The sequence below is a fragment of the Aegilops tauschii genome, chromosome 6, assembly GCF_002575655.3.
Source record: "Aegilops tauschii subsp. strangulata cultivar AL8/78 chromosome 6, Aet v6.0, whole genome shotgun sequence".
NCBI lineage: Eukaryota > Viridiplantae > Streptophyta > Magnoliopsida > Poales > Poaceae > Aegilops > Aegilops tauschii.
In genome coordinates this window covers 488579104-488721775 of record NC_053040.3, presented here as the reverse complement: position 1 = coordinate 488721775, position 142672 = coordinate 488579104, and the positions used below count along the sequence as shown (strand labels likewise).

Here is a 142672-nt window from a genome sequence, read left to right as displayed (position 1 = left end):
ACGCAAGCATAATCATGTACTCTCTCCATCAATAAAAGGAAGGCTTTTAATATTTTCTGAAGTCAAATGTCGCATAGTTTGACCATATTTGTGGGCAAAACTATCAACAACTGCATACTAAATGGTTATAATACGAACATACATCTAGTTGGGTATGAAATGATATTGGTTAGGCATCGTAGTTCATGATAGCTTTTGCTACGAACCTAGTCAAACCTTGCACCGTTTGACTTCAAACAATTTTTTTTTTTGAGAATGCGCCTAGGCGTATCATATATTTATAGAATAATGTTAACTACAAGAAAGCTAACACTTGTTGCGAACAACACGTGTAAGACCATAGACCGCCACCACCTCAAATCAAGCTACAAACAAAAGCGCATATCCTAAGTTGAAACACAACACCACGTCACGACCGACACCAGACACCTCCGAAGACCAAACTACCGCAGAGCTTCTCTTGTCGACGCACCACATCCGAAGACCAAACTTCAAACAATATTTGAAGCCTTGTTTTCAGAGGAAGAGGGAGCGCGTATTATATCGAAGCGCTTTGAGATCCGTGCAGAGCATATGAGCATCAGATCTAAAGAAAAACAGAATAAGAACAAGCAACACAATAAAGGTGTGAGGTATTACTTGTAGGTGCTACTAACTCCTCTGATCGATCGGATCGGATGCGGCATCACTGCTCATCATCGCTGCTCACATGCTATACTCAACACGCTTGCATGGTTCACGGGCGCTGTCACGGAAAACGCGACTTTACTCCTTTATACGCCATTGACCTCTCCACATCTACGTACATGCATACTGTACGTACTTTAGACTCCGATTGACTTGGCACGTGCTCCCTTCTCTTTAATCAATTGAATTAGCCACCAAATCATCTGCATCGACCAACTTTTTGTTTCCATCGAGTACTCATGTACAGTATGCATGTACTGCATGTCTGTACCCAAGGCTTGCTATGTGTCCGGCAGTAATGGTGGTGTCCGGGTATGATGTACTTCCTCCGTGCTTGAAAACAGGGCTTATAAATTTTATCTCAAATCTAATGTTATAAAATTTAATCAAATCTATAGGGAAAACCATCACTGTACACCCATTGAGTTCAGATAAAATTTATATGCCTTCTTTTCAAGTCGGATGTACTACCATGTTGAAATACATAGATACAAGTTTTCAACTTGTCCTACTCACAACTACTCCCTCCGTCCCATAATATAAAAACGTTTTTCAAGCTAACATAGCTTGAAAAACGTTCATATATCATGGGACGGAGGGAGTAATTGATACCCCCTTCGATCCAAAAGAAGTGGCGTAGTTTTAGTTCAAAGTTAATTACCAAGTCAATGCAAGCCAGCATGTTCAGGCATTTCAAGCAAAATGAAATAAATAAGACAAACTAATACAGACAGTGAGATTAGGAGGATATAGCAGTCTTGTCATGACCCTGCCACTTGCCAATCAAGCACGGTGCATCATATCTAATCTAGCTGTGCTTTTCATAGATAGACGGTCATCTACCACAATAAAGTCCAGGGCATCATTCCACTTTGTTGCAGAAAGAGAAGCTGGCGGGCATTGTGGTCCAAGAACATTGTGCACAGACCCCCTTAATTTGTTTAGTGTGTTCTCTTACATGACTAATCACTATCAGGCCACTTTCCACTACTATTATTTTGCCAGTAGGCCACTCCCCATTGTTTGTAGTGATTGTTTGGGGAGGGAGCAACGAGAGTTGATCAAGCGTCTCTTTTTGGGGCACTGCTTAGTGCTTACATACATCGTCCATGGGAAGAGGATGAGCCTTTTGTGGACATGTTTTTGTAGCTCCATATTCTTTTTGATATGGAGCAATGCATGATTCCTCCGGGTTCCTTTTTTTGCGGATATTCCTGCTGCTATTTAGTTTACTAAAGGAGAAAATTCAGCTGAATTAAGATATTGATTGATGCGGAAAAACTAGAGCATTGATGTGTATGTGGACAAATCCGAGGTCGAAAATACAAAATGATGTGAACGTACAAAAGATACTATGTGGTAAGAAAATAGTAATCCAGTGGAATATTAGGATTAAGATTACATAATATAGAGCTAGGGTTGTATCTTCAATGTGAGGATTTGAACGACACTAACGTGAATATTGTTAGACCGAGAAATAGTTTTCGGCTTGAGATTATATGCCATGAAGAGTTGAATTGGATGTGTAAGTTACAAAAACCTACTACAATTGGGCTAGGTTGAAAGAAAGACCATCAATTAATTTACAACACTTTCGCAAAAATGAATAAAAATAAATTACAAACACCGTTTTAATCTGAACATAAGTAAATAACACGTTCATTTTTCCTCCTTTTAGTCGCGATTGAGGTGAACAAGGCGGCAGATGATCTACCCACCTCTTCGCCATTGACTGCGGGCCCCTCCACTCTGTTTGTCCCTCCAACGATACAAGGGGGAGGGGACCATAGGTTTCAGACTGGTAGTAAGAGCAAGTACAATAGAGTGACGTAGGCGGGATATAAGGGATGCCGCATCATATTTGTGTCTAATTGGAGAAGAGAGAAGAGAAGCGGGCTACCAACTTACAGCCGACTGTAGCACGTGCCCCAACACTCTTTGTGAGAGAAAGAGGTGGGCCATATATTAACATTGTAGCCTACTACCACCACTAACTATTATATGAGTGGGCTATTAGGTTGGCTACAATTGAGGTGGAAACTCCATATAGCTGGCTGCTGGCTATATTATTAACCATGCTCTAATATATGTGGCGGTATGGATAGTGTAGGCTTCGTCTCTCATTCGGGGCAACGAGATGGGGGCGGCATTGTCGGCGCGGCATAAAATTTACCCTCCTCGCCCTCATTCCGGTGGTGCTTCGTGCCATTGGAATAAAATATACCCTCCTTGCGCTCATTCCGGTGGATGGCGTTGTCCTCGACAGATAAGAACGCTTCGTTGTCGAGCCAAAAAATTCTAGGTTCTGATCCTCCTCGAAATCCTTTGGCTGGAAGAAATTGATGGAGCTCAATATGGCGTAGATTCCTGCCGTCCCTCTGGGCGGCAAGGTAAGGGTTTCTCTTCATGCGTGCGCATCGACAAAATCTAGTATCAGTTGCTTCATATCAGTTCGGGGGTTCCATAACTACGAGTGAGGCTCCAGGGGTTGCACATGCACAAAAAGTTTCCAGCTGTCATCGACATGGTTGTGTCAGCTTCGATTGGGAAGCAACGTGTCATCGATTCTGGTGACATATGTGATCGATCAATGGTCCAGAGGCTTCGATGTAGTTTTTATTATGTTTTACGTGCTTGGTACTACCAATGAGCTTTTATAATAAATAAGGGTCCTTTTGTAAAAAAAAGGTACATCAGTCAATAAGTTTTTGATATATTTTACTCGTTACTAGTTTACAATAATCAAGTTCGTGTAAGGTCTAGAGAGTTCCTCGCCAAAAAAGAAAGTTGTATCGCGAAGGTGCTATTATGATCCCGAGCTCACATGCACCGGGTGAACAATAAAAATCTGGAATGTATTAAAAATAAACTAAAATATTTTGGCAACAAACATAGTCTTTTTTGGAGGAGCAGGGCGTTTTGGTGCCCAGGCTCATCTGCACCCGGTTAGAAAAAAATTCGTAAAAAATTCAAAACAAATTCAAAAAATTCCAAATAAAATTTGTGTGGTAGACAATTTGATGCATGAGGCCCGCTCCAAATTTCTATTCATTTGGACATATGAGCAGCTCTCAGCAAAAAAGACAAATCGGGCCAAAACAGTACATGAACAGTAAACATTTTTACAGACCCCCAATTTGTCTTTTTTGCTGAGAGCTGCTCATATGTCCAAATGACTTGAATTTTGGAGCGGGCCTCACGCATCAAATTGTCTGCAACACAAATTTTATTTGGAATTTTTTGAATTTTGCTAGTATTTGTTTTGATTTTTTTCGTCGGCACGGGTGCAGATGAGCTCGGGTGCAGAATTGAATTTTCGTTTTTGGAGCATCTACTTTATCTTATCTGCCGAGACCTTCACGATTTCCTTTTTTTACTATTTTTAAAATTTTACTATTCACCTGGGTGCATGCGAGCTCGGGGTCAGAAAAATCCGCGTAGACACTAACAAGAAGGATATAGCACTCTTGTCATGATACCGCCACTTGCCAACAATTAAGCAGTCCACGGCGCATTATCGATCTAGCTGTGCTTTTCCCATAGATCGACATCACAATAAAGTCCAGGGGGCATCATTCGACTTTGCTGAAAAATGATGGAGGTCCAAGAAAAACACACACACACACGCATTCCCTTTATTTTATTATGTATTTTATTATCCCACGACAAAGAAGATACTGCTACGTACTAGTACAAGCCTAATTAGCCAAGCCACTTTTCATCAATTTTGCTAGTAGCTCATCATTCGCTTGGCAGGCATCGAACAAGTGCCTGACTTTTGTGGAAGTTTCTTCAATTCCTTTGACACATTTTGTAGGCCTAAAAGCGTCGACGTCGGATCAAAATGATCTAGCATTGCAAAACTAATCAAGCAGCTGAATCAAGATATACTTACTAAAAATTACAGCCGCAAAGGCATCGTGTCTGTCGGTGAGTTTCACTTGGTTCGTCAAAAGAAGCTGCTAATCATAATTTTATTAAGGTTAAGATGACAAAAGCATGCCTGTATGTGCAGTGCGAGGATCCGAGCGACGCCGACGTCTGCCCGTGTATGAGTATATTTATCATATAAGTTGTTCGAATTTTAAAAGGGTTATTAAAGTTGGGGACTGTGTTTATGATAAGGAGAAGACTTGGGAGCAGCGGGTACGGCCTGTTGGATCACAACGGGACAACGCACCACGCAACCGCAAATATAATCCTCATTCATTTCTGCTGCTGCGAGCCGACCGACGACAAATCTCGCATGCATCAATGCGTGATTTTCGAACATGAATAAAAAGATTGTTCATGTAACAACAAAGGATCTTGATTTCATTAAGAAATAAAAGAATTGCTCGATTAATTAACAAAAATAAGGGGGAAATGGTTACGATGCACCCGCAAGACGGGGGCACTCGGTCGATCTGACTACCCACATGACTGACACGCGTCACCGCAAAGAGGAACACCGTCGAGAAGGTCTGCAAAGTGTCATCCTCCCCACTGCTCTGAGAAGTGACTCCGACTTTACCGTGGATGACCAATTAAGAACCCTCAAACCGAACGAGGCATGAGAGTCCTGCCGGCCTATCCCAACAATTGGCCATAATGCATCGAGGACCAGACAACCCGACTTCAACGACGAGCCTTGCAGAAGAAAAGGAGCATGCCTAACACCAACAAGAGTCTGAGCTACCCATGATGTGTCATCGTTGCCGATGCGTCGCACGGTGTCGCAACAGCTCCGATTTCACACTGAGGAGCAATCCAGACGGTCAACGATGTAGTTATTTATCATCAATATAGAGAAATCTACACCGTATGGATAACAATCATTCGCATTAAAATATGATCGCACACCCTCTGCATTCGAGATTATGCAAGATTATACAACAACAAAGATCGTTTTTTGTCTCTCTCTCTCTCTCTCTCTCTCTCTCTCTCATCCCTAGGAGGCCTTCTTTACTTACCTAGGGATGTAGCCAAGAGTGGGCAAGATGAGGCCATGGCTCCCTCCATGGTAATTTCTTATAAAACATCCTTCCATCACCAGCTCAAAATGCTCTAAATTTTTATGTTTGACACTCTTCTATTGCAGAAACAATGTTTCTCTGAAATGAGCTCAGGTGACCAATAAAAATTCCAAAAAATGAGCTCAAAATGCTCAGATTTCACTTGGGGGTACATCAAGTTCTAATTTTAGTTTCTGATATTTGGTGATTTTGCCATTTGTCCGTATTAAATTTCAGCGGTCGAAAGTGAAGTCGTTGAAATGCATTAAAAATGGTTTTATTTCAAAGTCTTTGTCACGAGGAACATGAATACGCAGACGAAAAACTTAATTTGGACTTTGGGTTCAAATAATATGAAAAGATTAAAAGTTGAAAGCCAAAAGAAAAATAGGGTCGGTGCCCCCACACCTGCATGCCACAAATCCCCTCATGTGGTTGTGTCCCAGCTGAAAATTGTGGTCTGTCCTCGTAAGGAAGTGGGTCGTTGTACGTTCGTCTTCATCTTTGTTCCTCACCCGTTTGGTTTTGTCCCTCCTGCACGCCACATCATGCATTATCTTAATTAAATTAAATCTTATCAAAACCTCAATGAAATCAAAATTTTGCTTGTGTTTGCCTACGCGTACCCAAATCAAATCTTATCGTAATCTCAACTATATCAAAACATTCTTGTCTTCTCCTATCCATACTCAAATCAAATCAAATCTTACCAAAATCTAGAATATAGTGGATGTGAGAAATATGATACGATCAAGTTGCTAGTTTCAATTAAGTCCATCTTCTACTCCTAATTCATGTCTTCCTTTTCAGCAAAGATGCCCCGGACACACACTATCAACAACAAAATATGCATCAATGAATATCTAAAAATACATACAACTACTACTATTGAAAAAAATAGATACTAGTACTACTACAAGATGTATGGATAGGTCAACATGTTTTTTTCTTTTCTTCTCGTGTCTACAACTGCTAGGCCACTCATCTCCTTCAAGTTTTGTCGGTGATCCTGCACTACTGGAATCGTCTTCTTTATCGAGTGCCGCCCAAAAAACTCGGCAACGCCTTTGCCAAGAATTATTCTCGGCAAAAGGCATACGATGTACACCTCTCAGGCAAACAGAACTTTGCCGAGGGTTATTTGTCGGCCACTCGGCATACAGTTTTCCGAGAACCAAAGGCAGGCTGTCGACAAAATAAAGTGACTTGGCTGCCACTGGATAGACACGGTGGTTGCCACGTGGCCTTTTTCAAGGATCCTATGTCTAGATCTAGGCAAACTCTAATGAGCATTTGACCTTGTTTTTTGCGGCCCGTTAATTTTGTTCGTTCCATTGGGTACACCGACGTTTCTTTTTTCTGGGCCAGATGAGGTCGCACTAGAACCCAAATGGAGCAAACATACTACCTCTGTCTCTGTGAATAAGTCATTCGCGTAGTTCTAGGTCAACGACTTAACTATCTAAATATGTATTATATGTGACAAAAAATATATTTAGAAACTATATCGGTGTAGAAATCTAGTGATATACTTTTCATGACATATAACACATATTTAATTCCTCGAATCGATGACCTAGAACTACGCGAATGACTTATTCACCTAGACGGAGGTAGTACTAGGAACACTTTTTCTTTCGCTCATTGCACATGTCGAGAGTGAACGAAACGTTGGCACGAGGCCATTTGGGAGCCGACGGTCGCCGGATATTAGGGTCTTCATTTTTAGGTATGCAACTGAAAATGAAACCATACAAAGAGGATAATAATATTATACCGACGTTGGTTTTGGGCCTCCTTTGCACAAAGCTCACCACCATGGCTACTGTTGGTCAAGCCGAAGTATAAGGCCCAACTTATCTCACATAAAGTTTTTTTTTCATTCCTTTGACGGATTATGAAAAGAAAGAGTTAAGTTAGGGCTAGCTAACCTCCTTTGCACAACAGTGCCATTACCAGCATGAGCCAAAGACAGAGGCAAGAGAGTCGGGAGTGAAGCTGTAGGTGCTTGTGCTCCTGTAGGATCGAACGTGAGAAGGGGGGGAGAATATGGTTGTATGACAGGTGGGACCGATAGTACTGATTTTTCAACCCAGATGCCACATCACGCCAAACCACCTTCAAAATCCATCGAGGGGGGATGATTTAACCGGCATCGAAAGTTTGAGAGTGCAGTTTAACCGGTTCTATAGCCCCCCCCCCCCCCCCCCCCCCCCCTCTTTAGAGTTCAGGTTTGAAATATGCACTTCTCTTTAAAAAAGTTGACATTATTCTCAAGTTTATTCGCAAGAAAAAATAAAACAATTTCCTCAGTTTGTACCTGGCTGGAGGTGACTATCCAACTGAATCTATCAGTCTTGGGGTCCAACACGAGAGACTGATTCCACATGGATTGTGCAGGAACCGGCCGGAAATAGAAGAGGACTACACTTTCTCCCCAGCCAGGCAAACTAATCTGGGTGTCTTGTAGTGTCCATCCTTTAGCACGCAGATCGTCTCCTGTACGTGATTGCACGGCCACATGCTTTGTCCACTCCAACCCTCCCATCATTTTAATTTCGAAGCATCATCACCGCATGCAGTGCCTCCCATCATTTTGTGTTTTGTCCCTTAACTAATCTCCTCGGTCGAATCAAACCATTGTGCCTCTCATGCCATTCCTGCCTCTAACAAGAAAAACAAAAGGAAATTCTCACCCTATTATACATATATATATATACTTTGTTTCCTTTTTACTTCGCGCATAAGATTTGTCTCAGTCAAACTTCATGGATTTTGGTCAAATTCATATTAAAAAATTATCAGCATTTGCACTAATTAAGATTTATAACATGAAAATTAATTCCATGATGCATCTAATCATATTGATTGGATAACATAAATGTTGATTTTTTGTACAATCTTAGCCAAACTTTGTGATATTTTGACTGAGAACAAATCTTAAATCTTATACACGAAGTAAAAAGAAACGGAAAAGGCACTAAATACAACACAAGCACATCAGTACACGGTTACCTCGAAGCACACGAGCATCATTTCTAACAAAACAGAAAATTAATAATATGAAACACACTGAAGGTGTGATCTTTTACCTGTATCCGCTACTAATTCCTCTGATCCATCGGATGTGGCATCACTGTTCATCGCTGCTCACAACTCGTAGACGCATATATGGTTCACGGCCGCCGTCACTTGACTGTTACGGAAAACGCGATCGACTTTACTCCTTTATACGCCATTGACTTCTCTCCATCTACGTACACGCATACTGTACGTACTTTAGACTCCAATTTGGTCGACTTTGCATCCACGTACTCTCTTCTCTTCAATAATCAATTAAATCAGCTACCAGACTTCCTTCCGGCCACCAAATAATCTCCATCGATCAACTTTTTGTCTCGATCGAGTACTCGTGTACAGTGTGTATGTACTGCATGTCTGTACCCCCAAAGGCCGGACTATGATGTTATTGATGTACTACGTTGCACTATCATAGATACAAACAAGTTCTCGGCATATATATTACTCGCAGCTAACTGATACTATCTTTGTAAATTAATATAATACACCCTCCGTCTCATAATATAAGATCGTTTTTGACACTAATGTAGTGTTAAAATATTCTTACATTATGGGACAAAGGGAGTACATTTTAGATCACTAGGAGTAATAATCAAGTCAATGCTAGCATAGGCGCATTTTTCACAGCAAAAAACAAAACAAAACAAAATGGACCAGTACAGTACGGGCAGTGAGATTAGAAGGATATAGAAGGATAATAACCGAGTCAATGCAAGCTAGCACGTAAATGCATTTCAAGCAAAATGAAATAAATAAGATGAACTAGTACAGTACGGACAGTGAGATTAGGAGGATATAGCAGTCTTGTCACGACCCTGCCACTTGCCAATCAAGCGTGGTGCATCATATCTAATATAGCCGTGCTTTTCATATGTAGACGGTCATCTACCATAATAAAGTCCCCGCCATCATTCCACTCTGTTGCAAGAAAAGCTGGAGGGTATTGTTGTCCAAGAACATGTACACAAGCCCTCTTCCGGTTTTGTTTACTTTTCCCCAAGACAGAGTCTAATGAAATACATGACTAACCACAATCAGGCCACTTATTATTATTATTATTATTATTATTATTATTATTATTATTATTATTATTATTATTTGCCAGTATGCAACTTCTGATTATTTGGTTCTAACAACAGAGCCCTTTCGCCCGCCAGGGCTGGGATCCATCACACCGCCATAGCCCTAAAGTCACCGATGACGAGGCGGACCGGCAGCAGCGCTGGCGGAAGGCAGAGGAACCCTATACTTTAAGAGACATTTGTTTACAGCTGTTCAATATAACACTGAAATACGTCTAGATACAGGGCAAAACTTTTTTATGGGACAGCGGTAGTAGCACTCTTGTCATGATCCAGCCACTTGCCAACAACTAAGCACGGCGCATCGATCTGGCAGTGCTTCTCATAGATCGACATCACAATAAAGTCCAACCCAGGGCATCATTCCGCTTTGTTGAAAAATGATGGAGGTCCAAGAAACACACACACACATTCCCTTGATCGTATTTATTTTTGTTTTCTCCCAGGGGTACAAAGGAGACACTAGTACTAGTACGTACTTCGCATCAGTGCTGGCCCATCATTCGTTTGGCGGTGAGATTAGCAAGATGCAGGTGTCGAACAAGCAAGTGTTTTTCGGGGAAGTTCCTTCAATTCTCTCGTCACATTTTTTCGGCCTAAAAGCGACATCGAATTGTCTGATCTAGCGTCAAATAAAATCAAGCAGCCGAATCAACCAAGGAATTAAAATTTACAGCCGCCAAGTGGCATACAATACGGCGTGAGTACACGCTTCTGGGAGGATACTTGGCTCGGCGAGACACCCTTGGCCATTCAATATCCGTCTTTATATCGTATTGTTCAACGACGTGAGGTTTTCGTTGCTACGGTGTTTCAATCCATCCCCCTTAATATTCAGTTCAGACGGTCGTTAGTGGGCAATCGCTGGGAAGATTGGCTCCGTTTAGTTCGGAGACTAATGGATGTCCATCTTTCTCAACAACCCGATGAATTACGCTGGAAACTGACTAGGTAGGTCTGGAGTATTCACGGTTAAATCATGTATATTGATATAATTAACTCGAGCTCCATTCCTACCTCCAAACATGTTTGGGCTGTCAAAGTTCCCTTGAAGATAAAAGTGTTTATGTGGTTTGTCCATAAACAGGTTATTTTAACCAAGGATAACTTGATTAAGCGTAATTGGACAGGACCTACGAGGTGTAGCTTCTGTGATCGGGACGAGACGATCAAGCATCTCTTTTTTGATTGCCCGTTTGCCCGAGTACTTTGGCGGACGGTTCACATTGCTTTTAATATTACTCCACCGAATTCTGTCACTACGTTATTTGAGACATGGCTCACTGGGATTGAGCCTGACTTAGCGAGACATATTCGTGTTGGAGTTTGCGCTTTGTTGTGGACTATCTGGACTTGCAGAAATGATTTGGTTTTTAACAGAACATCACGTATTCACTTTTTGCAGGTTATTTTCCGAGCCACGGCTGTGATCCGTTCATGGTCGCTACTCACTCCGATGGAGGCCAGGGAGCATTTGGTTACTGGATCTATCCGCTGGGAGATGGTAGCTCGGGATATCTTCAACCGGTTTGGATGGCGGTCATGTAATAGGATAGGCAATTAGTTTACCTATCTTTTTTAGCCAGCCGGTTGTGGCGTCTTACCTTGGCTAGTCTGTGTGTTCAGCCTCTGTAGCTCTGTGTGAGCTGGTTTTTTATTTTTTCAGTCGGAGACTTTGGAACCTTGTTGGAACCTTTTATTTTTTAATAAGATGGCCGTATGCATCACTCTGATGCAGAGGCCGGGAAAATCCCCCTTTTCGAAAAAAAAAAGTGGCATACAATATCGTGCGTGTCGGCGCGTTTCAGTTGGTTCGTTCGTCAAAAGAAGCTGCCAATTAAAGAGGTCTTCTACTAGTGATTAGTAATAAAATTTAGACGACAAAAGCATGCCTGTATGTGCAGTGCGAGGATCTGGGCGACGCCGACGTCCGCCCGTGTATGAGTATATTTATATATAAGTTGGGTTCGAAATTTAAAAGGGGTTAGTACTATTAAAGTTGGGGGCTGTGTTTTATGATAGGGAGAAGACTTGGGAGCAGCGGGTACGGCCTGTTGGATCACAACGGGACAACGCACCACGCAACCGCAAATATAATCCTCATTCATTCCTGCTGCTGCGAGCCGACCGACGACAAATCTCGCATGCATCAATGCGTGATTTTCGAACAGGAATAAATTTTCTATATCTAAATAGCTAGTCTCACTAACATATTTTTCTAAACATGCAAGCATGTCACCTCATCATTCAACATGCATAGAAAAATGCCCACCTCAACATGCAACTGTGCATGCATGTAAAATTCCATTCTATTATGGTGTTTACCTTATATACTTTGAAAAACTATTATTTCAGATATCCATGTTTCATATAACCAAAATCTCATTGAAATACTGTACAATATTCCCGCAACAACGTGCCGGGCATCATCTTTAAAGCCGGCCTCAAAGGATGTTTGATCTTATTAAGAAATGAGGGAGTTGGTTGGCTAAATAATGGAAAATCACACGAAAACTGTTACGACTCGCGGGACGGGGCACTCGCTCAACCCGGCTACCCACGTGGCCCGCACGCGCCAGCGCCAAGAGGAACATTGCCGAGGATGTCTGCAAAGCGTCATCGTCATCACTACTTGAAGAGAAGTGACTCCGATTTCATCGTGGACGGACGACCAATCAAAAATCCTTAGACAGAAGGAAGCATGGGAATCCTGAGAGCCTATACATGCCAAACAAACGACAACAACACGTCGAGGACCAGGCACCTAGGTCCCGTCCGTGGACCTAGGTTTAGTTAGTTTTGTGCTCGTTTGCCGTGGCTCACAGGGCTCGTGTGGCTCAAGCCATGAATGCCGGCACCTAGGTCCCGTCCGTGCCTACGTGGTAGCCAGGGGACAGGCAACCTTATATACAGGTACACAAAAGAGCAATGGAAAGTTTCTTCTGCGGCTAACATTGTAGATGCAAAAATGATTGCGCCGAGGTTCGCATGAGCACGCAGACTGTAACTGTATAAATATCGAAATAAAACTCTCTTCTATCCCGTCAAAAAAGTAGTTTTAGTTTTTGAAATTTGATGATTCTGCCATACGTTTGTATCACGTTTTCACAGTTAAACTTGATGAAGTTGTTAGTGGTCTTATTTCAAAGCCCTCTTCATGAGGAACACAAATATGCAGACGGAACTTAATTTGGACGTTTGGTTCAAAAGATATAAAAGATTCAAAACTAAAAGAGAAAAGAAAAATGGGGCCGATGTCCCCACACCCGCGTGTCACAAAATCCTATCCCGTGGTTACGTCCTAGCTGAAAATGGCCATCTGATCTCGCTCCATAAAAAATAACAGATATTGATTAATTATAAAAATGCTGGTTGATGTACGCCCTTCATTAAATCAATCAAACCAAACTAGATGTTACCAAAACCTCGAATAAATCAAAATTTCCTTGCGTCTTCCTATCTATACCCAAATCGAATTTACCAAACCTAGAATGTGTGGATGTGAGGAATATGTCACTATTGGTGTTGAACCACCAAAATATGTATGCTCCCTGCAATGCACGATCAATTAACTAGTTTTGATTAAGTCCATCTTATACTCCCTAACTCTTGTCTTCCTTTTCAACAAAGATAGGGGAGCGGGCTCCGATAAGGTCAAGCATGCTCTGGTAGGGCAGCGCGACAGCGATGCGTCAACGGCTCGTTCGGCGACGGTGGTGGTTGGTCGATATATATGCATGATCCTTGGTGTATTTTTTATTAGAGAAAAGTATGTTTTTGGTCCCTCAAGTTCCCACAAAGTATAGACTTGGTCCCTCAAATTTTGTTGGTATACATCTGGTCCCTCAAGTCTCAAAACCGGATAAGTTTGGTCCTAAACCAGATTTTGAGCACGTTGACCGGTTTTGACCGCAACAAAACCGCCCGATGAACAGTAAATTCGACAAAAAAAATAATTCAAGAAAATCTGAAATTTTTTGGGGTCGAATATGCTTGCGTACGCAAGATGTGAACAAAATTTCGTTCTCTTTCGGCACTCAAGGAGCTCGTGGTAAAAAAAATTATCTGCCTGATGAATAGTAAATTCAAAAAAATCAAAACAAAACAAAAAAAATCTGAAATTGTTTGGGGTCCAATATGCTTACATGCGCAAGGTCCGACCAAAATTTTGTCATGAAATGACATCGGACGGGCTCTAGCAAAAAGAAACAATTTTGGCTATTTTTTTGTGAGCAAAATTTTGTTTTATTTTTCACCGGCTCCTAGAGTGTCGAAAGAGCATGAAAAGTTGGTCGCACCTTGCGCATGTAAGCATATTGGATCCCAAAAAAATCTAAAATCAGATTTTTTTTGAAGTTTTTTTTTTCAAATTTACTGTTCATTGGGCGGTTTTGTGGCGGTCAAAACCGGTCAACGTGCTCGAAATCTGGTTTAGGACCAAACTTATCCGGTTTTGAGACTTGAGGGACCAAATGTATACGAAAAAATCTTGAGGGACCAATTCTATACTTTATGGGAACTTGAAGGACCAAAAACATACTTTTCTCTTTTTATTATGTTTTGGGTGCTATTTACTTTTTATTATGAACTTTTTATTTACCAACGTGTTCCTCTTTTTTTGTGTACATCTCGTGCGCAGTCGCCGCCTCCTCTCCAACAAAAGACGACTAAGGGTTTCTCCGCCTCTCGTCGGCGCCGCCGTCGGTTCGCCTCGTCTCCAGTGGCCCGAGGGCCATCGAGGCGCAGTGGACCCCGTGCCTTGCCGGCGAGAGGGATCTTGCTCTCGTTTTACGTGTTTTTATGAGTTCGTCTAGGGTTTGTGCCCTACTTAGAAAGACGATACGGTTGTGGCTTCATGAAGATAAAAATAAGCTTCTCTCTGCCTAGCCACCGTTTTGCTGATGTGTCTAGTGTTGTCGGAGGGCGTGTGGAGGTACGGTGTGTCTTCAAAGGATCTTGCATGATTAGGTGGTTGCTGGTCTTTGGTGGATATGTTTGGATCCAGTGTTCGTCCGTGTGTCCACACGTTGGATTCATTCGATCTTTATATTTTCCCTCATCGGCGACGGTCGCTGTTTCGGTGTGCTGGCCTTAGCACGGTGACTTTTCCGGCTGTGTACCACAACGAGTTTGGCCCGGCTCCGGTGAGGAAGACCCACGACGGCGATGGGCCTTCGTCTCGCCACAGTGCCCGTAGTCGGTACGCGGTCGGTAAACATGGTTGTGTTTCTTTGTCATTTATTGCGAGTTCTTTGTAGTGCAATGACATGATGAATGAATAGATTAAGAGTTTTCTCGCAAGAATGGTAACAGCATATACGAGTCCTTTAGAAGAAAAAAAAGAAACAGCAGAGGCCAGATGCATGAATAGACAGATGAACACTCTTCTCGCACTCTGTCTATGGAGTTTTTTTTTCGCTCAAGAAAATATGTGGAGTTGTTTTCCCGTGGACGCGAGTTGACCGCGGCGGTGGATTCGGCGGATGGGCAGGCAGGCAGAGGGAGCGGCGAGCAAGAGACAAATCCCACGTGTCAGCGGCGGTCCCGCGCACCCCCCGCCGCGTGATGCGACGTCACGGAAAGCAGGCTCGGCTCGGCGTCCCCCACCACACCACACCACACCACACCGCGGCACGGCACCCACCCTCACCCCGTTGCCGTTCCGTTCGTCTGACTGTGTCTGGCCGCTCCGCACCGCGCGCGCGCTCTCTTTTTCTCTATCCGGTTGCCGGTTGCGGTTCTCTCATCCTGACTGAGCAGGGCGGAGGTGGGCCCCCACGGGATCAGCCTACGGCCACGCTGCGAGGTGGCCCCGGCCCGGGATATATTATACACAACGTCGATTCCAGGTTACTACTCCGAGCTGACGGTCCAGATCGCAAGGGTTTCGATAGTCACAGCTTGGTTTGGAGCTCTGACAAATCATCTGCGTGCTTGGTCCGCCCGTCAGCATGAACCACAGGCATGACGAAAAAAGCATTTTCAGAAAATCTCACGTGAGACCTTACAAGATGCAAACAGAGCCCCAAGCATCTCGCTCTGAGTACCACCAGGTACCACGAGCATTTTCTTTTTTGGGTGTGAGATGGAGCATAATTTCTTTTTTTATGAAACATGAACCGAGCAATTAATGCCCGACGGCTCACAACACCGAGATCATCCGCGTGGAAATTATATGCACGGTCGCAAAAAATCGAAATAAAACATACATAGTTGCTGTCAACCGAGAGTGACGGGGGCGCACAGGGTTGATTAAGACGTGCGGGAGCTGGGTTGATAGGGAGGCCGAAAACTGTACCCCACGGCCCAGTTCCACCCTAACACCACAGTGTTTTGCTCCTGGGTTGGGCGGCCCATGGCAAGGTTCCGCTCGTACGATCCGCATTCTGCCTATACCACGTGGAGCCGATGCTAGAAATAGAAAACCATGCAAAAAGAAAAGAAAGACTAGAAATAGAAACCCGCGTGAAATATACGGGCAAGATTACGACGACACATACATAGCCGTCCTGATCCGTGCCCCAGCAAGTACTATGCAAATTCAAGATTATGGAGTTTAAAAAAATTTAAAGAGGGAAAAATCACACGTGAAATATACGCCAACATTACACCGATATAAACATGATTATCATAGTCTGTATGTATACAGATACCACCTATAGTCCAGAATCAATAATTTATGACATTTAAAAGGTAAAATGTCACACATGCATGGAGTCTATGACAAAAGCGAGATTACAACGATCATGGTTGTATGACAGACCATACCATCCTAGAGTGCAAAAAACCACTAAAATGCATTTCAAGGGTAGATCATCTCATGTGAAAATCTACCCTAAATATGAACCCATCTATCATGGTATGTATTGCAACCGATACCACCTAGAGTGTAGAAACAATAATTTATGCCATTTAAACGACATAACATCCCGCACGAAATCTATGACAAGATCACAAAGATACGAACCAGGCTGTCATGGTCGGTATGACAGCCGGTACTACACCCAGTATAGATCCTAGAATTTACGGCATTTAAAGGGCAGAAAATCCCCCGTGAAATCTACGCCATAATTACGACGATACGGGCCGAGCTGTCATGCTCTGTATGGCGACGGATACCGCCCAGAATCGATATTCTACAATTTATGGCATTAAAAGGGTACACCATCCCTCGTCAAATCTACGACAGGATTATAGCGACACGAACCGGTTGCCGTACTCTACACGGGAACCGATACATCCTACGGCCGAGATTCGACGATCCCCCATTTCTCCGCGAGCACAGAATCCCAGCCATCCGCTGGCAGAACGATGCACGCGGATCGCGGCCTCGACGGACCCGATATATAGCCCCGGGTACCCTAGAACCGCAAAAAGGCCAGGTCTCCTCCCACACAAAACCTCCCCCTCCCCTAGGCTAAAATTGTGAAAGAAGGCAAGGCAACAGTGGTGGGTGGTGAGAGAGAGCGGCGTGTGTGGTGTGGCCCTATCAAAAATAGGCAACACCTTTGGATTAAAAAGGCCAAAAATAAATCGCCGCTTCTTCTTCCTCCGGTAATCCTCTCCCCTTCCTTCCTTGCTCCCTCGTCTCTCCTCTCCTCCGTCTCCTCCTCCGCGCCATCCGTCCAATCCGCCCGAAATTACCCCTCCAATCGCCCCGCAAATGCTCCGCGATCGCCCGCGCGTCGCCCAATCCGCCGCGCCATTAGCGCCCGCCATTCTTGCTGTTGGGGGAGGATTGATTGGTTGATTGATTTCGAAAGGAGGTAGCTTTTGCTTTTTGTAGGGTAATTAGGGATAGCGGTAGGAGGAGGCGGAGGAGGAGGCCATGGTGGACGAGTACCACCACCGGATGGGCGCCGCGGCGGCCGACTTCCGGCGCGACCTGGAGGACCTCGTCTGCGACCACCTCGGCGGCTGCTACTCGCCGCCGCCCTCCTCGTCCTCCTCGCTCTGCTCCGCGGCGGGCGGCGGCGGCGGGGGAGGGGCCGAGGGCGGGGGCGGGGTCGGCGGCGGCAGGGAGGAGGAGGCCGAGTCGTCGCGGCGGCGGCGGCGCGAGTCGCGGCTGCTCAGCCGCTGGGTCGCGCGGCAGGCGGAGGAGGTGCTCTCCTCCATGGAGCGCGAGGTGGAGCGGCGGAACCGCGAGTCGGAGCTCCTTGCGCTCACCCGGCTCCACCCGGTCTCCACCCTCGACCCCTCGGCGTTCCTCCTCTCCTCGCCCCCGCCGCCGCGGCCGCAGGCGCCCTCGCCCGCCGCGCCCTCCTCCCTCCTCCAGATGTGGCGGGAGCTCGAGCACCGCCGCGCCGACGCCGGCCAGCCCTTCGACCGCGAGCCGTCCCCGGACACGCCCGACCGCCACCGCGAGCGCGTGCGCCAGATCGCCCGCCGCCTCACCACGTCCACGGACAGCCCCACGGCCGCCGCCGCCACTGCCACGGGGGAGTGGCTCGGCGAGACGGAGAGGCAGAGGGTCAGGCTCGTCAGGGAGTGGGTGCAGATGGCCAGCCAGCCGCGCGACGCCCGCGCGGCCTCGCGCAGGGAGGAGCCGACCGCCGCGGAGAGGGACAGGCGAGGGGAGCCTCCCCGGCTCCGCGGCCGGCAGGCGCGCACCGATGTCATCACTCGGATGTCCCGGGAGCGTCAGCGCGAGCTGCAGGGGCTATCAGGGTACCACATTGTGTCACAGTTCCCCCAGCGCAGCCGCAGCCGCATTCAGGTGAGATGAGAAGCTGACTGCGTTGCATTACAGGAACGAGTTATCAGCAATGTCGAGGCTGCCGGTCTCAAAATTGTCTGGTTTTGCAGGGATTGCTTAGGGTAAGGTTCTTGAGGAACGCGGTGGCTCCAGCTGAAGAGGAGCGACAACCATCTGTGGCGGCGAGGGAGCTCGGGCAGTTGAGGCAGAGCCATCGCGTGTCCACCTTAAGGTTAGCAGACATTGCAATTGCAACTCACATCGGTAATAGTAGTAGCTTTATTTTGATTCGTATCTCATCCATGAATGCAAGTACGTCTGGCATAGTCATTTTAAGATTGTAGTGCTACGGAATTCTTCTCCACCATGAAAACGCTGGTTATTGGAAGAGATATTTGTTGCTACTTGCTAGTTGCCACTCTCTTCTATTATGTAGCATATGCCCCACATGCACAACCAAATGTCTGTCTGTGGTCCTTTACTTTTCTTGGTTTTCTCGGTATTATATAGTATACGTTCTTCAGGCTACCGGCACATTGCTTATTTGGTACTCCCTCCGTCCGAAAATACTTGTCGAACAAATGGATGTATCTAGATGTATTTTAGTTTTAGATACATCCATTTTTATCCATTTCCGTGACAAGTAATTCCAGACGGGGGGAGTATTATATAGCATCACTACTAGTTGTCTTGAGTTGCAGTGATACAGAAATGTCAGTTATTGGCATCCAAACGAACATATATGGGCTTAAAGCCCCCATTATTGAATGCCTCAGTGATTAGTATATATTATTCAGCTTATTAATTTAGAGTTTTCTACTGCAGTTATTGAAGAAATATTGCGTGCATGTGTTCTGGTTTGGAAGATGGCGTGATGTTCATCCTATTACACACTGTAGCATATTTTTGAAAACCCACACATCTACAACCTGTGATAGGAATAGTACCCGTGCATTTAACATACTTTATTGGAGAACAAATGTGAAATAACCTACTCAAGCATTTTTCGCTCGTAGTTTTCCTTGGCAAACAAAACAATCTGGATTTATTAAGTAGCTGTGGAAGTATTGAAATTTAGCACAGACTGCACATGATCTTTTTCTTTTGAGGTTAAGGGCTTGTTCCATAATTCCATTGTGTGCACGGGGTATTGGGCTAGAGCTTTACCTCACATTTAATGGGCCGATCTGTAGAGGCCTTTAAGCAACTGTTCAATTCTTTCCTTGGAGGCTTTAGAGTGTAGTGCATCTTGTATGTTTTTGAGTATTAGCTGTTAGGAATCCCCATCACGTGGGAGGAAGAACCATGCCACCATCATATATGTTGTCATAAAAATTGTAGTGGATATCCTGCTCTAGGCTGTTACTTGCAGAATTTGTATAAAGTGACACAGAATTACTAGCTTTTATCTGATTTACTGAACATCGCCCATGTAAAATGATCAAACCATTTCGCTACCGTTAAAGGGAGACTCTCTAGGTTGCTACCAACTCTACAAGGCCAGTGTTGTCAAGTCCTGTGTTATCTGGAGCATTCAAAATTACTGTAATCTGATGGACCAGCTAGGTGAACCAATGAGTTCCCTCGTCGGAAAATTACAGGCATTGGCAAGGTTCCAGGTGCCAGTACTACTAATTGCTAATTATGCTGGTCCCTGCCACAACGAGTCATTCTTGCTCCACACGCTAGAGACTGTCCACCAACCAAATTGGTCCTTGATGGTACTGTGAAATGTTTTGATCATATTGACTATATCATACAATGGATGATAGGATCCTGAACTGAATCCATGTGCTGCATGTTTCCTTCTAGTTGTGACACCAACTATCTGCTGGTACCGTTCCTGCTCATTAAGTTTTGTCTTTAGTGCTGTTCTAGTGACCTTGTGTTGCTGAAATGCTCCTGTTATTCAGAAAACCGACAACATTAGATGTCCTTGTTTTTTTCTGACAGTGTTAGATTTCCTTTTTTTACAGTCTTGGATTTCCTTGTTGATTGTGCTCTCAACCTTTTTTGTGTGATACCATCACAACAGCTCATGCAATTGACATCCCCTATCACTTGCCTTTGTTCTTATCGTCTTCTGTTCTTATATAATAACTATGTGACTGAACATGCTTCTTTCAGATCAGAGAGTGCTGTAAATAGTCAAGATGTTAGCCCGTCTGATGCTCCTGTCGCCGAAAATGTTCCATTACCTGGTAATGATGAAACTGAACAGGGGGCTGACGTTGTGCACCTTACTGGTAGTGAGGATGTGGCCCAAACTACGCCCGAGAATGTGGGTTTACAGGAGGATAACGTAGATGTTGCTGAGGCGGAGTCACCGGCTACAACATCTGGTGACATAGTAGATATGCAAGTTTCCCAAGTTGATAATGGGCTGCAAGATGAGACAGAACGTGAGACAATATTTTGGCAGCCATCTTTGGATGTCAGGCTTGATAGATGGCCCAATGAAACTGCAGAGAATTCTGACAGAAATTGGGAAGATAACGCAGAGGAGTTACACAGCGAAATCGTGGAGGATGATGACAGGGAGAATGAAAATCTCCAAGATGAGCATGATGTGTGGCACGATGACGAATCTCATGGCACCGAGGAGAACTGGCAAGATGACTTCCATGATGCTGCACTTGACACAGGGCCCATTCCTAGAATTGAAAACAGCTTCAACCTACGTGATGAAGCCAATTTGCACAACATGGAACTGAGGGAATTACTCAGCAGGTACTTTTACTTCATACTCAAAATTTCTTTGTTGATTCTTCATCTCGTTTTAGTTCTTAACCTGTTCCAAATTTTTAATTGCCAGGCGAAGTGTATCCAATCTTCTTAGTAATGGTTTTGGTGACAGTTTGGAGCAATTAATAAGGTCATATGTTCAACGACGTGGTCATGCCCCACTCAACTGGAATCTCGATACCGCCATGCCCACTGCGAATGCACCAAACGGAAACGGCGAACTAGTAAGAAATGCTGAAAATCGGCAATTCCAAGGTCCTGTCAACAGACCTGCCCTTGTTATCCCTCCACCACCTTTGCCACCGCGTCAGCCACTGTGGCACAGAGATTTGCGCCATAACACCTGGAGCAGTAGACACAGGGTACATCAGGTATGCTACCTTCTCACCTCACGTTCTCTTGTATAAATAGGAATATTGTTTTGGTTCGGCGATCTGTTATGAATATGTTTCTCCCATATGATGTAGTATTTCCACTAGTGTTCTGCTCCAAGAGTAAATTTGTGACATGCCATGTCTCGTTGGTATAAGCCTATAAGAGCTTTAAAAGTGTGTGTTTTGTTTCTCTTGTTCCTTTTGCTTGAACTATATTTGCTTTTAACTCCATGACTTGTGAGATGTAAAGTAAAAAAAATTTAAAAGCGGGAAGGGTGGTAATATTTTGTCGTTTTGCTTGACTAAGCTCCGTTCCGTATGTTGATTATAGAAGTTTTATCACTGGGAAGTCATTTGGCTCTGTACTCTTGCAGGAATTGGACGCCATTAATGATTTGAAAGCCGACATGAATAAACTTCAACAAGGGATGAGCAGCATGCAAAGGATGCTGGAGGCGTGCATGGACATGCAACTGGAGTTGCAACGTTCAGTGAGACAAGAAGTGTCTGCAGCCTTGAGTAGATTCCCGGGACCTGAAGGTTGTTCACCCTGCTCCTTATCAAATATTCAGACATCCATGTCTTCATAACTGTGCTGTTTTCTGTTATACTATAATGTTAATTTCACGCCAAACAAGGCCTGATAGGGACACACCTTAGAAAGTTCTTTTATGTGTTTGTTAATGTAGTTTCAAGTAGTGATGATATTGAAGACACTTGCATGCTTCCAGTTTGTGTTTCAGTATATTGCCACATGATTCGATTGCTGAAGCAATTCAATGAAGGCATGCTCTGAAAAACTGCAATAACCGTTTCCTTTTGTCTCTCAGGCATGTTTCTGGATCTACACGATGATGGAACGAGATGGGATCAGGTGAGGAAAGGAACCTGCTGCGTATGCTGCGACACACAAATCGATTCTCTACTCTACAGGTCAGCACCCAGCACACACACACACCTGTTCTCTCATCCGTCTTCATACAAGTAGCTAAACATACCACCTGATATGCAAACCGCCATCATCTGACTCCAAGCTCTTTTGGTGGTGCTTGCAGATGCGGGCACATGTGCACGTGCTCGAAATGCGCGAACGAGCTGGTGCGCAGCGGCGGCAAGTGCCCGCTGTGCCGGGCGCCGATCGTGGAGGTGGTCCGGGCATACGCGGTGCTGTAAATTATACAACAACAGTCGGAAGTTTTGGCGCGGGAGGCTCCGTCGCGAAACCGGGGAGGAAAAGAGAGAAGCAAGACCCCTGCTTCTTCTTCATCTTACTGTTTGTTTTCCTAGCTTTTCTGTGTCTCCCCATGTAGCCTTCCTGTGTACCATCTTACAGGATTTACATTACATACATATATATCAGCCGCCGCTGTGCTGGGCGCAGGCGATCGGCGGCGCGTGCGTGCGTGCGTCGTGTTATTGATTGGTGAAAGTGTTTACCATGGGTTAGTAATAGTTGTTAGTAGTAGCAGCAGCAGGGAAAGGGACCCAACCCAGTGTAAAAGTTCTTTCGCTGTATTTATGCCCCTCTCACCACAGCACAAGATGAGATACTCCCAACCCAAATGATATAATAGATTCTTCTTGTTAACCTCTTCATCCACATCCTTGTGTTGTGTTCTGTTGTATGACAACAGTGAGTGAGGCGTTTTGGAGCTCGGCCTCCATGGAGGCCGAAATTTTTGAAAAAATCAATATTCAAACTTCCCAGTTTCAAAAAAATTCAGAGAAAAATTGTACAAGTAAACTAGGATGTGATGTGTATGTGTAGAATTTCAGGATGAAATACCTTTAAATGTGATCTGTGCAAAAAAGACAAATGCACGGTGTTTGAGGATGAATAGTGCATCTATTAAAAAGCCTCAGTTTTTAATGTGTAGCACTCATTTTAATGCATTTCTAACCGAAAATTTACACGTGTGGATTATGTCTCTAATTATATGTACTCCCTCTGTCTAGGTGAGTAAGTCATCTTAGGTTGTGCACCGTGACCAAGGAGGAGGGGAAAATGAGAGACCTTAATGTTTATTTGTTAATTAATAGCATTGCATGCAATGAACTAACCAATGCATGTCATGTTTGGTAGTCTCAAGTCATTAAAAACATGCACACCCCTCATCTCTTATTGATTGATAAGTCAAGAAACAAGAAACGAGATAGAAGTTAATGCACCGCGTCTAAGTGTTTTGGGATTATTTGGTTTTCGTAAGATGACTTACACACCTAGACGGTGGGAGTATATTTTTTTCAAAAAAATTGAAATGTGGAAATTTGAATTTTGACCATTTGAAATTCGGCCATCATGGAGGCCGAGCTCCATTGGACATTTTCGGACCATAGTCCTCTTCTTGCTAATGTTTGATGTAAATATTTATCCTTGTGCTTAGCCATAGTGGTCCTGTTTGGATACTCTAACTTAGCTAGAGGTTAGAGTTAGTTTCTAGCTCATGACTAATCCTGTGCTGTTTTGCCAGTCTGTCTGTCCCCAATAATTAACTCCCGCTGACCGCGCCCTATAGGGATCATTGAATTGATAGCAATAATCCCTGTTTGAAGAGGTTCGTATACGGAACGCCTGGAAATTATACTTGGAGCAGGAGATTCGGAAGCTATAATTTCCCCTTTCGACTAACTCTAGCCAAAGAGGTGTTTGAATGACAGGATTAGATTGACAATAAATGCACTAAGAGAACTAGCTTCAATTAGCACCTGTTGGGTGGGATAGCTTTTTGGATGGGTTAGATGCAACTAGCTCAAACTAGCCCTCATGTTTGGATATTTTAGGGTTATTTGAGCCCAAATTAACTCTAACCCATGAATCAAAACAGAGCCAATTTGTACGCATCGACGCATTCCTCTGACGCCAAGAACAAGGCCTATACACTTTGTCGCATGTCAGATAATCTAAAGTCCGACCGAACTTGTAGAGAAAAATTACTATCAACATTTTCATTTCAAATTAGTATTTTTAAATACAAACATTTTTTTTTCATATTATATCTGTTTGGTATCGTAGTTATCGGTAAACTTTTTTTCTACAAACTGACTCAAATTTTACGCCGTTTGACTTTAGACAAAATTTATACGCCTGCCTTCTTTTTGACTCAACAGGGAACATCTTTACAGTGATAGTTAATTAGCTGATTGGTTGCACTGTAAAGATGTCACACGCAGCAAGGAGTAGTACGAGCAACCGATGGAAGGAAAATGTACACTGGTAGTATAGTAGTATGACGGAGTACATTATTGGACTGTAGTTTGGCACTGGCGGACCGGACGCACACGTGCGGCCGCCATGAGCGAGCTGAGCGGTGGACTGGTGGCGGGTGCTGCGTCACGCGGCGGCCGCGGGCGCGGGCGCCTCCTCGTCGTGCTGCTGCTGCTGCTGGGGTGGCTTGAGCGGGCCGTCATCGTCGACGGGGTCGGCGGCGCAGCGGCGGCAGAGCGGGCAGGAGGCGTGGCCGGCGCCGGAAGCAGCGAGGGACTGGAGCCAGCGGTCGATGCAGGGCGGGTGGAACACGTGCCCGCACGCCGGTATCGCCTTAACGCTCTCCTGCAGCTGCAGCTCCGTGAGGCACACCGCGCACACGTCGTCGTCGCCGCCCGCGCCGCCGTCGTGGGCGCGCACCGGCAGGGACACCGCCACCTCGGCCGCGTCCACGCGCCGGCACGGCGGCCGCGCGGGGGGAGGAGGAGGCTGCCGCGGCGGCGAGGCGGACGGGACGCAGCACGCGTAGAGCCGGCGCGCGGCGGCGTGGAGGATGTAGACGGCGAGGAGCCCCGCCAGGAGGTAGAGGAGCGCCAGGAACGACGGCGGGGCGAAGGCGCCGCCGCCGCCGCTCTCGCGGCGGGCGGCGCCCGCGTCGGCGGCCGGGCCCTGGGCGTGGGCGTGGGAGTGGGACCACGGGTTGGTCCTTGAGATCGGGACCAGCATTGCCGCTGATCGATCGGTGCTCTCTGTCTATCTGTGTGTGTGCCTATCTGTACGTGATATCAAAGTTATCAAGCATGCGATATTGCTCGGTCGACATTGATAGCCGTCCGATCATGATCAAGGTCGACGCGTGTGCGGCACGTGTCATGTTGGTCCGGTGGCGCGATGACTTGAGGACACTTGGCAAACATGGAAACTCGGCGATGCGTGAAGACCCCGACACGCGGCGTGTGTGTCCTGGCATTGATGCCATATGCCGTCCCCCTTGTCAATGCCGTGTGTATCGTCGTCTTCTGGACCGCTATCTTGCTCAACTCAAGACATACACGCCAAACAACGCTCCCCGACAGATTCATTAAACACCCCCCCCCCCCCCCCCCCCCCCCCCGCGCGCATTCAATCACTTATCATGTTCTTTTTGAATAAGATAGGAGCATTTGAACAGTAAGCATTACCAGCGAAGGTCCATAAATGTCTGCTCGGTGATAAAGAAGATGGGGGTGTGCCCCGCTCAGTGCTGGGCCACACGGCCTTGCAAACGGGAGCTACATTGCCGCTGATCGACCGATGCTATCTGTGTGTGCTTATAAGTATGTCATATCAACCATGCGATATATCAGAAGCCACCGTTGCATGTAAGAAATAGTTATTGCTCGGTCGACATTGATAGCCGTCCGATCAATATCAAGGTCGACGCGTGTGCGGCGTGCGTCATTCTGGTTCGGTGGCATGATGACTCGAGGACTCTTGGCAAACATGGAAACTCGGTGATGCCTGAAGACAACGACACACGGCGTGTGTGTCCTGGCATTGATACCATATGTCGTGCCCTCATCTATGCCGTGTGTATCGTCGTGTTCCGGACCGCTATCTCACTCAACTCAAGACATACACGCCAAACAACGCTCGCCGACAGATTCATTACTCCCCCGCATTCAATCACTTATCATGTTCTCTTTGAATAAGATAGGAGCATTTGTGTGACGCCCCCGATTTGACCGTACACTAATCATGCACGCAAATGTGTACGACCAAGATCAGGGACTCACGGGAAGATATCACAACACAACTCTAAAACATAAATAAGTCATACAAGCATCATAATACAAGCCAGGGGCCTCGAGGGCTCGAATACAAGTGCTCGATCATAGACGAGTCAGCGGAAGCAACAATATCTGAGTACAGACATAAGTTAAACAAGTTTTGCCTTAAGAAGGCTAGCACAAAAGTAGCAACGATCGAAGAGGCAAGGCCTCCTGCCTGGGACCTCCTAACTACTCCTGGTCGTCGTCAGCGGCCTGCACGTAGTAGTAGGCACCTCCAGTGCCGTGGGAGTCGTCGTCGACGGTGGCGTCTGGCTCCTGGACTCCAACATCTGGTTGCGACAACCAGATAGAAAGGAAAGGGGGAAAAAGAGGGAGAGAAGCAACCGTGAGTACTCATCCAAAGTACTCGCAAGCAAGGAGCTACACTACATATGCATGGGTATATGTGTAAAGGGGCATATCAGTGGACTGAACTGCAGAATGCCAGAATTAAAAGGGGGATAGCTAGTCCTGTCGAAGACTACGCTTCTGGTCATCTCCATCTTGCAGCATATAGAAGAGAATAGAGTGAAGTCCTCCAAGTAGCATCGCATAGCATAATCCTACCCGGCAATCCCCTCCTCGTCGCCCTGTTAGAGAGCGATCACCGGGTTGTATCTGGCACTTGGAAGGGTGTATTTTATTCAGTATCCAGTTCTAGTTGTCATAAGCTCAAGGTACAACTCCGGGTCGTCCTTTTACCGAGGGACACGGCTATTCGAATAGATAAACTTCCCTGCAGGGGTGCACCACATAACCCAACACGCTCGATCCCAATTGGCCGGACACACTTTTCTGGGTCATGCCCGGCCTCGTAAGATCAACGCGTCGCAGCCCCACCTAAGCACAACAGAGCGGTCAGCACGCCGGTCTAATCCTAAGCGCGCAGGGGTCTGGGCCCATCGCCCTATGCACACCTGCACGTTGCGAACGCGGCCGCGAGCAGACCTAGCAACCCACACGATCACGGCGGTTACGTCAAAGCGGTCCAACACGGCGCGCGCCACTCAGTCGCTGACGTCACGAAGGCTTCGGCTGATACCACGACGCCGGGATACCCATAACTACTCCCGCGTAGATGGCTAGTGCGTATAGACCAAATGGCCAGACTCAGATCAAATACCAAGATCTCGTTAAGCGTGTTAAGTATCCGCGAACGCCGACCAGGGCCAGGCCCACCTCTCACCTAGGCGGTCTCAACCTGCCCTGTCGCTTCGCCACAAAGATCCACTTGCGGGTACTCCTACGAGCCGACCCGACTTTAGTCATCTCAGGTGTCATGTATATAGTATATAAGTATATACCCGCGATCACCGCCCAGGTGATCACGGCCCGATAGTGTAGCACAGCAGACGGACAAGAATGTAGGGCCACTGATGGAAATCTAGCATCCTATACTAAGAATGTAGGATTGCAAGTAAAGGTATCAACAGTAGTAGCAAGGATAGGCTATGCATCAGAATAGGATATCGAAAAGCAGTAACATGCTACACTACTCTAATGCAAGCAGTATAGAGAAGAGTAGGCGATATCTGGTGATCAAGGGGGGGGGGGGGCTTGCCTGGTTGCTCTGGCAAGTAGGAGGGGTCGTCGACTCCGTAGTCGAACTGGGCAGCAGCAGTGTCGGTCTCGTAGTCTACCGGAGAGAAGAGGGGGAAGAAACAGTAAATACAATGCAAACATAAGCATGACGATGCGTGACATGACAGTGAGCGGTGCTAGGGGTGTCCTAACGCGACAGTAGGTGGTACCGGTGAAGGGGGGGAACATCCGGGAGGTATTCCCGATGTTTCACGTTTTCGGACAGACGGACCGGAGGGGGAAAGTTGCTAGTTCGATAGGTTAGGGAGGTGTGGTGGACGAACGGACTGCGTATTCGGATTCGTCTCGTCGTGCTGAGCAACTTTCATATAGAAAACATTTTCATCCGAGTTACGGTTTAAAAGATATGAACTTTCAAAGTTTATTTGAATTTCTGGAATTATTTAATTAACAGAAAAAGGATATGACGTCAGCATGACGTATGAGTGACGTCAGCGGTCAACAGTCCGGGTTGACTGGTCAAACTGACAAGGGGGACCCACCTGTCATAGACAGTGGGTTAACAGAGGATTAAACTAATTAGTTTTTAGTTAATTAACTACTGGGCCCACCTGTCAGTGAGAGATTAATTAAACTAATTATTTTTATTTATAAAACATTTTCTTTTTTAATTTTTGCGGCGGGGCCCGCATGTCAGTGACTGGGCCTGCCCAGTCAGCAGTTGACTGGGTCAACCCAGTCAACTGGGGCCCGTGGGGGCCACTGGCAGTGACCCAGGGGGTGGCCCCAGGTGTGCCACGTCGGCGGCCGGCGCCGGAGCAACGCCGGCGACCAGACGCACGGCGGCGCGGCTCGGGAGGGGTACGGGTTTCACGTACAGGGGGTCTCCGGGGGCGTGGCTGGGCGCGTTCGACGCGGCTCGACGTCGCGCGTCCAACGGCGGTGGTCGGAGGGGCTGGAACGGCCGGAGACGAGCGCAACGAACTCGCCGGCGGCGAGGAGCTACGGGTGCCCGACGGAAACATATCTACGGCGAGCTAACGAGAAAGCGGAGGGGCTGGGGGGCATCTACAAACGGCGGGGAGTGCAACGGGCTTGAGCCCGTGACCATTTGGTCACCGGAGACCCGCCGGCGGCGAGCTCCGCGGCGCGGCGTTCGGGCGCGCGTGGGGGAAAAGCTAGGGAGCGTGGGCGAGCTAGCGGAGTGGGGGAGGAGGTAGAGGAGCTCACCGCGTGGCGCAAGAAAGGCCCGTGGGTGCTTAGGAGCAGCAGGTCGGCGCCGGGGAAGAAGGGGGTCGCCGGCGTCCGAGGTTGAAGGCGAGCTCGGGGAGGCCGTTGCGGTGGCTCCGAGCTTCGACGGAGAGGCGGAGGGGGTGTAGTCGAGGGCGGCGACGTCGTACGACACGGCGGGGTGGCGAGTGGGGCACGGTGGCCGCGAGAACGACGGGAACGGCGGCGAGCGCGTCGGGCGTGGGGAAGAGGGGAGCGGCGCGGATCCGGGGGAGAGGCGCAGAGGCCGAGGGAGTGAGCGGGGTGAGTGGGAGAGAGGCCCGAGGGAGCGGGGGCCGCTGGCGCCCTTATCCTCTCGCGGGGTTCACCGCCGGCGAGGTGGTGCGGCGGCAGCGCGCCCCTGTTCCGACCGGGTCGGGGGAACAGGGAAGGGGCGAGGGAGGAGGTGGGCTGGGCCGGGGGCGCGGGGGTGCGGCCCAGTTTGGGCCGGGGGGGGGGGGGGGTTCGGTGCAGATGGGCCACGGGTCCAGTGGGGGGGGAAGGCCTGCTCCCCTTTTTTTTTCTTTTCTCTGACTGTTTCTGTTTTCTGTTTTCTTTTTATTTGTTTATTTCCTTTTCTGTTTTATTTCATTTAAAGTATTTAGGCATTTTATAAAAAGGAGTTTTCTCCACCATAATTACCAGTGTATTATTTAGCACCCACTGAACATTTTTGTTTGAATTTTTGAAAACTTTTATTTTTCACTTTAATTATATTTGAAGTTTGAGCTAGGAGTTTGAAAGGAAGGTGATTCAAATGTGATCAAGCCCTGTTTAGCAACATGATTAGCTTAATCACAGGGGGTTACTGTAGCATGATTCTCAGGGTGTTACAAATCTCCTCCACTACAAGAAATCTCGTCCCGAGATTTAGGAGGTAGAAGGAAACAGTGCGGGGTATTCTTCGCGCAGACGATCCTCTCGTTCCCAAGTGGCCTCATCTTCAGAATGGTGCGACCACTGGACTTTGAGAAACTTGATCGCCTTCTGACGTGTGCGGCGTTCAGCTTGGTCGAGAATGCGGACCGGATGCTCCTTATAGGAGAGGTCTTGCTGTAATTTGAGCACTTCATGATCCACAGCTCGGATTGGATCCTTGAAGCAACGGCGGAGCTGTGACACATGGAACACATCGTGAACCTGAGAAAGGTTCGGCGGTAGCTCCAGTTGGTATGCCACTTTTCCACGCCTTTCGAGATAGTGAATGGGCCAATATAGCGAGGAGCTAGTTTGCCCTTGATCCTGAAGCGGTGAGCACCCTTCATAGGTGTGACTCGAAGATAAGCCTTTTCGCCAGGTTGATAGACCATGTCTTTATGATGACGGTCATACTGACTCTTCTGACGTGACTGAGCAGTCTTGAGATTCTCGCGAATAATGCGGACTTGTTCTTCGGCATCTTGGATAATATCCGGTCCGATGAGTGGACGTTCCCCAGTTTCTGACCAGTTCAGGGGGGTTCGGCACTTTCGTCCATATAACACTTCGAAGGGGGCCATCTTCAGACTAGCTTGATAGCTATTATTATAAGAGAACTCAGCATACGGGAGAGATTCCTCCCATTTCTTGCCGAAGGAAATAACGCAAGCTCGAAGCATGTCTTCGAGAACTTGATTGACGCGTTCAACTTGTCGTTGCGATTGAGGATGAAACGCAGTACTGAATGACAGATGAGTTCCCATTGCTTCTTGGAAACTTGCCCAGAATCTTGAAGTGAATAAGCTACCACGGTCTGAACTGATAACCAATGGAATACCGTGGAGTGAAACAATCCTGGACATATAGAGCGTTGCCAACTGGCTAGCAGTGATCGTTTCTTTGACCGCCAGAAAATGTGCAACTTTGGAAAGCCGGTCAATGACGACAAGAATAGCATCATTACCTTTCTGCGATTTGGGAAATCCAGTGACGAAGTCCATCTCAACATGGTCCCATTTCCATTCAGGAATAGAGATAGGTTGCAGAGTTCCAGCAGGCCTTTGATGTTCTGCTTTGATACGACGGCAAACGTCACACTCAGCAACATAACGAGCAATGTCTTGCTTCATATTAGACCACCAGAATCTTTGACGGATATCTTGGTACATCTTTGTACTACCCGGATGGATACTTAGAGGCGTATCATGAGCTTCTTTCATAACTTCCTGTGTCATATCCAGGTTTTTCTCTGTACAAGGCACCACTAGGCGGCCCTTGAAGTATAAGGTGCCATCTTCAGCAATGGTGAAGAATGAGGGCTTTCCTTCTGCGAGGTAGCGCTTAATCTTGTCGGCTTCAGAGTCATACTTCTGTAGCCTTTTGATGCTGTCCTCGAGATCTGGTTTAGCAACTAGGGTATTGAGGGAACCTTGGGTAACAACGTGGAGGTTCACCTTGCCAAACTCCTTGGGAGGGGGAATGAGTGCACCCGGAGGAACAATATGGAGGTTCAGCTTCCTGAATTCCTCAACAAGCGAGGGCTGAACTTTGTGAACCTGAAGGTGGTTGCAGTAAGACTTGCGGCTCAAGGCATCAGCCATTACATTAGCCTTGCCTGGCGTATAGGAAATACCCAAGTCAAAGTCTGCAACAAGCTCCATCCATCTCTGCTGGCGGAGGTTCAGATCTGGCTGAGTAAACAGATACTTCAGACTTTGGTGGTCAGTGAAGATCTCGCAACGATTACCGAGAAGGTAATGTCGCCACTGCTTCAGCGCATGAATGACTGCAGCAAGTTCGAGGTCGTGAACTGGGTAGTTCTCTTCGTGAGGGCGCAATTGTCGAGAGGCATAAGCAATCACTTTGCGGTCTTGCATTAGGACACAGCCTAACCCTTGACGGGAAGCGTCGCAGTAAATGACGAAGTCCTTCTTAGTATCAGGTGGAGCTAGAACTGGGGCAGAAGTCAACTTGTCTTTGAGTGTCTGGAAACTTTCCTGACATTTGTCTGTCCATTGGAACTTGACACCCTTATGCAACAGGTTAGTCAGAGGCCTGGCGATCTTAGAGAAGTTCTCGACGAATCGACGGCAATAGCTGGCGAGACCGAGAAAACTTCTGACTTGCTTAACGTTCTTGGGAGGAGTCCAATCAAGAATAGCCTGAACTCGTTCAGGGTTGACGGCAATACCATCCTTAGAGATGACATGCCCAAGATAGGTTACTTCCGGTAGCCAGAATTCACATTTGGAGAACTTGGCATATAGTTGATGTTCTCGTAGCTTTTCCAGCACAAGTCGGAGATGTTCCGCATGTTCTTCTTCGTTCTTGGAAAATATCAGGATATCATCCAGATAAACCACGACGAACTTGTCGAGATAATCCATGAATATGTAGTTCATCAGACGAGAGAAGGTGGCTGGAGCATTGGTTAAACCGAAAGACATGACGGTGTACTCGTATGAACCATAGCGAGTCACGAAGGCGGTCTTTGGGATATCCTCTTCGCGAACACGGATCTGGTGGTAGCCCAACCTCAAGTCAAGCTTAGAGAACACTGACGAACCCGCCAGTTGATCATACAGATCATTGATCCGAGGAAGAGGGTATTTATTCTGAATGGTAGCTTGGTTTATAGGACGGTAGTCTTGAACTAACCGGTTTGTCCCGTCCTTCTTCTTGACAAAGAGAGAAGGTGCTCCCCAAGGAGAGCAACTTGGACGAATGAATCCTTTGCGAAGAGACTTGTCGATTTCCTCCTTAAGCTCAAGGAGTTCATGCGGCGGCATCTTGTAGGGTCGCTTGGCTATAGGAGTGGTGCCTGGTTTCAAGTCGATGATGAATTCGACAGCTCTAGCAGGGGGAATCCCTGGAAGTTCTTCAGGGAAGACGTCGAGGAATTCACGCACGACGGGAATGTTTTCAATGCCCTCGAGTGGTGCAGCGTTCAATGCATTCAATGCATAGAGCCTTGCCTCGGCATTTTGCACCAGATGGGCTTGGTAAGTAACTATCTCATCTGAAGGGTGTAGCAGATGGACGGTCTTAGTGGTGCAAACGATTGAAGCAGTATGCGCTTTTAACCAATTCATTCCCAGAATGAGATCAATGCTACAGGACTTCAGTACGATGGGAGAGACAAGAAATTCCAGTCCTTCAATTTCAACAGTAACATCGCGACTAACCATAGAGGTTTGACATTGGCCCGCAGGGGTGTGTACCACTAGCGGAGTGTTTATCTCTTCGTAATGAATGCCATGCAGGAATGCAAATTCTGCTGATATGAATGAATGGGATGCTCCTGTATCAAATAAAACGGATGCTGGTACTGAATTTACGAGGAGTGTACCCATCACAGTAGCAGGCTGGTCTTGAGCTTCGCTGAGATCAACGTGGTTGGCATGAGCGCGACCATGAGACTTAGCATTGTTGTTGCGGGGCTGGTTGTTACCACGGCCAGCTGCTGGAAGGGCCAGTTGATTCTGGTTCTGATAGCAGTTCCTGGCAAAGTGACCCGGTTGACCACACTTGAAGCACAGACCATTATCGGGAGTGGGAACAGGAGCCCCAGGTGGGGGAGCTGGTAGCTTTGACTGCTTAGATGGTGGAGGAGGCAGACGCGGTGCAGCATAAGATTTCCTAGGAGCAGGTGCATTTGGACGATACATGCTGTTCGGGATCCATATCTTACGCTTCTGTGAGGGTGAGCCCGAAGATGAGCCCGTGTCACGGTTGCGCCTCTGAGAGCTCTGGTATTCCTGCAGACCAGTCTCGACATTGATGGCCTTATTCACCAAGGTGGCGAAATCGGCGAAGTCATGCACTAGAAGTGCGAGCTTGATGTCAGCTTGTAGTCCATCACGGAACTTCTCCTGTCTGCGTGCATCAGTTGCAATGTCTTCTTCAGCATAGCGGGACAAGTCCAGAAACTCCCGCTGATAAGCTTCAACAGTTTTGTTGCCTTGGGTGAGGTTGCGGAACTCACGCTTCTTCCGGTCCATGACTCCCTGAGGAATGAAGCGGGCACGGAAAGCAGCTTGGAAGTCTGGCCAGGTGATGATTGTTCCAGCTGGCAGAGTACGCCTGTGGCTGTCCCACCATTGAGCTGCGGGTCCCTTCAAGAAGAAGGAAGCAAAATTGACATAGCTGGCAGGGGCTACATCAGCAGACTCCATCTCATAGGTGATGTCACGGAGCCAGTCATCAGCATCCAAAGGCTGAGTTGAGCTGCGGTAGATGGTTGGGTTGAGGCGTATGAAATCTTGAAGAGTCACTTGGGCTGGCTGCTGGTTCATATTGGGGCGAGGAAACTGAGCCATCATATTTTCCATGAATTGGCGGTTCAGTTCGAACTGTTGGATCATACCAGCCATGTACTCAGGTGGTGGTGGGGCATCGCCACCACGACCACGACCACCTGGTCTAACCATCCTGCTAATATATAACAGGGGTAGTTCAGCATTTAGAAAATTTGCAATGACAAGAATCATTCATGATGAAACATGCATAATGAAAGGAGCACGATAGCTACTACATAGTAGTCGGCATAGCTTACAAAAGGGGTCATGCATAGAGTTCAGTACATAGACTAAAACATCATAGGCGGCACACAGGCTCGCGACGACTGCAACTAATACTACAATCAAGCCTACATCAGTCCCAAGAGGTACTGTGGAGGTAATCGTAGCCCGACAGCTGGTAGTGAGGCAACGGATAGCCCTCGACGTCAGCAGACTGGGGGCCGCGGATACTCAAGTGTAGAGCCCGACGCTCAGGTGGCAGAAGAGGACCAAGTGCGGGAGAGTAGCCTCCCACCTCTGGCCAACCAACACCGTGGGGCATCACGGTCCTGGCTGGGTAGATCGCAGAACGCGGTACCTGTCCAGACCGGACAAAGGGGTGCAGCAGCGTCAGAGCACGGAAAAGGTGCTGCCGGGTGGTGTACATCTCGTGGCGAAGAGCTCGGTTAGCTCGATCCAGCCCATCAGCATGCAGAACCAGGTGCTGATGGTAGAAGGGCTCTCGGGTGACAGTGGAGTAGGCAGCAGTATAGTATCCCTCCGCACCAACATCAGAGGCGATAGCAATGTGCCTGAAAGGGGAGGTGTCCAACTCCCGATACTCTCCACGAAGACGTGTCAGAGCAGAATAGGCTGCATCATGGACAGCCATATCGATGGTCACACCAACACCATGTGCGGTGTGCAGCACAGTAGTGGAGTCGTACTCCCGAGAGTAGAGGTGGACGATGGCACGGTACTGCTCCTGGTTAAAGTCCTGGTACTCCTCGTAGACGGTGTACTCAGGGTGCCAGCGATAACCCAGATAGGTCATCATCTCAGCTAGCACCGCAGGTGATCCCGAGGCACCAATGGCCGTCGTGTGGCGCACGACCTGCCTCGAGGGTTCCATCTGAAAGCAAAGACGTTTCAAAGGAGTCAATTGACAGTGTGTGAATTGTTCAAAATACTATTCTAAGAAACAACTATGGCTTATCCATCTTTGGGGTGAACGCGGTCACGGGATCCTAGTGTTAGAGTTAGTAAATTCGTTTAACCCGAGTAGAAGAGAGTTCAGAGTCCCAGAGTAAAGGTCGAGGAGTAAAAGATCCTAGTACCACCCAATGGCGACGTGGGCCCGTAAGACACACAGCCATGTTAGTAAAAGTTTTTGTAATGTCTAGACTCGACTTCGGCCAAGGAGTGTGGAAGGGGGTTTCCTACAGGCAGTCGGCTCTGATACCAACTTGTGACGCCCCCGATTTGACCGTACACTAATCATGCACGCAAATGTGTACGACCAAGATCAGGGACTCACGGGAAGATATCACAACACAACTCTAAAACATAAATAAGTCATACAAGCATCATAATACAAGCCAGGGGCCTCGAGGGCTCGAATACAAGTGCTCGATCATAGACGAGTCAGCGGAAGCAACAATATCTGAGTACAGACATAAGTTAAACAAGTTTTGCCTTAAGAAGGCTAGCACAAAAGTAGCAACGATCGAAGAGGCAAGGCCTCCTGCCTGGGACCTCCTAACTACTCCTGGTCGTCGTCAGCGGCCTGCACGTAGTAGTAGGCACCTCCAGTGCCGTGGGAGTCGTCGTCGACGGTGGCGTCTGGCTCCTGGACTCCAACATCTGGTTGCGACAACCAGATAGAAAGGAAAGGGGGAAAAAGAGGGAGAGAAGCAACCGTGAGTACTCATCCAAAGTACTCGCAAGCAAGGAGCTACACTACATATGCATGGGTATATGTGTAAAGGGGCATATCAGTGGACTGAACTGCAGAATGCCAGAATTAAAAGGGGGATAGCTAGTCCTCTCGAAGACTACGCTTCTGGTCATCTCCATCTTGCAGCATATAGAAGAGAATAGAGTGAAGTCCTCCAAGTAGCATCACATAGCATAATCCTACCCGGCAATCCCCTCCTCGTCGCCCTGTTAGAGAGCGATCACCGGGTTGTATCTGGCACTTGGAAGGGTGTATTTTATTCAGTATCCAGTTCTAGTTGTCATAAGCTCAAGGTACAACTCCGGGTCGTCCTTTTACCGAGGGACACGGCTATTCGAATAGATAAACTTCCCTGCAGGGGTGCACCACATAACCCAACACGCTCGATCCCAATTGGCCGGACACACTTTTCTGGGTCATGCCCGGCCTCGTAAGATCAACGCGTCGCAGCCCCACCTAAGCACAACAGAGCGGTCAGCACGCCGGTCTAATCCTAAGCGCGCAGGGGTCTGGGCCCATCGCCCTATGCACACCTGCACGTTGCGAACGCGGCCGCGAGCAGACCTAGCAACCCACACGATCACGGCGGTTACGTCAAAGCGGTCCAACACGGCGCGCGCCACTCAGTCGCTGACGTCACGAAGGCTTCGGCTGATACCACGACGCCGGGATACCCATAACTACTCCCGCGTAGATGGCTAGTGCGTATAGACCAAATGGCCAGACTCAGATCAAATACCAAGATCTCGTTAAGCGTGTTAAGTATCCGCGAACGCCGACCAGGGCCAGGCCCACCTCTCACCTAGGCGGTCTCAACCTGCCCTGTCGCTTCGCCACAAAGATCCACTTGCGGGTACTCCTACGAGCCGACCCGACTTTAGTCATCTCAGGTGTCATGTATATAGTATATAAGTATATACCCGCGATCACCGCCCAGGTGATCACGGCCCGATAGTGTAGCACAGCAGACGGACAAGAATGTAGGGCCACTGATGGAAATCTAGCATCCTATACTAAGAATGTAGGATTGCAAGTAAAGGTATCAACAGTAGTAGCAAGGATAGGCTATGCATCAGAATAGGATATCGAAAAGCAGTAACATGCTACACTACTCTAATGCAAGCAGTATAGAGAAGAGTAGGCGATATCTGGTGATCAAGGGGGGGGGGGGCTTGCCTGGTTGCTCTGGCAAGTAGGAGGGGTCGTCGACTCCGTAGTCGAACTGGGCAGCAGCAGTGTCGGTCTCGTAGTCTACCGGAGAGAAGAGGGGGAAGAAACAGTAAATACAATGCAAACATAAGCATGACGATGCGTGACATGACAGTGAGCGGTGCTAGGGGTGTCCTAACGCGACAGTAGGTGGTACCGGTGAAGGGGGGGAACATCCGGGAGGTATTCCCGATGTTTCACGTTTTCGGACAGACGGACCGGAGGGGGAAAGTTGCTAGTTCGATAGGTTAGGGAGGTGTGGTGGACGAACGGACTGCGTATTCGGATTCGTCTCGTCGTGCTGAGCAACTTTCATATAGAAAACATTTTCATCCGAGTTACGGTTTAAAAGATATGAACTTTCAAAGTTTATTTGAATTTCTGGAATTATTTAATTAACAGAAAAAGGATATGACGTCAGCATGACGTATGAGTGACGTCAGCGGTCAACAGTCCGGGTTGACTGGTCAAACTGACAAGGGGGACCCACCTGTCATAGACAGTGGGTTAACAGAGGATTAAACTAATTAGTTTTTAGTTAATTAACTACTGGGCCCACCTATCAGTGAGAGATTAATTAAACTAATTATTTTTATTTATAAAACATTTTCTTTTTTAATTTTTGCGGCGGGGCCCGCATGTCAGTGACTGGGCCTGCCCAGTCAGCAGTTGACTGGGTCAACCCAGTCAACTGGGGCCCGTGGGGGCCACTGGCAGTGACCCAGGGGGTGGCCCCAGGTGTGCCACGTCGGCGGCCGGCGCCGGAGCAACGCCGGCGACCAGACGCACGGCGGCGCGGCTCGGGAGGGGTACGGGTTTCACGTACAGGGGGTCTCCGGGGGCGTGGCTGGGCGCGTTCGACGCGGCTCGACGTCGCGCGTCCAACGGCGGTGGTCGGAGGGGCTGGAACGGCCGGAGACGAGCGTTACGAACTCGCCGGCGGCGAGGAGCTACGGGTGCCCGACGGAAACATATCTACGGCGAGCTAACGAGAAAGCGGAGGGGCTGGGGGGCATCTACAAACGGCGGGGAGTGCAACGGGCTTGAGCCCGTGACCATTTGGTCACCGGAGACCCGCCGGCGGCGAGCTCCGCGGCGCGGCGTTCGGGCGCGCGTGGGGGAAAAGCTAGGGAGCGTGGGCGAGCTAGCGGAGTGGGGGAGGAGGTAGAGGAGCTCACCGCGTGGCGCAAGAAAGGCCCGTGGGTGCTTAGGAGCAGCAGGTCGGCGCCGGGGAAGAAGGGGGTCGCCGGCGTCCGAGGTTGAAGGCGAGCTCGGGGAGGCCGTTGCGGTGGCTCCGAGCTTCGACGGAGAGGCGGAGGGGGTGTAGTCGAGGGCGGCGACGTCGTACGACACGGCGGGGTGGCGAGTGGGGCACGGTGGCCGCGAGAACGACGGGAACGGCGGCGAGCGCGTCGGGCGTGGGGAAGAGGGGAGCGGCGCGGATCCGGGGGAGAGGCGCAGAGGCCGAGGGAGTGAGCGGGGTGAGTGGGAGAGAGGCCCGAGGGAGCGGGGGCCGCTGGCGCCCTTATCCTCTCGCGGGGTTCACCGCCGGCGAGGTGGTGCGGCGGCAGCGCGCCCCTGTTCCGACCGGGTCGGGGGAACAGGGAAGGGGCGAGGGAGGAGGTGGGCTGGGCCGGGGGCGCGGGGGTGCGGCCCAGTTTGGGCCGGGGGGGGGGGGGGGTTCGGTGCAGATGGGCCACGGGTCCAGTGGGGGGGGGGAAGGCCTGCTCCCCTTTTTTTTTTCTTTTCTCTGACTGTTTCTGTTTTCTGTTTTCTTTTTATTTGTTTATTTCCTTTTCTGTTTTATTTCATTTAAAGTATTTAGGAATTTTATAAAAAGGAGTTTTCTCCACCATAATTACCAGTGTATTATTTAGCACCCACTGAACATTTTTGTTTGAATTTTTGAAAACTTTTATTTTTTACTTTAATTATATTTGAAGTTTGAGCTAGGAGTTTGAAAGGAAGGTGATTCAAATGTGATCAAGCCCTGTTTAGCAACATGATTAGCTTAATCACAGGGGGTTACTGTAGCATGATTCTCAGGGTGTTACAATTTGAACAGTAAGCATTACCAGCGAAGGCCCATAAATGTCCGCTCAATGATAAAGAAGATGGGGTGTGTGCCCCGCTCAGTGCTAGGCCAAATGACCTTGCAAACGGGAGCTACATTGCTGCCGATCAACCGATGCTATCTGTGTGTGTGCTTATAAGTATGACATATAAACCATGCGATATATCAGTAGCCAACATTGCATGTAAGAAATAGTTATTGCTCGGTCGACATTGATATCCATCCGTTCAAGATCAAGATCGATACATGTGTGGCGTGTGGCGTGTTTGTTTGGTGGCACGATGACTCGAGGACTCTTGGCAAACATGGAAACTCGGTATTACTTGAGGATCGCAACACGCGGCGTGTGTGTCACAACACTGATGCCATATGTCACCCCCTTGCCTAAGTCGTGTGATTCGTCGTCTTTCGAACCGCTATTTTGTTCAATTAAAGATATAAACGCCAGACATATTCATTACTCTCCTGCATTCATCACTTATCATGTTCTCTTTGAATAAGATAGGAGCATTTGAACTGTAGACACACCATCTAAGGCCCCTAAACCATCGCTCAATGATAAAGAAGACGTGGGTGCGCTCAAGGCTCAACTGAAGACATAAATGCCAAACAATGTCTACCGACAAATTCATCACTCTCCCGTATTCATCACTTATCATGTTCTCTTTGAATAAGATAGGTTCATCTGAACCGTAAGCATCACCAACTAAGGTCCCTAAATGTCCACTCGGTGATGAAGAAGATGGGGGGTGCGTTCCGCTCAGTGTCGGGCCCCATAGCCTTGCGAACGGGAGCATAATTCCCGTTGATCGACTGATGCTATCTGTGTGTGCCTATATGTTGTGTCATATCAACCATGCGACATATCAATAGTTAGCGTTGCATGCGAGAAATAGTAGTTATAGCTCGGTCCATATTGATAGCCATTCAATCAAGATCAAGATTGGCACGTGTGCGGCGTGTGTCATGTAGGTTCGGTGGCGCGATGACTTGAGGATTCTTGTCAAACATGAAAACTCGGTGATACCTGAAGACCACAACACATGGCGTGTGTGTACTGGCATTGATGCCATATGCCACCCCTTTGTCTATGCCGTGTGTTAGTCCAACAGTCGCTTCATGAAGAGACTGATGGGGATGGATGCGATTAGAATGCGCAAATACGCACCATCGGTTTCATAACTCTTTTGCCCATGGTTCTCTAATTCTCATGAAGTTGGATATGATTAATGCCGCGTCATTACAACATGTTCTTGATACCCAGTGTATTAACTTGGGTTAAATGGTGATGTTGCTAAATCCCTTATTTTACTCAACCCCAATAATGCCAATGTTGATACAAGAGCCGACATCTGCATATAGCTTCATTACATTTTTTTAGCGAAGCACATAGCTTCATATACTCCGTAGATGGCGATGAAAGTGGCTGCTTTAGGTTTTTTTTTTTTTTTTTTTTTTTTTTTTGATGAAAACGTTTGTTGTTTGGTAGGCAAGGGCTGTGAGGGGCTTTGGGGTGGTTTATCCCTGTTGGGCTGGAAAGCCTCAAAATTCCCGAAGCACCCGTTTGGCACACAGGGCTTGACCGGGCTGCCACTCTCGATCCCGTGAGCATCGAGGGTGAGCTCGCGGCTCGCGTGGAACCGGACGAGACGGGAGAGGAAACCGCCGGCGGCGGCTTCCTCTTCTTCCCCGGCAAGCTGATCTTCTCGCCGGAGGTAAGTCCCCGCGCCAACTCCAGTTCTCTCCCCTCTCCTCCCTTGGGTTTCTCGCATCTCTGCCTCCGACCGCCTCGTTCTCCCCCGCGAGCTCGCCAAGCAACGCCGTCTCCTATCCCTAGTTCGCCATGGACCTTCTCCTCTGACCCCTGCTAGCTTGACCTGACACGCCCCATCTCCATCGTTGCCATCGACGACGCTAGCTGCACCGAAGCAGACGAGCTCCTGGACTCCTCCCTGTCTACTTCTGCTTCCTCTCCCTCCTTTTCTTGTTGAGAGTTCAAGTGTTAGGATACCTTGCTAGACTTTAGTATGTGATGGATTACTACATTAACATGAATTTATTTATAACTACTAATGTACATGGATCCATGGAGGTGAATTACCACATGTCCACATGAAAAGGAGTAGCAGCTTTTTTGGTGTACAGAAGTAACTGCATTTGGCTGATGTTTATCAAGAGTTAGTGTATTGCTCAATGGAATTGGGAACAATGAGTTGTTAGTTTGTTACTATTGAAACTTATAAATATCTCGGCATGATGCTTCGCTGGACATAACCGGGCCTTGCTTGGTTCTAGTAAATGTGCAGATAAATGCAACAATAAGTTGTTCTTCCCCTAGCCAAACTTGTTTCTTATTATTAGTTTGTTACTGCTTTTTAATAGATAACTGGTTCCTGTTTCAAGTGTCTTCTACACTGATGCAAGATTTTCCAATTGAAATTGGGGCAAGAAGCAATAACTCTTAATTCCTTTACTGCTCAAACAAAACAGAAAATGTGTCCTGCTCTGTTTAGGGATGGAAAAGAGTTCATGGACAGTTTTTCTGGGAAGTGTTAGACCCATTTTGAGGCATGTGATTTACTCTGCAGTTAGTATATCAACAACAGCTTGTCTGGAGCAGCAGCTTGGTGTTATACATGAGTGTGTGACTTGTTTTTGTAACCTTAATTTTCTATCTGCAAGTGTTGCAATGATTATCAGCTACCTGCCACACACATGCTGAACATTTGTGTCTATTTGCAATGATTGTCAAGTACCTACCTAGAATGCTAATGTTGCTACGAGGCAACGGATTTGTTAATTTTCCCATATATAATTAATGTCCTTTGCTAGACACCACATCTCACATAGAGGATTTGTTTTTTTTTGGGGCGCAATCTCCTAATTTAACGGGACGGAGCAGCCGCATTCCCTTCTTTGCTTGGCAAGTTGCATTTTCCCCGGTATGTATATCTGCACCATGTTGCTTATTTACTTCTTTATGTGCAGTTCAACTAGGTTTTCATGCGAGATTCTTTTTTCACTAAATCTTGAAAAAGCCTCAGGACGATGCTGATAAGTGCTAGGTTGTGCCTTCTAGTTGCTTCCAAAATTACATAATATGATTACAGTTTCTGTTAATTAGTATGTAATCTATTCGAAGATTACAGAATATGCCATATGTTCTTATCATGTAAAGGAAAGAGATGTTCCATGTACTTTGTTGCTAGGATTATATTCGCTTCCTTAGATTTATTTTTGGACAAAAGATAATTTGTTGTTTCTTAACTACTATTCCTGTTAATAAGTGTCTAATCTAAGTACTCTGCAGTATGACCTACTCCCTCCGTTCCAAAATAGATGACTCAACTTTGTACTAACTGTAGTATAAAGTTAGTACAAAGTTGAGTCATCTATTTTGGAACGGAGGGAGTAGTGGTTTGTTCTGCATGATCTGCCATTATTCTATTTTTATATGAATAAGGATGAAATTCTTCTACCTATGGCTCAGTAATAATTTTAGTTCTGTTTTGACATCCTTATTTTTAGATAAGGATGGAGAAGCCCAAACTCATGGAGTCATATTGAAGCATTGGCCGGCAAGATAAAGGGATGACCCAAGTGACAGACACCAGTTGAATCAACTGTCTCCATAGCTTCTTAACACCATAGTTACTACAATTTAAACTTTGTCTTGGCTAAGTTTCTGTTGGGTTTAACACACAGTAAAATCTTCTTGAATAGTATTGTGGGTTCCTTTTGCATGAGTTTTAAATTTTTATGGCAGTGACATGCATGCTTGAGATGCTAGTTCAAAGTACATGGCACCTTAGTTATCAATATTGCGAGATTGATGTGTCCTTTTAATTTGGCTGATTGCTATTTGTGGGTGTCACTGTTAATTTGACATGATGATGATCATTAGCAATTTATTTAGTTTCTCATCTTATGTATGGGTGTTACAGCTCTGTAGCAAGTTCTCTTCTTCTATGAGTTGTTTAAGATTGCAAAGATTGAATTTTAAGCGTGATGCTGCTGTTTGTGTCATCTTATAGCAGGCCCTGCCTACCAAACAGTATTTTTGTGAGAAGGGGATTTAGGGTGGGAGAGGATTGGGGATGAGAGGGGAAAGTAAAGGATTGGTGAAGGGGAGGGATTCACCAAATCCCCTACAATCCCCAGACCCCTTGGGCTTGAAAACCTCTTGTGCCAAACAAGGATTGTTTGTCGTAGGAAAATAGATACTGCTCAAAGTTGTAGCTTAATCTATATCGAGTGATGCAATGTTAGTGTTTAGGCTGGTAAAAGAGGTGTGTACATGTATTGCAAATGAGATCTCTCATTTTTAGTATGCCCGGTGGTAGTCATGTTTCCCAAGGAACGGTGGGATGTGATTCCACGATCTGCATCTGTTTATATTGGCTATGTTAGCAACACAAGTTGAGAACAAAAATGCTAAAGTTGCAAATGAATCCTACGAACTTCTACCCACCGCACTAACCCCCCCCCCCCCCCCCCCCCCCCCCCCCGCCCCTCTTCCCCCTATTTTGAACCAAAAATTGGCACGACAGTTTGTAAAGCTAATTCCATAAGATGCATCTGTAGTTGTAGCATTTTTTATGGGGAAAACATGAATTACAGTAGTATTCAAACCACTGTCTCTGTTTCTAGCTAAGTTTATTAACAACATTCGTGCAGCCCCGGCGGGAAGGATCGAGCAAGCATATGTGCATCTAGCTAGCGGTGCTTTTCATTGAGCACCACACCAGAACCCCTTCAGTTTTAAATTCTTTCGGTAATAAAAATATTCACCCAAGACAAAGACCGGGCCACTTGTCGACCATTTGTTTGGGGTTTAGGGCCTCGTTCATATACTAGTGGCTTGGGGTTTAGGGCCTGCACATGGGTGCGCGTGCAGCAGCGTGGTTACACCCAACTCTTCTTCTCCAATGCACATTTTCTTTGCTCCTTTCACACCGCAGCTCACAGTAGCTCATCCGCTTGCCTTCGTTTCCTGTCTCTGCTTCTTCTCCCATTGCAATGCTCTCCGGCTAGCAAGCTCGTCGTGATCCGGATGGGACGGCCACCGTGGCGCCGGTGACCGCGGCGGAGGCATGGAGGTATGTGCATGTGGTACTAGCTTCTGATGCTCTATATTTTTGCTCATCTAGGAGTAGGGGTAACTAGATCTGTGATGACGGATGATGCTCAGCATGTTATTTTCATAATTTGTTCATCCTGCACATCAGTAGAGGATTTACTATGGATGTAATAGCAAAAGACGTAAACTTAGTCATTTACATTCAAAGTTACACGGCATGCATGAGCATAAATTGGTTTCTCACAAGGAAAAAAAGTTGATTTGTTCTTTGTTCAAATTGACCGGCCTGGCTGGTCTAGTTAAGCTACATGGGGATTCCATTTTCTAAATTATATTAATATTGCAGGCTAATAACTAAGAAGCGGATCAGATCTGGAGTAAGAGGTTTTCTTTCCGGTGCTGAAGCAAAGAACAACAGCAAGATATGGCAACTGCAATAGTGGTGGGTGTTTCTACCGGCGCCATGAAACCTGTTCTCGATAAGCTGTCCACTCTTATGGGAGGCGAGTTCTCCAAGATGAAAAACGTGCGGAAGGATGTAAAGTTTCTCAGTGATGAGCTTACAAGCATGAAAGATCTTCTTGAGAACCTTGCACTTGTGACGAGCTAGATCCACAAACCAAGAGGTGGAGAGACAAAGTAAGGGACATGTCTTATGACATTGAGAACATTATTGATGACTTCGGGGGAAAAATTGTGGAGAAAAATGAAATGGAAGGGCTCGCCAAGAAGACTGTTCGGTTCCTCAAAACTTTCAGAGCCCGTTACCAGATTGCTGGCCAGATTGAAGGGATCAATAAATTAGTGCTTGAAACTAGTGACAGACGCAACAGGTATCAGATTGTTACTCCTCCACCAAACGATGTGACCATTGACCCACGAGTTGGTCATATATACTCCAACAAGATGCAACTAGCCTTGTCGGTCTGAAAGTGCCAACCGATGAGCTTGTCGATATGCTAAATGACAAGGAGATGCATTTGAAGGTGGTATCCATTGTGGGATTTGGAGGTCTGGGCAAAACAACACTCGCCAATGAGATATACCGTCAACCCGATGGAGTAGTTGAATGTCGTGCATTTGTCCCGGTGACACAAAGGCATACCATCCAAAAACTTATTCGTAGTTTACTATCTGAACTTGGCAGCAGAGTAATAACAACCACAAGAATACATGATGTGGCTAAGGCATGTTGCTCCCATCCTCGTGATTATATTTTGGAAATGAAGCCACTTAGCGATGAAGACTCAAGAAGACTGTTCTTTAATAGGATATTTAACTCTGAAGAAGCTTGCCCTCGCCAGCTTCGAGATATTTCTACTGAAATTCTCAGAAAATGTGATGGTATGCCCCTTGCAATTATTACTATATCAGGCATGCTAGCAAGTGAACGCTTGGACCAACAGGATTGGGAGCATATACGGAATTCACTAGGTTCGGGAACAAATTTCACGTTGAAAGGGATGAGGAAAATCTTAGACCTCAGCTACAAGAACCTTCCTCCTCATCTCAAGACATGCTTGTTGTATCTTGGTATGTATCCCGAGGACTTCGAAATACAGAGGCATCATTTGGAACTTCAATGGATTGCTGAAGGCTTTATTAGTAAAGAGAATGGGCAAGATGTGGAGAATGTTGCAAGAAGTTATTTCAACGAGCTTGTCAACAGGAGCCTTATTCAACCTGCAGGATTTGACAACTGTGGGTTGGTCACACATTGCAAAGTTCATGATATGATGCGTGATCTTATCTTGTGTAAATGTGCAGAAGAGAATTTTCTCACCATAGTGGATGGCCCTCAAGCCATCACAAAACTGGATAACAAGGTCCGTCGACTGTCTCTCCAACTGCATGGTGATGATGAAACTAATGGAATGAAGTTATGGGGTAACATTAGTCTGTCCCAAGTTCGGACTTTTATGACCTTTGGTGGCCGTGAGGAGGTACCTCCTCTGTCACTGTTCAAATTCCTTCGAGTTCTGCGTATTTTTTTTCGAAAAGGGGGACTCCCCGGCCTCTGCATCAGAACGATGCATACGGCCACATTTATAGATAAAAAAGGTTCAAGAAGGTCTTAATGTCTTGCAAAAAAGTAAAAATGGCAAGCTCACACAGAGCCACAACGCCAAGAGCTGAAGGCCCAAAAGCCACAACCGGCTGGCACAACAAAAGATAGGTAAACTAATCGCCTATCCTATTACATGACCGCCATCCAAACCGGTTGAAGATATCCCGCGCTACCATCTCCCACCGGACAGATCTAGTAACCAAACGCTCCCTGGCCTCCGTCGGAGTGAGTAAGGACCACGTACGGATCAGCGCGGTAGCCCGGAATAAAACCTGCAAAAAATAAATAGTTGTTGTTCTGTTAAAAACCAAATCATTTCGGCAATTCCAAATTGCCCATAACAACGCACATACTCCTACTCGAATGTGTCTAGCTGTTTATGACTCTATCCCAGCAAGCCACATTCCAAATAACGTACTGACCGAATTCAGAGGAGTAATGTTAAAGGCAATTTGCACGGTTCGCCAGAAAACTCTCGCCAACGGGCAATCAAAGAAGAGGTGCTTGATAGTCTCATCCCGATCACAAAAACTACACCTAGTAGATCCTGTCCAGTTGCGCTTAACCAAATTGTCCTTTGTTAAAATTACTTGTTTATGCACAAACCACATAAACACTTTAATCTTCAAAGGAACTTTGACTTTACAAACATGTTTGGAACTAGGAATACTTCTAGAGTTAATGACATCGATATACATCGCTTTGACTGTAAATTCTCCAGACCTAGTAAGCTTCCAACACAACTGATCGGGCTGATGAGTTAGCTGAACCTCCATCAGTCTACTCACCAAATGAAGCCAAGCTTCCCACCGGTCGCCAACAAGCACCCTCCGAAACTGAATATTGAGGGGAATGGACTGCATAATCGTTGCAACAAGAGAATCATGACGCTGAACAATACGATACAGGGACGGATACTGGAGCGCCAACGGCGTTTCACCAAGCCAAGTATCCTCCCAGAAGCGAGTGGTGTTGCCATTACCGACAATAAACTTTGTTCTATTAAAGAAGGCGGCTTTGACTCTCATAAGCCCCTTCCAAAGCGGCGAGTCAGTTGGTCTGACTGTCACCTGGGACAAAGTCTTGGACTGCAAATACTTACTACGGAGAATCTGCGCCCAAGTTGCCTCAGTCTCAACTGACAACTTGTACAGCCACTTACTGAGAAGGCATCTGTTCTTGACTTCAAGATTCTCGATACCAAGGCCCCCCTGATCCTTTGGCCGACAGATGATATCCCATTTGGCGAGTCGGTATTTTCTCTTAAGTTCGTCACTCTGCCAGAAGAATCGGGATCGATAGAAGTCCAGCCTCTTCCTAACCCCAACTGGGACTTCAAAGAAGGATAAGAGAAACATAGGCATACTCGTGAGCACCGAATTAATGAGAATCAATCGGCCTCCATATGACATGAGTTTTCCTTTCCAGCAACTCAGTTTCTTCTCAAACCGATCCTCGATGCACTTCCACTCTCTGTTTGTTAGCTTTCGATGGTGAATGGGTATACCTAGGTACGTAAAAGGTAAAGCCCCCAATTCACATCCAAACAATTGCCTATAAGCCTCTTGTTCGTCCTTGGCTCTACCAAAGCAGAACAACTCGCTTTTATGAAAATTAATCTTCAATCCAGACAATTGTTCAAATAAGCATAACACCAGCTTCATATTTCTCGCTTTAGCCACGTCGTGCTCCATGAAGATGATTGTATCATCAGCGTACTGCAGGATGGACACACCACCATCAACTAGATGAGGCACCAAGCCACCCACCTGACCGGCCTCCTTTGCCCTCCCTATCAGGATCGCCAACATATCAACGACAATGTTGAACAAGATAGGGGACATGGGATCACCTTGTCTCAGGCCCTTGTGTGTCTAGAAATAATGGCCTATATCGTCATTCACTTTAATTCCAACACTCCCTTTTTGCGTGAAAGATTCTACCTAGCGTCGCCAAGCTTCATCGAAACCCTTCATGCGTAAGGCCTGTTGAAGGAACGGCCACTTGACTTTATCGTACGCCTTCTCAAAATCCACCTTGAAAATAACTCCATCAAGTTTTTTCGTGTGAATCTCATGGAGCGTTTCATGAAGGACCACAACCCCTTCAAGGATGTTCCTATCCGGCATGAAAGCAGTTTGAGTAGGCTGCACAACAGCATGCGCAATCTGTGTGAGCCTAATCGTTCCGACCTTTGTAAAATTTTTGAAACTAACATTGAGAAGACAGATGGGTCTGAATTGCTCGATTCTCACAGCCTCTGTTTTCTTAGGAAGGAGGGTTATCGTACCAAAATTTAGCTGAAAAAGCTGGAGCTGCCCCGAAAACAAATCATGGAACATCGGCAACAGGTCCCCTTTAATAATATGCCAGCACTTCTTATAAAACTCAGCCGGGAAACCATCCGGTCCAGGAGCTTTATTATTTTTCATCTGCGAGATGGCTTCGAAAACCTCCTTTTCAGAAAAAGGAGCTGCCAAAATATCATTCTCAACAACAGTGAGTTGAGGCACATCCTCAACCCTAGACTCATCCAGAGACACACAGTTATCCTCTGGGGGTCCAAACAACTGCTTGTAATACTCAGTAATGTATGATTTTAGGTTCTCCTGACCGATAATCGTTCCTTCATCTTGTTCAAGCTGAAAGATCCTCTTCTTCCTGTGTTTGCCATTGGCGATCATGTGGAAGAATCGAGTGTTCGCGTCCCCCTGGACAACTCTTCGGACCTTGGCCCGCAGCGCCCACTTTAATTCTTCTTCACGAAGAAGTTCTTTCAGCCTCATCTCTGCGTCTAGCTTGGCATGAAGCTCTGCGGCTGGCAGAATCGTGGCTTCTGCTTTTACATCTAAGGACTGAATAAGGGTAAGGAGCCGTTCCTTTTCAACCTTATAAATCCCGCTTAGATGCTTAGCCCACCCACGCAGAAAACTTCTCAGGTGCCTAATCTTATTCTGCCAGCGCTCAAGCGCAGTCCTCCCTCCTGCATCATTAGCCCACTCTCTGGCTACGAGATCAAGGAAACCTTCTCTTTCAAACCAAGCAAGCTCGAATGAGAAGACATTTTTATTGCCCAGTTGAGAGGCCTCACCAGAGTCAAGAAATAGAGGCGTGTGGTCAGAAATACCACGAGAGAGTGCCTGAACTGTAACAAAGGGAAACTTCTGTTCCCATTCGACACTTGCGAGTACACGATCCAACTTCTCAAACGTTGGATTTGGCATTGCGTTAGCCCAAGTGAACTTCCTACCCGAAAGCTCAATCTCTCTCAGATCCAAGCTTTCAATGATAGTGTTAAACATGAACGACCATCTCCCGTCAAAATTATCATTATTCTTCTCATCACGCCTCCTAATGATGTTAAAATCCCCCCCCCCCCCACCAGGATTGGTAGCTGCTCAGAGCCGCACACTCTAACTAGATCAGCCAAGAAATCCGGTTTGAATTCTGGCTGTGCGGCACCATAGACCGCCACCAGAGCCCAATCAAACCCATCAGCCTTCGAGCGCACCCTAAACTTAACAGCAAAATCTCCCATGACCACACTTCGGACTTCGAGAGACTCGCATCTCACACCGAGTAAGATCCCACCCGATCTTCCTCGCGGCGGCAGACAGTGCCAGTCGAAATCAATACCACCTGACAGAGTATTGAGAAATTGTGGCGGGAAATTATCTTGGCCAGTTTCCGACAAAGCAATAAAGTCCAGCCTATGCTCGATAGACGCTTCAGCAAGAAACCTTCTTTTAGCCAAGTCTTTGAGACCTCTGCTATTCCAAAAGATTCCTTTCATATCTCGTCATGGAATTTTTTAGCCGTGCGGATCCTAGCACTCCTACGCACTGCGGACGTCGGGTAAATCTTCCGCTTCCATTTGCGTTTAGGACTGGTCTTACTCTCCAGCTGGTCCTCACAACCAGGCTCAGGAGGTCTTACTACAACATCCTCAAAACTCTCATCTTCCTCCTCAGGCTCAGAGATGGGATTAGCAAGATCCGCACAAAAGTGATCCAGCACCTGGACCCCCAAAGCATCAATATCGGAATCATTCATGGGTTTGACCGCTGCTAAGTTACGAATCATTTCTAAAGCCCTCTCGGCTTCTAAATCCAGTAAATCATTAACGGACTTTGAAATTTCACCCTCATTACTCCCTAGTGAAATTCCGAATTGGTTTGCATTATTAACAATCTCATCGTTTGAAAAATGCAAGATAGAATTAGAAGTATTAACCGACATACCAGTAGTGACCTGAACGCCACGAAGCTTGGCCGCCCTCATGGCACACCGCTGCTGTATATCGTCCACCTCCGGATGGTCCTGAAGATGGCAGCTCAACCGTCTCCCCTCAGAGACCGGATCCGGAATCCCGCCAAACGCTAGGACCTCCTCCCGAGTGAAGTTGCCCGGGGGGGGCCTCCTGCCTCACCCCGAACACCAAGCCGGTCCCCACGGCAGGGAGACGGCACCACACCGGTTGATGGGGTAATATGGGCCGCCTGCCCTAGTTCCCCACCCAACCCAGCCAGCCGACAAGAGCTGCTCGCCGGTGCCAACGGAGGGCTGGCCACCCTAGACGCCGAAGGAGGAGAGGGCCACCTACCCCGGGCCCCCTCCAGGGACCGGAACTGCCGCCTGCAGCTCCGTCCAATCGAGAGGAGAAGAGGGTGCCGAGGCCACCTGCCCCGGACCCCCTCCCGAAGATACAGCCTCCACCACCGACACCTCGGCCGGCGCGATAGGAGAAGAGGACCCTGAGGCCACCTGCCCCGAGTCCCCTCCAGCGACCGAAACTGCCGCCTGCAGCTCCGTCGTCGCGCCAGGAGGACAGGTAGCCGAGGACACAAACCCCGGACCCCCTCCCAAGGGAACCACCTGCTCGGCTGGATCCTCAGTCTGAGAAGGACCACCAATGCGGGTAGGAGCATCCTCAAGACCCAAAGCGGGTAACGTGTGCTCAAAAGCCTCGAGAGACTCCACTCGCTCACTCCACAATCTCGGAGGTGCAGAAGCAGGCTCGAGAGACCCAAATCTCAGAGTGGTCATAGGCAGCGAGGAGGGTGGAGCCGTCCCGTCCCCAGTCGTCTGAGAAACGGACCCCTGTCCCTTGGACAACTCTCGTCCAGGATCAGCGACCGGAGGCTCCTTTGCTCCCGCGCCATCATCACCCTCGTGCATTGTAGGGGAACGCGACAGAAAACAAAAAATTTCCGACCTACGCACCAGCCCAGGACCACTATGGAGACTGCATACATGGTTTGATCTTTTTCGTTACCGACTCGTAGCGCAGCGGGAAGTAGAGTCGATGACGATCGGCAGTGCAGATCCCCGCAGCTAGGATTTTCAACCTCCCAACCGCGAGGATGTATACCCTCATCTGCTCCTCAGACAGCCCTCCGGGAGACGGTCGAACAGCCCCCCGGACGGTGTCGCGGACAGCCCTTCGGGAGGACCTTCGAAACTCGAACGGTCACTCGGACAGCCCTTCGGGAGGACCTTCGAAACTCGGATGGTCACACGGAAAGCCCTTCGGGAGGCACTCACGAACTAAGACCGAAACTACGATCTCTCTACAGAGTTGCACACATATAGTGTCATCTATCCGGCAGGGCTTCGCCGTCCAAAACTAGTTCCTGCCGGAACCCAGACAGCCTTTCGGCTCTACGAAACTATTTCGCTGGGAGGGAGAGAGAAGCCAGATCATGCATGGCACTTGTATGTGAGAAAGAGTGAGTGTGGAGGGCTGCCCCTCCACCTATATTTATAGGAAATCCCAAGGGGTAGGGTAGTTTAACACAAAAACCCAAAATGCACATGAATGAAGTCCTTCCTCAAGGGCATAAGAGTGAAAACAAGGAACAAGAGGGGCTCCAAGGTGGAGCCCCAAGTGTGGATGGCCACACCCCTTGGGGGGCCCCATGAGGGCCTCCCAATCCATCCATGTCATCCCTAGATCTTTTGGGCAAAGCCCCAAAAGGTGGCTTTCCATAAAATATCCCAAAATGCACTTTCACTATTCACGACGACATTTTTCAGCGTCCGTTCAAACTGAAAAATATTTATGTGGGCTTAGAACACTTCCAGTATCCACCATAATAATTTTCAACGCATTCTGGAACAATTCCAGTTTAGTGATTTTCATCTGCGAAAAGCATCTGAACCGGTTCCTGTAGCTCCGGAACATTTCCGGTTTTTACTTCTGAAAATTCCAAAAAGTTTCCAGAATGATTCTGGCACCCTCCAAGAATTATCAGGCATGTGCCGAAACCATTTTGACTTAATGGCATACCCCGAAACAACTATTTCGGTTTCACCGGAACTCATCGGGTGACCTCTCTCTGCGGAACTTTTCCGCTGTCCGAAACTTTTCGGTGTCCGGAACTTTTTCGATGATTTTCTCCCAGACTCCTTGTCTAGTATTCAACAGATAGATGACCCTTAAGCGTGTGACCCTATAGGTTCGGTGAAGTATAGACATGACCCGGAACCCCTTCCGATCAATGATCAACATCGGAGCCGTGGACACCCATATTGACCCCTATACCCAACGAATGAATATTCGAGTGAACCTCCAGTTGCAGTGAGCTATTCCTGTTGCTTCGTGATATGTCACAAACACCCGAGGTGAGATTTGTTGCATCCCCGTGGACGAACAATTTGTCCACCATGCAAGTTACCTCGTTACCGGTTTTGTTCTCTTTTCTCGTTTCCGTGTTCCGGCATCCCTGTGATCAAATCACACTGTGTCTGGCCAGACGATGATGGATACCGTAATACCGAGAGGGCCCGAGAATATCTCTCCATCTTCGGAGGAGCAAATCCCAATCTTGAGCTATCAAGTTACTTGACACACTTTTCCATGAACCCGTAAGCCGCCGTAATAGCCACCCATTTACGGATGACGTTTAACAAACCCCAAAGTTCATGAAGCAAGCATGAAGAAACTTGATACTCTCATGGTCTAAGGAATCATGCAAACATTAATCATCTCTGTGTTATGCACCATTAACTTGTGACGAATGAATCTCTTAGCATAACATCAATCCGGGTCGATTCAACACAAATGTTCTCTTAACATTGTGCCCTCAAAATTGCTGGCATAGACATGCCCATGATCAGGAAAACAGAATTATCATGCAACACTTGAGCTAGTCTTAGAGGCCAGACTAGGAATACTTCTTACCGTTTATTATTCCACACGTGCATATGAGTCTTCCTCCGAGCCTCGTGGAATTGCAGACTTGAGAACCATAGCAGTTATAGCATGGAACATAAACATAATTATGAACTTGGAGATAAATACTATCATTTATTATTGCCTCTAGGGCATATCTCCTACATGCATATCAACATCAGTCTCGGTAGCTGCCTCGCCGAACAGGCTATCATCCTCAAACTCAATCCCAAGGCTGTAAATCTGGCCACGATATGACCACTTAACCACATCAGGCACAAACTCAATGTCCAAAATACTAACCAGAAGCCGAGCTACCCCATGAGCTCTAGTGAAGGCCATGTCCACTCGCTCAGGTTTTCCAACCATGATGCCCAAGCTAGCAACGACCCTAGCATCCTACATAGGCTTCGAAGGAGCCCCCTGAGAAACGCAGCCAAGCTTGGGTAAGAGGCTTACCCTTACTAAAAGGTGTGATAGGTCCCGGGTGCACCGACCCCCTCTTATCCTATCCGTTGAGCCCCTGTGAGATTCGTGAGGTGGTCTTCTCTGTCACAGCAATTTGCAGCGGTAGCAGGGTTGTCCAGGCCATTTGACACAGCTAATAAAGTAGGCATGCACTAGGTACTAGGCCTGGGTGCTATCCCGACATGAGCGACAGCCTGATAGCCAGGTCACTGTACTGGTCACATGTGAAGAGAGAGGAGAAACGAGAGAAGAGAGAGAGTGTCACTTTTTCTGAACGTGAGAGAGAGATTGAGAAATAATGATAGTATAAAGAAAGGAACAGTGAGTAGAGAGAGCAGTTTTCATGAGAGAGAAAGTGAGGGAAATATAGAACTTATCTCTGGTACTGTGTCGTTTGTGTTCCTATTAGGAAAATCATGGTACTGTGCACTCTTGATACACCTGGGAAGGTAAAACTTTATGCTTATTACTGTGCGGCTGTGCCCAAACGATCTCATACTAAGCGTAGTCATGGTCAACTTTGCTGTCTACTATTGGAGTCACGGGCCTCGATGGCTACAGGCCCTATACTGCGCCAGTGTTAGAGGAATCTTAAATCAACAGTGCCTATGCGGACTGCTTGGATTACTGTTTGCGTTCTGCAAATGATAGAAGAGTGGCAGGCACTGATCCAGATCTCGAGATAACTCAAACTGATGTGAACGGTGTGATAGTGGGGTGTCTGTACACCCGGGAGTCAAAAATCCAGTCTCCTTACCCTTAGGCTCCTCCAACTTCCACTCATGGAACTCGAGGATGCCATCTGTACCTGGCACTTTGCACATCCCAAAACTCAGCAGCCTCTGCAAATCCTCCACCGACGGGAACTATGGATTTGATGGAGTTGACCTCACTGGACTGCCTAACATGCACCAGCTGAGATATTTAGCGGTTTATGATGGCTGGGAGGTCCAGCTACCAACACAGATCACAGGGCTACGACACTTGGAAACACTTGATGTATGTAATGATGTATGTGACCCATTCGATATAGTTCATCTACCATGCCTGATGTTCTTGAATGTGGATTGGCGTCTTGCTCAAACACCTTATGGCATCGGTGTGTTTATTTTCCACTTTTTATTATCATACTGAATGTCATACGTTTGAGTAATAAACCGAATGTTGTCTGTTTGTGTAATAACTGGATGTTATCTGTTTCAAGTTTTGACCTAGTTCAAAGTAGTACAATCTATAGCTGTTTAATTCGCTCATCATTTCCGCTCTAGGTTTGCTGAGAAAAATGCACTCACATCAGCTTGATATATAAGCGTCCTAGCTGCTCCTTCCTGCGTGTTATACTTCACCATTTCTTTTGTCAGCCGGCTCAAAGAAGAGCGGCGACTCCATATATACCTTTTTCCCCACCAAAACCAAATTGCCTGCCCACTCACCAATCGGCCGAGATCATAGCCTTCCCCATGAAAGAAACAACAGCTAGCTAGCTATATCTATCTGTCACCACTCACCAGATGCATCACGCATGCATGCAACAGGAATCCTAGCTCTCCCAGATATCATACTGACAGATAATTAAAATGAAGAAGTGAACCCCGCCGCCGAGGTCCCCACGAAATTAACATGCATATCTAGAGAGATGCAAACGCATAGTTTACATTGTGCTAGGATCATATTCAATGTTATAAACATGGTTTCACAATTTGTACTGAAAGGTCCGAATGGGCCATGCATCTAGCTTGCTGATTTTAATTATTATTATTATTATTATTATGAAGAAGAAGAAGGTTAACCATAGCCTCTAATCATAACCATATATTACTATCTAGTAGTATTAACCAATATTAAGCAATGATGCCAACCAGATCAAATTACAGAAGAAATAGCCCGAGTCAAATAAAATTATACATATATGTCTTGCGGACCATCGCCACAAACCTACCACCAAACATGTGACCATAATCAACCGGTCGAGCAACATGTGACCGAACAAATAAGACGCAAGACTACAAAACATCTTAAGAAATCACAACTCACACGCCGATATTGGCTCATCCAATCTAAAGTCAAATATGACGCTAATACCCTCACCCCAAAGTAGAATGTCAAGTTAACACCTTCAACAAAAAAGGAAACGGCGCACATGCATCAACACTGCTAAATCTCGCATGAAGGCTAAATTATGGCTTTTCATCTGGAGATAACAACCTCTGTGCCAATCACTCAATCATCCATGTCGTCATCCACCACCCGTCCCTCTCAGGCTCTAACACATAGTCGGCCAAAGGAGAATTAGTTGGAAGAAAAAAGGTCATCACGTTCTCTTCTAAGCACTATCGCGTCACCAATTAAACTCATTGTTTTTTTTCACTTATTTAAAATATATATGTATTTTTAGTCATGCTCATAATCAATACAAATACCCCCTCCGATCCAAAAAAAATGTTGTGACTTCAGTTCAGCTTTAGTTCAAATTTTAACTAAAACCACGACACTTTTGTTTGGATCGAAGGGACTACATTGTTTTGGATCTAACATCCGAAAAGACAAAAAATATTCCCTCCGTAAAAAAACATATAAGACATTTTAGATCACTAAAGTAGTGACCTTAAATGTCTTATATTTGTTTATGGAGGAAATAGCTCTTATGAGTAAGAATTACAATAATATCTCTTCTAGATTTTGCTCCATGGTATCAATTGCCGCAAGATGAAATACTCGCAAGACTTTAGTAAAGAGATGCAATTAGAATGGGGTGATGATAATGTCACTCGTTCATCTACACAAACTTGATTACCAATAAAAGCTTCTCAAAGCCCCTTGAGTTGCCCATTTAAAGAGATGAGAGGTCTTGAGCGACGAACATATACTTGTGCCAGGAAGATCTCCTAAAAGTGCAGGTCATCGAATCTCAAAATTTTCACCATAATACCAAACAAAAATTTCAACTCCACACAAAATAATACCCATTCATGAGGAGACCAGAATGGACGTCCGCACAAGGACTACAAATCACCGGGTACTAGAAAAAATCCCAACAAAGTCAGCTCATTAGCTCTATATACGGGGAGCTCAAACATCCCTACAATTGCCCATGCCGGATCAGCCGATAGCCCTGTTGTGCCAATCGCCCATGTGGACACGCTTAATCATATTTTTTTCGACAAAGGGTAATTTTTATTGATAAAAAATAGAACATCAAGAAGAACCAAACACTATGAGCACACATCCGACTTGTACATAAATATGATGCATACAACCAGCATCAACACACATGTATAAACAACACGCCAGCGGCTAGCAAAGTCATATAAAACAAAAGGTATGCGTAGACGAGGAAAAAACCCGACAAGGCGATCAGTTCCTCGATCGGCAAACTATAGCAACGATTATATTTGGGCCAACCATCTTATGACACCACACACACAACAACGTTCTTCAACAACAATAGTTTCATTTCCTTGGCAAAAAGTATTATGACAGGCGTTAATACTCTGGACCATGGTTATATATGGTCGGTAAGGAACGGACAGAATATTGTTGTGGGAGGAGATGTACCACTTACCATGAGATGCATGTGGTAAATTCGTCAATCTAAAAAAAAGCCGTTGTCCAGTCTTCCAAAGTTGCTCGTAGACATATATAGGATCTGTGTGCATGTATTCACAGCGGTGAGTGTATCTGTGTATGCAAGCGCCTTTGATTCTTCAGTGTTAAGAAATTAGTATTGATGATTCCCCTCTAAATCAATATAAATAAATTATTGGTGAACAAATCCGATTTGATGGTCATATGAGGGTGACTTGCTGCCACGGGTATTCCCCTCAACTCGCATACTCTACATCATACTCCTCTCCGGCTCTCCCTAAGCACGCTGCCATGCCGCCCTGAGATTTATCAGTCCCACATGTCATTGTTGTGGAGGGACTAGCCCTATGGTAACGGTAAGCCGCGTGTACCTACATATGCGATAAATGGCCCGGGCCGCAGTCGCTGACAGCCGAGCCTGCCACCGTCGCCGCCGCCACGGATATGTCCCAAGTATATACTACAAGTTTTTTTATAAGTTAAAATTTAATTATATGTATAAAGAAAGCTATCTACTTCCTCCATTTCCAAATAGGGAAACGTTTGGAGACGGTGCGCCGGCCGAAGCTTTCGGCCGGTCGCCCGCTACCTCGGGCTCCTGTGTCGATGAGATCTCCATCCGCCCCCTATCTGCTGCAGCCCAATCTCGCAGGCAAGGCCGCCGTCCACCCCCGCATCGCGCCCCCACCCCGCTGCAGCCCAATCTCGCCGGCAAGGCCGCCGTCTACCCCCCGCATCGATCCTCTACCCGCGGCAGCCCAATCTCGCCGGCGAGGGCCGCCGTCCACTGCACGGCCGACGATTTCCCCACGCGCACGACACGTCCACCCCCTACCTACAGTCTTCACGCGCGCGCATCATCGGCGGTGAAGCGCTCCCTCGCCGGCCGCCATGGCTGCCTGCAGCCATGCCCGGATCCTCCCGGGTATACAAGTGTTGCAACCGTCACTTAGAAAAGCTTCAACAGCCGTTGAAAAAAGCTTCAACCATAAACATAGAAAGCTTCAATGGCACTGCACAACAAGGGAAAGCTGCAGCCGTTGTTGGATTTTGCTACTACCGGCAAAGCTTTTTGCTACATCCATCAGGCAGAGCTACGACCTCGCGAGGACGACAATGATTTTTTTGCTGCAACCGTAGCAGGCTTTTTGCTACTACCGTGGAAGGTTTTTGCTACATCCAGTAGATAAAAAAGCTTCAACCAGACAACGAAATACAGGAAAAGTTACAACCGTTTTGACAAAAAGCTTCAACCCGCAGATGAAAAAGCTTCAAACAGAGATTGAGAAAATCCTCCTCGACGACGACCATGGCGTCTCTCTGTGTTTTTGTTGCAACCGCAGAGTAAAAAGCTGCAACCTTTTGTGAAGTTTTTTGCTACTACGGGTGAAGTTTTTTGCTACATCCATGTAAGGCGGAGTCGCGACCTCGCGAAAGACGGCGACGGTGTTTGATTTTTGCTGCAACCGTAGTTTTTTTTGCTACTACGGGTGAAGTTTTTTGCTACATCCATGCAAACGGTGTTGATTGACTGACGGCCGCCGTCGACATAATTTCCTGCAGCGAGCATCAATGGCGAGGGGCGGCGGCCGAGCCACAACCGTCGTCGTCAAGAGCTGCAACGCAGGTGGAGTTGTTGCATGGGAACTGGCGACGAGGACAGCCGGCGAGGGCGGGGACTGGCGACGAGGACGGGCGGCGAGGGCGGGGACCGGCGACGAGGACGGGCGGCGAGGGCGGGGTCCGGCCGGCGACGAGGAAGACCGACAAGGGTGGGGACTGACGACGGGGACGACCACCGGAGGGGACAGGAGGCGCGGTGCCGTGCTCCCCGAGCGGGAGATGCGGATCCAGGCGACTGCCCAAGGAAGAAGAAGTTGGGGGCGATCTATTTTTTTTACCTGGATCCAACGGCTGCGTGGCTCATATCCGATGGCCTGGGCTGGACCGGCCGAAATGCTCGGCCGGTGCGCCGGCGCCTATAAGCGGCCTATGTCTTTCTAGAGATTCCAACAAGTGACTACATACGTACGGAGCAAAATGAGTGAATCTACACTCTAAAATATATCTACATGCATTCGTATGTTGAGTCCATTTGAAATGTCTAAAAAGACTTATATTTAAGAACGGAGGGAGTAGATGTAAATGTATTTCTTCACAAACTTTATCAAATTTTATGAGGCACCACATTATGAAACAGAAAAGAAAAGTAATAGTAGGCTAAATTTATTAAACTATAACCATTAATCGAAAAAAGATTAAACTAACCATCGCACGAGATAACGAAGCCATCTCGAAAGCAACCACTATAAAATAGTATCGGCGAATCCCCTCAAATCAAAATCAAAATCAAAAAAAAAAGTTCATTGGTGAACGGATCCGATTTGATGGCCACATGAGGTGACGTGCCGCCACGCGGTCATCCCCCAACTCGCACTCTCTTCACCCGTACTCCTCTCCCTCTCCACCCTGCCATGCGGCCCCGGTGGATTATAGGCCCCACATGTCATTATCGAGGAGCTACTATCCTATGGTACAGGCGGCAGCGGGCACCTATATAGACGATAGATGTGGCGCCGCAGGGATGGACCGGACTCGCTCACTCCCACCACTCCACCTCATCGAAAATGTCGTCGACGCCGACCCAGCCGCCGGCAGCCGAGCCCGCCACCGCGGAGATGTCGCCGCCGGACGCGCGGCTGGCGATGATGGAGCTGGCCAACATGATCGCCGTCCCGATGGCGCTGACGGCCGTCATCCGGCTGGGCGTGCCGGCCGCGGTGTGGGCGGGCGGCGCCAACGCGCCGCTCTCGGCCGCGGAGCTGCTCCCGCCGGGCCACCCGGACCCGTCCGTCCTCGAGCGGCTCCTCCGCCTGCTCGCCTCCCGCGGCGTCTTCTCCGAGCACGCCGCCGACGGCCGCCCGGAGCGCCGGTATGCGCTGACCGCCGTGGGGCGCACCCTGGTCCCCTCGGGGCCCTCCGGCGCGTCGTACGCCGACTACGTGCTGCAGCACCACCAGGACGCGCTGGTGCTGGCGTGGCCGCGGCTGCACGAGGCCGTGCTGGACCCCGCCGGGCCCGAGCCCTTCGCGCGCGCCCACGCCGGCGTCCCCGCCTACGCCTACTACGGCCAGGACCGGGACGCGAACGAGGTGATGCTCCGCGCCATGACCGGCGTGTCGGAGCCGTTCATGGAGGCGCTGCTGGACGGGTACGAGGGAGGGTTCGAGGGCGTGGCCACGCTCGTCGACGTCGGCGGCAGCTCCGGCGCCTGCCTGGAGATGATCATGCGCCGAGTGCCCACCATCCGCGAGGGCGTCAACTTCGACCTGCCCAACGTCGTCGCCGCCGCGCACCCCATCGCCGGTGAGACCCTCGATCCCCAATTCCCATCTACCCTGCCTACCTCATACAGCTTGCACGGACATAGCACCACAACTGACAGTGACAATGGCACGAGCGATCGGTCGACCGATCGATCACATGAATGCCTCCCCAGTCCCCACCAACCAGCAGACCGAAGCAGACATGGCACACGTGAGTCACGAGATTGTGTTTCTAGTAGCGTACACCAGCAGATCGTGGATTTACCACCACCACACACGGAGATAATCTAAAGAAACAGATGTTGTTTTCGGCATCGACATCAGCAGCAGCAGACGGGTTTGATAATGAGGTTTCAGAGCGCACTTATTAGGGTAAACTATGCATAATGCACTCATGCCCATGCTGCCTTGAGAATTTTTTACCTCTTCAGACTTCGGCAGCAGACGTGCTGGGTATTTGGGCAGTTCTTGTCCATACCTGACCTGCTAAAAATGAAATGGTAGGCACAGTTTTTTGGTGCAATTTTTGGTTAGTTGGATTTGTAGCGCACTTGTGGTAAATTATGCATTCCTTGCTATCTTGGGTTCAGAAGTTTTTACCTGTTCGGAGTTCAGAGTGTCAACATCAACAGTAGATGAGTTTGACAGTGAGGTTTCAGTTCAGAGCACACTTGTGCTGCTTGCCATCTTGGCTAAGAAAAATTTACCTGTTCAGGTTCAGAGTGATTGTGCTGGTCACATGACGCAACCCCAGATCTCCAGATTTAGAGTCCATTTTGTCCCTACCTAACCTGCTACTCCCTCCGTTTCAAAATAGATGACCCAACTTTATACTAACTTTAGTAACTTTAGTATTGTGTCCCTACCTAACCTGCTACACCTCCGTTCAAAAATGGTAGCTGGACACATTTGCGTGTTCTCCATCTAATAGTATTTAAATTCACAGTATTGATCAAGACATGCATATATATTTCTTGATAACAATGGTCACACCTGCAAATTGAAAAATGCAGGAGTGAAGCATGTGGGTGGAGACATGTTCAAGTCCATCCCCTCCGGCGACGCCATCTTCATGAAGGTGTGTATTGCCCTCAAGTCCATGAAATTCTGACACACCGGTCACATATTACCAAAATCAAACAAGATTTGATCTGGGGCACATTTTGTTTTCCTTCCTCCAGTGGGTACTGACGACGTGGACCAACGACGAGTGCACGGCGATCCTCAAGAAATGCCACGAGGCGCTGCCGGAGGGCGGGAAGCTGATCGCGTGCGAGCCGGTGGTGCCGGACACGACGGACGCCAGCACGAGGACGAGGGCGCTGCTGGAGAACGACATCTTCGTCATGACCACCTACCGGACCCAGGGGAGGGAGCGGTCGGAGGAGGAGTTCCGGCAGCTCGGCCTCACCGCCGGCTTCGCCGGCTTCCGGGCCCTCTACCTCGACCCTTTCTACGCCGTCCTTGAGTATGTCAAGTGATCAGGTGGCTTAGATCTCACCTCTCCACCCAATTGTTTTCTCCCATGTAACAGAAATTGAACAAGGAGGTCGGGTGTATGACGCCCTGTTAGGTTGGACATGCATTTCGAGTTCTGCAGCATGATCATCTCTTCAAACTATTCCAAGTGCACCTATACATTTTGCGAGTAGTAACAAAGCACCATCACTACAACTTACACATAAACTATTTTTTATTGTTGATTTTAGGATAGCTAACTAGTCTTGCCGGCTGGTGTGCACACATAACTACATTGGAGGGGAGTTGTGGAATACATTCTTGCAGCAATTATTCTTAGAAGGACCATCTATTGGCAAGTTGCCTAAATTTTCTTTGGTGCCCGTCACTTTTTTATTAAATAAACATAACAAAAACGAAAACAAAAAACTAGTAAAGACACAAACAAAATATAAAATAAAAACATATGTTATTCTAAGATAGAATGAATTAAGGGAATTACTTCCAACTTGAAAAAATAATTAAAGGCATTGATATTTCCCTAAAATAAAATAAAAAGGAACAAAGAAAACATAAAACAAATGATGACAAAAAGTTGCACACATATTGCATACGACTTGCATCGTGTAACTTTCAATTCTTTTTAAATCACATGTAACTGTATCCAAGTATAGTTTGGATCATAGACCCAAGAAATCGCAGAATAAGTCCTACGACTGAAAACTACAATAAAATCTCTCGGAGATCTACAATAAAATCTCTCGGAGATTTTTTTGCCATGCTACGCGTGTATATATAGCGCTTGCATTGGCGAGGTATGCGTAACTTACACTTATATTAAATTAAGAGAGATTTACTGAAAGTGGTATATTGTATACACAACTACAATCCTCATTTATATATGATCACAAAAGACAATACTAAAGTCCTCATTTATGTATGACACAAAAGATAGTGTTCAATCGTACCACGATATGACTACATACGCCTCCACCTTGGCATATACGATGTCGAACTTCTAGATTTCCCTATTGTTTATGAGAAAATTGCTTCTATACCATTGACAACCTCTGCAATGGCTCATTTGCCATCCAATAAAGCTCCAATGGTTATATACAAAACACAAACAAATTCTATTGCTTATATACCACTAGCAAATTAGTCTAGCATTATCTCAGTCCGGTAAGTGGCCAAAATGACTGCACTGCCCTCAATGGCAAATAAGCAACAACTGTAAAACATGTCCAGAATTTTTTTTGACAGCATTCCCCCTCCAGAAAAAACATAATGACTACCTAACAATTCCAGCTTATAAATAATTCCAGCAACAGATTAATACTCAAGAAAATTTAGATCATTTAGAAGAGATTCAACAAACACCATATTAAATCTTACACAATCAATACCAAGTTCACATCATCCAAAACCAAAATACCACAACCGAAGTATGTTGTTCACACAAGCAAGTCTCTGAATAAAATAGCATACACATTAAGAGTTACGATACATAAATAATACGCGAGATTTTTGAGAATTTCACAGTTTCAACTTTTTTTTTGCTTCGACTGGCCATTGCTTGGCTGTGGGGGAGTGGTGGCGCCGGCGGGGGTTCCGTCATTGGGCTCGCTAGAGGTCGGCGCTGCGCGTGCATGTGTGCGGATTGGGATGGTCGGGCGTGTGACTGGAGTCATGAAGATGGGGAGGGTTGGGTGCATGTGTGAGTTGAATTTTTTTTAATCTAAAGTGAGGGTAAAATTGCAAATTTGTGAGGAAGGTGACAGGAACATGGAGACTATCTAACGTCAAACAAACAACAATGGCAAATAAGCAATAGAATTTGTTTGTGTTTGGTATATAAGCACTGGAACTTTGTTGGATGACAAATGAGCCATTGTCAATGGTATAAAAGCAATTTTCTCTTTATTTATCTTACCATCCTGTAGCAATGTCGACTATGCCTAGTTGCAAACTAGTATTATGCTAATTATTAACAGGCCCGACCTGAGTGGGGGCAGGGGGCGGCCGGCCCGGGGCACCAAAATTGAGGGGGCCTCCCCGGGTCTACAGGTACACTATGGGTCGGTCATGGGTTAAGGAGGTAGTCAGGCGTAGACACAGACAAACCTAGCGATTTTTACAATGATTATTTCTTAGTTGCGATTGAATTATAAACATGGTGCATGTGTTAATTGTTTCTCTTCTATTGCGGAACTATATGGTTCCACCGGAGCTTTCGATACCCTTAAGACATGGGGTTCTAATTGTGAAAGTAGTTATACTAAAATATTGTTTATACTAAACATTATTACTTTTGGATTATAAGTTATTATATTGCAAACCAAAAAGCATTATAACTTTTGATATATAATTACTGTGTTGCAAATCTAAAATATGCTTATAACCTTTATCATGCAAATCTAAAGTGATATTTATTGTTGTATTTAATAAGAACAAGCCACAGATCTTAAATCTACTTTCAAATTATGTTTACATTGAAAGATTTCGCTAGATTGGACCCCATTTGAGTATAGGAAAAACATAAAAAGGCAAATTCACATTCATGTATAGAATAATTTGTGTATGTGTAACACAATGTGTTTATATATGTATTTTCTTTGTAGTATTTTTAAAAAGACTTGCACAATTTATGGTCTAACAAATACTTTAAGAGAAATTTGCAAGTATGGTTGTCAAGCTTATAGAAAATTCTAGAGGCTGTAGGGGGTGAACAAATGGTTCGTCCTCGAATTCCCTTATTTTCTCACTTTCTAGCTGGCACTACCCAGTCATTCGTTTTTTTTTGTGCTCGTTCAAATTTTTTTTGCTCCATCCATGATTACATGACAACAATTTTTGTAACATGTAAAATAATTAGAACCTAGTCTAAGTACAAAACTATTTTTTGTACTTGGTTCGATTTATTGCTATATAATTTAAGGATTTTTACATCTGTGCCCCTGGTTCCTTAGCTCTACCCATCCATCCCCACGCTCTTAACTTTTGCTTAGTTTTCCCCACTCCCTTGCCCGAAACCCTCAGAAGAGGTCACAACGGACGTCGTCGTCGGGTCCTTGCTTTGATCGTTAACTCTGACGAGTGGGGCCGCGTTGGGGGTGTAGCTGTTCGACCGTTGGGCCGTGGTTTCGTTGGGCCGTCCCTTGCATTAAACGCCTGCGCGCGCCGCCACGACAGAAGCCTGCTATGCATGCACCCAACAAGCCTGCCTGCATGCGACGATGCGCCGACCGAGCCTGCATGCGCTGATGCGTGCCACCACGATGCATTGACCGAGCCGCTTTCGTGCATGCCAGCCGCCACGGATGCATCGACGGTCGCTGCCGCTGGTTCCTCTCTTCTCACACACTTGTCTCCTCGATTTAGAACCCGTTTTGCTATGACAAATAAATTGAACAAATATGTTGTGGCTGCATGCACTAGCTAGGTGGCTACATATTTGTGGCTTGTGTAAGAAAAGAAGGGTTCGTTGTGGCTGCATGCACTAGGTGGTTACTAACAAAGCGAGCACTCTAAGAAAACAATCAACATACATGTAGATAGGGCCATCAAGCCCATAGCACGATCACATAGTTGAAACTAGGAGTAACATCATGATAGAATAGATAGAAAACTTAATAATAGAACTTGATAAAAGGGCAAACAAGCCCGTACCATCTCTCATATAGTTCAATGGGATTACAACTTAACATAACATAGACTCAAAAAAAAATAGATAGAGGGTTTAGAACCCTAGACGCCGCCTTCTCCACCTCGCTCCTCCTCCGGGCGCCCTTCACTGCTCCTCCGGGGCGTTGTCGACGGGGTACGGAAGAGTGTGCATGCGGGACGCGGTGGGGAAGATGTTGGTGTACTTCGTGAACATGTTGTGGGTGGTGAAAGCGATGAACTCGCAGACACACCAAAACACCCCGCCGAGGAGGTAGAAGGCGTCGAATGTGTTGGTGAAGTGGGCAAGGAGAGCAACCACCACCCCGTTTTGGATGACCTCCTCGACACGGAACATCCTTGGAGATCCCCGCGGGAGGTGGTGGTAGCCGGACGCGAGGAAGAACTCGGTGAAGTTCCTTGTGGTCCTCCACCTTGATATTGTCCACACACGTAGTGTGCGCTCAACGTACACGCCAGGAGGGTAGAGCCTCTCCGGCACGGTGGGTGAGAAGTGGTAGGTTGGTCCGGTGTACTGCATGGCTGAGGATGTGCTAGAAGAAGGAGAAGTGGTCGAAGAGCAAGAAGGGCAGATGGCAGAGAGGATGGGAGATGGATGAGGGATGGCAGAGGCAGAGGGTGGCTTAAATAGCCGTAGTGCTAGCCGTGGCAATAACAGGGTCAAATGTGAAGTAACCCGTTTTTAAACCCATCGCAACATCGGGAGTGTACACGCGTGGGAAACGGTGGTTTGAAAAAGAAGAAGAAAAATAAGCTAATTACACGCGTGGGAATCCGTGGTCATATATATTATATGAACAAAAAGAGACAATTTTTGAATAGTTTGTGGCCATTTTGCATGATAAAAATAAATTTGGCCCTTAAAAATTGGTCATTTTCTACGCAATGTCAATTGATTTCAAACGATGCAAAAATACAGAGCCAGCACGTTCACAAAAAACAGAGCAAACGATGCAAAAATACAGAGCCAGCACGTTCACAAAAAACAGAGCAAACGATGCAAAAAAAAAACGACGCAATTCGACGGCCCAACCAGAGCTTGGTTTCCTTTTGGGCCCAATAACGTTTTTTTTCACGGAATCAGTGGTGGGCGAGCAGCCGAGCACAACGAATAGGATCGCCTCTCGCGGATCGCCCCACGATCCAACGATGCGGAGCCGTCCTTGTGATCCAACGGCGCGGAGCCTGCACATAGCCAGACCACCTAGTTCCTTCTAGAAGGCCAGATCTGAGGGATGTCGCTTGGCGCGAGGGTATGATCGGACGACTGACGTTGGGAGCTAGGGTTAGGCGAAACCCCGTGGGGTTTAGAGGGGTTTTGAGCTGGTCAACGGGGTTTCGAAGGCTTTCACTAGCATAACTAATTTAAAAAATATCAAAAAAATATGAAGCCTTCGCCGTTCGTCGTTTTATAAGACACACTAACGAGGAAAAATACTAAACTTGGTCTATGGTCATTTTCATGAAAAACCCTAGCTGGCACGATCGAGGTCAAATGAGCACCATTAATGTAAAAAAATCAAAAAAAATATAAAACCTGCGCACAATGTTGTCTTATGTGACATGTTACCAACCAAAAATCATAAACTTGGTCTATGATCATTTTCATGAGAAAACCTTCACACATATGAGCTATCACCTACATGATTTCATAGAGTTCAAGGAGAGGAGGTGGTGTTACCTTCTGTTTATGAAAATCAAAAAAAATCACTAAAGCTTTATTTTAAAGTGAATAAGAAGGATCTGAAGTTTGTTTTCCATTTTCATATTTCAAAACGTATTTTTAATAGTTTTTATATTAAAGCATATGTTTTCAAAAGAAAATGTAAAAATATGAACATTAATTCAAAAATAATAAACTTGGCCTATAGTTTTTATATTAATGTTGTCTTATGTGACATGTTACCAACCAAAAATCATAAACTTGTCCTATGGTCATTTTCATGAGAAAACCTTCACACATATGAGCTATCACCTACAAGATTTCATATAGTTCAAGGAGATGAGGTAGGGTTACCTTCTGTTTTTGAAAAATTTAAAAAAATCAAAAAAAATCACCAAACCTTTATTTCAAAAAAATATGAAGATTAATTCAAAAAATAGTGAGACTTCGAATCTACACTTTATAGATTGAATAGGTGTTAATAAAAAACATTTGGCTCATTTAGAGTAGGTCCAAAAAAACTTAATTACAAATGGGTTGTTTACCCTAGCCTGGGAGCTTATTTGCAGCACATTTCTCAAATTCAAATTTCTTTGACCTCCTCTAAATCACCTCAAATTTTGCACACATGATCTCCTACACAAACATAGATAGTTGATAATACATCTTCATTAAAATGTTGTTTTTTGCTCTGTTATTGGAATATTTGATAAAAGGGAACCTTTGATAAAATGATGGATTGCAGCATATCTGCAGCATATGTGTGATCATTGCAGCACCTGAACTTTCAAAACACTGAAACAAATCATAGCAGATAAATTTAAAAACACAGAAATACCCAACATAGATAGCCACATGCATATAAAATTCATCCAACCACCAAAAGGTAACCCACATCGTGTTCACAAACATAGTTCACCCACATAGTTTAGCAAACAACCTAAAGTACTTAAAACACATCATAACTGTTGGGAATCGTAGCATAATTTTAAAATTTTTCCTACGCTCACCAAGATGCATCTATGGAGTCTACTAGCAATGAGGGAAGGGAGTGCATCTACATACCGTTGTAGATCGCGAGCGGAAGCGTTCCAATGAACGTGGATGACGGAGTCGTACTCGCCGTGATCCAAATCACCGATGACCGAGTGCCGAACGTACGGCACCTCCGCGTTCAACACACGTACGGTGCAGCGACGTCTCCTCCTTTCTTGATCCAGCAAGGGGGGAGGAGAGGTTGATGGAGATCCAACAGCACGACGACGTGGTGGTGGATGTAGCGGCTCTCCGGCAGGGCTTCGCCGAGCTTCTGCGCGAGAGAGAGAGGTGTTGCAGGGGAGGAGGGAGGCGCCAAAGGCTGTAGTGTGCTGCCCTCCCTCCCCCCCCCTTTATATAGGCCCCCAAGGGGGGTGCGCAGCCCTAGGAGATGGGATCTCCAAGGGGGGGGGGGCGGCGGCCAAGGGGGGAAGGGGTTTCCTTGCCCCCCAAGGCAAGGGGGAACTCCCCCCCTAGGGTTCCCAACCCTAGGCGCATGGGGGGAGGCCCAAGGAGGCAACCCAGCCCACTAGGGGCTGGTTCCCCTCCACTTTCAGCCCACGGGGCCCTCCGGGACAGGTGGCCCCACCCGGTGGACCCCCGGGACCCTTCCGGTGGTCCCGGTACAATACCGATAACCCCCGAAACTTTCCCGGTGGCCAAAACTGGACTTCCTATATATAATTCTTCACCTCCGGACCATTCCGGAACCTCTCGTGACGTCCGGGATCTCATCCGGGACTCCGAACAACTTTCGGGTTTCCGCATACATATATCTCTACAACCCTAGCGTCACCGGACCTTAAGTGTGTAGACCCTACGGGTTCGGGAGACATGCAGACATGACCGAGACGCCTCTCCGGTCAATAACCAACAGCGGGATCTGGATACCCATGTTGGCTCCCACATGTTCCACGATGATATCATCGGGTGAACCACGGTGTCGAGGATTCAATCAATCCGTATGCAATTCCCTTTGTCAATCGGTATGTTACTTGCCCGAGATTCGATCGTCGGTATCCCAATACCTTGTTCAATCTCGTTACCGGCAAGTCTCTTTACTCGTACCGCAATGCATGATCCCGTGACCAACGCCTTGGTCACATTGAGCTCATTATGATGATGCATTACCGAGTGGGCCCAGAGATACCTCTCCGTCACACGGAGTGACACATCCCAGTCTCGATCCGTGCCAACCCAACAGACACTTTCGGAGATACCCGTAATGCACCTTTATAGTCACCCAGTTACGTTGTGACGTTTGGCACACCCAAAGCACTCCTACGGTATCCGGGAGTTGCACGATCTCATGGTCTAAGGAAAAGATACTTGACATTGGAAAAGCTCTAGCAAACGAAACTACACGATCTTTTATGCTATGCTTAGGTTGGGTCTTGTCCATCACATCATTCTCCTAATGATGTGATCCCGTTATCAGTGACATCCTATGTCCATAGTCAGGAAACCATGACTATCTGTTGATCAACGAGCTAGTCAACTAGAGGCTTACTAGGGACAGGTTGTGGTCTATGTATTCACACATGTATTACGATTTCCGGACAATACAATTATAGCATGAATAATAGACTATTATCATGAACACAGAAATATAATAATAACCATTTATTATTGCCTCTAGGGCATATTTCCAACAGTCTCCCACTTGCACTAGAGTCAATAATCTAGTTACATTGTGATGAATCGAACACCCATTGCGTCCTGGTGTTGATCATGTTTTGCCCTAGGGAGAGGTTTAGTCAACGGATCTGCTACATTCAGGTCCGTGTGTACTTTACAAATATCTATGTCTCCATTTTGAACACTTTCACGAATGGAGTTGAAGCGACGCTTGATATGCCTGGTCTTCCTGTGAAACCTGGGCTCCTTCGCAAGGGCAATAGCTCCAGTATTGTCACAGAAGAGAGTCATCGGGCCCGACGCATTGGGAATCACCCCTAGGTCGGTAATGAACTCCTTCATCCAGACTGCTTCCTGTGCTGCCTCCGAGGCTGCCATGTATTCCGCTTCACATGTAGATCCCGCCACGACGCTTTGCTTGCAACTGCACCAGCTTACTGCTCCTCTATTCAAAATATACACGTATCCGGTCTGTGACTTCGAGTCATCCGGATCTGTGTCGAAGCTAGCGTCGACGTAACCCTTTACGACGAGCTCTTCGTCACCTCCATAAACGAGAAACATATCCTTAGTCCTCTTCAGGTACTTCAGGATATTCTTGACCGCTGTCCAGTGTTCCTTGCCGGGATTACTTTGGTACCTTCCTACCAAACTTACGGCAAGGTTTACATCAGGTCTGGTACACAGCATGGCATACATAATAGACCCTATGGCCGAGGCATAGGGGATGACACTCATCTCTTCTATATCTTCTGCCGTGGTCGGGCATTGAGCCGTGCTCAATTGCACACCTTGCAATACAGGCAAGAACCCCTTCTTGGACTGATCCATACTGAACTTCTTCAATATCTTGTCAAGGTATGTACTCTGTGAAAGACCAATGAGGCGTCTTGATCTATCTCTATAGATCTTGATGCCTAATATACAAGCAGCTTCTCCAAGGTCCTTCATTGAAAAACATTTATTCAAATAGGCCTTTATACTTTCCAAGAATTCTATATCATTTCCCATCAATAATATGTCATCCACATATAATATGAGAAATGCTACAGAGCTCCCACTCACTTTCTTGTAAACACAGGCTTCTCCATAAGTCTGTGTAAACCCAAACGCTTTGATCATCTCATCAAAGCGAATGTTCCAACTCCGAGATGCTTGCACCAGCCCATAGATTGAGCGCTGGAGCTTGCATACTTTGTTAGCATTCTTAGGATCGACAAAACCTTCCGGCTGCATCATATACAACTCTTCCTTAAGGAAGCCGTTAAGGAATGCCGTTTTGACGTCCATCTGCCATATCTCATAATCATAGTATGCGGCAATTGCTAACATGATTCGGACGGACTTCAGCTTCGCTACGGGTGAGAAAGTCTCATCGTAGTCAACCCCTTGAATTTGTCGATAACCCTTAGCGACAAGTCGAGCTTTGTAGATGGTCACATTACCATCTGCGTCCGTCTTCTTCTTAAAGATCCATTTGTTTTCTATGGCTCGCCGCTCATTGGGCAAGTCAGTCAAAGTCCATACTTTGTTTTCATACATGGATTCTATCTCGGATTTCATGGCTTCTAGCCATTTGTCGGAATCCGGGCCCGCCATCGCTTCTTCATAGTTCGAAGGTTCACCGTTGTCTAACAACATGATTTCCAAGACAGGGTTGCCGTACCACTCTGGTGCGGAACGTGTCCTTGTGGACCTACGAAGTTCAGTAACTTGATCTGAAGTTTCATGATCATCATCATTAACTTCCTCCCCAGTCGGTGCAGGCACCACAGGAACATTTTCCCGCGCTGCGCTACTTTCCGGTTCGGAAGGGGTGACTATCACCTCATCAAGTTCCACTTTCCTCCCACTCAATTCTTTCAAGAGAAACTCCTTCTCTAGAAAGGACCCGTTCTTGGCAACGAAGATCTTGCCTTCGGATCTGAGGTAGAAGGTATACCCAATAGTTTCCTTAGGGTATCCTATGAAGACGCATTTTTCCGATTTGGGTTCGAGCTTTTCAGGTTGAAGTTTCTTGACATAAGCATCGCATCCCCAAACTTTTAGAAACGACAGCTTAGGTTTCTTCCCAAACCATAATTCATACGGTGTCGTCTCAACGGATTTAGACGGTGCCCTATTTAAAGTGAATGCGGCAGTCTCTAAAGCATAACCCCAAAATGAGAGCGGTAAATCGGTAAGAGACATCATAGATCGCACCATATCCAATAGAGTGCGATTACGACGTTCGGACACACCATTTCTCTGAGGTGTTCCAGGCGGCGTGAGTTGTGAAACTATTCCACATTTCCTTAAGTGTGTACCAAATTCGTGACTTAAATATTCTCCACCACGATCTGATCGTAAGAATTTTATTTTCCTGTCACGTTGATTCTCGACTTCACTCTGAAATTCCTTGAACTTTTCAAAGGTTTCAGACTTGTGTTTCATTAGGTAGACATACCCATATCTACTTAAATCATCAGTGAGAGTGAGAACATAACGATATCCTCCGCGAGCCTCAACACTCATTGGACCGCACACATCGGTATGTATGATTTCCAATAAGTTGGTTGCTCGCTCCATTGTTCCGGAGAACGGAGTCTTGGTCATCTTACCCATGAGGCATGGTTCGCACGTGTCAAATGATTCGTAATCAAGAGACTCCAAAAGTCCATCTGCATGGAGCTTCTTCATGCGCTTGACACCAATGTGACCAAGGCGGCAGTGCCACAAGTATGTGGGACTATCGTTATCAACTTTACATCTTTTGGTATTCACACTATGAATATGTGTAACATCACGTTCGAGATTCATCAAAAATAAACCATTGACCAGCGGGGCATGACCATAAAACATATCTCTCAAATAAATAGAACAACCATTATTCTCAGATTTAAATGAGTAGCCATCTCGAATTAAACGAGATCCAGATACAATGTTCATGCTCAAAGCTGGCACTAAATAACAATTATTGAGGTTTATAACTAATCCCGTGGGTAGATGCAGAGGTAGCGTGCCGATGGCGATCACATCGACCTTGGAACCATTCCCGACGCGCATCGTCACCTCGTCTTTTGCCAGTCTCCGTTTATTCCGTAGTTCCTGATTTGAGTTACAAATATGAGCAACCGCACCGGTATCAAATACCCAGGAGCTACTACGAGTACTGGTAAGGTACACATCAATTACTTGTATATCACATATACCTTGGGTGTTGCCGGCCTTCTTCTTGTCCGCTAAATATTTGGGGCAGTCCCGCTTCCAGTGACCACTTCCCTTGCAATAAAAGCACTCAGTCTCGGGCTTGGGTCCATTCTTTGACTTCTTCCCGGTAACTGGTTTACCGGGCGCGGCAACTCCCTTGCCGTCCTTCTTGAAGTTCTTCTTACCCTTGCCCTTCTTGAACTTAGTGGTTTTATTCACCATCAACACTTGATGTTCTTTTCTGATCTCCCCTTCCGCTGATTTTAGCATTGAATATACCTCGGGAATGGTCTTTTCCATCCCCTGCATATTGTAGTTCATCAAAAAGCTCTTGTAGCTTGGTGGAAGCGACTGGAGGATTCTGTCAATGACCGCGTCATCCGGGAGATTAACTCCCAGCTGAGACAAGCGGTTGTGCAACCCAGACATTCTGAGTATGTGCTCACTAACAGAACTGTTCTCCTCCATTTTACAGCTGAAGAACTTGTCGGAGACTTCATATCTCTCGACCCGGGCATGAGCTTGAAAAACCAGTTTCAGCTCCTCGAACATCTCGTATGCTCCATGTTTCTCAAAACGCTTTTGGAGACCCGGTTCTAAGCTGTAAAGCATGCCGCACTGAACGAGGGAGTAATCATCAGCACGCTGCTGCCAAGCGTTCATAACGTCTTGGTTCTCAGGGATTGGTGCTTCACCTAGCGGTGCTTCTAAGACGTAATCTTTCTTGGCAACTATGAGGATGAGCCTCAGGTTCCGGACCCAGTCCGTATAGTTGCTGCCATCATCTTTCAGCTTGGTTTTCTCTAGGAACGCGTTGAAATTGAGGACAACGTGGGCCATTTGATCTACAATACATAATGTAAAGATTTTAGACTAAGTTCATGATAATTAAGTTCATATAATCAAATTATTTAATGAACTCCCACTCAGACAGACATCCCTCTAGTCATCTAAGTGAAACATGATCCGAGCTCAACTAGGCCGTGTCCGATCATCACGTGAGACGGACTAGTCAAGATCGGTGAACATCTCCATGTTGATCGTATCTTCTATACGACTCATGCTCGACCTTTCGGTCCTCCGTGTTCCGAGGCCATGTCTGTACATGCTAGGCTCGTCAAGTCAACCTAAGTGTATTGTGTGTGTTCCGAGGCCATGTCTGTACATGCTAGGCTCGTCAACACCCGTTGTATGCGAACGTAAGAATCTATCACACCCGATCATCACGTGGTGCTTCGAAACGACGAACCTTCGCAACAGTGCACAGTTAGGGTGAACACTTTCTTGAAATTATTATAAGGGATCATCCTACTTGCTACCGTCGTTCTAAGCAAATAAGATGCAAAAACATGATAAACATCACATGCAATCAAACAGTGACATGATATGGCCAATATCATCATGCTCCTTTGATCTCCATCTTCGGGGCACCATGATCATCTTCGTCACCGGCATGACACCATGATCTCCATCATCATGATCTCCATCATTGTGTCTTCATGAAGTCGTCACGCCAACGATTACTTCTACTTGTATGGCTAACGCGTTTAGCAACAAAGTAAAGTAAATTACATGGCGTTATTCAATGACACGCAGGTCATGCAAAATAATAAAGACAACTCCTATGGCTCCTGCCGGTTGTCATACTCATCGACATGCAAGTCATGATTTCTATTACAAGAATATGATCAATCTCATACATCACATATATCATTCATCACATCTTCTGGCCATATCATATCACATATATCACTTGCTGCAAAAACAAGTTAGACGTCCTCTAATTGTTGCTGCAAGTTTTTTTCGTGGTTTGTAGGTTTCTAGCAAGAACGTTTTCTTACCTACGTATGACCACAACGTGATTTGCCAATTTCTATTTACCCTTCATAAGGACCCTTTTCATCGAATCCGTTCCGACTAAAGTAGGAGAGACAGACACCCGCTAGCCACCTTATGCAACTAGTGCATGTCGATCGGTGGAACCTGTCTCACGTAAGCGTACGTGTAAGGTCGGTCCGGGCCGCTTCATCCTACAATGCCGCCGAAACAAGAAACGACTAGTAGCGGCAAGAAGAATTGGCAACATCAACGCCCACAACTTCTTTGTGTTCTACTCGTGCATAGTAACTACGCATAGGCCTGGCTCATGATGCCACTGTTGGGAATCGTAGCATAATTTTAAAAAATTTCCTACGCTCACCAAGATGCATCTATGGAGTCTACTAGCAACGAGGGAAGGGAGTGCATCTACATACTGTTGTAGATCGCGAGCGGAAGCGTTCCAATGAACGTGGATGACGGAGTCGTACTCGCCGTGATCCAAATCACCGATGACCGAGTGCCGAACGTACGGCACCTCCGCGTTCAACACACGTACGGTGCAGCGACGTCTCCTCCTTTCTTGATCCAGCAAGGGGGGAGGAGAGGTTGATGGAGATCCAACAGCACGACGGCGTGGTGGTGGATGTAGCGGCTCTCCGGCAGGGCTTCGCCGAGCTTCTGCGCGAGAGAGAGAGGTGTTGCAGGGGAGGAGGGAGGCGCCAAAGGCTGTAGTGTGCTGCCCTCCCTCCCCCCCCTTTATATAGGCCCCCAAGGGGGGTGCGCAGCCCTAGGAGATGGGATCTCCAAGGGGGGGCGGCGGCCAAGGGGGGAAGGGGTTGCCTTGCCCCCCAAGGCAAGGGGGAACTCCCCCCCCCCTAGGGTTCCCAACCCTAGGCGCATGGGGGGGAGGCCCAAGGAGGCACCCCAGCCCACTAGGGGCTGGTTCCCCTCCACTTTCAGCCCACGGGGCCCTCCGGGACAGGTGGCCCCACCCGGTGGACCCCCGGGACCCTTCCGGTGGTCCCGGTACAATACCGATAACCCCCGAAACTTTCCCGGTGGCCAAAACTGGACTTCCTATATATAATTCTTCACCTCCGGACCATTCCGGAACCTCTCGTGACGTCCGGGATCTCATCCGGGACTCCGAACAACTTTCGGGTTTCCGCATACATATATCTCTACAACCCTAGCGTCACCGGACCTTAAGTGTGTAGACCCTACGGGTTCGGGAGACATGCAGACATGACCGAGACGCCTCTCCGGTCAATAACCAACAGCGGGATCTGGATACCCATGTTGGCTCCCACATGTTCCACGATGATATCATCGGGTGAACCACGGTGTCGAGGATTCAATCAATCCGTATGCAATTCCCTTTGTCAATCGGTATGTTACTTGCCCGAGATTCGATCGTCGGTATCCCAATACCTTGTTCAATCTCGTTACCGGCAAGTCTCTTTACTCGTACCGCAATGCATGATCCCATGACCAACGCCTTGGTCACATTGAGCTCATTATGATGATGCATTACCGAGTGGGCCCAGAGATACCTCTCCGTCACACAGAGTGACAAATCCCAGTCTCGATCCGTGCCAACCCAACAGACACTTTCGGAGATACCCGTAATGCACCTTTATAGTCACCCAGCTACGTTGTGACGTTTGGCACACCCAAAGCACTCCTACGGTATCCGGGAGTTGCACGATCTCATGGTCTAAGGAAAAGATACTTGACATTGGAAAAGCTCTAGCAAACGAAACTACACGATCTTTTATGCTATGCTTAGGTTGGGTCTTGTCCATCACATCATTCTCCTAATGATGTGATCCCGTTATCAGTGACATCCTATGTCCATAGTCAGGAAACCATGACTATATGTTGATCAACGAGCTAGTCAACTAGAGGCTTACTAGGGACAGGTTGTGGTCTATGTATTCACACATGTATTACGATTTCCGGACAATACAATTATAGCATGAATAATAGACTATTATCATGAACACAGAAATATAATAATAACCATTTATTATTGCCTCTAGGGCATATTTCCAACAATAACATCATAACATCAGGGAAGGGGAGACATGACTTTGGTTAGGGCAGCATGCTGCCCCATGATCTTGTAGTCCTCGCCGTGGATGGCCATATCTTCTGCATGAGCTAGAAGGTGAACGAAGCGGCCGGACTTTGGCTTTGGCTTGGTGGTGCAGTAGGGGCAGCGCCAAGTTTTGGTCCTGCTCTTGTAGTAGTAATCCACGCCCTTGACCCTGATCTTCTCATCTTCCTTCTCTTTGAAGGAGGCGAAGTTGCCGCGGTCCACATCCATATCTTCCCCAGAGACATACTGCACACACGAATGAATTACATTAGTACATTATAGATTGATGGGAATACACCATGTCAAACGAACTAAATGAACAATCTAAATTTCAAGTAGGCTTACCTCATACTCTTTGTCGTCACCATACGCTGGATCGTATGGGTCGTCGAAAGTATAGTCTATCTTACTCCTCTTCCCCCAACCATCATCCTCCTGAATATACAATTACATCCATCACTAGTAAATACATAAGCCAATTGAAAATTTAGATATGCACAGATGACACATTGATCATAGGGCTAATATACTATGATCCTATTTGCATTATCCATTGTCATGCACACACATTGAACAACAGAGCTAATATAACTACATATTGAAATTTAGATATGCACACTTGATCATAGGGCTAATATACTATGATCCTATTTGCATTTTCCATTGGCATGCACACACATTGAACAACAAAGCTAATATAACTACATATTGTGGACATATTGTGAACAACAGAGCTAATATAACTTGAATCAAATAACTTGAGTAGCATTTAAAAAACCAATCCGTGAGCACTAAAAACAAATCTAATAAGCATCATAGCATTAAAAACTCCAATCTGTTCATGATACGTCCATTTTGCATCATGCTTTTATATCGATATTTATTGCATTATGGGCTGTTATTACACATTATGTCACAATACTTATGCCTATTCTCTCTTATTTTACAAGGTTTACATAAAGAGGGAGAATGCCGGCAGCTGGAATTCTGGGCTGGAAAATGAGCAAATATTGGAGACCTATTCTGCACAACTCCAAAAGTCCTGAAACTCCACGGAAGTTATTTTTGGAAATAATAAAAAATACTGAGCGAAAAAAATATCAGAGGGGGCCCACACCCTGGCCATGAGGGTGGGGGGCGCGCCCTACCCCCCTGGGCGCGCCCCCTGCCTCGTGGGCCCCCTGGTGGCCCTCCGGTGCCCATCTTCTGCTATATGAAGTCTTTCGTCCGAGACTCCGTCGCCATGAGGCGGAACCAATCTAGGGCTCTGGCGGAGCTGTTCTGCCGGGGACACTTCCCTCCGGGAGGGGGAAATCATCGCCATCGTCATCACCAACGCTCCTCTCATCGGGAGGGGGCCAATCTCCATCAACATCTTCACCAGCACCATCTCCTCTAAAACCCTAGTTCATCTCTTGTATCCAATCTTTGTCTCATAGTCTGGGATTGGTACTTGTAGGTTGCTAGTAGTGTTGATTACTCCTTGTAGTTGATGCTAGTTGGTTTATTTGGTGGAAGATCATATGTTCAGATCCATTATGCATATTAATACCCCTCTGATTATGAACATGAATATGCTTTGTGAGTAGTTACGTTTGTTCCTGAGGACATGGGAGAAGTCTTGCTATTAGTAGTCATGTGAATTTGGTATTCGTTTGATATTTTGATGAGATGTATGTTGTCTCTCCTCTAGTGGTGTCATGTGAACGTCGACTACATGACACTTCACCATTATTTGGGCCTAGAGGAAGGCATTGGGAAGTAATAAGTAGATGATGGGTTGCTAGAGTGACAGAAGCTTAAACCCTAGTTTATGTGTTGCTTCGTAAGGGGCTGATTTGGATCCATATGTTTCATGCTATGGTTAGGTTTACCTTAATACTTCTTTTGTAGTTGTGGATGCTTGCAATAGGAGTTAATCATAAGTGGGATGTTTGTCCAAGTAAGGACAACACCCAAGCACCGGTCCACCCACATATCAAATTATCAAAGTACCGAACGCGAATCATATGAATGTGATGAAAACTAGCTTGACGATAATTCTCATGTGTCCTCGGGAGCGCTTTTCTCTATATAAGAGTTTGTCCAGGCTTGTCCTTTGCTACAAAAAGGATTGGGCCACCTTGCTGCACCTTATTTACTTTCATTACTTGTTACCCGTTACAAATTATCTTATCACAAAACTATTTGTTACCTATAATTTCAGTGCTTCCAGAGAATACCTTCTGCTTCTCGTTGGGTTCGACACTCTTACTTATCGAAAGGACTACGATAGATCCCCTATACTTGTGGGTCATCAGTTCACAACATCTAGCATTTTTGCAACGAATTTATCCAAATCTAAAAACCCCAATCATTGCAGCACCTAAAATCATAGTTCACAACATCTAGCTAGCATTTTTGCAACGAATTTATCCAACAAACCCTAGTCCAAAAACCCCCACCCCCCAACCCATACAAAAAACCCCGGCCCATCCGTCAAACCAACTACTCTAACCATCTGAACTACTGTATGAATCACAATCGAACTAACTCTACAAGCTAAGCAAGTGCAAATACCTGCTCCTCCACGGCAGGTGGCGTAATGGGGGCATCGGGATGGACTGTGCCGCTCGACGCCGTCACCTTCTGCAGCGATGAGGCGGAGCCCGCCACATCCGCGGCGGTTGCGAGTTTCCCCGCGCCGCCGTGGACGCCGCCGACATCCGCGGTCACCGTGCCCTGACCCTGCAGCTCCACCACATCTCCGGCCGCTGCGCCGGCGTCGCCACGAGCGTCGGCCATCTGACAGATGGACGCGATGAAGGTGAGGAAGAGGATGCGGTGGGGGAGAGCAAGACGGTGCGGTGGAGGCAGTGAAGGAGAGTGAGACCACGTATATGCGGCCCCACTCGTCAGCTAACAGTCAAAGCAATTGACCCGGCGGCAACGTCCGTTATAACCAGTTATGAGGGTTTCGGGCAAGGGAGTGGGGAAAAGTGAGCAAAAGTTAATAGAGTGGGGAAAATTGATGCGCCATTTAGTTGATTATAATTTAGCAAAATAAAAAACTACATATGTGTGACCTGTATGTGTAGACTATGCAATCCAACTAAAAAAAATGCTTGCCCCATTGTCCGAAAAGTGTAATATCAGCACAAACCAATGATAAGCAGAAATCTGATACACTGTGGAAGATTGCATAATCTAGAGGCTAATGATAATCAGGAATCTAGATCGAGCATAAGGGAAGAAGAGAGTAACATCCGCACAGAGGCTTACTTTAGTCTTAATTGCTACAGGATTGAGTGGGCAAGCAGGTGGGACTCTTTCAGGACTCCTGTATTTTCCGTCAAAACATACAATAAAAACCTTGCTCTGCAATGGGCATTCAAACCATGGGGCAACGTTCTTGATACAGGCAATTAACATTTGCAAGCATACGCACCAACTTAACAATACCACTAACAAGCCAATTTGGATTGGATTGGTAGACTGGTGATGTAAGACATCAAACCAGTGTTCTTGTTTGTAAAGAAGATGCACATTACTCACAAGAAAAGCAACCAACAAACTGACGCTCATTCAATTTATTTTATTTGACCTCAACTCATCATTTATACGTATATATCCCTTCCTCTAGAGGCGGGCCTGATGCAAACAACATAACATCTCTAACTCCAAGTCTCTAACATTGCTACAAGAAGTAAGATGTCATTTTTCCGGAGGCCTACGCCCCATAGCAACTCTCTACCTGAGGCTGACCCTTGGCCCGCGGGTCCAACACAAGGTTAGAATTCAAGCTCTTCCAGAGTGGTATCTCACTGAGGGCTCGGCGGGGGCCTTCTTCGCCCTCCACCTAAGCTGCGCAGGAAAGGCCCAAAGCCAATCCCAGAGAACAGTAAAGCTTTATTGTTGTGCTACGCCCCCATCCCATCGGCTTAGGGAGAGTGCAATCCATCATGTCATACTCCTCGACAAAACAATATGAATCTTGCAAACCTCAGAAAAATAAAATGACACCCTTGTCACCCGTTTGGGCTTGAGTTTGTGGGATATCTTTGGCGTCGCTATATATTTTTGTCGCATGATTCAGGAAGGGGCATGGGTGGCAATTCCCCGTACTAGACTACCTGTTCTAAACAGAACTATGAGGGATATATGACAATTCAGGCAACCAAATCCCGATGGAAACAGAAATATTTGCTCAACCAGACTACATGTCCTGGTTGTCGAAATCCAAAAACTTGCAAACAAACTGCAACCACCGAGGAGGGACATACTAGCTAAATTCGAGATATTCACCATGTCCACCGCCCCAACAGGCAGAGAGACACAACACACAAAACCTAGAGGAAGAGAAGAGGCAGGATGGGGCTAACTTGGACCCGACATACTCGAGTATGTCAAGCGATCTTTGACTTGGATCACTTCTCTGTTACCAAGAGCGCAGATAAGTAGCATGTACAGCCAGAATAAACTACGAAAGAATGCATAATCTGGACGACCAGACGGTATGCAGGAATCTAAATTTTACACAAGCATAAGGGCATAAAAGAGTAACATCAGCACTGAGGCTTGTTGGAAATATTAGCACTTTTCCGATTAGACTTATCCACGAGTAAACAGTAAGCATGGCATAAAAGGTATGCATCTCATAGCGATACCTAAGCGTACTAGCACGTACAGAACATATAATTGAACCTTCTATGAGCAGCACATATACGGCTAGCATAAGTACGAGTAAACGAGGGATGAACGGATCATACCCTCCGGTTGGCCTGGCCAGCGCGGCGGCGGCAGCAGCAGCTTCGGCGTCGTCCGTGGCCTTCTTCTTAGCGGCGGCGGCGGCCATGGTGTCGATGCAGAGGAAGTAGTGGAAGCAGAGGCGAATGGAGTTGGGGACGGATCGGGAGCAGTCGCGTCGAGACGCTCCCCAAAAACCTTATTGCCGTTCTCCCGAGCAGGATCTCGAATGATAGGGTTCCGGAGGCACCTGCTCTCCCGACCAGCCGTGCACGCGGTCGTCGGGATGGGATCGCCGGAGGCAGCACAGAGTGAGGAACAGTAGATGACGGCTAGGTCACACGAGAGGGAGTGAGTGAACCGAACTTTTTTACTTCACTGGTCAGAGCCTTCTTATATAGTCCGTAAGGGAGAAAGTCGTGGACAGTGGCCCATATGTTAGTGACTCGTTAATTAATCCCTGATTAATTAATTCGTTTCTAAGCGGCAAAAATAAGCTTCGGCTCATTCCCGCAACCCGCGGCGCGCGCGGGTCGAGGCGGGCGGCGGAGGAGGAGGAGCGCGCGTGTACCACTCGTCTTCCCAAGCTCCCAATGGCAAGTGGTAGAGCAGCCCTTATAAAGGGGTCTCAACTCTCCTCAACTAGCAAGGTAGGACTAAACTTCGCACCACCCGCCATCTCATACATGGGCCTCAAGATTAACCAGGGATTAGTGTCTTATATGGGCCTAAGCCCATCCATAATCCAACAAGGCTTACTTCAGTCTTGTTTGCTGCAGGCTTCAACGGGCAGACAGATGGGACTCTCTCGGGCCTCCTGTATTCTCATCCAAACATGCGATAAACCTTAATGAGCACTCAAACCATGGGTCTGTGTTGTGATGCCGACCATTTCACCACATGGCCTGCACTTTTTTGACGTGTTCGTTGTGTGTTGGTGAAGGCTTAGATCACTATTATACGGAGGCTAGCGAAGGTTGCTGCTACACATGGTCTCTGGCATGGGAGAATCCATCCATTTCACTACGACAGTCATTTGTAAATTGTAATACAACTAAATCACGAGGGAGATAAACGAGTAATCCAAGACAGCCTTTACCCGTGCCAACGCATGATGACAGTTGTTGCCAAGATGGACGTGCAAGTGATGGAAGTCATATGTATATTACCAAGTTGTTGCCGGTTGGACACGCATTTGTGTTATGCAATAGGATCATCTCTCATCATCCTAATTGCGCCTTTGCAGTTCACGAGAAATATTACACAAACATTAGTAGAGTACATGCAAATCAAGGCACATACAAAACACACATGCACACACAAATAATGTTGGAAAAGGAACCGTGAGAAACACCATTGTAACATTTAATATCTATTGCTCCAAGTATACATTCTTACAATAATTATTATTTTAGTTGCGGTTTGATTATAAACACAACGCATGTGTTAATCATCTTTCTTCCCGTCCGCTGTGGCACTCTGGGGTTCCATCAGAGTTTTCGATTCACCCGCGACATGTGGGTTAACTAGAGGCGTTGATTCACCTGTTACACCCTGCACACAAAAAGTAACAGATATGTATAAGCACTTCAGAGCGTCCACAATGTCTAGAGGCAAGCTTGCCTCTAAACTGGGACCCATGGTCCTGCCTCTTATCTCAACTGGAAACTGCGCAATGTGTAGCCTCTATCTTCAGTGCCAAAGCTAGACCAACAACTGAATAATATATGCTACCTTTGTCAACCAACCCATCACTCCCTCCTACAATTAACTGGTTGACAAGTGGGGACGGTGAAATATTTTATTCAGCAAGAAGCCTTGGAGGCGGGCGCTTAGCTTGGAGGTGTCTAAGTTTTTTTGGCTTAAGAGGCAGAGGATGAAGTGTTATAGAGGCAACGTTTAGAGACTTGGAGGCAGCCTTAGAGGCGGCAAATACCCACATTGCGGATGCCTTACAAGCTAAGCCCAAAACTAGTTGCTCATCAAAATCAATATGCAATGGGGCTTAGGCCTGCTATAGTGTAGTGGGTCCTACAACTAACATAAGAAATTCTAGAAGTAGTGAAAGTGATACTGCAATTATTATACTATAACTATGGTGACATATGTGAACTATTCAACACCAAGTCTAGTCATTGATCTTTACTAAAATGAGTACAAATCAAGACACAAGATGATAAGAGAGTGCCAAATCAGCACATTGTTATGCCACTGGTTCATTGTAATCACATTAACATGAATGAGCAAAATAAAAGATACCCAACAAATCATACTACAACCTAGAATGTACTAAAATTTCTGAGAAACAACAGAAACACTACAAAAGCAAGTAAATAAATTCCTGGTTGCCGCACTTAACAATATACAGAAACAGTTCCAAAAACATTACATAAAGCATCCGCATAATGTAACTTGTGTTATTTTCCTTAAGGACTGAGAACTTTATTCTAGACAAGCAAAATAAAATGAACTCTATAAATGTGTTCACAGAATCTAATGCCCAAATTTAGTAGGATGGTCCTTATTCACAGTTACAAAAGGCGCACAAGCGGTCTACTGGGTGTATAAGGTTTACATACCTTTTCAAGCTAAGGGGAGCAAAGGATAATTGCCAACTAAGAAGTACTAGCTGCTAAGTTATCTATCGACGTTGGCATGATGTATCAAGCAAATTTATCTGGTTATACTTTGCGTGAGATAAACTGTGAGAGGATGCAAAATCTGGAGAGCAATGATAACCAGCAATCTAGATTTTGCACAAGCATAAGAGGGCAGAAAAGGCTAGCATCGGCATGGAAGCTTACTTCAGTCTTGTTTGCTGCAGGCTTGAACGGGCAGGCAGCTGGGACTCTCTCGGGCCTCCTGTATTCCCATCCAAGCATGCGATAAACCTTGCTCTGCAACAAGCATTCAAACCATGGATCATCAGACGAACTCAACATGAGAACGGATTCCACTATCATCAAGAGCAACAGCAACATGCCAAATTTTTCAGGTAATACATCAAACAATCATCCTTGGATGTGAAGGCGCGCATTACTTGGCAGGGGAACAATCAACACACATGAGTAGAGATCAAACTGATGCATCTAGAGTGACGCAGACACTATTCAATCCTAACCCTCGAGGCCTCGAGGAACACTAGGCATCTATGGTACCAAATTCATTTATCTCGCTACCACGTTGCTAGGTGTATCGCCCAGCGCAACCTCGCAGCCAGTGAAACACATACACAGCAAAGCCTTGCTGAAAGAGGAACCAGCCAATTCAAGGCGGCCTGACTGACCGCCTAAGAGTGCTGCTGCCACTACGAATCCGAGAACCGAGGAGATACCAGAGGAATCGGCGGCACCAGATTCGACAGCACCACCAACCGGCCGGCGCAGGCGGGCGGGGCGGGGAAGGAAGGGAAGAGGGGGCGGGGGCCTTACGAGGAGGAGGTCGAAGAGGTAGGGGAGCGCGTTGACGAAGGGGATGAGGAAGAGCGGGATCAGGCACGCCACGCACACCTAGCATCAGCAGCAGACGAAATCAATCAGTCAGATCGGAGCGGAACCGCGGAGGAGGATTCGCGCGCGGATCGGCGGCGGCGGCCGCAACGGGATGGGGCTCACCATGGCTTCGTCGGGGAGGGAGGGAGGGATCGGGAGCGCGGAGGAAGCAGTCAGCCGTCTGGATTTTGACCGGATCGGGGTCGGCTCGGTTGGTCTGAGGAAGAAGAAGACGGAGAAGGTGGGTGGGGTGGGGGGAGGAGGAGTCAGCGGCGCGTGCGCGTCGGCTTTGTTCGTTCGTTCGGCGCCGCTCGGGGGCCCGTGGCCAAGGAAGTGTTGTTCGTCTTCTGCCGTGAGAAAACGAGCGTGTCCACGACTCGTGATACCATTTCACCCGAAACGATCCTCAAATCACAACTATGAAAATCAAAATAGCCAACCCTTGTTCTAATTCAATCATTTCTTTCACCATCGATAAATAGGCAACACGATGGTTTTTCAATGTTAAACACTAAACACGTTTAGCCTTTTTCCCCCCCTAAAAAAAGAGTAATGGCACCTTTCGAAAAAGGAGAGTAACGACACCACGTAATCACAACCCGTGTAAACAAATCGCACCATTGGTTTACGGGCGATTACGCCTACCCCGTCTACCCGAGCCCTTGGTTCCAGTTCATCATCGCCCCGCTCCGCTCTCTTCCCCTCCCGACTACCACCTCCGCCGGCCTAAATCATCCAGCGAGCGGCAAGACTGGAACTTCCGCCGTCCTTTGAACTACCGCTCGGAGTGTTCCGCGAGCCACTGAGCAGGGGAGCAAAACCGGCCACCGATCTGCTCCACAACGCCACCACGGTGGGAGCATCTAGGTTCTTCTTTCCACGCCGTCGTCCTCCCCCAACATCAGCCATTCTCAAGATCTTGACGCGCCCTTCCTTCGGTCCCCTTTCCTCACATCTCCATTAAAACTAGGTTTAGATTTCTTTTTCATTGTTTTCTTGTTGATTTGTTGTTGATTCAACGAGTAATTGTAGTTCATGATGTCGTTTTCACACGGATTGTGCCCGCTCTGTGCACATGTATTTGATTTGTAATGTTAGTCATTAGTAAATTATTATTGACGCACATTTGGAATTGGACATGGTGAGCAATGGTTCTTCAAGATGTTGCTGCCTTGAAGCAATAGTAAGAAGGGACAATTGTAGCAAACAAAACACCTGTATGTAACGTGATACCATTACCAATCTGAACAAAACAGAACAAAAAGTTTCCCGCTAAATCCCAATTCCCTCGACGATCCAATACTGCTACCATTATATATCTAGTCCATGACTCATGATCAAAGCCGATGTGGAATCTATAAATTCCGATGCTACGTGAGGAGAGTTGATGCTCAAACATCCAATACGGCTTCATCATCTGGGAATCCAGTAATCTTCCCACAACTTGGTATACATATCATTACCAATTCTTCTAATTAGGCCTTGTTTGAGAATGTCTCTTCTTCTATAATTGCCCTCCATATTTGACTTGGGTGTGATCCCAGCTCAACTTGCAACAAAGAAGCGTTAGGAAAATAGACAATCTTCAAAATCCGAGCACTAAAGACTTCAGATTTTGCAGTATGCGCCATACCTGCCTTGCTAGCAGAGATAAATTAAAGAGTTCAAAGTCTTTAAACCCTAGGCCTCCCATGCCTTTGAGCTGTGTCATGTCCTTCCATGATACCCAATGTGAGTTTCGCTGACCATCTCTACTTCCCCACCAAAATTTTCCGATTATCATGTTTAGTTTCTCATATAAACACCTTGGGAGTTTGAAGAAAGACATAGAGTAAACTAGCAGAGCTTGGGCTACAGCCTTGAACCAAATCTCTTTAGCAGCCATTGACATAGTCCACTCAATCCGTCACTAGACCCTGCTCCAAAGACGGCCCTTTAAATATTTGAAGGCCCCATTCTTCGACGACCCCACATCAGATGGCATCCCAAGATATTTTTCATTCAACGTCTCATTTGGAACTTGTACCAAGCCCTTTATCTCCGTTCTAATATTTTGAACCCCTTTACCGAGGTAGATTGATGACTTGTCAAATTTTATCCGTTGCCCTGTAGGTTGTAGCCATGCAGTCCAGTAAGTATCCAACACCTGATGCACCTCTGGCACTCCCACACCATTAGCCTTGAAGAACAACAGGTTGTCATCTACGAATAAAAGATGTTTTTTTTGTATAAGATGGTGCACAGATTCCTTGGTCGCACGGATTCATTTTTTTTTTAGAATGGTGCACAAATTCCTTGTTTTTTTAGAATACAAATTCCTTGGGTTTTTTTTGAGACAGGAGAGGAAAGGTCGGCGTAGCCTGTGCCCGGCCCAAACAGAACATCGAGCTCCCGGGCCGAATCCGCTGCCCGTCGTGCTACTAGGCCCTTCCTTCCCTCCCCCTTCTTTCTCCCCCCGTTTCATCTTCACCGAGTCCAGCAGCTCGTCGAGCGCGCGGCGGCGGAACCCCGGCGGCGACGGCGGCCCAGGTAAGCTTCTCTCCGTCCCCGCACCCTCGCTCCACCCCGTCTCCTCCCCGCACCTCCTCGCCCGCGCCCCCTCGTCCTCCTCTCCTATGGCGCCTCCTCCCTCCCTCTCTCCCACCAGCGGCCCCCTCCCATGGCGTGCGCCCCCCTCCATTCCCATATCTCGTCCCATGGCGGCCCCTCCCGCCTCGTTCCCTCCACCCGTGGCGCCGCCTCCTCTCCGCCGTGTCTCCGCTCGCTGGCCTTCTCCCTCCCCGCTCTGAACCCTAGAACGGCACGGTCAGCATGGCGCCGAATCCTAACCGGTTCTCACCTATCGCAGGTTAATCCAGCCCGGAGGTAGCGAAATCAGCAAAAACCGCAGCAATCAAGGCAGGAAACGGTACCAGCACCGCCGCGCCTTCTGATATTTTGCAGTGGATTTTTGTGGCTAGATGCATTCCAACTGAAGCATGTGTCCTGTGTTTTATTTTTGTGCTCTGATGATTGGAACTCATGTATTGCTCATTTGCGCGCTCTGCTTAACTAGATTGCTGCTGAGTTTTCTCACGCTCTGTTTATAAATTATGTGTAGCTGGACGGTGGTCGAAACTAAACCAAACACTGATTTCTTATGCCCATCGACACACACATTGGGGAAAGCAATTCTGTGCTTGCAGCACTGTCAGTAGTTTGAGTCCATCGCCGAGTGTCTAATTTTAGTTGTATTAATGTTGAGCTTGCTAGGGTTTCTGCTTTGTGCTGGAAACATATATTTTGCAAAAGGCATTTATCCGCTACAGCATGCTTTTGTAAGGCATATTTTGATGTGAGATATCGGATTTTTTTTAGCATGTCATAAGTTAGCACCCCTCCCTTGGATCATCCCTGGGTCTCCCAGTGCTGCGATTCATGAACCCTCATGGTTTCTCCATTATTTCTCCTTCTGAATTGATTTTGTGATACTTTCAGGTGAGGAATGGCTTCTACTGTGGACCGGAGGGATCAATCCTCCCGGAGGTCGGGGCACACGAGGTCCCGTTCTCCAGCGAGGGAGCGCGTATCGCCTCCACGCAAGCAGAGCCCGCCAGCTCGGAGGGAGAGGTCACGGCCTGAGAGGACTGGCTCGCCTAGGAGGTCGGGGCACACAAGGTCCCGTTCTCCGGCCAGGGAGCGAGTGTCGCCTCCACGCAAGCACAGCCCGTCAGCTCGGAGGGAGAGGTCACATGCTGAGAGGAGTGGCTCGCCTAGGAGGCGGTCCCCTGTTAAGGCTAGCCTTTCACATAGGGAGATGTCGCCACAGAGAGAGAAGGCGAAGGAGCGGGTCAGGTCGCCGAAACATGCACGGTCCCCATCGCCTGCTGGGAAACGACAGTCTCGGTCGCTCTCACCGCGCTCCAAGCGACTAAGGAGAGCTCAGGCTGAGCGGGAAGGGGCCGATGTAACTGAGGGTGACCGTCGGAGGCCTCCCAGTAGTGAAGACCGGGGCACACGGAAGCACAGGGAGCGTGCTGAGGGTGCGTCAAGGGATAGGAAGGTGGAGCCAAAAGATGATAGGAGTGCCTTCACAGGTAGAAGACTGGATGATGATGATGATGATGGAAGGGGTCACTCAAGAGATAGAAGAACTGACAGGGATGATCGGTCAGGTGCTTCGAGAGAGGCACGATCAGGCCGGGACGGCGACAGACATGATTCAAGAGGGAAAAGGTCGGACCCGGACCGAAAAGGTGGTTCCAGGGAGCAAAGGACAGATCAAAGTTCCAGAAGGGATTCCGTGCGAGATAGAATGGCAGACCGGGATGAGAACAATGGTGGATCAGGACGATCATCTAGGCGTGGCCGGTCAGGGTCTCCAGAAGAGCATAGACATAGGGGCAGACATGAATCTCACACATCACCACGGGCATCCAGAAGTGCAGCACATCGTGAGGTGTGTGGTGACACCCAACCCTTTTCCTCATATCTCTCCATAATTCCGTATGTTACTTGGCTCCCTGTCTACGTTTATTGCATGTATGTTCCTTGTTGCTGCCCAATATCTAATAAGCTCCACCTAAATGAATAGGATGCCAGAAAGTCATTTCATACCTTGGAATATCAATTGGACGCTGTGCAACTTGTGTAAACAGTAGCTCACACTTCATTATACATACCATACACTAAACATGACCCATTTGAACCCTCTCGTCTGCAAATCTGTTGGATATAATTAGTAGTCATATACCATCTCAATTTTAAACTAATATGGTACTTTCATGTTGCTATTTTATCATGGCGTGTAGACTCCAGTCTGAAAGTTGTTTTTGATCTGTTTCAGGATACAAGCTCTAGAGTGGATGTAGCATCCCGGTGAGTGTTCAAAACTCTTGTCTTATGGCCATTTTATATTCTCAAAAGAAGCTTTGTTTATTACAATTTTCTGTTTGTTGATATAGGCATATACATTAAGGGAAATTATATATCGTTATAATGATTAATTATGATTTGTATTAAGTTGGTCCTGTACCTGAACTCTAATGTGTTGCCGAGTGGCATGAAGATTTATGTCGTACTATGGTGGCAGATGCAAATTTGGTCCTTTGCATGGCAAAAGAAGGATCTCTCCAATTTTATAAACATGTTTGTTTGTCAAGCATCTTCCCCTGTCAAGTGAATACACATACTTATAGTTGGGGCAATTAATTTTCTCTTATTTTTGGGTCATTATCATTCTTTTTGAAAACCATCTCAGTTGGGATCACCTTAATTGCTTGTGACTTTCTTCTATATTGTGAAAGCAATCATGCACCATGTTTTCTTTATTACTGGTCAAGTACGTTGGGTTGGCTCTTCTCTGCTGGGTCGCTATGTTTATGCCATATTTCTGAATCATTTATGTTCTACTCGAGGATTCTATATTACCAGAGTGTCTTGTTGGTTCTTATGTGTTTGAAGCATGCTATTTTGCTTTAACCAATGTTCTTTCTGCTATGCATTTTTTGTCTGCAATTATTAACCTCCACTGTTTTGGTCAGGAGTGGTGATGCTGATTCATTGGCAATGATGAATACTGCTGCAGAAGCTCTGGAGGTGAAAGAAAAGGTAGTCCACACACCATGATGGATATTGCATTAATGTCAATTCAATTATCTGAAGAATGTTCATATATGAGATGATTGTTGCTTTCTGGTAATGCTTGTCATAACAGCAGTTGTTTGCGTTGTCTTTCTTTTTGTTTACTACACATTCTTACTTTAGCAAATGCATTTATTTTGCAGCAAAAACCATCATTTGAGTTGTCTGGAAAGCTTGCCGAGGAGACTAACAAAGTTGGAGGTGCTGATCGCAAGCATGTATATCTTGAATATTTATTTTTTGCATGATCAGTGATCATAGACACCTACAGTTCCTATGATTGTTGTATAACCAATTAGAAAGGCTGACACCAGCTTTCCCTTGTGTGCACCGTTACTGTACAATCTCCAGAGCTGACAGTTTATTTTGTCTTCCTCTTCAGGTATAACTTTGTTGTATTCAGAACCTCCAGAGGCTCGCAAATCAGATATTAGATGGAGACTCTATGTATTCAAGGGCGGTGAAGCACTGAATGGTACTTATTCTTGGCTTGTTACTCTCCATATACGAAGCTATTGTTTGCTTCATGTCATGCTATCCATCAATTTAATAGTTGTTACAAAGGAAATTGGAGAAATGGGATGTTTTTTTTCCACATACGCCAACGGTAGTAATACAGTTATCTTATTTGGCAGTCAATTCTCTATTTCCGCCCCAGCATTGCGAAGAAAAGTAGGTTCAGTAGCAAGTATTAAGTGACTCAACGTGACAAAACAGGCCTTCATACAAATACCATTTGTCCTAATCTCGGAAGTTTTAGACAAACATTTAATGGGGGACAAAGGCAGTAACCAGAAGTTCACTATGATATAGGCTTGTTTTGGATTAAAATCATTATTTCCTTTTTCTGGATAGTAAATAGGTCCCATGAGGTAACTATACGCTATACCAGTCAGATACAAACACTGAATTTGTGAAATATAAAGGATGTGTCGATTCAGGGTGCAAGTGGGACTAATAGCAAGTTGCCTGCTTCTCTCTGCCCCATCCTGTGTGTGTTATTGGGTCGTTTGTGGTAGCCTGCCAACCGGCACCGTCTACTACACAGCATCGACATACACGCACAATGTAGTCTTGCAAGTAGTTATTCGTTCCTGCTAGGTACATGGTGTGTCTGTCCATACTTGATACACAAATAATTAAACATGATTCGATCAACAGGGTGTGAAATACATAGTTAGCAAAACTATCTCAGAATTCAGAAAATCTTTGGCTCATGTAGCAATGAATCGATATCAATACTTTTTATGATCAATGTCCCTGCTGCATCTGAACATGAATTAAGCAGTGACACACATGATCAGCTGATCAGTTTATACTTTACAGCATCAGGTGTGTGTAGAGAAAAATCATTGTGTTCACGTATATGCTGAGGGTTGAGTTTTCTGTAGAACGGAGAAGAATCTCTGCTGAAGCAGGCCAGCGGCTGCTTGATTTGACTGTCCAGGCAGACTATGCGGGATAACTGGGCAAAGATGTGGCTGAACGAGTGGCCATGGGCACCCGCACACTATGTTATGTGGCATGGTTATGTGCCAGTATTCTCAAATTGGACTTGGTAAATATCAGAATAATGATATGGATTGTGAATGACTTCCTTAATAATACCACTTACACGCTGGTGCTTTATAAATGACTCGCTAGATTTGTTTCCAGTTATAGTGAATGCACTGAAGTCAATGGCAATAAGCAGGTTAATAAAGATGTTAGGGCATGTTGTACCTTAGTTAGCAATTTAATGTGGAATTCCAACTTAGCAAGGATGTAGGGTGAACTGCTGAAGAATTGGCATGCTCTTCTTGATGACATGATACTTCAGTTGCTTGAATGTTTCTGATGATGCTACCTGATTGAACAGAACCGCTGTATGTTCATCGCATGAGCCACTACCTTTTTGGAAGGGAAAGGAGAATTGCAGACATCCCCACCGACCATCCCTCCTGCAGCAAGCAACATGCGGTTCTTCAATATAGGTAAGCCCAAGTGCCTAACACTCTTATTCTGCGTATGTTGAGAAATCATACTCTGATCAAATGATCTTTTGCCTATTATTCAGACTTGTAGAGAAGGAGCAACCAGATGGCATGATGTCAAAGCAAGTGAGGTACTTAGCTATTGTTGTACTCGTAATTGATCAGCATGCTTGTCCTAGTCCTTGAGTACTTCATCATATGTTAATGAATGATGACTTTCCATTTCTGCCTGGTTTGGTAGGCCTTATCTGATGGATCTTGGTAGTACCAATGGGACATTCATCAATGTAAGTTTTCTAGACACATGTTTTCCATGTGATATCATTTCAACCTTGGTTTGGTTTACGGCGCTTCCATTTTCTCTCTCTTACTTAAACATGCTGTAATGCTGCAGGAGGATCGCATTGAGTCACACCGCTACTATGAACTCTTCGAAAGGGACAACATTAAGTTTGGCAACAGTAGGTATGGTCATGACAATCTAATAGTCTATTATTATTTTCATAGATCTTATTGTTTGAGCAACCTCTTGTCAACATAATCAGCCTTCTGACTTATGGCTGTGAACGAATGTTTCTTCCGTTGGTTGCAGCCGGGAGTACGTGTTGCTCCATGAGAACTCGACAGACTGAGCGGAGGAGTGAGGCAGATGCGGAGCGTGTCGGCGGATCTTTGCTTTTGAGCTGCCAGGGGTAGTCGATGGACGGTTGAGATACTACTTTTGTTCTGTCGATCATGGTTCCTTCCTAGATGGATTCTTGTGGCCATTGAGTGGAGCTTTCTTTAGCTTGCAGCCATATACATACATGCATAGATTTTGTGATATCCGGATTTCTTTTTTGCTTGATTGCTGACTGATTGACTTGCCGCATTATCTGCTCTATGCTTGTTGCATTCACCTAAGTGTTGTATTTTATCGCTCTGTTTTGAATCAGGAGCTGGAAGTTATTGTAGTGAATGCAGCAGTCCTTTTTTATTTTTAGGAATTCCACCCAAACTCAGAGGCCATCTTGACTCCAGAAAACGGTTAATTTCGTGTCAAAATAAAATAAAATCAATGGCATAGGACTTAATTGCTCGCTCATCTCCTCTGCCCGCTATGGATGGAGTTTGCGGTCACCTGGCACGGCGAGGCGTCGATGCCGTCCACGGCGTTTGGCGTGTGCTGCGCGCGCTGCAAGGACAACGGCGTCCATGGCGGGTGCGTCGACGACATCCCAGTCTCCTACCTCCTCCCTTGGGCGGCCCAAGTCACATCAAGGAAGCCTGCTCTCGGATCGCTCACGTTTGCATATGCTTCTGCTATCAACTACTACTACTACTTTACTTGATGACCAGTTAGTCGCCTCCCACCTTCTTCGCTCTTAATTTTATGCTCCAGAGCCCATACTGATTAAGATACACCGATCCTACCTGCGTGGCCACCATTTCGTTGCCGGCACATACATACATTTTTGCATATATTTTTTTCATTTTTCAATTTGTGGTCATACATACTTGGTGCCTGCCATGATCATGTACTACCACCAACTGGAAAAAAAAATGAGTATGTTGTGCCAATACATGAGTAGCACGTAGCCAGCCTAGCTGTGGGGAGGATCAGACTTTGCTTACAAGTTTTGAACCAGTGGACCAGCCTATGCCTGCCTCCTTGTTGTTGCCAAGACTCAAACCTATGCCGGCCCCTTCTGCTCTTAGCAACAAGCCACAGCCATTCTTGCACCATCCATATTTCTTCCCTCAAGGTCCGAAGAAGCACCACCAGCAGCAGCAGCAATGGGCGACAGTTCGGCCTTCCCGGGCTTCCACAGCCAGTACAGCTACGACCGCGACTACGCGCGCCCGCTCTTCCGCGTCGCCTCCTTCTCCTCCGAGAGAGGCGGCGACGAGCACGGGCACGAGCACTCGCCGCGGGGGCGCGGCGGCGCCATGGCCCGCACGGCGTCCTTCAAGGTGACCGCGGCGCCGTCGCGCCTCTCGCAGGCGATGAGCAAGCTGAGCATGAAGAAGCTGCAGCAGGCCGTCGACGAGAGGTCCGTGGAAGACGAAGGTATAGATCACCAGAATCTGTTTTTTCTCCTTTGTTCCTGCATGCATGCAGACATGCAGTCTGGCTGATGCGTAGTGTGCCGCTCAGAAATGGAGCTGATGAAGGAGAAGTACACCAAGCTGCTCCTCGGGGAGGACATGTCCGGCGGCGGCAAGGGCGTCTGCACCGCCGTCGCCATCTCCAACGCCATCACCAACCTATATGGTACGTACCTACGTACCTAGTTCCTGCTACGAACTAATTGTAGATGAAACAATTTTCTCTGTTGAATGGACGAACTTGGTCCTGATGCATGCATGCATCCATCCAATCCATGCAGCGACTGTGTTTGGGACCTGCCACAGGTTGCAGTCACTGCCCCCCGAGAAGAGATCAATGTGGAACCGGGAGATGGACTGCCTCCTCTCCATCTGCGAGTACATCGTCGAGTTCGCACCGACGGTCCAGGCCAGACCCGACGGAAGCACACACGATGTAACGCATGCCAACATCCATCACATATGCATGCATCCTTTCAGCTGATAATTATTAAGTTCAAGCTTTCTGCTTACTAACAAACATGCTTGTATATTTGTATGTGCAGGTGATGGCAACCTCACCGCGATCAGACATCCTGATGAACCTCCCCGCGCTGGAGAAGCTAGAAACCATGCTCCTTGTAAAGCCTCCTCCCATTCACATACTTTGTTCATATCAACTCTCGTAGCACAACACATGTATGACTGACTCTGCAAGTTTGCAGGGCATATTGGACAGCTTTGACAAGGCGGAGTTCTGGTACGCGGACCAGAGGAAGCAGTCCTTCACCGAAACCAAGAAGCCGTCGTCGTTCAAGCGCAACGAGGATAAGTGGTGGTTGCCCGAGCCATGCGTGCCGGAATCCGGCCTCTCCGACGCTCTCCACCGTGAGCTGCAGCACAAGAGGGACCAGGCTAGCCAGATCCACAAGATGGCCATGGAGATCAACAACGCCATCCTCTCCGAAATGCAAATCCCATCCTCATACATTGAAACGCTTCCCAAGGTATGCACACTTGGCGACGGATATGATCCATATATAGAGATCAAGTAGTCTCCGCCCTGCTTCATGTATGTAGTCTTCATGTCAAAAACTATATCACTTTTCCTCTCTGATAGATCATGCATTTCTGTTGCTCGAACAACAGACCGGGAAAGTCGGGACGGGTGACGTCATATACCGGTACATGTCCTCGGGGGATCAGTTCTCGCCGGACCACCTCCTCGACTTCCTCAACTTGAGCTCCGAGCACGAGGCGCTCGAGATCGCCGACCGTGTCGAGGCCGCAATGTATGTGTGGAGAAGGAAGGCTAGCATGACCCACGTGGTGACCAAATGGGAGAATGTCACCGAGCTGAATGCCGATGGGGACAAGAATTTGATCCTGGCAAGCAGGGCCAGGAGCCTGCTGCTCTGCTTGAAACAAAGATTTCCAGGCCTCTCACAGACCACCCTCGACACGAGCAAGATTCACTACAATAAGGTAATGATCGATTCATATATAAGCTTATTAGGATAGCAAGTGGTTAAATAAAAGGAGAGCTAATTAACATTTTTGAATCTTCATTTTCCCCTCTGGCCCACAGGATATTGGACAGGCAATACTTGAAAGCTACTCAAGGGTGCTGGAAAGTTTGGCCTACAGCATTGTCTCCTGGATAGATGACGTTCTCCTTGCAGACGAAAATGCAAAGCAAGGGAATAGCACCAGAATACAGAAGCAAGTATTCAGTCAGGTCTCTCCTCAACGATGACGATTGATGATGATGAACAAATCATAGAATTAAACGAGTTGATTCATTTCCTGCACGCACGCACAGGATTATTTTGTGATTGGCGTCATGACTTTACCCAGTGGTGTGTTTGACATTGTTTTTGTGAGATGCATTCATGTCATGATGTGCGTAATTACATGTATGACAGCTTCAGCACATTCTTCCAGACCCCAGCAGATCATAAAAGGTCACAACCATTAACTGTTTTCATTCAGATACATCTTTCATTGTCCTGCTGCGAAGTAAGCCGACCGCGCCGCCCCGCTCCTATCCAGCTCGAGCTGCCTAGGCCAGCGCTTCGTCCAACCACCCATCAGGCCCGACGAGCGGTCCACGGAGCTGCATCCCTACTCACCAGGTCCATGCACATCGCCGTAGATGAGATTTCATCTTCAGGAAGAGGATTTCCTAGAATAGCTCCTTCTGGACAACATGGTGAATAAAAATTCCTTGTGAACATTGCCTAAATTAGAAAATGTGAAAAAAAAGGTCCTCCCAGTGCACACAACGTGTTTCATACAATGTGTGAGAGAGGGGGAGAGAGGACAAGGAAGAAGAAATGGTCAACATGTGCACTTGTTTCTTTTTTGCCAAGTCAGCTCCTGACGAGCGGGACCCACCTGTCGGAAAAGTGATCAAACGGGGCAAATCGACCGATCAGTGTTTTCTGCAAATGAATTACGCAATAAGCAATTTTCCGCAAAAAAAAAGGGACTAAGTACTTTTCCGAAAACTCTATACTGCCCGATGGTTATTCTAATATCCCCTCTTTGATGAGGACACGGTCACGTGTATGTGTATCATTATATTATTAACACCCCTCCATGGTAAAATTAGACCAAAGACAGCAACCAGGAGGAGCAATCAGAAGAGCCGACGAATCTTTCAGCCTCACAATTTGAAGATATTTCACCGAGAAACCGACATGGTGAGTTGGTGACACGCCTGCTTGGCTCCGTTGGTTGTGCACGTTGCAATGCCATGCCGCTGCATAAAGCACACCTCACATTAAGCTTAATCCGTGTACTACATTTTCGTGACAAGTAATTCCAGACGAAGAGAACATAATTTGTGCATGCACCTTTAGATTTGCTTTGTGCTTCCTTACGACCATCTCGCCGTTGATCTCGTTGCAATCATATAGAATATCAAATCTAGAAGAAAAAAAGGTAGCATGCACTGGTAGAAAATGGGCCTTTAGTCCCGGTTCGCAAAGGCCTTTAGTCCCGGCTGTGCAACAGGGACTAAATATGCGCGACTAAAGGCCCCCCCTTTAGTCGCGCCTCTTACGAACCGCGACTAAAGGCCCGTCCACATGGGCGCCAGGGGGCCGTCGGGGCGGAGGACCTTTAGTCCCGGTTCTCGTGGCTAACCGGGACTAAAGGCCTCCTCCGCAGGTTTAAACCTGGTTTTTTGCGAATTTTTTTTATTTTTTTTTATTTTCAAATTTCTGAATTATTTTAACCTCTAATATCTAATCACCACCCCTCATCACTGCTCAATTTATCCTCTAATCTCTAATCACCCCTCATCATTCCAAATCATCTAACTTCCCGGACGGTCACCCATCCTCTCACTACTCCAGCCTGAGCACGCTTAACTTCCGGGTTCTATTCTCCCTCGTTTCCAAGTCTGCACTTGTTGTTTTCCTGACAATAGTAGGATGCCAATTCTATTAACCCTCAGGAATTTAGCTTGAGCATGAAGTGACACATTTCACTGTTTGAGTTTGAAACTATTGTTTTAAAAAACAATAATTATTTAGTAACACTAATATTTCTGGAATAATTAGTTTGACCATTGTTTGACCACTGTTTGACCATAGTTTGACCAGATTTGACCAAAATTTAAAAAAAACTGAAATAATTATTTAGTAACACTAATATTCTAGAATAATTAGTTTGACCATTGTTTGACCACAGTTTGACCACAATTTGAATTTTTTTGAATTTTTTTGCCTCTCCAGATCTTAAAAGCCCCGTATCTTTTTTTCTGTTAGGTTTTTGAGGATTTTGAAAATGTTTAACGGGGTTTCCCCAGTTAAATTCGGATGTAACTTTTCGAGTAGATGATTTTTCATATAAAAAACTTTTTCATCCGAGTTCGTATGCAAAAGTTATGCCCATTTTAAGAAATTCCACAGAGATTTTGCAAATAAAGTCGAAATTCATATTTGTTAATTTTCCCAACAACTAGACCACATATCACATGAGAAACTTATTTTATTTTATTTTATTCTTTTGACATTTCCATCATTTTCTTTTGGTTTTTCTAAAACTGAAAAGATGGTCCACGAGGGGGGGGGGGTAGAGTTTGATGGGCCCTTTAGTACCGGTTGGTCTGGCCAACCGCGACTAAAGGACTAACCTTTAGTCCCGGTTGGTCTGGCCAACCGCGACTAAAGGCCTCCGGGCCAGGCCAACCGGGACTAAAGCCCCTCCTGTCCGCCAGCTGTCGACCGAGCGCGCTGGGCCAGATAGTTGGTCGCGGGTCTCCTCCCGAACCGCGACTAAAGACCCCTTTAGTCGCGGTTCGATTATTTTGGGGACTAATGGGGGCGTATGGAAGCCTCTTTTTCTACTAGTGATGGTTAATGTGCGTTTTTTCATATGACTCGTTGCACTTTTGCTTAGCACATAGATTTAAGTTGTCATTATTTTTTTTGGTGTGAGTTATTATGTACCACCTCCGTCCTGGTTTATTGGTCTCCACCATATTTTACACTAAATTTTGACTTTAAATTTAAATAACAAAATATTAATGCATGTAATTAAAAGTTATATCACTAGAAACTATCTTTAAATATGAATCCAACGATATAATTTTTGTTGAGATGTATTATTATTTTCTAGTTAAATCTATTGTCAAAGTTTGACACAAAATACTAAGAGGAATAATAAACTAATTAAATCCTTGATGCACTTATGACCTCCTCGGGCGCGCCCGACCATCCCTCCCTCCCAGGGTTCCAGCGCCGCTAGCCTCTCCCACTCCCACACCCCTCCCCCACCTCCTCCCTTCCCCGTACCCCTCGCGTCGCCTCCCCTGGCAAGGCGACCGAGGGGGGGGGGGCTCCGCCGCTCCCCTCCAGGCTCCCTCCTCGCTCCCCCTCCCCCCTCCGTTGCCAGCGAGCGCCGCCGGGCCTCGGCCGCATGGTGTTGGTGGCGGCGGGTCTGCCCTTCCTCGCGCGCGGCCACCCATGCTCGAACGGTGGTGGTTGGCGGCGGTGCTCCTCAGCCAGCGTCGGTGTGGCCCGTCGGCGGTGACGCGGCGTGCCACGGTGGCTCTTGACGGGACGGTGCAGCCGCTGGCTGTGGGACGACGCAGTGGCGCTGGTGGCTGGCGACGCACGCCCAGCCTAGATCTGGGCCCATTTGGGCCCAATCTGGGTTGGGGCGGGCCGGTGGCTCGGTGCTCGGTGGCGTCGTTCCCTGGTGGTGGCATGGTGGCGGCGGTCTCGGGCGGTGAGGACTTCGTCGGTCGGCGAGTTGCAGCATGGCGATATGACTGTCCGGGTCCAAGTGGGCCCGGCCGGGCCATCGGGGCCTGGCAAGTCATCGTCGCCGCGTCCGGTCAGCTCCCCTGCGGCGGTGGAGGCTGTCCCCTCCCCCCGATCGAGTTGTGGTCATTCCCGTGGCCGGGGTCTTCTTGCCCGCTCCAGGCCTCGTGTTGGCAGCTCTAGTGAGGTGGCGAGGGTTGTCCGGTAACCGTGGTGGCACAAGCTGGTGGGCGGCTGTTGGGGTGGCGCGCCTCGAAGTGCCTGGGGTGGTGGCGGTGGTTGTGAATCGGGAGAAATCCATGTCGGCTTGTCCGGCACCGACTCGGTGACGCTTGCGGGCGCCATCGGACCTTCCTGAGGGGTGTCGGGTATATCCCTTCCCCACCATCCCTCACGTACCGGGGGAAACCCTAGAACTTGCTTGGGCAACAGCGGCGTCGTCGTCGCATCCTTCTTGAAGGTGTTGCTTGGTGCGCAGCGCTTCGAGGATGCGGGTAGCGCGGTGGTACTTCGTCGGAGAGTGCAGCGGTTGCCGGTCTTCCTTTCTTCGTTGATCTGCCGGTGTCGGCATTTATTTCTCTTTCATTATTTTCTTGTGTTTTCTTTTGGACTTACCTGTGTTGCGGCCCCAACGAGCTGGATGTATCAGATGTTTGCTTTATAATATAAAAAGCGGGGGAAAACCCTTTATCAGCAATAAACCAGGACGGAGGTAGTATGTCGCAAAATCAAAGAGCCATATCGTAAGCACGGCGACTTCCTGTACTACAACAATGTTTGCCCGACTCCAGCGATGAGGGGCAATGACGGTGGCGCGCCTTCAGCTTATTCCAGTGTTTGCAGTCGTCGCTAGATAGTCTACGGATCTGGATGTAATTTTACTTCTAGTGTTCTTTGTACTACATTGACGGTTGATGAATAGATGAGAAGTTTTCTTAAAAAAAGAAAACCACACCGTACCAAACGTCGCCGCCGCCGCCCGCCGGCGATGTAGCTGCTGTCGCCGCTCCAAGCGCCCCCTCCTCTGCCTCCCCACGACCCCTCCGCTTCATGGGCCGCCGCCTCGCCGTCGTCTGCTTCGTGGGCGGCGCTCCTCGCGGACCGGATCCTCGACGCCCCCGTGTTCTCCCCCGGCGGCTCGGCCAGGACCCTCGCCGGGGGCGTCAGGTCCCACCGCGACGGGGACAAGAGAATTTTGTTCCTGCGCCTCGCGCCGCTGCCGGTACCAGCGGCGGCGACCACGTTCTCGGTGAGTTTTGACTCCTGCTGCCATCAAACTCGGTACTCTGATCTGAAGGCCTCGGTTTTGTGCTTGTCTGATGTGAGGAAGCTATTAGCTATGTGGGGTATGCTGTATTCTTCATGTATAACAGTTTCTTGCTATAATTTCTCATGGTTGCTTGCTAGTAGCTACGTACCGATGTCTTTGCTTGCTTTGGCATCTCCCCTTAAGCTTGTGGGTAGCTGACGAAAGGAGATATGCTAACCCATGTCTTTCCCCTTTGCTCTAACATTTTGCACAAGAAACGTATAATGCAGGTGGTGGAATGCTTCTTTACTCCTCTGCTCCTTTGGCATTGTGTACAAGAAAGGAATAGAGAGAGAGAGAGAGAGTGAGATGATGGGCTATAGCTAGCTCTCTCTCTATATATATCACAATGAGATTGAGAAATCTTGCGGCATATAGCTGTTCCTTTCCTCCGTGGAAGGCGTTCATCATTCCCAGGTATGCAGAAACATTCTTGTTTAGTTCATCTATCTATGCCCGATGACTGTGTTCCCGGCCAGTTTCTAGATAAAACTAGTAATGCAATGTAGAGATCTACTCTTTCATTATTCTTCTCGCTTTGTTCTTCTAACTAGTTTTGGGAATAGAGTACGAACAGTAGCATGTAGTACTAATCCCCGCAGATGAACAAAATTTGAGACTTTTTCATTAATTATACCCCACTTATGTGAATAGATACGATAATACAATAATATATTATACGTATATCCTAGCTATTATAATTAATCCGATTAGATGAAAATGTCCTTGCAGAATTTTAGCCACATGCATGTAAATTAAGCAAGTCTTAGGCTCATGTGAATTGCTATGTCTCTATATTTTTTAATGTGGGCTAGCTGCATGTGTACACTTTAAAAGTAGCAAAAGAGGAAACTGTAACACATATCATGGCAGATTATTGATTGTTTGCAAAGGTTATTACCAGTACTACTAGCACAAAAGCCACGCTGATGTATGTATTTTATTACTACATTACTAGGTAGGGGAATCAATGACACAGGAAAACCACTTGGCAATGAAAAGCTCGGGGCACCTGTTCAATGAGTGGGAGATCCGGCTATTGGTGCTTCTTAGCTTCACAATGCAGCTTTTTCTTTTCTTTGTCGGTGGCCTCCGGCGGCGTATCACTAACAGTGCCCTCAGGTTTTCAATCTGGCTAGCTTATGTGGGAGCAGACATGGTGTCTGTTTATGTCCTAGGCCTCATCTCTCGCGTTCACCTGGATGCCACCACGGAAAATCATCATCACCTGGCTTTTCTTTGGGCACCCTTCCTCCTCATACACCTCGGCGGACAAGATACCGTCACTGCTTTCGCCATTGAGGACATCAGCCTCTGGCTGAGGCACTTGTTGAACCTTGTTGTCCAAGTCTCCCTCACCCTGTATATCTTTTGGAAATCGACCAATGGTCTGAATATACAGGAGCTTCTTCTTCCAACCATCCTCCTGTTTGTTTCGGGAATGATCAAGTATGGGGAGAGAACATGGGCTTTGTGTTGTGGCAGCCTCATAAACATCGCAGAGTTCCCTATCCCACAATATCTGACAGATTTAGACAAGATCCATGTGGGTTCTACTTCTTCCTATTCTGGCCTTGTTTCCAAGGCTTTGTTTTCCATAAAAGAGGTCCGTTGGATTTTTTCTAGTTACAGTCCTTTGGGAACAGATCTCAGCATGAATTCGGATCTACTACTTCCAGACTATTCAGCCAAGTTATTTGAGACCATGGAGATTGAACTCGGGCTGATGTTCGATGACATCTATACCAAGGCGCAGGTGCTTCGAACATGGGGTGGCATCATACTTCGGTGTCTCTCAGATATTTCCTTCTTAGCTGCCTTTGTGCTCTTCTCTGTAAGAAACAAGGAGAGATACAATACCGTTGACACTGCAATCACCTATGTACTGTTTATCGGCGGTTTCTCCCTGGAAGTCTTTGCAGTATTTACCGCCATGATGTCACCATGGATTTGGGCATGGCTAAAGACGCGTCGCTGCAGCTTCCTTTCCTCCATCAGCATTAGCTGGCAGAGGAGAAGGGTGCTGTGGTCAAAATCCATGGGTCAGTACAGCCTGTTGAACTACCTGGGACAGTGCGACCAGCAGCCAAGTAAAGTGATGGCGGTGGTCAGAAGGTTGGTGAATGCAGTCTGCGGGCGAAAGCAGAAGCTCTGGGTCAGTAAGCTGTTGGACACCAAGTTCGTGGAGGTCGACGAGAAGGTCATGAGATGCATTGTGGAGAGGATTAAGCAGTATCAGTCTACAGAGGAATCGAGCATGCTCCCACAATGGCCAAATCTTGGTCCACTGCTTCAAAGGTCACTGCGGGTTCCCGAGGCGGATTTTCATTTCCCCGTTCTCGTCCTCCATATATACACAGAGGTAATGCTGAGTAGGTATGCTCCCACCGCTGCTGTGGACGGTGGTTTGGACCGCGTATGCCGGACGATATCCAACTACATGGTTTACCTTTGTGCCACGCACCATGAAATGCTGTCGGTCCAAAACAGTTCCAACCAAAGCGACCTAGCATACATCCTCCACAGATTGTTTAGCGTGGGGAATAATACTGACATCACTAACATCATGCCTAAGGCGGTTGGGTTCTTGATCGATTGCCGTTTTCCGGTGCCCCCCAAGGTGTGTACAGAAGCACATCTGTTGGAAATCCGAGATGCATGGGTAGGGTTCCTCCTCCATGCCGCCAGCAAGTCACGGCCGGAGATGCATGCGGCGCAGCTGGCCAGAGGAGGGGAGTTCCTCACCTTCGTTTGGCTGCTCATGGCCCACTGCAGTCTCGGGAACTCTAGGGGCTGCCCAATCGGGTTGCTACCTATAAGTGGTGATGTTCAGTGGCGCTGCGTCTTCCACATTCGTCCTCCACCACAATCCTCATAGGTAGGTAACACATAATAACTACTATATACATTTTTCCACACGCTTGCTGACATCTATGAATTTCTTGGTATGTATAGACTTGAAGCTAGCGAGGCAAGATATTACACACACATATATATATATGCTAGATATATCCACGTCGATCAGTTCTAGTAGATATGATAATGTATAGAATTTGTTGTCTAAAGTGAATTCTTCTGTTCCCTTTCAGGTGCTGCACAGGCCTTTGTACGGGTTTCGACCACAGCACGCCTTTGCGTTCTCATCGATCGGCATAAGCCAGGATTCATCCCCATTGCGCTTGTGCGCTGCTCAAATAATGTGCTTCCATCCATAGTTCTTTTCCTATCCTTGTCTCTTTTAACTTGCAATGTAATTCAGAGTATCACTGTTTATTTATTCTATGTGTTCATGTAGACACACAACAACCACATTATCTTTCATAGCCGTTAATCCATCTGATGGTATCCTGCTGTCCACCTGTGGAACCATGGCTGTGTCATGTGCAGTGCAGTGGTAAACTCAGGCAAGTGGCTTGAATATCATGTGCCGCATCCTAGAATACATGAGCTCAGACAAGGCACATTGGAAGAATCAAAAGCCCACAAGGAAGTTGGTAGGAGGAATACCATGTGCCACATCCTAGAATACAGGAGCTCTGTTAATAACAGGGTTTAGCCTAAGAATGTGCAACATATATACATTTCCTCTTGCTATTTGCACAAGAACTGCCACTGCTCACTAGAGATGCATTCATTTAACGGAATTTGAAGAACACACTGTAACGAGTTCTTAAGAAGATGCAGAAGTGAAACAACTGAGAATGAGATATTGTACGGTGGCGCCCGTCGGTACACACCAATTTCTAGATGCAGCGTTTGATCTTAATTTGGTCGTTGGAAAATCAAATGCCCGACGAAATAATATATGGCACCATTAAGGCATGATCTTTTGTTGCGGGTAAATTAAGGAAGGTTTAAACATGAAGTACATCGATCGAGTCTTCACTGTACATTGGACAGTAAGGACAGCACTGTACAGCAGTAGAGCAAAATGCAAAAAGAGCAAAATGGTCGCCCCACCGCGCTATGATTTCCGCCTTGTATGTTGAATAGAGATAACATGTCATTTGAAAATGAAAATAAAATCTGGGACATCCTTCTCTTGTCCCAGCAGCGGCGGAGCTTCAAAGAAAAAGCTGGGCGGGCCAAGTTAAAGAAGAGCACAATAATTTTAGGCATTAATCAGTGGGGTACCTTTTGTTCTCAATGAAGTTTCAGCCTATAAATAAATTAACAAACGTGTTACTGGCATGCTATGAAGGTTTCTATCTTAGCCGACATGTTCCGAGTGTTTCTTTTTTTCCTTTTTGATTTGAGGGTGGTAATGTTCTGAATTTGTCTACTCCTGAAGTAAATTTTGAAATTCATGGAACATGCTGAATTTTTGTCCTGCTGAAGACAGAGCATGCACCTGAAAAACAGAGCAAACAGAGCTGTTTGCTGGTTCAGAACGTACAGAGCTGTTTGTAGGTTCAGAACACATACAGAGGAAAAAAGTTGAAAAAAATGAGACCTGGGAGTCGGAACCCAGCCCCACCCTCCGTCGACGGCCCGTCCAATAAAAGTTGCGCCACTTTAGCACTTTTAGTCCGTCGGGACCAACATTGCTTTAGCAGACGCCCAAAGACGCGCGACCAAAAAGAAGACAATGCAAATTGTGAAGCGCGCGCAATCCGGAGCCCAAAATGTGCTGCGCGCGCCCAAAACTTTTTAGCGCTACAGCATCTGCTGGAGCTGTTGGGCGCCCAAAAAAACTAATTTTTAATGCGCGGAGCTCTTTTCGGGCGCCTGTTGGAGATGCTCTGAGATGCCGACGGCGGCGCCGTATTCTTGGCCGTTTCTTTTTTTTGTTCTTAATAAAAACACCCGAACGGCATCTTAGATCGAGCAAAACAAAGGCCAGTGAAATGGATAGACAACTGGACATAGAACGAGCAGTAAAAAAAATAAAATTACATTAAAAAGCATACTAGTCTTCTTTCTCTGATTGTACGCCGCCCGCCGGAGATTACAAATAGCACTGAACCAACAGTAAAGAAAAAAGGACACCTGCAAACACCCTAGCCGTACAAGGCTTTGAAGACTGGAATAGCCACTCACCACTTGAGACGAGATCTGAAAATTATTGAAGTTGCATCGGCCGGAGCATCACCCAACAAAGCAGACTTGCAATCCACCGCCATCAGTTTAGAGGATTGGAGAAACGCTCCTGTGTGCGCTCCTGTGAGACCTTGGAGGCTTGACTCGATTCATAGTGCGATGTGGTGGGCCGAGTGTATTTTTTTCTTGGGGGAACTGGGTCGAGTGTAAAGGTATAAAAAAATCATGAAAATCCTAGGCAGGCCATGGCCCGGTTCGGCCCCAATGAAGCTCCGCCCCTGTGTTTCAGCTCCACATTGTGGTTTTTCTATGCCCCATGCATGCATGATACCTATGACTTGCCGCATGCGCCATAGGCATCACGCATTCTATCATAATTCTTCCCCGGGCATTGTCTCATGGAAGCTCACTAAGACTTCAATTTGTGTAGGGCTTTTCCATGCGCCATTCGTGATGCCTATGCGGCGAAGGTTATTTTATATTGGAGCCAGTTGCATAGACACTCTCTTCGCTCCAAAATATTTGCAGTTTTAGGTTTGTCCTAAATCAAACTTAGAGAAAATTATTGATGAACCATATGTCGGTCATATAGTGGATCGGAAGGAGTACAAGGCAACACATGCCACGGTGCCTCCGCCATTTATTGATTGTTCACTTAAGATAACTCATATGTTTACGATAATCATCTTTCGTCGACCTGCTACCAATTATCTTTATTTAAGTCATTTTCGTGGCTTTTTTACAACAAACTATAAGATAAGTATAGCATAATGCAACTGCATAATCGAGCCCGCGTGGAAAAATAGACAGAAGAAGTTGGAGAAGCAAATTATAAATCACCACATTGCCAAACATGGCTTAATCGTCAAAGTCAAATTAAGCCACCAATGATTTGCCTCCCTATTTTGAAATCGTACTCTCATATGGTGATATGAAACTTTTTTTTTGAACTTCGGTGACGATTATTAAATAGTAGTCATGTCCGTTACAAGAGAAGAGATTAAAGAAATCAGGAGGATGATCACGCCACTCCTCGGGAAGTTCCACCAGTAACTAGCTAGGGCCAACCAATGCGCTGTGACATTACTTTTTCGGGCACAATGACAGCGGCCTTGCTGAAAGAAGTCATCAACTTTTGACAATCATCAGTAATCACGGCTCCTGAAAGCTTTTGGTGGGGCCTTCCCCATTGCCGCTAGCGAATTCGCCACAATACCTGGTGATATGCAACTCCGTCTGGTGATCTACGATGGGTTACGACTAATAGAGAAGATGAAGTGTCATTTAAATCGGGCATATGATTGGGATGCAACATCCTATCTAGGACAAGGCCCATGTGCAACGCCAACTAGGCCACACCATTGCACTAATAGAAGAGAGGTGGAAAGGATGATGGGCTTGGGAGGTATAGCCCAAAGACTGAAGGAGGGGAAATGATTTTTCTTCTTAAATAATATAGAAACTAAATGCTAGTTAAATTAGCTATAAAAAAATCTGTGCTGCTTATATTAATGTCATCTCGAAGCAAAGAAAAATACTCTCTCCGTCCGAAAATATTTGTAGGAGAAATGGATGTATCTAGACGCATTTTAGTTCTTGATACATCCATCTTTATCCATTTCTCCGACAAGTGTTTCCAGACGGAGAGAGTACAATCCTACCAAAAGGAATTGTTAGGAGAAATTTCACTTCACCTCTTTCTTTCATTCTCTTACTCTAGACATGGTGGATGCCACGCCGTCGCCACCTCACGGAGCACCACGTCCTACATTGAGCTTACACCAAGCATAGTCGATCGATGCATTGTCCAATTTTGCTTTGCGGCTTTGTGCTTCATGAACAACCATCTCGTCTCTGATCCCACTGCAACACTATTAGGTCACCCTAGAACATCAAATCCAAAGAAAATATAACTTGCAAAGATATATCCATGCCTCAATTTGGGCTTAGCATAGATTTTATTACTCCCATCCGATCCAAACTAATTGGTGTTCACTTAGTATTTAACTCACATAGATCTATTGTCTTGGCTGAAGTAATAAAAGTTTTTATGTCAAGTCACGTATCAACGTCGATTGTCGACTTCACTTTCATCGTGACATCCACAGCCAGGCGGCGGACTCCGGTGGAGAGTAGGGCGTGGACACGGACGTGCCCACGTCCAGCGAAGAGTAGGACTTGAAACATGGACGTGCCCATGACCGGCGAAGAGTAGAATAGGCTAATTACTTTTGTTATGTAAAAATGTTTGGTGTGTTCGTTTCAGTGATCCGCATTGGAGTTGCCATAACCCTAGACCATCAAATCCGGAGAAAGAACAACTTGCAAGACACATTCATGCCTCTATATTTTGGCTTAACACATAGATTTACTAGTTGCTACGTATTTATTTGTTCACATATTATAGACTTAGTTATTTCAGCGTAATAAGTAGAAGTTTTTATTTATGTCAAGTCGCAAACCCAAAGAGCGACCAAACGCCAAAGCGAACGACTTCCCGGAAACTACTTGGCTTCCTTCCTCGCGCGCCGCGACCGCCGCCGGCGATGGAGCCGCGGCCGCCGCCGTCGCCGTCGCCGCCTCAGGCGCCCCCCTCCTCCGCCGTGCGGGTCCTCTCCCGCGCGCCTCCCCCCGCCTCCGCCCCCTCCCCCTCCCCGGCCGCGGCCGCCTCGCCGCCGCACGACGGCGGCGTGGTCGTCGTCGGCTTCGTGGGCGGCGCGGGGGGCGCCGCCGCGCGCCTCGCGGACCGGATCCTCGACGCCCCCGTGTTCTCCCCCGGCGGCTCGGCCAGGACCCTCGCCAGGGGCGTCAGGTACCACCGCGACGGGGACAGGAGGATGGTCTTCCTCCACCTCGCCTCCCCGGCCCCGCCCCCGCCGCGGGAGGCGGGCGGCGGGAGCACCGGCGGCGGCGACCTCCCGGAGATGCTCTTCATGTTCTCGGTGAGTGCTGCCCCTCACTGTGATTCAGCCATGGATGGATTAAGCTCACTGCTCACCAGATGCTACTCTTAACTCTGAAGCCATCAGATTTTGTGCTTGCCTGACTGCTATGCCGTCTTGGTCATATAAGGCTTTCTCGCAGTGTTGCGATGAAACTATTGTGCTTGCTAGCTACTGATGCAAAAGAGCGAAACTTGAGAAGAATCTGGGGGCATAATTTTTGATACGCTGTATTCAAAGTTCAGACTGCACATAATATTTCTTATTATGCCTGCTTGGACATTTGGCCATTGTAGGTGGTCAAGTGCATAGCCTTTTCGACTGGGTGTTACGATTCTTATGCTGACTGCTACAAGTTCCAGTGATTAGTTGCAAATAGGACTGTTTTCTCATCCTCATTCGCAAAATGTAACCTGAACATGAAGTGACTGTTGATTTGCAAAAATTTACCTGGTTTTGGAAATTTGGTGCTAAGGTGGAAGGGTTGGCACTATTTCCCTGGTGTGACACTGCATCATTTTTAATAGAGTATTGGGGGAACTAATACCGTCGCAGATGGATGCTAAGTTTGTGGAAATTCCCGCGATCCAGACATGGCAGGGTCACAACTACTAGTAGCTTTGATAATAATAGCTAGGGACTTACTTTGGTTTACTTGGTCTATGCAGAGCTGGCATCTCAGAGCTACACCTCCAACAGTTTTACTTGCTTACAACTTACATGTAATGGCATCTAAGATTTAGTGCTGATCATAAAGATAATAGAGTTCAGTGCGATACCTCCCTTATTATTATTCTGTTTGTTTCATTCACCAATGTAATGATAAATAGCTTTGGAAACAGAGGTGGCTAATTGAAGTTTAAGATTCACTTATTTGAAGGTTGATTCTGATATCTGCTTTTATATTTTTTTGGGAAATTCTAGGTTTGCCATGTAATAATATTTCTCCAAGAAGGCTTCCGGTTTGACACACAGACCTTGAAGAGTTTTAGGCTGCTGCAATCTTCGAAGCATGCTTTTGCACCATTTGTGAGGTCACTAGTAGCACCGGGAACGCCATCCAAAGCTGCTCCTTCTGGCACGCCAGGGACACCATCCAAAGCTACTCCTTCTGGCACCCCGACTCGGCCTACCCGCAGGGCTTCATCAATCTCCCCTCCGGCACGCCGTGGAGGTCACTCGGGACACCAACCCTCAGCCATCTCGTTGATGTCAGGAACCGGTTCGCATGCTTCTGTGTTGCCAGGCCAATGCATCCCTGTTGTCCTCTTTGTCTTTGAGGATGATATCATTGATGGTCCAAGTGCTGCAACAAGTTTGGATGATATGGGGGAGACATCTTCATCAAATCAGGCTTCTGGCACTTCAAAAGGTTCTGGCTCAGTGGTAATGCTCGCCCGACCAGCCAGCAAATCTGAGGGTAGTTTCACCAAGAAGCTGCATTTGTCTCTGGAAGGTCAGATCCGGTTCTTGCTGAAGAGGTGCCGGACACTTACCGGTCTGGAGTCAGGGCATAATGGTCCAAGGGGTGCTGGTAACGTGAGCCATCTTCCTTTGTTCTCACTTGATTCATCCAGAGTTGTTGCCCTGTTGGACCGCTCAATTAATAAGAAACAGGAGCCACTGGATATCATCGCAGGACTGTTTGAAGATTCTTTCAGCTCCAAGTCATCGTTGGATGCCGCTTCACTAGAAAACAACTGCCAATCTGCAAACCACGAAGATGTTCAGTTGATCAAGGATTTTATATTTCGGCAGTCCGACGGACTGAGAGGGAAAGGCGGGTATTCAGGCAATGCGTCTGCTGGCTCTGTTGCTGGTGTCGGTATGGTGGCTGCGGCAGCAGCTGCAGCAGCTGCGTCCGCATCATCTGGGAAGCCAGTTAGTGTTCCTGATCTCCCTAGTTTTGATAAATGGTTCTCCATTAGTACATCTATTATATCTGGACTGATTAGTGCAAAAGATGGGATCGATAATTCCGAAAGTGCGAGGGGATCATCTACTCATGCAAGTTCTAGTTTGAAGAACGAGCAATCTAGTGCTATTGAAACTGCTTTATCTTGCTTGGAAAGCAACAAAGGGCTTAACATGAAATTTTCCTCATCGTGGTGCCAAAAGGTGCTTCCAGTTGCTAAGGAGGTGTACTTGAAAGATTTGCCTGACTTTTACCCAACTAGCGTGCATGAAGTGCAGCTACAGAAAGCATTGCGATCCTTTCACTCAACAGTCAAAGGACCGGCTGTCAAGGTATTCTCCAAGAAGCTAGAAGATGAATGCAAAACAATATGGGAAGCTGGAAGGCAGCAATGCGATGCTGTCAGCCTTACTGGCAGGCCATGCAAGCACCAGCGCCATGGTAAATTATCTTCATCAGATGCTGTCGAACAACATTCTAGTGGTTACGTCTTCCTCCATGCATGTGCCTGTGGACGGTCGCGTCGCCTTAGAGATGATCCTTTTGACTTTGAGACAGCCAATGTATCATTTAACTGCTTCTCCAATTGTGAGGATCTACTACCCACCCTTGTGCTACCGAGGGGGGTTGATGCTAGTTCATTTCCGGCATCCTCTTGGCGTTTGGTGCGCCTTGGAGGAGCAAGATATTACAAGCCAACGAAAGGGTTGCTCCAAGCTGGATTTTGCTCAAAGGACAAGTATCTTTTGAAGTGGACAATATCTCTTGGCAAAGGACAAGGAAAAAATGGCACCCATGCTGCCACTAAATCTTCCTCCATGACATCTAATGTGAACCCCCAGATTCCACCTGCTGTTTCTAGAGAAGTAAAGTCCATCACAAACCAAGCCGCACCAGAAATTAGATCTGCAAAGCTTGAAAATCCCAGAAAACAACCTGAAGTGCAATCAACGAACAACTCAGCTATTAGTTTTGGTAAAGGTCATCCAAATTTTACTATGAAAAAGCCTTTTGCTGAAGTTGTTGCTGGCAGCACAACTAAAGATTCTGAGTTTCCTGCTCTCCAGCTGAAGAGACCACCAAAACCTGCTGGCCGAAAAGATGAACGGCAAGTGAGCGCAGCGGAACAGACTAATGGCCGAACCAATGCAGCTCTCAGTCAAGGACCTGTAGCTGAAAATGAATCTGAGAAGATGAGCAACAATATGAGCAGTGAAACTGCTGATGGGAAGCCCTTTCTACAGATCGGGGGCAACATAGTGCCAGTTACTGTTGGAAATGAGACTAAAGAAGCTGCCCAAACCATACAACAGTTTGTAGTATATGTGGGATTTGAGCATGAGTGCTCGTATGGTCACCGTTTCTTACTGTCAGAGAAGTATCTTAAGGAAATTGATTATGAAAGATCTTATCAAAACAATGAAGCAGAAAGTAAGCACAGTTCACAAAAGTTGCCCCCAAATGCATCTAAGTCGGCAGCAACTACAGGAAATGGAAACAATGGGCGGAAATCCAATAGGCCAATGGAATCATCAGGGAGAAATAGCAGGCAGCAATTGCTTCAGCCCGGCGTTGATGGAGAAACCTTGCGGCCTGCTCATATTCTGTCAGATGCACATACTGTCAGAAAGGGAGAGCATTATCTTCAATACATTACAGCTGATGATGGTGGAGAAGCATATTCACTTTTGAACAGAAATCTGCCGATATATATGCACTGCCCACATTGCAAAAGCTCAGATGGGAAGGGGCATCAAGATGTAAAAGTTGCTGGTGCTGTGTCACAACTTCAACGGATTTTTATCGTAAGTTTATTTTTCAAGCTACAGTTCTTTTATCAGCATTTTTTTGATGATTTACATTGGGAACATAGATTGATAGATGTTAAAATTTTATTTCTAATACTGATCTTTAAGCACTCCCTGCTTAACATTGCAGTATCTATATAACTGATCTTTATGTCATTCCACTGATGTTGCTTTCCGGCGCAGGTGACGCCTGATTTCCCTGTCCTGTTGGCTAGCTGCCCACTCGTGCAGTTTGAGGTGGGTACAATCAATCAACAATACCTATGTGATCTTCTAAACACTTCAATGCTGACCAAATGAATTAGTAAATCGTAGTAATACAGATCATGTGAACTCGTGCATTATCGTATTTATTACTAATGGATTCCTTGTTTTTCCTTTTGGGCATCAGAGGTCATGTCTGCCATCAAATGTATCTGACCGTGATCAACAAGGATCGTTCAGTCTTGGATGCCGAGTTCTCCTTCCACCCGAGAGCTTTCTTACCCTGCGGCTTCCATTCGTATACGGTGCGGAGACAAGGGATGGAAGCACATCCCCCCTCAAACACCTCGAGCAGCAACCAGAGCTGACAGCATGGCTCGTCGGAGGCACAGCTTTGCAGATCGTGTCAGCAGGACACGTTGCCGAGAAAGAAGCCAACGTGCCGTGATGCACTTGGGGGAGTCTAAGGTTTTGATGAGTGGTCCAGGCGTAACTCTACTCACTTCCAGGACGTGCATGCAGCAGCCAGCAGGTAACCTTTGTAACAGTAGTTTTGCACTCTCTTCATTTCTCAACATCGCTCTCTTTTCGTGAGATACGTATAACTTTATCTGTTTCTTATTCTTCAGTATGTGTTCCGCGCTCAAGGCATGATTCCTGTCAGAGGTGTTTTGCTTGTGCTCCTGGGATTTATTTATGCTGCCGAGCTGCTGATGTAGCTACTAGTACAAGAATACTGCAGAGTCAGAGATACAGGTACATATATGGCTGCAGCTCTGCACTTTTACTCTTGCTGTGTCATTGTGATGGATCATCATCGGTGACATCGTTTGGTAGTGTTTAACCGATGGTTTTAGGATTTGTTTTGTTTAGATCCACCCACCACAGATGAGCCAAACCCCGCTGTGGCCTGTTACAACCCTGGCGCTGAAACTCGTGTTTGGTGAAATACTCTTAGCCTTGTATATATATTTGTATAAAGCGAGAAAAGGCGTCCGGTCGCTGGATGATGTGTTGCACAGAATAGTGGTGTTTGGAACAAAGTATTGCCCCTCCAACTCCATATGATGCCCACGAATCCTTTCTTTCTCTCATGTTTGCCATACATACATGGTCGTTAGTTAATTCATTCATACATACATGCATGGTTGAGACAAATCTTTGAGAAATAACCCTGAACACTTTGCATTGCATGCAGCCTTTTCCCCGGAGAAAAAACGTGGAAGCTCGAGGTCGCCATGCCCCGCCCGCCGCTCCTTCTAGGACGGAGATCTGCGACGCACCGCAGAATGTCGAAGCACATGAAGACCCGCCCTCGGGTTGCCGAAGTTCAAAAGGCAGAAAGTGGCGAGGTGGTCACATGCCTGCTCTGCTCTGCTTCACCTTGCCCAACAACGGTTGGTTTTCACGTGAACACGGAGGAATCAGGACGGCGGTGTTGCACGGTCTATGCTGTGTAATGCAACCGATTTTCTGATTGGGTCGCCCGATCGAGGCACCGTCTTTTTTTGCATTTGACAAACGGCTGTGCTCTGCTACCTGACGATCTTCTTCTTGGCTGGCTGAACTGGGTTTTCTCCAACGAATTATCTGCAATCATCTCCTCGTATTTGTTTTTGATCAGACAATCTAAATGATGTAGATTTACTCCCTAATAAGAAGAAGCAAAAAACCCTCTGCAGTGTGCAAATGACACCGAAAACGTAGCGCTCTGTCAACCAATATGGAATCACAGGGGCTCCAAATCTCTGTCACTCCGTTGCGAGAATCAAGCAGCTGAAGTGAGTCCGATTACGCAATCGCTCGCTTGCAACACGGAGATTCAATAAACCTCAGGCCATTCAGAAGGGCCGCCGCTTCCGCTGTCGCCACATCAAGCATGTGATGAACTAAGCATGTCAGAACCCGCCATGGCTTCACCTCCATCATCTCCGAGGACTGAGCACTGCTATAGGGACGACAACCTTCTGCCCGATCGATCTTCGCACGACGGGTCTAATCAGCCGTTAGATTGCATTATTTTCCTAATCACTGCCGTTCACATTAGGCATCGTGCCTGAATCGTCCGTAGACCATCGTGTGCAGAGCACTTTCGCTGAGGACTTGTGCAGTTGATCAAAGAAAGACGTGTCAACACTCAGTTTGCAGGTTCACATACGCTGGGCGCAAGACTGTTTTCTTGATAATTTTGTGTATTCTAGTATAGTGTGTGTTACACCTCATTTTTAAATGGAGAATATGTGTGGTTTTCCACTCCACAAAAATGTGCGGTTTTACAATGGAACATGAGTTCATTTTCGTCCGACAGACTTTGGAGTTATATATAGGTGAATTAATGGGGTGCCAAGAAAGAAAGAAAGCAACAAACATGTGACGTGAGAACGAGATCGATCGATCGACCGATGCCATATCCATGGAGCATGCACCGTGCGAGTTGCGACTACTCTTTCGATCGTTGCTGCCAGTTAAAGTAGTGCATGTCACGGAAGGAAAAATATACTCCCTCAAAAAAACCGGTCGGGGATGTGGGGGTTTCTGGCGTTGAAGTAGAAGGCACATTCAGATGGAAGACCGAGGCGGCGGCAGCTCGGCAAACAGCATGGCGTTGAGCAGACGGATGAGAAAAAAGTGACCGAAACACACAGCCTATTTTTTTTTCAAAAAAACTTCCGATCTATTCATCTTTAATCATGGCAGTACAATATATTTCAACACAGCGGTGAGACCATCTTTCGGCGGGCGAGTTTATTTATAGGAGAGATGATATGGTCACGGTGCATATAATATTAGGCGCGAGGATTAGTGACAGGCTCACCCCCATTTGCCACTCGTACCAGGGTCTCAGGTCCTTGTTTGGCAGGGCCTCTGCGAGCCAAGCATCGCCGGGCCATAAAACGAACCAAAGCCATGGACACGGGCGCACGGACGCTCTCCTCCTCTCCTCTCTCCCAGCCCGACATTCTCCACCACGAGCGCAGCGGCAAGGAGATAGAGATCGTCGATGGACGGGCACGCCGTGGACGAGCTGATCCGGCGGCTCCTGGACGGGAAGAAGGGCAAGGCGCCCGGCAAGAAGGTGCAGCTGAGCGAGGCGGAGATCCGGCACCTCTGCGTCACCGCCAAGGGCATCTTCCTCTCCCAGCCCAACCTCCTCGAGCTGGAGGCCCCCATCAACGTCTGCGGTGAGTCGAGTCGCCGGAGTCCGCCGGAGTCGGACGCACGGGAGCAAGCTCTCGTGCCGCCATGCATGCATGCATTGTCGATGGGTGGATTCAGTTAGTTTTGATTGACGTCGTACGTGGGGTTCTGGATTTTTGGGTGCTCGCGGTGCGCGTGCGTGCATGGCCTGCAGCCGTGTGCCGCGGTCCGTGGGTCCCCGTCCCTGTGGCCTCGCCTCCTTGCGGCCGGTGGCGGGGGTTGGTCGTCATGGAGCGGATCAGGGCTGGCCGGCTCCTCGCCCAGATCCGGGCTCGGTTCGTCTCTCACCACCGTAGGAGAATTAAATTATTAGGAAGATTAAGTAACATTACGTAGGTGGTTACGTAGGTGTAGGATTATTGGTCTGCTGCTCCCCTCGGGTGACGGCTGGTTAGACGGTGTCGGACATGTGGCCTCGTTGCTCGGCGATGAGACACCTAGTCTCATGTACGTGCACTGATAGAAAAAAGGCCTTTAGTCCCGGTTTGCAAAGGCCTTTAGTCCCGGCTGTGCAACCGGGACTAAATATGCGCGACTAAAGACCCCCCTTTAGTCGCGCCTCTTACGAACCGCGACTAAAGGCTTTAGTCCCGGTTCTCGTGGCTAACCGGGACTAAAAGCCTCCTCCGCAGTTTTTTTTAGGAATTTTTTTTATTTTCAAATTTCTGAATTATTTTAACCTCTAATCTCTAATCACCACCCCTCATCACTGCTTAATTTAACCTCTAATCTCTAATCACCCCTCATCAATTCAAATCATCTAACTTCCCGGACAGTCACCCATCCTCTCACTACTCCAGCCTGAGCACGCTTAACTTCCGGGTTCTATTCTCCCTCGTTTCCAAGTCTGCACTTGTTGTTTTCCTGACAATAGTAGGATGTCAATTCTATTAACCCTCAGGAATTTAGCTTGAGCATGAAGTGACACATTTCACTGTTTGAGTTTGAAACTATTGTTTTAAAAAACAATAATTATTTAGTAACACTAATATTTCTGGAATAATTAGTTTGACCATTGTTTGACCACTGTTTGACCACAGTTTGACCAGATTTGACCAAAATTAAAAAAAAACTGAAATAATTATTTAGTAACACTAATATTCTAGAATAATTAGTTTGACCATTGTTTGACCACAGTTTGAATTTTTTTGATTTTTTTGCCTCTCCAGATCTTAAAAGCCCCGTATCTTTTTTTCTGTTAGGTTTTTGAGGATTTTGAAAATGTTTAACGGGGTTCCCCCAGTTAAATTCGGATGTAACTTTTCGAGTAGATGATTTTTCATATAAAAAACTTTTTCATCCGAGTTCGTATGCAAAAGTTATGTCCATTTTAAGAAATTCCAGAGAGATTTTGCAAATAAAGTCGAAATTCATATTTCTAAATTTTCCCAACAACTAGACCACATATCACATGGGAAACTTATTTTATTTTATTTTTTTGACATTTCCATCATTTTCTTTTGTTTTTTCTAAAACTGAAAAGGCGATCCACGGGCGGGGGGTAGAGTTTGAAAATGAGGCCTCAAATCCCTTTAGTCGCGGTTGGCCAGACCAACCGGGACTAAAGGTCTTCGGGCCGGCCTGAGGACCTTTAGTCCCGGTTGGCCAGGCCAACCGGGACTAACTAAAGCCCCCCCCGTCCGCCAGCGCGCGCTGGGCCCAGATAGTTGGTCGCGGGTCTCCTCCCGAACCGCGACTAAAGACCCCTTTGGTCGCGGTTCGATTATTTTGGGGACTAATGGGGGCGTATGGAAGCCTCTTTTTCTACTAGTGGTGGTGCATCTAAGTGTTGAAAATTGTTTCGTCATAGTAGTCAAGTTGGGGTCTGTTGTGATGTTCAAGCTCTTGTGGTGAATGTTTCTTGCTTTGTGATATAATCTCGAGTCTGGGTTTGTTTTGGCTGTCTTCGGGTTGTGGATCGCCAAGTCCTGAGTGGTAATCCTTATGTCTTTTTGGTTTTGTGGTGTCACTTGTTTGGGGTTGTGTTTTCTTAACATATAGCATAATCGTAAATGCTCACACACACATACACTTATTCCTATGAACGCACACACGCACGTCACATTTCTATGAGCACCTCTGAGATACTGAGCTGACACAACATCTTGGGACTGAAGAAATCATCACAGGCGCCTCGTAATTGATGGAAACCACTTCTCCCAACCAATTCCCTTCTTAATGATTATACATACAACTCTGCTGCATGGTATGGAAAAAAATGATTTTGACGTGCTTTTGTGCATGCATGTGTACGTGTCAGGCGACATCCACGGGCAGTTCTCGGACCTGCTCCGGCTGTTCGACTACGGCGGGCTGCCGCCGAGCGCCAACTACCTGTTCCTGGGCGACTACGTGGACCGGGGCAAGCAGAGCATCGAGACCATCTGCCTACTGCTAGCGTACAAGATCAAGTTCCCGGACAACTTCTTCCTGCTGCGGGGCAACCACGAGTGCGCCTCCATCAACCGCATCTACGGCTTCTACGACGAGTGCAAGCGCCGCTTCAGCGTCCGCCTCTGGAAGCTCTTCACCGACTGCTTCAACTGCCTCCCTGTGGCGGCGCTCATCGACGAGAAGATCCTGTGCATGCACGGCGGCCTCTCCCCGGACCTCGACAGCCTCGACCGGATCGCCGAGATCCAGCGCCCCGTTGACGTGCCCGACCAGGGCCTCCTCTGCGACCTCCTCTGGTCCGACCCCGACCGCGAGAGCCCCGGCTGGGGCGAGAACGACCGCGGCGTCTCCTTCACCTTTGGAGCCGACAAGGTCGCCGAGTTCTTGAACAAGCACGACCTCGACCTCATTTGCCGCGCCCACCAGGTATTGCAAACCTCTCCCCTCTCCTCTCCATCCTCTATGCATTGTCATTGACGGTTCTTGTCATGCCAATATAACGGTTAACATTTGAGGAAGCATAGGCTTTCCTACACCCCCTTATCTAGCCATCCATTTCTGCATCGTGATCTGTGCAAGTATTTTTGTCTTTTTGTTTCTCACAAATAGAACAACATATGAACCTCAAACTTTACACGACAACAAAACATTCTTACTACAATGTGGGAAAAAACTTTCAGATTCTTTCGTGAATCATATATAGTAAATATTATTAATTTTACTCAAAAATATCTCATTTTGTATATTTATGTCGGACAAAAAAATCTGAAAGTTTTTACCCACATTGTAGTAAGAATATTTTGTTGTCCTGAAAAGTTTGAAGTTCGTATGTTTTTTGTTTTAAAGAAAAAAAAAAGAAAATTTTATGTAGTAAGTTAGTTGTGTAGCACAGATCTCAAAACAATAGTAGAGATTAAAAATAAGAGGTGTCTTAAAGCCCGAGCTTCAAAAATCCACATTTACAATGTAACAGGTTGTGGAGGATGGGTACGAGTTCTTCGCGGATCGGCAACTGGTCACCATCTTCTCCGCGCCCAACTACTGCGGCGAGTTCAACAACGCCGGCGCGCTGATGAACGTCGACGCCAGCCTGCTCTGCTCGTTCCAGATCCTCAAGCCCTTGAGAGCCAAAGCGCAGGCGGACTAACAGAGTATTTATGTTGTTAGAGGCTCGATTAGAATCATGGAGATCTCATAGATTTGCATGCACGTACATATTTCTCCTCGCAGATCCATGGTTCTTTCGAATCATTTGCTTGTAATTCGTTATATATGTACGATCCATGTATGTCTCGAGAGACTCCGTAGTTGGAGGCTTGGGCGTTGATATGGAGCGGCCTCCATTGGCCAACCGCTCACATAGGAAGAAAGTTTCAGCTCCCTCCTTGTCCTCTCGCGCGGCCCATTTCCTTGCCCTATCAGTTGCATAGCCGGCAGAAGACATCGTAATCAGAGCGACTTCTTCCTAAGATCAAAAGGAGACTGCATCTAGCCAAGCCCGACCTCAACCTTTCGCCATGACCACCGCCTCCACCCAATCCAGCACCATGAGTGCCCTCTCCACATCCCTTGCATCATCATCCACCTTTGCACCTTCCTCCTCTAGCTCTACCTATTCCATGTCCATGGGACCATGAGTGCCCTCTCCACATCCCTTGCATCATCATCCACCTTTGCACCTTCCTCCTCTAGCTCTACCTATTCCATGTCCATGGGACCCCCACGTCAGGAGAAGCTAACGAGGAACAACTTCCTCATGTGAAAGGCTATCGTCCTGCCTCAAATCAAAGGCGAACAGATGGGCCACCGCATTGATCCGGAGAGCCAAGTGCCGCCAGAAACCCTCACCACCACCAAGGATGGGAAGGAAGAACAGATCACAAACTTCGCCCGAGTTCTCAGGTATGCACAGCAATAGTAAGTTCAAGGTTTTCTGATGGGTTCACTTTCTCGCGAGATTCTTGCGTAGGTGGTTACCCTACAAACATCGGCGGTGATGTGGGCAGCGATCCATGCCACGTTTGCTGCCCAAACCCAAGCTCAAGCTATCAATACTCGGATTGAATTCACAAGCCTCAAGAAGGGAAATCTGAGCATGGCCTAGTACCTTGCCAAGATCAAGATGCTCGCCAACGAGATCGCCTACACCAGATCAGCGCCGACATGCGACAAAATCGTCTCTCATGTCCTGGCCGCCGTAGGACAGGTTTAGGGTCGGGCCGCTTTTTTTGTTTTAAATGTTTGTAATGAAATGAAAATCCGTCGTGTTTGCACGAATCTCGTCCGATTTATATGAAAATCCACTGTGTTTACATGAATTTCGTCCGGTTAGTTGAAATGGTGTTTTAAATGTATGCGGGTAGCGTCGGATGGCCGACTCCCGCATCCTTGACCGCGGATTGGTCATGAGCAAATTTGCGGGCCAGCGTGAGAGATGTGTTGGAGTATAATGTCCGGCCCTCTCCCATAGTTCGGACTTTTGGATGAGTTGGCTGGAGCATGACTTTTGGGGTGCAGGTGCCCACCCAATGCAAACCAAATCAATCACTTCCCTCATGTCTGCTAAGAAATCAAGCTAGAGAGTAGAGAACCACTCCAAATGTCCAACCCCTCGGAAGGAAGGAGTAGGGGCTGCAGCTGGATGGACGCCGGCGGAGCGGCGGCTTTGCATGCATGCATATAGGTGGAGCGACGTCACTCACATGGGGTGAGATGATGAGATGGCCGGCCGGCCGGCGTGGCGACGTGCATGATGATGTCACTCGTACCTAGCCTAACAAAAAGGGACCATCCTTTATATATGTGTCTCTCGCAGCCGTCTTCTCACCTAAAAAAAGCCCAGGGTTCCTCTACCTTCCGTCGGCACCGCTGCCGGCCCGTCTCGGCTCAGGTGGCCTTAGGACAATGGAGGCGCGGTGGATCCTGACCTTTGCCGGCGGAAGAGCTCTGGTTTTGAATGCTCTTTTGAGTTTTGTTATTAGGGTTTATGTCCTATTCAGAAAAACAAGACGGGCGGCGGTTCTCTGTTTTGCCTGGCTCCGGCGAGGGAGGGGCAATAACAACGACACATCTTCGGCTCGCTTCAATGCTTTTAATCATCGCTAGGTGGTCTTTGTATCTGGTTATAATTTTTTATTATTTTTGATATACGTTATACTGCCATGATCAAATATTAATAGATCGAAAGTTTTCCCGAAAGAAAAAGATGTCACTCGTACCAATAGGCCCCACCGCCACCGCCGGGAAACTAGCCTTTGCCACATATAGGCACCACCACCACCGCCAACTTGCATTGTTGTTTCTCTTGTTCTTTCTTGGAAGGGAGGATGTGTGATTACTGCGTAACCAGTGATCTAAAATCTCTTATAAAAGTTTACAGAGAAAATAATAATTAACTAATTAGTGTGATGAATCTAACGATACCATATTGTTTTTGTTGTAAGTCAGAAGTGAATGAACGGATCAAAACCTCATCTTTATTTCATCGATGATCAGTACATATATATACAACCAGAGCAGATGCAAAGAAGGGAGGCGTCCGATCGTGGGGATGCGACGAAAGGTCGCAACGGTTAGCATCTGCACGTTGCAGTACAGAGAGGATTATCCCTTTAATTATAAATTAATTAAATCCTAACACTCCCCCTAATCCTCGCTTGTCCTTATGACTGATCATACTTGGAATCATCCCCTCCAAAAACCTTGTGGGAAAAAATATGAGAAGATACATATAATATGCCATGAAAAACTCCTCCAAAAACCCTGTGGGAAAACAAGGAGAAAATGACATATCACCATGCTTCTATTACTATTGCCTCATTGAAAACCTCTCATGAGAAACCATTCAGGAAAAACTCATAAAGGAAAAGAGTGCAATACAAAAGATCTGAAGATCTCGAACAGGTTATCATTCGGGAGTGCACTCCCCCTGAACCTTGCAAATAACAAAGTCATCTCATATCAATTCTATTAACTTATTTATGGAATGAAGAACTTGGTAAAGACTTTGTGAATAAATCACCAAAATTATTGGATGACTTCATTTGCAAGATATTTATCTTCCACCTTTTTTCAACTCATGGGAAATAAAATACTTTAGAGCCATACACATTCTAGTGTTTCTCTTTATAACCTGTCTGCATCAGCATAATACAAACAAAACATTATCTTCATAGATAATGGTGGGTGGTTCCTACCAACCAATCCACTTGAACTTTCAACAAAGTTCATCATTCCGTGAAGTCACATACATTCATGTGATGGTTCATACAAATCAACAATTTCAAAATGACTAGTGGATGCAGCCACTAAAATATGTCTTCCCGACTTCCCAGAGAAGGTCACACCTTCATTTGAGGAGACAAAAACCAGTCTGTGATCTAGGATTATGGGGATTTAATATATACCCAACATCACAATATCCAACCATGGTCATATCTTGATTTTTTTCTCATAGAACAAACCAAGATCTATGGTGTCCAGAAGATATCTAAAAATATTCTTCACACCAACCCAATGCCTTTTAATAAGTGATGCATTATATCCAGCTAATAAATTTACTTCTAATGAAATACCAGGCCTGGTGCAGTTTGCTAGATACACGTGTGCTCTCATCGCACCGCGATATGGAAACTCAAGTCCAAATATCTCTTCATCACTGCCATTAGGCCTTAATGGGTCCTTATCTCTAGTAATTCAGAGATCTCAAAACCATAGTTCTTTAATGGATATCACTTATCCATGTTGAACTTTCAACAATCTTTTGGATACATGTAGACTGGTGAATAAGTATTCCTGAAGGAATACGCTCAAGTTCCAAACTCAAGCAAAGTTTGGTCTCAACCAAATCTTACATCTTAAACTCCGTCATAAGATGATTTGCTTGTCTCGTGTATTTTTTGTGTAGTTCCAATGATATTTAGATCATCAAAATACACATAAATTGTGCAAATCCTTCTTTGGATTTCTTGATGGGTATACATGAGCAACTATCATTGTTTGAGTAATCCTTCTGACAAAGGAACTCACTCTGTCGGTTATACCACATCCTTACCGACTTCAAGTAATAAAATGACCTTTGAAGCTTTCACAATACATGTTGCGAATAAATTCAGAATCTTCATTCAACCAGGAATTATCATAGAGATATATGAATCAAGTGACTCATGCAACTATGCAGTCACAACATCCATCTGGTTGATAAACAAATTCATTATTCACTGCCAGTGATATTAAATATCGGAATGTTATTCCACTCACAACAGGAGAACATGTTTCATCTTAAACGATGAAGGGTCTCTGCGTGAAGCCATGTGCTACAAGACTCGCTTCATATCTCACCACCTCTTGGTTTTCATTTCTCATGAACAAAAAAACCCATTTGCTCCCCCGGGGAACAAATCCAGAGGAGTGGGTATTACTGATCAGGTCAATACCCCCTCTTCTTGAGAGCGAGCGCATCCTCAATTGTTGCCTTCCTTTGGATCAACTAGAGCATTTTAGACACTCAGCCATGCATGGAATTTGGTTCTAGATCCAATCCAAGGTCTTTTGCAATTCATGAGGATAAATAAATATCGACATAATGTAGTCTTTATTATATGATTCTCCCGAATCCATGTCCATAGTGTAGATTTCATCATTACCTTTTGACTCTTTGTGATTTCCCACAACAGTTGAGTCAAGGCCTTCCGATGTCCCAGCACAAAAATTTGTGTGCACACTCGTGCTGTGTCCTGGATGTGTCCAACATCCTTCAGGTGTCTTTCAACCCTTGGTTGAATATCAACATGAAGTTGACCTGCATTTACTGTTTGAGGATTCCTCATTCCCCTTGGACGCTTCCATGAAGCCTTGTCCTCTTGTGTCCAGATTCCTCCTCCTCTTCGGTGGCCGAGTGGACCTATGGGTCACATCCACTCTTTCTGACACATTCACTATGGGAATATTTTACTTTATGACACCTATATACTTAGTAAATGCAACTGGCAGATTATTACGATACTTTGCAAATTGATAATCTTCTGAACCTCCAGTTCAGACTCATTCGTACGTGGACCTCAGGACTAGATGTCTATTCGCATCTCAATCTATTTTCTGCAATTCAATGTGGTCCATATCTCTCCCTAATGCCGGAAAATGTCCTGATCAAAATACAATCAGCGCACCGGGCCATAAACAAGTCCCCTTCTTAGGACTACAGGTACTTTATGATTGACGGAGAATTATACCTCACATAGATCCCCAATTTCTATGAGGGCCCATATATGTACGCTGCGGTGGTGAAATCGGTATGTATCCAACACAACCGAATTATCGAAGATGGGAAATACTTACTCATTTCCACGTACTAACTGCAACGGGGAGACCATATAATATGCAGTTCATTGAATTTGTATATGCAGTATGTAAAATTGCAATGTCCCCAACTAGATGTTGGGAGATTACAATTCTGTCGGAGCAATCTTGCTATCAACTTATCCTCTTGACAAGTGATTCCGCAAGACCAGTCTGGATATGTACACAAAGTACCAATATGCTCCACAGTTATGCCTCAATCTAGGCAGTAATCATCAAAGGCTCATGAACTAAATTTACAGCATTATCCATTCTGATGGATTTTATCCTGTGCTAGGATTGATTTGCTCTCAAATTAATGATCTGAGCAACCAACTATGTAAAAGCATGGTCCCTTATAATAAGACACACATTGGACCATCTCACTGATGCATCCAAAAGCACTATAAAATATGTGAATATCCCATATAACGGTTGAATTGGATCACATATATATCTCCTATCCAAGGAAATTTAGTGGCCCATCCTCTTTCATGAGATAAAATGACCTTGTGATCACTTTCCCGGTTTGCACACATCGTGCATATACAATTCAATGAATTTAGAAACTTCACACCGTTTGATTTGTGTCCAATTGGACCATCAATAATTTTCTCATCATCCCAATACTAGGGAGACCCAGGCAATGTTGCCATATCTTGAACTTATCAAGACTCTAGAAAATTATCTTATACGCCAAATGTGTATCTAATATAATGTATGTATAGTACAATCCAAAAGATAGAGAAGATATTTACTCTAGGATTTCATTCAAATCCCTTTTGCTGAGTCATGAGTAGGCTTCCAACCTCACTCGCTTTATGGGTTTCAACATAGAAACCATTGGGAATATCCTTAAAACTCAGCAAGGTACGAGTAGAATCTAGATACATCGATGCACCCATGATTACCATGTAGTACCCATAGGGATTGTAATTGTGGCTTGACCAGAACCAACAATTACCGTATCAAGACCACAATTGTCATGACACTTCCATTACTCTTATCAAGATATTGCAATGGAAACACTTAATCTCCCAAAATATCGTGTTAGTAGACCCAGTTTCCACTTAACACATTTCCTTCTCAATTGGATTATTTCGTTAAGTTTCTAAAGAGAAATAAACCAATTTTAGCATATGATTGAACTCATATGGAAATAATACATACATCATAATCTATATATGTCAGAGGACATACCACAAGCATCATGTCTGATGACATAGCTATCATATTATGTTGATGGACATAATTCATTTTACAGCATGTAATATGTCTATAGCCATCATTACAATGCATGACAAAAGAGACTGAAGCCGGTCTCCATATATGTCAATAAAATTGAAGTCCACCAACATGTCATCGATACTCAATAGCGGACCTTCCTTTTGCTGAGCATGATCCTAATTGCCCATGTTCCGAGGAACATCAGGGAACTTTCAACCATTGGGAAATCATTGTTATTGCAAGTGAAGTAAGATTCACACTTGTTCCCATGGGCCTCTTGCCCTTAGCCAATTGATGGATGTACAGATCCACCAAATGCATGGAAGTATCATATTTCCTTGCATTGTGAGTCGTATAACCACATGTGTAGCAACCGAGGCTACTGACCTTGTCATTCTCCAAGAAATGGCTTTTGCCCTTTTGTGCTCCATTCATATTCTGCTTTTCATCATGTCTCCCCTTTCCTTCACCATTGATGAAATTGTTCAGTCAGATCCTAATAAAAGGATTGAAAGTGGAAAGCATTTCGATGAGATTAGCATCTGAAACTACACTATTGTAGAGTCTCAACTTTCAGTTGATTTGATGCACAATAGAATTGTATGTTGTCACTGACTCGAAGTCATGGAATCAGACGAGCGTCCATTCTCTATGCACTATAGGTATCATCACCACTCTCTGTTGATCTCAACAGATCAGCGTGTAAGTGATGTGAGATGAAGTGCAATTGAACATACTACGCTATATCATCTATAGCAGGAGCCCCTGAGCAGGTGCGGTTATGGTGGAACTGAGATTCATGCAAACTCGGCAAATTCATTCTCGATATGTCCAACATATCTTGCATGAAATATTCATGCCCATTAATTTACTCTCTTGTAAATTAATTTTCAATAATCATCAACATGTAGCAACCATCAAATTGATTGATCAAATACACTAGTGTGCTTTATGATACAGTAATATACATGAAATTACTGTAAATACACATACATGCGAAAACTGCACAGCCAAATGCTAAAACAGAAAAGGAAAACATTAAAAAAAATGGTCCTGGGCCGACTCTGCACAACCCAAACCAGTGGGCACAACCCACATGTTTTTTCCGTTCTCGCTTCCTTTTTTTCTCGACAGATGGGCCTTTGGCCGGCGCACAGGCGCGCACCGCCCCAGATCGGATAAGGGAGCGGCGACGGGACGGCTTCCGTCCCCATCGACCAACTGCCCCCAATTCCGCATTCCAATCCAAACGGCGGCCGCCTCCCTGCCATCCGGCGTCGCCGCCTCAACGACGAGGGACAGACGGGCCCGGCTCGCCGTCCTCCTCCCCTGAAGGAGAATTTACTCCCGCCGCTGCGCAAGCCATCCTGTCGCTTGTCTCGACGATGCGCCACCGTGTGCTGACGCCGACGCTCTGCGCGGTCGCGCCGAAAATGTTTTACGGAACCATGGTTCAGCCGAGCCTACACTCGACACCATTGATTTTTAGACACTATTCATGAGGATCCGTGCATGGTTGATTAAAAATGCAGTTGGCATGCATATTTATTCATGAGGATCTATACATGGTTGATTAAAAAATGCAGTTGACATGCATGTCACAGATCCACATGTTGTAGGATATTAAATCGTACGGCATAGACCATAGGTTCGGCTGAACCATGGTCCTAAATCACGTCTTTCGCCGTCGCGCCGTTCGACATCCGTTGGCTGCTGCCGAAGCCGCGCCTCACCGACGCCATGCGCCGTCGCGCCGTTCGACATCCGTTGGCTGCTGCCGAAGCCGTGCCTTACCGGCCCCAAGCGGTCGTGGGCAAGGCGCCGCTGCGTACACCATGTACGTGGTGCCGCCAACGCCACTGATGCGGGTGAGTGATTTTCGCCTGTTACCTCCCGGCTGCATGTGCGTGATGTGGCTGACGAATTCCTTCTTCTTGCTTGGAGCATCGATTATATCTCCTGCGCATAGGCTACATGCCGATTAGTTATTAGATCGTTGATTTAATCACAAAAGGCAGCTCCTGATTCATATTTTGTAGCGATGCATGATCTTCTTTGCCATGGATGGCCTGGTGCCTCGCTGCGTTCAGTGCCCAGAGCACCGTCTAGAGGCATTTCCTCTCTTCTGTGATCTTGGGCGTGGCCTCATGACCGTCGTCAACGCCGACGCCGAAGTTCACTGCTGAAGTCTGCGTCCCTGCGTCGCTTGGTCGCCATTGTTTGAACGTGAAGATCGTACGTAATCGATGCCTCCTATTCTTCCAGCAATTTTCTCTCCCATGGAGTTCGCCGGACATGAGACTGCCAGAGTTGCTGCCTCGATTCTCGCCGGGGACGGCGAAGTTCCTCTGGCCTATTCGCTCTCTGCGGAGAGACGTGCGTGATAACGTGTTGTAAGTCAAAAGTGAATGAACGGATCAAAACCTCATCTTTATTCCATCGATGATCAGTACATATATATATACGACCAGAACAGACGCAAATAAGGGAGGCATCCGTTTGACACTAGCTAGTATACACGAACGAACCACATGGCCTCGAAAAATATACACACAGAAAATAAGGGAGGCATCCGTTTGACACTAGTTCCTAAATATAAGTCTTTTAAAGGTTTGTACTGGTTTTCCTAAATATGAGTCTTTTAAAGGCAGGAGTAGTAAGCAGTAATCTTGTACTTCATCCGTTTCTAAATATAAGCCTTTTTAAAGATTTTAATATGAACTACATACGGAATAAAATGAGTGAATCTACACTTCAAAATATATCTATATACATATGTATTTAGTTTATATTAAAATCTTTAAAAAGACTAACATTTAGAAACGGAGGAGTATGTGTGGATGAACTTTGTACTCACAATCCCGCGGAAAAAGGAAAAAGAAAAGCTCTGTACTCTCCAGTTAAGAGAGAGATCGAACTCGTACGTACACCTAGCGACTACCATACATAAATACAAAGTGTACGTACGTGGTTGGGCGTGGCCCCACGCAAGTCGATAATGATCCGTACGCAATTTAATTAGGTACGTACTGCCGATCGATAGCTCAGTTTTTTTTTTTTTGAAGCTTCGATAGCTCAGTTTTGTACACTTGACTGACTGGCCGACGAGGCCAATCGAGTTTAGCGGTGGCAGTTAAAAGTCGTTGTACGTCCTAGCTAGAAGTAGTACTACTCCTACTGCTTGTAGCTGGTTCAAACTGGGAGCTTAAAACTGGCAAGAGAGAAAAAAGAAACGAGCACGTGAGGATAATAATCGTGATAGACCATGCGAATGAGACTGATGCGTGCCGCATCCATCCGTCCGTCCATCCGTCCATGGACGGACGTCTTTGCATGCACCGTGCGTCCACTAGATCTTGACGTCTTTCTTTCCCTTTTGTTCTTTCTGTGCTGCTGTGATCAGTTAAAGTGCATGTCACGGAAAGTATACTTGCAGCCTGCAGGCGAGCTTGCAGCACCTGGCCGGTAACCATGCCGCCACACCTCTAAAGTTAATACTAGCATATATACCTTGCATAATATCTTCAGGTTGTTCTCGAGACATAATTACTTCATATGAGAAACCGTTCAATTTCTTCAGGAATAATCGCTTCGTCCGATTTGTTTGACCTCAACGTTGGAATTTGCTTGACATTGTCAAATAATCAATAATATAAGCCTGGGTGCATCAACGAAACATAGGATGATGGGTTGATCATCCCTTCTACAAGAAACCTCCATCCTATTCCGGGCCTCCGGTAATTTTTCAGCCTAGCTAACACAAACAAAAAAGTGGGTATGTGTACAACATAGCACACACTAATTATAGCGGGAGGATTATATGCGCTTGGCAGGTAGCCCAAGCCCGTGGAGGTAGGTTAATCATGTTAACTCTGTCATCTGTTTCTGTTGACGATATTGTACCTATTACTTAACTTGATTCGGCAGCTGGCTGGCTAGCTTTCAAACAAGACAAGCTCATCTCCAGGGAAAAGAACCTGATGCATATGCTGGCCCTTTGATTTACTTGGTGGTGGAGAAACCAAACCACAAGATGCATGTATCCAAAACACATCTCATCCGTCCAAAGTAGTTCTAGCTAGCTAGTGTATCCAAAACACATCCCATCCACCCAAAGATAGTGATACGAGCTAGCTAGGTAGCAAGTCATACATCCATATATACACACAAACATATGCGCATATACATGTACATGTGTATGCACAGATATGCCAAATTGCCCAACACACACACACACACACACACTCACCTCATGCGTCACTAGCTAGCTTAGCCAAGATAGATAGAGCATCTACATACATGCTCAACTAGCTACCTCCCAATTAATTGCCCCCCTTTTTGCTTGCACCGTACCCTCTCTATATTCCCTTTCCAACTTTGCCTACTTCACTATCCATATCTTTCTCAGTTAACCAACTGCAACAAGCTACTAGATACTAGCTGACTTGATCAAGAGGAAACGTGCATGCATGCGCCACCACTCGAAACGACTGTCCACTTGATGAATTAAATTAAATGTAATTAACAATGAAGCAAACAGTTTAAGAAGAGAAAACGTTCACTGATTAATCACCTCATCAATTGATCGATTAATTAACTTACAAGTTTAAATAAATATAGTTTGTACAATATAAAATGTGCCTTTTTGTACTTGCATGTGGGCAGTTGCCACTTAACTAATAGGGCTGAACTAAGCATAGAAAAGAAACGCAAAAGGTGGATAGTAGTAGGCCACAACATTGCACCCACTCCCTTAATTTCCATCACATTTCAGACAACCCCCACCACTCACTCACTTGCTCACTCACTCACTCGGCCGGCCTCATGCACACACACTCATCGATCCAACTGGCCAAACCTTTTCCTTCTGCTCACAGGTCACAAAGTGGAATTTTTTTCATTCCAATTTATATATTTCAGCACCAATATACATGCTCGATCGTGTTTACATGGTACATATACATGTGGATGTGAATTAGTCTAAAATAGTCAACCTTACGCCAAAGAATCGAAAGAATCAATTGTATGTTACAGTTTCCTTGATATGTTCCAAGGAGCAAATTTGTAAGTATGTAATTTCGTATAGAAGAGGAGGAAGAAGAAGAAGAAGAATGACCGGACAATCAATCGGTGCTAAGAGCAACTCTAGCTGACCCCGCAAAAATTTGACCCGCAAAACGCGTTTGCGGTTTCACGAAGATCGCGTTTGCGGGTCGAAAACATGCACGGCCGAACAGAACCCATATCAAAACCTGCATAATTTGAAAAAACACTTTCGCGGGAGAAATTGCACAAACATAGTTCATCACATACTACATAGTTCATCACATGATCAACAAACTACAAGCATAGTTATACTACATACTACGTTAAACTAGTAATGGAGGGGTTGGATTTGACGGCGGCGAGGTCGCGGCAAATGGACGACGCCGTGGAGGAGCCGGACGCTCAATCCTCATCGCCGGAGCTGCACAGGTCAACGTACTTCGCCGCCTGCTCCGCGCGGATGCGGCGCCACTCCTCAGCCTTCTCGTTGGCAGCGACTGGTGGGGAACGTAGTAATTTCAAAAAAAATTCCTACGCACACGCAAGATCATGGTGATGCATAGCAACGAGAGGGGAGAGTGTTGTCTACGTACCCTCGTAGGCCGTAAGCGGAAGCGTTTTATCAACGCGGTTGATGTAGTCGTACGTCTTCACGATCCGACCGATCCAAGTACCGAACGCACGGCACCTCCGAGTTCTGCACACGTTCAGCTCGATGACGTCCCCGCCTTCTCGATCCAGCAAGAGGGGCGAAGTAGTAGATGAGTTTCGGCAGCACGACGGCGTGGTGACGGTGTTGGTGAAGAACAATCTCCGCAGGGCTTCGCCTAAGCACTACGAAAACTATGACGGAGGATAAACTAGAGGGGACGGGGTTGCCGGCACACGACTTGGTGTTTCTTGATGTCTCTTGGGTGCTAGCCCTACCCCTCTATTTATATGTTGAGTCTTGGGGTCGAAATTTGGAGTAAAAGCCTCCACAAAGTCGGTTTCACCCGAAAGACAAGAGTCCTTCTCGGACTCCAGGGCCAGACGCCAGGGTTCCTGGCATCTGGACCCAGACGCCAGGGACTCCGCAAAACTTCCTTTTGCGCTTTCCAAAAACCTCGTGGGCTTTCCCCTTTGGCCCAGATAAAGTGTTCTCGTGCCCAAACATTTCGGGAAACATTAGGAACCCCTTCCGATGGATTCCGGAACCTTTCCGGAGATCAAACACTACTATCCACATATCAATCTTTACTTCCGGACCATTCCGGAGTTCCTCCTCATATCCGTGATCTCATCCAAAACTCCGAACAACATTCGGTCACCAACATACATAACTCATAGTACTATATTGCCAACGAACGTTAAGCGTGCGGACCCTACGGGTTCGAGAACTATGTAGACATGACCGAGACACCTCTTTGGTCAATAACCAATAGCAGGACCTGGATGCCCATATTGGCTCCTACATATTCTACGAAGATCTTTATCGGTCAGACCGCATAACAACATACGTTGTTCCCTTTGTCATCGGTATGTTACTTGCCCGAGATTCGATCGTCGGTATCTCAATACCTAGTTCAATCTCGTTTCCGGCAAGTCTCTTTACTCGTTCCGTAATACATCATCCCGCAACTAACTCATTAGTTACAATGCTTGCAAGGCTTATAGTGATGTGCATTACCGAGTGGGCCCAGAGATACCTCTCCGACAATCGGAGTGACAAATCCTAATCTCGAAATACGCCAACCCAACAAGTACCTTCGGAGACACCTGTGGAGCACCTTTATAATCACCCAGTTACGTTGTGGCGTTTGGTAGCACACAAAGTGTTCCTCCGGTAAACGGGAGTTGCATAATCTCATAGTCATAGGAACATGTATAAGTCATGAAGAAAGCAATAGCAACATACTAAACGATCGAGTGCTAAGCTAACGGAATGAGTCAAGTCAATCACATCATTCTCCTAATGATGTGATCCCGTTAATCAAATGACAACTCATGTCTATGGCTAGGAAACATAACCATCTTTGATCAACGAGCTAGTCAAGTAGAGGCATACTACTGACACTCTGTTTGTCTATGTATTCACACAAGTATTATGTTTCTGGTTAATACAATTCTAGCATGAATAATAAACATTTATCATGGTATAAGGAAATAAATAATAACTTTATTATTGCCTCTAGGGCATATTTCCTTCAGCGACGTTGTGGGCGGCCGCCTGCCGCCACTCGAGGGCTTCGAGCTCCTCGACGTGGCGCCACCGCTCCTCCTCCTCGCGCACGCTCCGCTTGGCGACGGCGGCGGCGACGGCATCGAAGTCCGTGACGTAGTCCTCGGGCCCGACGACTCTGCGGCGGCCGAGCGGAGCGGGCTCCTCGGGCTCCTCCTTCACCGGGACGAAGGCGAACGGCGCCGGCGGCTCCGGCTCCTCCTCGTCGTCCGACCACTCCCTCTTCACGGGGAGGAAGCCCGCGCCGGAGGACGAGGAGGATCCGGCGTAGGACCTCGCAGTGGAGAAGGACGCGCGCCGGCAGTCGTACTCCTCCGTCTCGCGGCGGTTGAAGCTCGCCGGCGACGACATCCCGTGGTTGGTCCACCTCCGGGCGCCGCGCTTCTTTGCGCCGTCCGACCGGACGCGCCGCTCGCGCTCCGGGTCGTGCTCACGGCCGGATCTGCTGCCGGGGCTGCGTCCGGAGCTCCACATTCGCCCCCACATGGCGGCTGGAGGCAGTGCGGGTGGTCGCCGGCAGCGAGAAATTGGAAGAGGGGAAAGGGGAATCGAGTGGCTCGCGGCGGCGGGGTGATAGGGTTTGGACCGGCAAAAGGGTCGCCGAACCGCAGTTATACTGCTCGGGGCATGCGGTTGGCAAAAAAATTTGCGGGACGGGCGAGTATGCGGGCTCTGTTCTGGCCGGAAAATTGGGCTGAGTCCGCATACTCGCCGGAATTTTTGCGGGCCGGGCGTTTTGTGGGGTCTGCTAGAGTTGCTCTAAGAAAAGTAAAGAATTCGTGAGGCCAGCTGCATGCGACGTGCCGATCAATAACGGCAATCCACCAGCGCGGTCAGAAGCGGCCGTGAGCATGAGCCATTTCTTGGCGCTGTCGAACGGCCCACCGGTGTCCACAGGATTGGAAAAATGACGCACCGGGTGTGGCGGTGTCTGGAAACGACGACGAGGTAACTGGAGATGGGGGGGGCTGGCTCATGCTGCTGAGCCGGTTGACGAGGCTGAGCTGACTGCGGTTGCCCAGCCCCTGCATTTGGGGGCACAGCCCGGGTTAATTGGGGTATAACCGTCGCCTCGGGCGTACTGGTCCCAGCCCCCGGCGTATCCTGTGGTGTGCTGAACAAGCATGTAAGCTCCTAATTAACGGAAACACTAACGCCCACACGTGTGGGCGTTTTCATCTCGCTCACACGCGTGGATCCGCGTCCGTTTGTGGGTGCACGAATCTTGGCATCTTTGTGGTGCCACGTAGGACTGGGCTGGTGTGTGGGCATTCACCCGGTCGTCCACACGTCCGTTTCACCACACGGAGGGGCCGGTGTGTGGGCGTTTAGCAATTCGCCCACACGCCAGTTTTCACTCACGCACAAGGGCTGGTGTGTGGGCATTTGCCATCTCGCCCACACGACCGTCTCCTCTCTCCACACCCAGGCTGCCAGTTGCCATGCGTTTTGCAGTGTACATGGCAACTGCCCTAGCGTGCTTTTAAGCAGATGGCAACTCTCTCTTTTTTTACCCGAACATGTCAGTTGCCATGTGTTTTGCAGGGTACACGGCAACTGCCCTAGTGTGCTTGTAAGCAGATGGCAACTCTCTCTTTTACCCGAACATGTTGTTTTGCCATGTCTTTTTGTAGCGCTGCACGGCAACTGCCTAGTGTTAGTAGGTGGCAACTCCTAAGGTTTTTAAATCATGGCAACTGTAGTAAACTAGACCATACATGGCAACTGCTTAGTGTTAGTAGGTGGCAACCTCTAAAGTTTTCAAATCACGGCAACTATAGTAAACCAGACCATACATGGCAACAGCTGCAGTTGTCCAAAATGGCATCTGGCACTTGACCTGAGATGGCAACTACAGTTGAGCAACCATGGCAACTGTAGTTGTCCGACATGGCAACTGCAGTTAAACGGACATTGAAGAGGGTCCGGACCATGGCAACTACGGGGACGTGTGGTGACTGTCACGCGGGGCGTGCGGGACCATGAGGTAGGTGGCTGAGAGAGGTCGTGTGGGCGTTATGCATTTTGCCCACACGTAGGTGTGTGAGAGAGGGACCGCAAGGGAAAAAAAGAAGCATGTGGGCGCTAGTTGTTTTGCCCACACGTAGGCGTGTGGGCTGGTCCTCTTAGACGCCACACAAAACGTGTGGGCAGACCCCTTAACGCCCACACGTGTGGCACTTATCGTCGTCCTAATTAAAGGGCATGCGGCCTGCATGTCTCCTCTGATGAACCGTATCTGAAGCGTTCATACGAAAACCCATATGCCAGGCTTCCGCCTTCAGGCGTTCGACCTCGTTATGGATGTGAGTCTGCGCCTCCGCCATGCAAATATTCTCAGCGTTGATATCCTTGTGAACCTTAGCCATCTGCTCGTGAAGCTTGGTCATCTTCGTGTTACGCTCCGCCCGATTCTCCGCGGTTACTGGGGTTTTCACAAGCGTCGCCATGGCGGCCATTAAGTCATCCATAGCCCGAGCCGACGTTTTTCCTGAGCCGGTCGCGCCTGGAGCCGGCGCTGAAGTGCTAGTCCCGGTCACTGCACCAACCGCTGTGGAGTTGAGGGCCGAGGCTGTCCTTGCCATGAAGACGGCGGCTCGAGGGCTTCTGGAACAGTCTCATCATCGGAGTAGCCCCCAAGCTTTCCATGGAAGAGTGGAAGAATTGACTCGGTGTCTCCAACCAAGGACTCGTCATTAGAATAGACGAGGGTCTTCCCACTAGACGCGGAATTGTCTGGAAGATCGACTCCTTGAGTGAAGCCGACGAAAACGTGATTCGGGCCGGCTTGAGCCTGGCCGGGTCGGGTGCGCCGAGCCATCTCGACGATGTCGGTGCAGATGTCCGGCTCAGGACCTGATTCGCCGATTTTGCCGATGAAGACATCGATCTTGCCAAAGGGGACCCGGTACCCGTACTCGATTGAGTCGGCCTCGGGACCCCAGCATGAGTCGTCGATGTAGAACTTGCCGCGACGACTCTTGTTCATCCGACCGATCAATATCCCTCGATCCCTGGGAGAGCTCCCTCCAAGAACTCAACACCACCGTGAGCAGGCGCCATGGTTCGCGCCAAATGTCGTGGTTTTGTCACGGCAGATATCCTTAAAAAAGGACTAAAAAGGACTAACTCTAGAGGCCATCACACCTAGGTGGTCGCTTGAGAGGGGGTGATAGATTCAGCCCCTCATGGTGGAGGTAAATACCTACTCCTACTTGATTGATATTCCTGGAAATCTCGATTGTAAGGATGCGGATTCGCTAACCTAGCTCTCGATTGATCGTAACTTGGTCTTTCTGCCTCAGGGGCTCCCCTTTATATACAGGTCGAGGCCTCAAGGTCACAACAGAATCCGGGTCAAACTACAACCCTTGTCTTAGTCTATTTCCAACTTATCTTATTCCTCAAGCAAGGGAGATTCCTTATAGCCTCCTTCTCCAGCCGGCCTCCTCCTCAAGCCGCCTCTTGGGCACCGAACTCTAACTCATCGTGGCCCAGGCAACAAGGTCCTTTATGATCTCCCGAAGAATGGTCGGGTCATATCGTGGCTGGGTCATACCGTGGGGTATATCCCCAACACTATCTTTCAACTAATCTTGTTTTTCATGCACGTACTAAACATATTGAGGTTGATTTCCACTTCGTCGGAGAAAGAGTAGCCCGCAAGCTACTTGACATAAAGTTCATACCAACTGGTGATCAACTAGCTGATGGCTTTACAAAACCTCTCACTATGAGAAGGCTGGATGAATTCAAGTACAATCTCAACCTTGGAGTTACTTAGGTTTAGTTTGAGGGGGAGTGTTGGAATAGTCGTATTGGGATAGAACTATATGTTCAAACTTGTATTCTTCTTCTATCTCTTCTTCCATTCCAACTTCTGTCGACTCCTACCGACCTTCTATAAACGATCTGTCGATCGTATCATCTTGTAAGCCACGACATTACCCATATAAATACAAGTGTGTCCCGAGCAAAAGGTTCTACACTTCCCAAATATTCTTACAGCACTGAGTTTTCAGGTTGGTAACCAGAGAATACCAGGCGGTTACTAGTCGATTTTTTAAATGGATTTTGAATCTGAACAAAATTCCTTTTATTTTCAATCAAAATTCATTCAGACTAAAAGTTTCAGGGATTTTATTTTGCTGGATAAGGTGATTTCTTCTGCGGGGTACCTAGATCCGTTGTTACTGTCCGGTAATTGGATTTACCACCCGATAACTAAAACTCTGTTATGTGTGCTCTGTTTTTTTAGATTCGGCGACCTTTATTAAACAATAATCATATCAGTTACAAGGAAGGGGAGTAAGAAATCAGGAGGTTTATCTCGTCACTCTCCAGGAAAATTTCCTCTGTAACTAGCCCGAGCAAGCCCATGCGCTGCCACGTTACCTTCCCGAGCACAATGAACAACAGTCGCCCTGCCGAACGCAGTCAATAACTTTCGACAGTCATCAGTAACAACCGCCGCTGAAGCACAGTAATCTGATGGGTCAAGGATAGCTTGGACAATCTCTAGTGAGTCAGACTCTACTACCAGAGTTGAAATGCCCAGATTGTCAGCTAGGCGTAAGCCATCAAGTAGAGCTAGAGCCTCCATGGATGGTGCATCCATAGCATGCTGTTTATAATAACAACATCCTGCAATAAAAGCGCCCGTACAATCCCGAATTACTGCTCCCGTTGCTCCTGATCCCTCATCAGCATGGTAACTTGCATCCACATTAAGCTTTAAGACCCCCATAGCAGGCCTCTCCCACCTCAATTTTCTGTCCTTTACCCCTGGTTTCATAGCGAGAGCATTAGCAACGATGCCCCGTATACTCATTGCTGTACGGACCGGGGTGCCACACTTCTCGTCGTGGCTAATTTTCCGGCGATCCCACCAGAGGTACCAAGCTGCTACCATAATCATCTCAACTCCATTTGCTATCAGGATCCTTGCTTCTCCCTCGAGGTCCGAACAGAATAGCTTTTCTAAAATAACTGAACCTGACCTCTCTTGTGCTACAACATTTTCAATGGTAGGTTTCAGACCGAGTTCCTCCCACACCTTCTTGGACCTGTCACATGTAAACAACATATGGCGGAGATCCTCAGGGGTAGTTCGACAAACTGGGCATATTACAGGGGACTTCATATGACGATCTGTTAATGTGCAGTTGCACGGAACGATCCCATGTAACACCCGCCAGTTGAACACATGTACTTTAGGAGGGAGAGTTCTTCCCCAAAGCGACTTCCACACAGGATGTGGATCAATTCTGCCTCCTCCCGAGTCCAACCGAGCTCGTGTCCTATATTCATTTTTCCATGTAATATGATACGCCGAGCGGATAGTAAAGCAACCTGACTTCGAAAAATGCCATGAGATGAAGTCTGATTGTCCATGAGATGACAACGGAATTTGCAATATCCTCTCTGCATCAACCGGCCAGAAGTTTTCACGCACGAGCTGCTCATCCCAATTTCCAGAAATTGGATCAATCAAGTCCTGGACTTTCTGTAACAAACGAGTTCTGTGTGCTCTGTTGATCAGTGGGACGGTGACTCGTTTCGCTGGGGCTCTGTTGTCGTGGATGCACGAGCCTCGAACCTTTTTTAAGGTGCCGAGAGATATGCAGATGGGTCTGTGGTGGCCCATATAAGGAACGAGTGCAGAAATGGGCTAAGCTAGTTTTGACATTGGGCCTTGATAGTTTACTCACAGGCTGCAGTTTTGCAACTCCACATGTACAGATCGGTTTATATTCTAAAATAAACGGTAAATCTATCTGGTGAACGTTCAGCAGGGCAATTCTTGGCAAACGGCCCCATAACCATCAGATCTAACAGTTTCTGCCCAAAACTCCCCACATTTTAAACAAACTACCATGGCTATTTTGAAAAACGCTACACCTGGCCACATAAATTGCCATCTCGGGGGTTCATGGTTGCCATCCCTCGTGGCGAACAGTCGCCAGGGATTGGACCCTAGAAAAAAAGGGTTCGTTGGGTGCTAAAACTAAAAACCTGATTGTCTTTTGAGACCTCGTAGTTGTTGAGGAAACGCCATGCCGGGTGTAAGTAGATTCGTGCATGTTTGGATTCGACGGTTTTTGAGTCGGTCTTTTTGTTTTTATTTTTTAAAAAAAAGTATGTCTAATATAAAAATAGTTTATAAAATCATAAATAAATAAAAAATATATTCAAAAGAATTTTCATGAATTTAAAATATTTCTAATTTTTGAACAATCATGAATTTAAAAATATTATTCAACTTTAAAAATGATCATGAATTAAAAAAATAAATGAATAGGAATCAGAAAAAGAATACAAATATAAATCAACCAAAAAAAAGCTAGCACAAAGTGGGGAAAACCATCAGAAAAAGAAAAAGAAAAAGAAAAAAGATAACTCGAAGGTACACACAAATAGATGGAAGAAATCCAATTGCGTCCGAAAATGGGACTGCCCGTTAACAGCGGTCCATGCGGTTTTATGCCATCTATTCGGCATAATAACACGTGGAATAGGATTGGTCTCATTTCCTTTTCTTTTTTGCTGGGGAGGACTGGCCTTATCTTCGGCCAGTGAAGTTCAACAATCGAGCAATATATAGAAAATTTTGTTTCTGTTTTTTGATTTCTTTGTTTTTTTATCCCTACTGAAAATTGAGAGGCCATGTTATAAACTTCATCTAGAAATGACCCAGTTCCAAAACTTATATAACAATGGTTCACCAACCAAAAAAAAAGATTCCAGTGTCAATGCCAGTTCTTGGTGACATGGTGTTCAGCTCCGATCAGTACTTGGCGTCCATCCACCGATCGCAGGCTGCGATCGGTCACCTCCCCAGCTGCACCTTGCACATTGCATATGCCGTTGGATCTTCATTGTCCTTCACTCGCCCATCTCGTAGACAAGGGGGAAACCCCTCTCGCATTTCGCTCACACAACACGTTGCCCCGCATCTTGCTGCAACGCCGCCCCCAACGCTCCTATTACCGTCGCCCCGCTGTCTTGGCCATGGTCGCCAAGCTCCGCCGAGGCTAGTTTTTCCCTTATTACTTTCTCCAAAGAGGATTGTGTATCACTATGGTACATCCGCCAATTATAAGGGCATCTCCAGCCGCAACCCGTAAAAATCCTCCCGCATCCGTCCGCGCACGGTGGGACAAATCCGCGGACAGGGATGCGGGAGGTCGACATCCAACACTAGCCGCATACATTTCAAACTCCTTTTCAACAAACCGCATGAAATTCATACAAACACAGCCAGATTTCGGACAAACATGGCAGATTTCATACAAACCGGACGAGAACGGTTATATTTTCTACATATTTTCAATTAAAATGCTAAAACTATGTGCACGTACGGTCACGTGGAGCTCCACTGGCATGACACGGATACACTACACTAGTCCATGGCCGGCCGCGATTTGTCTTCCCCATGTTCGGTAGCCCGGAATAAAACCGGTCTGCCGGGAGCCCCGGAGGCAGTTGTTTCCCCGTATCTTCCCTATGTCCGGCTGCGCCGCTCATCGGATGTCACGCCCAATATGCGATACTATCCTAAAGAGACTCGAAGGTCCCACCAAGGATAGAACCGCATATTGATACGCTTTTGCAAGATGGATATCATTACATCAACATTACATAATAGATGGGGATACATACAAG

General features: G+C 46.8%; 8 protein-coding genes, 1 long non-coding RNA gene and 1 pseudogene across 11 annotated transcripts; 9 read left to right on the top strand and 1 right to left on the bottom strand.

Moving 5' to 3' along the window:
* The first annotated feature begins 17386 nt into the window (after positions 1-17386).
* LOC109743560 (uncharacterized) lies at positions 17387-23258 on the top strand. Its single transcript, XM_020302664.4, has 7 exons — positions 17387-18560; positions 18650-18771; positions 20667-21269; positions 21355-21655; positions 22033-22198; positions 22489-22591; positions 22714-23258. Exons 1-7 carry the CDS (start codon positions 17673-17675, stop codon positions 22829-22831), a joined length of 2301 nt encoding a protein of 766 aa, XP_020158253.1. The 5' UTR covers positions 17387-17672; the 3' UTR covers positions 22832-23258.
* An 18209-nt stretch (positions 23259-41467) lies between these two features.
* LOC109743655 (uncharacterized) lies at positions 41468-43769 on the top strand. The gene is made up of 3 exons (XR_002228127.4): positions 41468-41638; positions 42826-42865; positions 43452-43769. It is a non-coding gene; the product is annotated as an uncharacterized lncRNA (long non-coding RNA).
* Positions 43770-45350: 1581 nt separating this feature from the next.
* LOC109743645 (disease resistance protein RGA5-like) lies at positions 45351-47569 on the top strand (annotated as a pseudogene).
* Positions 47570-60872: 13303 nt separating this feature from the next.
* On the top strand, positions 60873-63245 carry LOC109743551 (nicotinate N-methyltransferase 1). The gene is made up of 3 exons (XM_020302654.4): positions 60873-61664; positions 62638-62702; positions 62806-63245. Exons 1-3 carry the CDS (start codon positions 60926-60928, stop codon positions 63103-63105), a joined length of 1104 nt encoding a protein of 367 aa, XP_020158243.1. The 5' UTR covers positions 60873-60925; the 3' UTR covers positions 63106-63245.
* Positions 63246-84262: 21017 nt separating this feature from the next.
* LOC109743540 (uncharacterized) lies at positions 84263-86750 on the bottom strand. The gene is made up of 4 exons (XM_020302646.4): positions 86553-86750; positions 86370-86447; positions 85743-85835; positions 84263-84492 (listed from the first exon to the last, which is right to left on the bottom strand). Exons 1-4 carry the CDS (start codon positions 86553-86555, stop codon positions 84385-84387), a joined length of 282 nt encoding a protein of 93 aa, XP_020158235.1. The 5' UTR covers positions 86556-86750; the 3' UTR covers positions 84263-84384.
* A 2086-nt stretch (positions 86751-88836) lies between these two features.
* On the top strand, positions 88837-94982 carry LOC109743521 (uncharacterized). 2 transcript variants are annotated; one of them, XM_020302620.4, is made up of 12 exons: positions 88837-88958; positions 89278-89337; positions 89907-90867; positions 91255-91286; positions 91952-92018; positions 92195-92252; positions 92434-92526; positions 93910-94024; positions 94108-94155; positions 94266-94311; positions 94419-94489; positions 94617-94982. In XM_020302620.4, the coding sequence occupies exons 3-12, from the start codon at positions 89914-89916 to the stop codon at positions 94654-94656; spliced, it is 1524 nt and encodes a 507-aa protein (XP_020158209.1). In that variant the 5' UTR covers positions 88837-88958; positions 89278-89337; positions 89907-89913; the 3' UTR covers positions 94657-94982. The 2 variants fall into 2 exon arrangements, with proteins under 2 accessions (XP_020158209.1, XP_020158218.1); XM_020302629.4 differs by lacking the exon at positions 89278-89337.
* Positions 94983-95631: 649 nt separating this feature from the next.
* LOC109743635 (rop guanine nucleotide exchange factor 3) lies at positions 95632-98064 on the top strand. Its single transcript, XM_020302731.4, has 7 exons — positions 95632-96074; positions 96162-96278; positions 96394-96548; positions 96658-96732; positions 96817-97098; positions 97241-97576; positions 97680-98064. The coding sequence occupies exons 1-7, from the start codon at positions 95801-95803 to the stop codon at positions 97845-97847; spliced, it is 1407 nt and encodes a 468-aa protein (XP_020158320.1). The 5' UTR covers positions 95632-95800; the 3' UTR covers positions 97848-98064.
* Positions 98065-102113: 4049 nt separating this feature from the next.
* LOC109747275 (uncharacterized) lies at positions 102114-106031 on the top strand. Its single transcript, XM_073502648.1, has 3 exons — positions 102114-103093; positions 103635-105554; positions 105766-106031. Exon 2 carries the CDS (start codon positions 103647-103649, stop codon positions 105552-105554), a length of 1908 nt encoding a protein of 635 aa, XP_073358749.1. The 5' UTR covers positions 102114-103093; positions 103635-103646; the 3' UTR covers positions 105766-106031.
* Positions 106032-110193: 4162 nt separating this feature from the next.
* On the top strand, positions 110194-116184 carry LOC109743499 (uncharacterized). The gene is made up of 6 exons (XM_020302598.4): positions 110194-110658; positions 111583-114378; positions 114565-114618; positions 114773-115117; positions 115215-115341; positions 115784-116184. Exons 1-4 carry the CDS (start codon positions 110263-110265, stop codon positions 115031-115033), a joined length of 3507 nt encoding a protein of 1168 aa, XP_020158187.2. The 5' UTR covers positions 110194-110262; the 3' UTR covers positions 115034-115117; positions 115215-115341; positions 115784-116184.
* Positions 116185-117465: 1281 nt separating this feature from the next.
* LOC109743491 (serine/threonine-protein phosphatase PP1) lies at positions 117466-121459 on the top strand. 2 transcript variants are annotated; one of them, XM_020302586.4, is made up of 3 exons: positions 117466-117767; positions 120044-120603; positions 121151-121459. In XM_020302586.4, the coding sequence occupies exons 1-3, from the start codon at positions 117587-117589 to the stop codon at positions 121322-121324; spliced, it is 915 nt and encodes a 304-aa protein (XP_020158175.1). In that variant the 5' UTR covers positions 117466-117586; the 3' UTR covers positions 121325-121459. The 2 variants fall into 2 exon arrangements, with proteins under 2 accessions (XP_020158175.1, XP_073358747.1); XM_073502646.1 differs by having other exon boundaries at positions 117501-119318; positions 119379-120603.
* The last annotated feature ends 21213 nt before the right edge of the window (positions 121460-142672 follow it).

Excerpts from the sequence above, each read along its gene's own strand:
- LOC109747275 (XM_073502648.1), top strand. The coding sequence starts at position 103,647 with ATGACACAGGAAAACCACTTGGCAATGAAAAGCTCGGGGCACCTGTTC.
- LOC109743551 (XM_020302654.4), top strand. The coding sequence starts at position 60,926 with ATGTCGTCGACGCCGACCCAGCCGCCGGCAGCCGAGCCCGCCACCGCG. Across the intron at positions 61,665-62,637 it reads CGCCGCGCACCCCATCGCCG|GAGTGAAGCATGTGGGTGGA; the intron begins GTGAGACCCTCG and ends TGAAAAATGCAG. Across the intron at positions 62,703-62,805 it reads GCGACGCCATCTTCATGAAG|TGGGTACTGACGACGTGGAC; the intron begins GTGTGTATTGCC and ends TCCTTCCTCCAG.
- LOC109743499 (XM_020302598.4), top strand. The coding sequence starts at position 110,263 with ATGGAGCCGCGGCCGCCGCCGTCGCCGTCGCCGCCTCAGGCGCCCCCC. Across the intron at positions 110,659-111,582 it reads AGATGCTCTTCATGTTCTCG|GTTTGCCATGTAATAATATT; the intron begins GTGAGTGCTGCC and ends GGGAAATTCTAG. Across the intron at positions 114,619-114,772 it reads GCCCACTCGTGCAGTTTGAG|AGGTCATGTCTGCCATCAAA; the intron begins GTGGGTACAATC and ends TTTGGGCATCAG.
- LOC109743560 (XM_020302664.4), top strand. The coding sequence starts at position 17,673 with ATGGTGGACGAGTACCACCACCGGATGGGCGCCGCGGCGGCCGACTTC. Across the intron at positions 18,561-18,649 it reads GCAGCCGCAGCCGCATTCAG|GGATTGCTTAGGGTAAGGTT; the intron begins GTGAGATGAGAA and ends CTGGTTTTGCAG. Across the intron at positions 22,199-22,488 it reads TAGATTCCCGGGACCTGAAG|GCATGTTTCTGGATCTACAC; the intron begins GTTGTTCACCCT and ends TTTGTCTCTCAG.
- LOC109743540 (XM_020302646.4), bottom strand. Across the intron at positions 85,836-86,369 it reads ACCTCTTCGACCTCCTCCTC|AGCAAGGTTTATCGCATGCT; the intron begins GTAAGGCCCCCG and ends TGCTTGTTGCAG. Across the intron at positions 84,493-85,742 it reads CTGCAGCAAACAAGACTGAA|GGTGTAACAGGTGAATCAAC; the intron begins GTAAGCTTCCAT and ends TTTTGTGTGCAG.
- LOC109743521 (XM_020302629.4), top strand. The coding sequence starts at position 89,914 with ATGGCTTCTACTGTGGACCGGAGGGATCAATCCTCCCGGAGGTCGGGG. Across the intron at positions 92,527-93,909 it reads GGGCGGTGAAGCACTGAATG|AACCGCTGTATGTTCATCGC; the intron begins GTACTTATTCTT and ends CTGATTGAACAG. Across the intron at positions 94,156-94,265 it reads ATGATGTCAAAGCAAGTGAG|GCCTTATCTGATGGATCTTG; the intron begins GTACTTAGCTAT and ends CTGGTTTGGTAG.
- LOC109743635 (XM_020302731.4), top strand. The coding sequence starts at position 95,801 with ATGGGCGACAGTTCGGCCTTCCCGGGCTTCCACAGCCAGTACAGCTAC. Across the intron at positions 96,075-96,161 it reads GAGGTCCGTGGAAGACGAAG|AAATGGAGCTGATGAAGGAG; the intron begins GTATAGATCACC and ends TGTGCCGCTCAG. Across the intron at positions 96,733-96,816 it reads AGCTAGAAACCATGCTCCTT|GGCATATTGGACAGCTTTGA; the intron begins GTAAAGCCTCCT and ends GCAAGTTTGCAG.
- LOC109743491 (XM_020302586.4), top strand. The coding sequence starts at position 117,587 with ATGGACGGGCACGCCGTGGACGAGCTGATCCGGCGGCTCCTGGACGGG. Across the intron at positions 117,768-120,043 it reads GGCCCCCATCAACGTCTGCG|GCGACATCCACGGGCAGTTC; the intron begins GTGAGTCGAGTC and ends TGTACGTGTCAG. Across the intron at positions 120,604-121,150 it reads TCATTTGCCGCGCCCACCAG|GTTGTGGAGGATGGGTACGA; the intron begins GTATTGCAAACC and ends ACAATGTAACAG.